The 142013-nt window shown below is 31.5% G+C and overlaps 16 protein-coding genes, 1 long non-coding RNA gene and 2 other non-coding genes across 28 annotated transcripts; 8 read left to right on the plus strand and 11 right to left on the minus strand.

The window, feature by feature from the left end:
- Positions 1 to 2006: 2006 nt before the first annotated feature.
- On the plus strand, positions 2007 to 5154 carry LOC114179559 (transmembrane 9 superfamily member 9-like). Its single transcript, XM_028065941.1, has 7 exons — positions 2007 to 2212; positions 2647 to 2811; positions 2904 to 3013; positions 3120 to 3228; positions 3307 to 3419; positions 3507 to 3660; positions 3761 to 5154. The coding sequence occupies exons 1-7, from the start codon at positions 2093 to 2095 to the stop codon at positions 4919 to 4921; spliced, it is 1932 nt and encodes a 643-aa protein (XP_027921742.1). The 5' UTR covers positions 2007 to 2092; the 3' UTR covers positions 4922 to 5154.
- Positions 5155 to 6273: 1119 nt separating this feature from the next.
- On the minus strand, positions 6274 to 14694 carry LOC114179351 (probable cyclic nucleotide-gated ion channel 5). 3 transcript variants are annotated; one of them, XM_028065671.1, is made up of 9 exons: positions 14515 to 14664; positions 13931 to 14035; positions 13120 to 13207; positions 11885 to 12467; positions 11187 to 11399; positions 10757 to 11064; positions 8978 to 9089; positions 7550 to 7786; positions 6520 to 7215 (listed from the first exon to the last, which is right to left on the minus strand). In XM_028065671.1, exons 3-9 carry the CDS (start codon positions 13179 to 13181, stop codon positions 6520 to 6522), a joined length of 2211 nt encoding a protein of 736 aa, XP_027921472.1. In that variant the 5' UTR covers positions 13182 to 13207; positions 13931 to 14035; positions 14515 to 14664. The 3 variants fall into 3 exon arrangements, with proteins under 3 accessions (XP_027921474.1, XP_027921472.1, XP_027921473.1); XM_028065673.1 differs by lacking the exon at positions 13931 to 14035 and having other exon boundaries at positions 6274 to 7215; positions 14515 to 14694; XM_028065672.1 differs by lacking the exons at positions 13931 to 14035; positions 14515 to 14664 and adding an exon at positions 13459 to 13738.
- Positions 14695 to 18110: 3416 nt separating this feature from the next.
- On the minus strand, positions 18111 to 19161 carry LOC114175036 (early nodulin-55-2). The gene is made up of 2 exons (XM_028059792.1): positions 18846 to 19161; positions 18111 to 18723 (listed from the first exon to the last, which is right to left on the minus strand). The coding sequence occupies exons 1-2, from the start codon at positions 19042 to 19044 to the stop codon at positions 18320 to 18322; spliced, it is 603 nt and encodes a 200-aa protein (XP_027915593.1). The 5' UTR covers positions 19045 to 19161; the 3' UTR covers positions 18111 to 18319.
- A 4287-nt stretch (positions 19162 to 23448) lies between these two features.
- On the minus strand, positions 23449 to 27420 carry LOC114177955 (signal recognition particle receptor subunit alpha-like). The gene is made up of 9 exons (XM_028063575.1): positions 26212 to 27420; positions 25391 to 25475; positions 25186 to 25281; positions 24928 to 25080; positions 24725 to 24832; positions 24471 to 24590; positions 24070 to 24195; positions 23901 to 23984; positions 23449 to 23814 (listed from the first exon to the last, which is right to left on the minus strand). The coding sequence occupies exons 1-9, from the start codon at positions 27192 to 27194 to the stop codon at positions 23689 to 23691; spliced, it is 1881 nt and encodes a 626-aa protein (XP_027919376.1). The 5' UTR covers positions 27195 to 27420; the 3' UTR covers positions 23449 to 23688.
- A 6888-nt stretch (positions 27421 to 34308) lies between these two features.
- LOC114176799 (serine carboxypeptidase 24) lies at positions 34309 to 40182 on the plus strand. The gene is made up of 9 exons (XM_028061961.1): positions 34309 to 34805; positions 37239 to 37346; positions 37541 to 37636; positions 37729 to 37821; positions 37900 to 37982; positions 38083 to 38474; positions 38611 to 38706; positions 39629 to 39734; positions 39958 to 40182. Exons 1-9 carry the CDS (start codon positions 34538 to 34540, stop codon positions 40099 to 40101), a joined length of 1386 nt encoding a protein of 461 aa, XP_027917762.1. The 5' UTR covers positions 34309 to 34537; the 3' UTR covers positions 40102 to 40182.
- Positions 40183 to 40752: 570 nt separating this feature from the next.
- On the minus strand, positions 40753 to 40825 carry TRNAK-CUU. Its single transcript has one exon. It is a non-coding gene; the product is annotated as a tRNA-Lys (tRNA).
- A 25-nt stretch (positions 40826 to 40850) lies between these two features.
- LOC114178626 lies at positions 40851 to 49673 on the minus strand. Its single transcript, XR_003603359.1, has 3 exons — positions 49551 to 49673; positions 49036 to 49090; positions 40851 to 41281 (listed from the first exon to the last, which is right to left on the minus strand). It is a non-coding gene; the product is annotated as an uncharacterized LOC114178626 (long non-coding RNA).
- LOC114178625 lies at positions 42536 to 45582 on the plus strand. Its single transcript, XM_028064634.1, has 4 exons — positions 42536 to 43472; positions 44456 to 44526; positions 44629 to 45028; positions 45130 to 45582. The coding sequence occupies exons 1-4, from the start codon at positions 43359 to 43361 to the stop codon at positions 45322 to 45324; spliced, it is 780 nt and encodes a 259-aa protein (XP_027920435.1). The 5' UTR covers positions 42536 to 43358; the 3' UTR covers positions 45325 to 45582.
- A 1040-nt stretch (positions 49674 to 50713) lies between the features above and the next one.
- LOC114176770 lies at positions 50714 to 53762 on the minus strand. Of its 3 annotated transcripts, XM_028061927.1 has the most exons (4): positions 53426 to 53758; positions 52895 to 53307; positions 51434 to 51725; positions 50718 to 51349 (listed from the first exon to the last, which is right to left on the minus strand). In XM_028061927.1, exons 1-4 carry the CDS (start codon positions 53538 to 53540, stop codon positions 50997 to 50999), a joined length of 1173 nt encoding a protein of 390 aa, XP_027917728.1. In that variant the 5' UTR covers positions 53541 to 53758; the 3' UTR covers positions 50718 to 50996. The 3 variants fall into 3 exon arrangements, with proteins under 3 accessions (XP_027917727.1, XP_027917726.1, XP_027917728.1); XM_028061926.1 differs by having other exon boundaries at positions 50714 to 51722; positions 53426 to 53762; XM_028061925.1 differs by having other exon boundaries at positions 50717 to 51725; positions 53426 to 53760.
- A 13640-nt stretch (positions 53763 to 67402) lies between these two features.
- LOC114177740 (UPF0057 membrane protein At4g30660-like) lies at positions 67403 to 68017 on the plus strand. Its single transcript, XM_028063242.1, has 2 exons — positions 67403 to 67607; positions 67692 to 68017. Exons 1-2 carry the CDS (start codon positions 67518 to 67520, stop codon positions 67827 to 67829), a joined length of 228 nt encoding a protein of 75 aa, XP_027919043.1. The 5' UTR covers positions 67403 to 67517; the 3' UTR covers positions 67830 to 68017.
- Positions 68018 to 72394: 4377 nt separating this feature from the next.
- On the plus strand, positions 72395 to 74069 carry LOC114177739 (F-box protein SKIP1). Its single transcript, XM_028063241.1, has 2 exons — positions 72395 to 72816; positions 73149 to 74069. Exons 1-2 carry the CDS (start codon positions 72470 to 72472, stop codon positions 73720 to 73722), a joined length of 921 nt encoding a protein of 306 aa, XP_027919042.1. The 5' UTR covers positions 72395 to 72469; the 3' UTR covers positions 73723 to 74069.
- A 720-nt stretch (positions 74070 to 74789) lies between these two features.
- LOC114177738 (protein MULTIPOLAR SPINDLE 1) lies at positions 74790 to 78199 on the minus strand. The gene is made up of 10 exons (XM_028063240.1): positions 78009 to 78199; positions 77876 to 77933; positions 77653 to 77799; positions 77504 to 77569; positions 77230 to 77309; positions 76804 to 76858; positions 76145 to 76258; positions 75734 to 75926; positions 75529 to 75599; positions 74790 to 75313 (listed from the first exon to the last, which is right to left on the minus strand). The coding sequence occupies exons 1-10, from the start codon at positions 78159 to 78161 to the stop codon at positions 75129 to 75131; spliced, it is 1122 nt and encodes a 373-aa protein (XP_027919041.1). The 5' UTR covers positions 78162 to 78199; the 3' UTR covers positions 74790 to 75128.
- A 2721-nt stretch (positions 78200 to 80920) lies between these two features.
- On the minus strand, positions 80921 to 86966 carry LOC114176531 (eukaryotic translation initiation factor). Its single transcript, XM_028061602.1, has 9 exons — positions 86503 to 86966; positions 85230 to 85301; positions 84677 to 84772; positions 84189 to 84383; positions 83924 to 84021; positions 83221 to 83308; positions 82796 to 83146; positions 82457 to 82702; positions 80921 to 82350 (listed from the first exon to the last, which is right to left on the minus strand). Exons 1-9 carry the CDS (start codon positions 86683 to 86685, stop codon positions 81313 to 81315), a joined length of 2367 nt encoding a protein of 788 aa, XP_027917403.1. The 5' UTR covers positions 86686 to 86966; the 3' UTR covers positions 80921 to 81312.
- On the minus strand, positions 85764 to 85867 carry LOC114179990. The gene has a single exon (XR_003603570.1). It is a non-coding gene; the product is annotated as a small nucleolar RNA snoR103 (small nucleolar RNA).
- Positions 86967 to 100579: 13613 nt separating the features above from the next.
- Positions 100580 to 103046, plus strand: LOC114176677 (heat shock 70 kDa protein). The gene has a single exon (XM_028061788.1). The coding sequence runs from the start codon at positions 100828 to 100830 to the stop codon at positions 102775 to 102777; it is 1950 nt and encodes a 649-aa protein (XP_027917589.1). The 5' UTR covers positions 100580 to 100827; the 3' UTR covers positions 102778 to 103046.
- A 1194-nt stretch (positions 103047 to 104240) lies between these two features.
- On the plus strand, positions 104241 to 109716 carry LOC114176678 (translation initiation factor IF3-4, chloroplastic). Its single transcript, XM_028061789.1, has 9 exons — positions 104241 to 104626; positions 104713 to 104752; positions 104948 to 105007; positions 105661 to 105713; positions 106297 to 106352; positions 106438 to 106471; positions 108836 to 108908; positions 108999 to 109091; positions 109425 to 109716. Exons 1-9 carry the CDS (start codon positions 104352 to 104354, stop codon positions 109572 to 109574), a joined length of 834 nt encoding a protein of 277 aa, XP_027917590.1. The 5' UTR covers positions 104241 to 104351; the 3' UTR covers positions 109575 to 109716.
- A 3394-nt stretch (positions 109717 to 113110) lies between these two features.
- Positions 113111 to 118318, plus strand: LOC114177871 (cellulose synthase A catalytic subunit 7 [UDP-forming]-like). The gene is made up of 13 exons (XM_028063460.1): positions 113111 to 113185; positions 113309 to 113504; positions 114314 to 114513; positions 114638 to 114725; positions 114904 to 115006; positions 115090 to 115356; positions 115430 to 115775; positions 115851 to 116114; positions 116213 to 116425; positions 116574 to 116784; positions 116884 to 117080; positions 117170 to 117523; positions 117737 to 118318. Exons 1-13 carry the CDS (start codon positions 113111 to 113113, stop codon positions 118316 to 118318), a joined length of 3096 nt encoding a protein of 1031 aa, XP_027919261.1.
- Positions 118319 to 119356: 1038 nt separating this feature from the next.
- LOC114177872 (pentatricopeptide repeat-containing protein At4g30700) lies at positions 119357 to 122314 on the minus strand. Its single transcript, XM_028063461.1, has one exon. It carries the CDS (start codon positions 122286 to 122288, stop codon positions 119952 to 119954), a length of 2337 nt encoding a protein of 778 aa, XP_027919262.1. The 5' UTR covers positions 122289 to 122314; the 3' UTR covers positions 119357 to 119951.
- A 581-nt stretch (positions 122315 to 122895) lies between these two features.
- On the minus strand, positions 122896 to 128521 carry LOC114178820 (AUGMIN subunit 8). Of its 6 annotated transcripts, none has more exons than XM_028064927.1 (10): positions 128245 to 128520; positions 127980 to 128154; positions 127706 to 127849; positions 126941 to 127472; positions 125355 to 126828; positions 125113 to 125232; positions 124634 to 124753; positions 124466 to 124555; positions 124160 to 124267; positions 122896 to 123400 (listed from the first exon to the last, which is right to left on the minus strand). In XM_028064927.1, exons 5-10 carry the CDS (start codon positions 126672 to 126674, stop codon positions 123335 to 123337), a joined length of 1824 nt encoding a protein of 607 aa, XP_027920728.1. In that variant the 5' UTR covers positions 126675 to 126828; positions 126941 to 127472; positions 127706 to 127849; positions 127980 to 128154; positions 128245 to 128520; the 3' UTR covers positions 122896 to 123334. The 6 variants fall into 6 exon arrangements, with proteins under 6 accessions (XP_027920728.1, XP_027920733.1, XP_027920730.1 ...); XM_028064932.1 differs by having other exon boundaries at positions 124634 to 124750; positions 128245 to 128517; XM_028064929.1 differs by lacking the exon at positions 126941 to 127472 and having other exon boundaries at positions 127711 to 127849; positions 128245 to 128521.
- Between the last annotated feature and the right edge of the window lie 13492 nt (positions 128522 to 142013).

Below are 142013 nucleotides of genomic sequence, written 5' to 3' on the forward strand. Positions count from 1 at the left end.
CATACAAATAATTAAATTATTTAATTCGAGAAGCTTTTTCTTAATGTTTAAAGAATTATAAATGATAAGTTTTGATGAGAATGTGAAAAAAAAAATTAAATTTTTTACATTTTTTACATTTTTTTATATATAAAGTTAAATGTTTATGAGAGTGTTACTTCCAAATTTTTTAAAACCTCTTCCAATTTCAATTCCCAGAAATAGATTCTTCGATCCTTCTTCATTCTTCCTAAAAAAATTGACTTTCTCCCTTATTTCCTGAAGATCCAATGTCATAGAACTGGTTAGATTGGAGGGTTTTACCGTATAATTCAACTTCATCTTAAGGTAAGTTAAGTTTCTGTCATCTCTATAGTAACCCTTTATACATGCAGTTTTCACTGCATGTAATTTCTCTATTTCCTAAATGAAACTTCATATCGCTGTGATTCTAAAATCGTGCCTTGATCATTGGTCGGACTTTTTGTTGTGTGGCTATAACAATCTTAAGTGGTAGAGCTGTGTAGGGATAGAACAATGATGAAGTGCATTCAATAAGGTAATGAGAGCTAAATTCCTTTCAAATTTTAAAGTAGCAATGAAGCTGGAGTTATTCACGGAAGAAGTAGTATAGGAATGAGTTAGAGAATGTATTAGCTTTTTCAATGACTCTATTAAGCTTTTAGTTCCTATTTTGGAGTACTTATGTGTTATGTTAACCATATCTTGAAATACACTTTTACCAAGTTAAGAACTCTTACCTCTTATATTTTATCTTTCTTTTATCTCTCATCTCTCATCTCTCATCTCTCATCTCTCATCTCTCATCTCTCATCTCTTATCTCTCATCTCTCATCTCTCATCTCTCATCTCTCATCTCTTATCTCTTATCTCTTATCTCTTATCTCTTATCTCTTATCTCTTATCTCTTATCTCTTATCTCTTATCTCTTATCTCTTATCTCTTATCTCTTATCTCTTATCTCTTATCTCTTATCTCTTATCTCTTATCTCTTATCTCTTATCTCTCATCTCTCATCTCTCATCTCTCATCTCTCATCTCTCATCTCTCATCTCTCATCTCTCATCTCTCATCTCTCATCTCTTATCTCTTATCTCTTATCTCTTATCTCTCATCTCTTATCTCTTATATGTTGTCTCTTATCTCTTCTTATCTCTTATCTCTTATGACTTATATCTTATCTCTTGTCTCTTCTCTCTCTTATCTCATATCTCCTATCATTTATGTCTTATTATGACTTATCACTTATTATCTCTTATCTTTTATCTTTTATCACTTATCTTTTCTCTTCTCTCTTCTCTCTTATATCTTATCAAATAGAAATTTATAAATTTTAAGTGTATTATTTCGACTTCACAAAAATTATTGGTGAAGATCCACAGGTATTTCTAGCAAAAGACATTAGAACTTCATTTATCATATGAAAAATATTCTATATATCATTTGTTGTGAAACGTAATTTTCATTATTTTCATAAAAAAATAATAGAGACTTAATACTTTATAATTTAGTTTAAAGATAAAACATATTTTGTTACAATAGTTTAGTGAAAAAAGAAATATAATCTAATCCATTAAATAATATGGGTGATAAGTTACTGATTTTGTATTGACTTGAATGAATTTTTAAATTTGGTTTCGAAGTTGAATCCAATCAGCTAATAAATTTTGGTAATTTGCCATGTATAACTTTGATACAATTATTTATTGAAACAATAATTACAAAAAAAAAATAAATAAATTATTAGACAATGCGAGAGTGTAAAAAAGTTATATATGGACGATGCAGTGTAATTAGATTTATTATTAAGTGGGAGTGAGAAGTTAATTGAAAGTATGAAGATGACCGAACCAATTGTTTTGTTCCAAACATGGAGGAGGGTTGGCTAATCACCATTAAAACATCGTAATCCATTCAGTGCCGCACGTCATGATCTCATTCATGGTCATGGGTTGGGAATGTCTCACTTTTTGTGTCTCAACTACTTCTTAAAAAAAACCATATTTGTATTCTAACCAACAAAACAACAACAAAAAAATCATCACAGAACAGAACACGGGAAGAGAAATAGACCGTGTGTTGCTCGGAAACAATGGCGAGGGAGCCTCTGGCTCGTGACCTATGCATCTATGTCTGCATCTGCATTCTACTCATTGCCCACCAAAGTTCCTGTTTTTACCTCCCTGGTGTTGCGCCTGAGGATTTCTGGAAGGTTATTCCATTTTTCTTTTTCTGTCCCTTCAAAATCTAATCTTTTTAACCACTTTAGTCTGTGCATTATTATTCCTTTCCTCGTTTAATTTCTCGTTAGATCAGTTATGGTTATGGATGATGTTGGTTTCATGCTTTCTCTGTCCTATATTTTTTACCTTGCTGGTTGTAGATTCTTGCTTCATTCATTTTCATTTGCCGAGGTGATGAACAATTTAGAATGTGTGATGAGAAATGATTTGGATTAGTGGTCAGAAATAGTGAGAGAATCACCATGTTTTGTTTTGATGGCTAGTATATACCAATCATCATTCCATCATGCATTCTTTGACAGATTATTCTTCTAATCCAATCAACGCCGCATTAGAGTAACATGACATGATTTGTCGTAGTTTGTGACATTTATTGATATCATGTTGTGTTCTATGGTGACAGGGAGATCCATTGAGGGTGAAAGTGAACAAACTGTCTTCCACAAAAACACAGCTTCCTTATTCATACTATTCACTGCCTTATTGTCGTCCCAAACGCATTGTTGACAGCGCAGAAAATCTGGGGGAAGTTCTTCGGGGTGACCGCATTGAAAACTCACCCTATGTGGTTGGTTTAAATATTTTGGGCAGGTTCTAGCTTTCTACCTTTTGTTTATTACGTTTCACAACTGAAATATTGAAGCATTTTAATTCTCGCAGTTCAAAATGAGAGAACCGCAGCTGTGCAATGCTGTGTGTCGTATAATTCTCGATGACAAAACTGCACAAGAGTTCAGGGAAATGATAGATGATGAGTATCGGGTGAACATGTGAGGCACTAATGATCCTGAAGCTTATATCTCATGAAAAAAACGTTGTTATGGAAATAATGTCTTTGTGACAAAAGGGTATTTTATTATTCTTGCATTGTTGCAGGATTCTAGACAATCTTCCTTTGGTTGTTCCTATCAGAAGGCTTGATCAGGAATCTCCCATGGTGTATCTCCATGGCTTCCTTGTTGGTCTTAAGGGACAATATTCTGGAGTATGTAAAAGCTAACCGAGTAACTTTGTAACCATTATTTTTATTTACTCTTGACCTCTTGTACTAAACTGTTGACAGATCAAAGAGGAGAAGTATTTCATCCACAACCACTTAGCATTTGTGGTTAAGTATCACACTGATCAACAGCTAGGATTATCAAGGATTGTAGGATTTGAGGTTAAACCATTCAGGTAGTGTTGTGATTCTTTTCCACCTAGTTTTGTGATAATAATCTGTTAATTTCACCTTGCTCACTGAAATTATTCCTATGAATTCAGCGTAAAGCATGACTACGAAGGAGAATGGAATGAGAACAAAACCCGCTTAACCACCTGTGATCCCCATGCCAAAAAGCTGGTCACCAGCTCCGAATCTCCCCAAGAGATTAAAAGCAAGAAGGAAATCATTTTCTCCTATGATGTTGAGTTCGAGGTTAGTTAATAGTTACCACAACAATTTTACCCTTCTTGAAGTGCCACTGAGAATTGGATTCGGATGTTGATTTCATCTTGGTGAAATTTTTACCTTCTAGGCAAGTGATGTGAAGTGGGCATATCGGTGGGATACCTATCTTCTAATGGCGGATGACCAGATTCACTGGTTTTCAATTGTGAACTCTCTGATGATTGTTCTTTTCCTCTCGGGCATGGTGGCTATGATAATGCTGCGGACACTGTATCGTGATATCTCAAAGTACAACCAGTTAGAGACACAAGAAGAAGCACAAGAAGAGACAGGGTGGAAACTGGTACATGGGGATGTGTTCAGGCCTCCACTGAACTCTGATTTACTGTGTATATATGTCGGAACAGGAGTTCAGTTTTTCGGAATGATTCTTGTGACAATGATGTTTGCAGCCCTTGGATTTCTGTCTCCTTCAAACAGAGGTGGTTTGATGACAGCAATGCTCTTGCTTTGGGTGTTAATGGGATTGTTTGCTGGATATACTTCAGGACGTCTTTATAAGTTGTTCAAGGGAACAGATTGGAAGAAAATAGCTTTTGGAACAGCTTTTGTATTCCCAGCCACAGCTTTCACAGCATTCTTTGTGCTAAATGCTCTGATTTGGGGGCAGAGATCTTCTGGGGCAGTGCCATTTCAGACAATGTTTGCTCTTCTTTTGTTGTGGTTTGGCATCTCATTTCCACTTGTGTTTGTTGGTGGATTTGTGGGGTTTAACAAAAAGCCACCAATTGAAGATCCTGTGAAGACAAACAAGATAGCTAGGCAGATTCCAGTGCAGCCTTGGTACATGAATTCATTGTGCTCTATTCTGATAGGAGGCATTCTCCCATTTGGTGCAGTTTTCATTGAGCTTTTCTTCATCCTCACATCAATCTGGTTACACCAATTTTATTACATTTTTGGTTTCTTGTTCATAGTTTTTGTCATCCTCATCATCACCTGTGCTGAGATCACAGTTGTGCTATGCTACTTTCAGCTGTGTAGTGAAGACTACAATTGGTGGTGGAGGTCATATCTCACTTCAGGTTCCTCTGCATTCTACCTTTTTCTATATACTGTATTCTACTTCTTCACTAAACTCGAGATCACAAAACCAATATCTGGAATCTTGTACTTCGGCTACATGATGCTGCTTTCGTATGCTTTCTTTGTGTTGACTGGTACAATTGGTTTCTCTGCATGCTTCTGGTTCACCAGGCTCATCTATGCATCAGTCAAAATTGACTGAACCTTGCCACTTTTAGTGCAATGGTCATAGTTCTAAGTTGAAGCACACAAATTGTAGTATCGGATATGTTGTAGTTCTGATTTTTGTTTTTGTTTTAAGTCATCAAATGTATCTCTAGTATCCATATTTTGTATTATTGCATGATACTATTCTCCCTCTCTTCTCACTGTACTTGGTTTTGTAATTTGTATAACACATTCAACTATTGACCAATTATTGGTCCTCAATGCATATCTAGAAAAAGAATTATTTTTGTAAGTACTACATTCTAAATGTGAGTTTATTGTTAGGGAATAAAAATATTCCCCACCCTTCCTTTTTGTCAAAAATATTTTTTTAATAAATATTGGTATATGTATGTAATAAGTAGTTCTACTTGATTGTTACCTTGATTGCCTAGAGATTATAAGAGAAGGAAATAAGGGTGGGAATGTAATGGCTTATTACCTGTCTGATTGACCCATCATTATACAACTTAAGACCAAGTTTTGCCAATGAGGGATAACTTTTCAGGTTGGATTGAATTTAACACAAGTTTTTTTATCCAACTTAAATTAAATTTATTTCGACTGGGTTGAACTGAATTTATTTATTTTATTTAGTAACTCGATACAATTTAGTTATAATTAAATTGGGTTGAGTATCTTGATTTTTTTTTTTAAAAGAACAATTTAGAATAAATACTTTTAATGTTTCTTAATAATTATAGATTATAATATGTATAAAAATGCTTATATTATAAAGTATAAAATTACATTTCGTAATTAATTCATTAAACAAATACATTTTTATTATGTAATAAATAGTGGGATTGGATCGAATTCGAGGTATTTAAAGTTCATGAACTCGTTACTTAGTTCAATTTTAAGACAATTGTGTTTTGGAATTCCGTGTTCTCTTCTTACCCCTTCCTATTACACCGTGACACTATAATGACAAAATCTTAATCCTTTCTAATAAATGCAAAGCGAAATATGTTAAAAAGTTTTTGTATTACATGTCAGATAAATATCATGAAAAAATATACTTCAGAATAAAGATTCCAGATAAATAGGATCTAAAATGTATAATCCATAATAATTTCTAATTATTTTGAATGGATGATTCTCATAAAAGTTTTAATCACAAAATAGCATTGAAAGAACAATTTATAATATATTCATGAATTTCATTTTGAAAAATGTAAAATTTATAGCCTTCTAAAATATTTTATTGTGGGAAGTTTTTCAGAACATCTTAGAAAGCTTCTTCCTGAAAAACATTTTCTAAATTTGAACGTAAATTTTTATTCATGGTGAAGAGTGAGATTCTTACCTGCTATGGTGAAGCAAAAGATAACCAAATAAGAGAGGTTGAGTGTGCAAGTGCAAACCAATAACTTCAACAATAAAGTTGAGAACAATATATATGAGTTTACATGCCAGGTGGCAGGCCTAATATGACAGTTGGCTTTAATGTAATATTATAATTTACATGGTAACAGAGGAAGAGTCATTACAAGCATAATTGTATAATACACTGCTTTCAACCTTCTTTCACAAATTCAATCACAGTCATGGAAAACAAGCATTTTAAGAGAGTAGTCATACTTGAAAATTTTAGTCAGCGTCATCTGCAGAGAAATCAGGTTCTGGGGGTTTCTGTAGTTTCACCAACTCCCTAGCAGTCTTAGCAAGTCGATTACGATGAACGCCACGAAGAGTGTGCGCAGCAAACTTAGAGGCTAACAGGGCAGCACCAAAGCTGTAGGAACTCCCACCACCAGTTTCGTGACTTCCCTCTGATTCATCAGCATCTTCTTCCTTTTGACGAAGCTTCATGAGTTTCTTCTTAGAATACCGACGCCATGCTGCTTGAATAAAGCATGCAGCCCAAGTCCTCCATTGCTGGGAGTAAAATCGGAAAGTGTGTTGAACCTGTCTGCTGTGAAGGCGTCTAAATTGACTGGCAACAAATTTTAACTCATCAGCTGTTAAGGCAAAAGCCTCAACCTCCATTAATGCTTTAACTGTTCTAGTGGAAGATGGGAGATTAGAACCAGATTTGGGATCCAGGGCCCAGGTTAATAGCTCCTCCCCACAGAAGTCCGCTTCCTTTAGAAAACTGCGGTTGAAAAATCCACTCCTCCCACCATCTGTGGTAACACTCTCAAGGCGACCACGTATGATGAAAAGCATCTCATCAACTGGATCTCCTTCCCGAACGATGTAAGTATGCTCTGTAAATAAACATGGTTTCAGTCTCTCACAGATCGCATCAAGCAATCTCTCATCCATACTCTCAAATAGTGGAACCTACAAATCCATGAAAACCAATCAATGAATTCACAAACTCAGATCAGGGCCAAAAATATCTGAGAGGAACTGCATCATTTAATGTCTAAAGAGAATTTGAAAACCAAATCTAGATAGACAGTGAAATAAAGAAAGTTATGCTCATGCAAAACAACCAAACACACATAACCTGGTGTGATGGTTCAGCTGTAATATAACCACTAACCATAAATATTGAACAGATTACTACAAGTTGGTCCTTAGTTTGTCACAGAAAAGAGGGTCCTATTTAGTCACATGTTTCAGATAGAGGGCATTCTTGGTGTTAGTTTATTTTCATGTTTTGAAAGCATACCCTCCTCACTAAGGCCAAACAGAGATGACGCTTAATATCTCTTCGAAGATCCTTTGGTAGACTCTGAACTAGATTTTCTTCATCTACACCACGCGTTGCCAGCCACTTATATTGATCATACCGTCTCACACGCTCTCTAAGCTCTTGTGGGAGTAACCGATGATGCATCCACTGTTCTGAATCACGCCTTTTGACTCTCATTTCCTCGAGCCTAATTGTGAGAGACTGAAGATATGTCTGTAATCATGGGAAAGACACAAACCTCAGTATCAATTTCAAACAATCTTCTTTTTCATACTTTTATGGACAAACTTCAACGCCATTTATTTGCATGGCTATTCAGTGATAACAAGAAACAAAATTTAGAACAAACTCAGTAGTACCAAATGATCACCGCACATTATCTGTGTCCATGAGAATGTCCATTTGATTTAGTTTCTTATTGCACAACCATATTAGTTCTTAGATCTCTCTTGACATTAAAAGGATTGTTCTAAACTCTGAAGAACATACTTTGTTTATTTCATGTAAGGAGCATATTAGGCTAGTCAATGCTAACAATATAAATTTGCATGGAAAAGTCAAGATCAGTTCTCACACTTTCGTTTGATACTTATTATTTGTAATATCATGTGTGTGTGTGTGAGCTTGCTTCAGTTTACAACATCTTGATGGGTGCCACAAGAGCCAACATGAAATGAAAAAAATGGGTGAAAAAAAATTGTTACCTGACGAAAAGCACTGGTGCCTTTTTAATTATTATAAAAATTTGCTTAGAATCTTAAAACAAACCAACTTCTGTTTTTTCATTAACTATTCACACCATGTTACCCCCAAAAAAAAAAAAAAAGAAAAAAACAGAAGTACATGAACAAATACATGTCAGACAAATGTCATCAATGCATCATGTCAAACACACTGGCTCCGTGTGTTCAGACCAAAATAGTGAATTCATGATTTGTAGGTTCGCGACATGAATACTACGTAGTTCATAAGTTAAGACAGAAAATTTACCAATAATGCATTCATCTTCAACAATACATGATTTAGCCAGAGAAAAAAGTCAAGTGGCAAGTAAATACTTTCTCTAAGTCAAATAAATGAAGATCATATACAATCTCCAGTCTCTTACAAAAGAGTGACTAAATTACTATCAGGGGCTAGCTGCTACATTTTGGCACTACTTAATAGCTTTTGATCCCGCCCACACCATACATATAATTGCAAAATTTAATCACTTGGATATCAAAATATTGTTGATAAGTATGAAAATTAGCATTGGGTGATTATTCAACTATATATCCAGTATATTTGACCCAATCAAATACAAGCCCATGGAAACTCTTGCAAGTTCTGAACAAACTGAATGATAAGACTTCCGGAAATTTTACTTTCATGATATGTTAAGCTCAGTGATTTGAAGTATACCTGCATGTTGCCAATCAGAAGTGCAAAGAGGATGAGACCAAAAATAGCTAGTGCTATTGAAAAGATAACCTCCCCAGGATAGGTGCTAGTTTGAAGCCCCTGGCCAAGTGTACTGCAGTGAAGTCAATGAAAAGTTGGTTTTGGCAAATCTAATGAAGGGACAGAAAAGAAAGGGAGGTGGGTAGGGGAAGGAAAAGACATGGGAACAAATAATTTCTTCAACAAAACTAAATTCAAAATGTAAAGTACATCCAAAATTTCTCAGTATTTGATAGCAACTAATCAGATAAGTGTTAATATTCATAAAAACAAATCTTTCCCTTTCTGAACTGATATAGAATCACTATCACTATCAAAAAGAAAGGTTACAGATTGTATCAGTCATTGTCACTTTCCGTAATATTGGAAAATGGAAGATAAAAGGTAATGCAACAGTTTCTTTGAATGACATGGAAACCTCCCATCCTTTTTGCACTCAACTTCTACCTGAACCATGCTCTTATCATCTTTTCTTTATTAACCGACTCCTGGAACTCCCCATGTCCCTTGAACTATGGGCAGATTGGCATAAGCCTCTTTCCATAAAACACTTCAGTCCAAGAATCTTCGAACATGGAATTAATAACCTTATATGTCCTAGAATCTTATTAAAAGGAGGATACATTTCCTGAATCTAGAACAATGGTAAATTTAAAGACAAGTTAAAAAGGTCAAATTTTCAGAACAAATCGTAAAAGAGGACAAAACTGTAGGACATATCACTTTTCTAGATTCAAAGTAAGAAACCACTGAACTAGGTGTCAAACTACCTAAAATGATAAAAATTAATAGATATTCTTCAAATGGTATGGTAATGCCATTAACTGCACTTAATGACAAGGCTAGTAACCTACTTTGAGAAATTAATTTTAGAGTTTGCCTTGAAGAACAAAATCAACATAGTCTGAGAGACTGTTGAACCCTGATTATAAGAAAGAAAGGTCAACAGTAGCAGTGAACAAAGATAATATTTCATAATGAACAACTAATTACTAGAACATACAATTCATCCAGTGGTTTAGCACATATTTAAATTTTCTTTGCATTAAACTTTTCATGCACTCAAACTGCATTTCGATGATAAGAAATAAGGATGAAGGAATTAGAGATGAAAGACGTGGAGAAAAAATAGAAGTGGGAGGGAGAGAAAAAGGGATTGATAAATCCCACCACAAGAATTAGCCACCTCAAGGGGCCGGGGGATTGTTCTTTTCTGTTTCAAATATTAAAAGATAAATAAATTTTGAAAACAAAAAATTATCTTTCGTCAAAAATAGGTGTAGAAAGTACAATTTTTTTGGTTAATTTTTCACAATTTTTTCCTTTTCTAGTTATCCAAACAAGCAGAAAGAAATTTCTATACTTCTTTCCCTTTTATTTCTTTGTTGCCCAATTCCTTCTTCATTCAAACAGCAGAAACACAAGGAATATTCAAGAGGTACAACCCATATAGAGTTTAATTTATCCAATACCCATTCCATTATTGATACAACTATAACCAACAGCTTTTCCTTCTAATTTGTTTAAACTAGGTACCTTGTTCGAAGATAAAGTAGACGTCATATAATCATTCCATTCAGAAATACATACTACTGGAGGATCGCTTGCTATTGTTATATCAGTGTATTCAGGTCAGCCTCCACATAAATTATACTTGTTTCAGTCTTTCAAATCTCTATTAGCCCGTTATGGGATGCCCGACACAGATGTCCAAACACCAAAGAAAACAAAATTAATTACCTCAAATTCTGGAGCCCCCACCATAAACAGTAACAGTATTTGGAAATGAATTTCTTAGATGAAATTATGCCAGATGTCAAGACTTGGGCGAAAATTCCATAATCAAAAGGTGCAGGATCACCTTCTGCAGAGCACGCTGAATTTAGAATATCTTGACTTCTATTGTTCCAAGCACTATAACCTTTCATGAGCTGGTTCCCACAATAAAGGAAATTTTTATCGCACAAACTGCCATTGTCACTGCAAGCTTTCTGCCAGCACGAGTCATTGCGTTCAATAGCTAACAAGTACCAAAATGCACCAACTATCTGCAAATGATCATTGGTGGAAAAAAACCCGTAATAGCATGACTAGTGAGATTATAGCTCAAATAGAACAATGCAAGAATTTTAGTGAATTAAGCATTTTGAAAAAATAAAGCAAAGCTTACATGACTGGCAAGCATGTACAGCAGCAAATAACATGCAGCACCTGCCCATGCAGTTTCAGCAAAGACACCAGCTGTTCTCTTAAGCTCGGAAGTCAATGGTACCATACGGAGAAATCTAGGAACATACTGAAACAGGATAATGAATAGCAAGGCCTGTTTTGTTGCTAGCACATCTGAACCTTTTGACCTCAGAAGAAATCTCCAAACCACAATCTGAAATCAAGAACAGACCAGAGAAAACAAAAGTAGGTGTTGAGTTTTGTTATACTACTTAAAATTGTAGACAATAAAGACAAGCATTAGAGCTATCTACGAAGTGTTTTGAATATATAAATCAATGTCTAGTAAGCAGTTGCAAATTTCAGTGGACACCAAAAGTAGAAATAATTATCTATAATAATAAGCCAAAACAGATCAAATAAATTTAAAAGAGAATCCCTATTTTTAGTAGTTTCAAACCAGGAAAACAAAAATACAAGATTGGGGGAGCTTTAACATACTAATAATACCAACTCTAGATCCAAACACAAATAAAAAAGGAACGGATGCCAACCAAGATATTATTTTATACTTTATAGCAATCCAAAGTGAATGATAACAAGCTACAAACACGTTGAATACAAGAGGGTCTTACGTCAGAATATTCAAGCAGCTAAACAAAAAAGTCTGACTCAAGATAAAAACAGTTTTTTTCTGACCTGTGGTATAGGCAACACTGATAGGAAATCAATGATGAAATACCGCTGCAAGTATCGTTTGGCTATCTGTGCCGAATCTATCACAAGCTCACCCCGCCCAAAGACACGAGAAGATGGAGCAATATAAGCAGTACGAAATTGGAGAGCCATGTGCATAAGATAGAAAGCATCAATCACCGTCCTTAATGTTGTAACTATTGTTGCCAACTTTCGGTCTATGCCAAGACAGCGAAACGAATTATTAATGACTGGGAGATAAAAAAACAGTGGATCTATAGACACAGCCAAAATGCACGAGGTAACAAAGAGTTTATTCCATAATAGCAGGAATTTGTCTTGAGGGTCAAATATCTTCTTTTCTGACACTTTAAGATCTTCTGGGAACACTGCCCTAGATACTCCCAACCCAAGCGATCGCCCAATTGATTTCAGCCCTTCAGATCCCCTTCTCATACCCCTTTTAAAAGACCTAGAAGTCGTGCTGCTTCCATGACCACCATGGCCTAATTTATCAATACTAAATCCAGATTTTATAACTCCAGCATCAGAAGATGAAGATAGTGTAGAATCCAAGGCCTCCAACCTAGAGATTAACAAAATGCACAGAAACAGATCACTTTTGTCTGAAACCATAACTAAGTAATTGCATGTCCATAACCAGGAATGTCAAGATCAATTCCAGACCAGAGAAACAAAGGGGAGAAATTAAGAAATAAGAGAATGCTTTGTCATATATCATGAAAGGTGAAAGGTCACAATGAGTTGAATACCATGATAAACATTAATTCTATTTAAGAAAGCTAAGATCCATGTAAAGCATTTTAAAATTTAAAGTGCAAAGCATTGTAAGTGAGAAACTAGTTTCTCTATGGTTCAACTGGACAGCCATCTAGGAAAATTACACAATAGCAAATTTTCTACTTCTAAAACCGTTACAGTTTACAACTGACTGAATGAGTGACATAGCATATGGTTCAGTGTTTATATGTCCTTCCACACTCTATAGACAAAAAAAACAATAAAATGCACTGATGCCAAAAGTTTGAATCATATTAACATAGTTTATTCATAGTTTGAATGCCAAATGCTCTGATGCCAAAAGTTTGAATCAAAACAATAAAATTGCTATAACTTACATAAGCTAAGAACATGTAAATAAATACCATTAACATCACTATCTTCTGCTTCGTATATCTACAATAACTCTACAATGAAAATATATTGGATGGTGATACCTCAAAAAATTTTCCCGCTGGCCACCCATGTATTCTGACTTGCGACCACAGTCAAACATCATTCAGCAGTTGATCACATATGTATAACCTGCAGACAAACAAAACAAAATTCAAAACAATGAATAATAAAATTAATATTGGCATCCTCACGTTTAGATTCCAAATGTTCATTACAAGGCTCAGGCTCAAGGTTTCTGATTAAAATCCGGAAAATGTATAGTTTCAAGAAATGCAATTGCAAAGATTTGAAACTTGTGCTCATGTTTACTTTCTTTGGGAGATAAACCATAAATGTAGATCTACTTTTTAGCGAAGATCGATTGCACCAACCAAATGTACCTAAGGTTGTCACTTGCTTGTTGTGTATCGTCTTCCTTCTAGCATGATACTTGCGAAAATTTTCATCCTCTAAACCAAATTGCTGTTTACTCTCTAGTTTATATATACCATCTCAACATGGTAAAATCAAAGGCTCATACTCTTAAGCTGGCATAAAGTTCCCTGAAGTATCATTCTTTAGATGTTGCACCATTCAGAAATAATCATTTACAACTCTCCACCTCTATTCCCCCACCTCTAATTTCAAGATTCACAAGCAGATCAATGTCGCATTGATACTCTGAAACAACTATTTCAAGAGATTTAAATAAAGACAGTTCATCCTTCAACATTATAATACTGGTTATTGGTTGGTAATCGGCCACTAAGCTAAGCCAATCACACAAATTGTACCGGTGCATAATTAAAATTAACGAGATATGAATTCATAGGAGAGTTTCAGGCAAAAAAAAAAAAAAATCCTCAGTCGTACAAGTTCAACGGATGCAGAGTTATTATCTTTTGTTGTTAAAAAATGGAGGCAATAGTTAGCCTTCCACGTCTCTATCTGTGCTTCGACATATCTTCCTGCACCTCACTGCAAACTCATCTTCAAAAAACCCGCATAATACAATAAATCAAGAAAAAAAACTCGGTTATGAATCGCGCATGGACGGCAACCCTCGACCAAAATTTTGCCGCCGGTGATGAATTGGCGTCAACGCTCATAACTCGAAGTTGGATTAAAAGCATCCAAAAATAAATAAAAAAATAACCGAAAAAATTAGCAAAAAAAAAAAATCTCTTTCCCGAGTCCTTATCTTATCAACAAAAAATAAGATTCCGAAATTTTCTCCTCCGCCTCACCAAAATTCGCGGTAGGGTTAACTGTGGATGAAGTTCAAGTTCCACCAAGAGCAAGTAAAGCATCAACCTCCAAAACAATCTCCCACCAATATTCAAATCAAAATTCCATCGAAAAGCAGCAACTCGAAACTAATTAACAGATTAGAAATTGGAAAGGTGGTTCCATTAATACAGAACAGAAAAAGTAGAAAAAATAAAAAGGTAACTGACCTGGTGTGAGAGAAACGGCGATGTTGAAAGGGAGAAGAAGTCGGAGTCAGAGGAAGAATGCACTTATTATGGCGGAATCTCTTCTCTGAGACTGAGTCGCTGTCATCACAGAAAAAAGGAAAGAGGAAGGAACGCAGCCAGAAACAAAAAGAAAAATTGTCAAATTATATTGAAAAATAAAAACACTGTAATAACAGGTAATTCAGCCCATAACGGGTTAAAACAAAATTTAACAAAAATATATATATATTAAAATATGGAAATTAATGTTGCAGTATTCGTTTGTTAAAGTGTATTTTTCTCATTTAAAGAAAATACTAAAATTTTGTATTCATCGTACAATCTAAGATTTACTAATGTCAACTGTATTAATTAACAACACTTGGTAATAGTTCTTTTTCATCTTTCAGTAATTACAAATACTTGTTAAGTGGCCAAAAATATTATTTTATTAATATTGTAACTCATATTTAGTGGATCAATCATTTTTGCAAAGTAACATCACATGAATTATTATCATTTATATCTTAGTGCCTAACAATACAAAACTGAGTGATTGATATTGCTAAGATTTATTGACAACAACAGTATTAATCTTGATCTGATTGATTAAAAACAATAATTGTGTGACATTCTAATTTTTCAAATGTCTAAATTGCATTCCTGGGTTTTTTTTTTTTTTCAGAATTGATATTTCTTTGTCTAATTGAAAATTTTGCACTGCTAAAAGTGAAACAAGCCGAGCTTATAAGTGAATGAAATTTCTGCATAACTTTTTTTTTAATTTATTATATATTTATAACTTCACAGTTAGTAATATTCTCCTTAACTCGACGTTTTATTATAAATTAAATTTTATTAAGAACTATATGAATAAAATCAGTAAATAAAAAAATATATTTTATTTTTAACAAATTTTCATTTAATAATTAAAAACATTTCTAAAACATGTTAGAAATCATGTAACAATCTTACACGCCTAGAAAGGAATTTATTTAATGCAATCCCTTGTAAGAATTTTATAAGATTTTTATTTAATGTTTTTTATTTATATTTCTAGTTCTTGGAACTTAAAAAAGTATTTAATTATTGTATTACTTTAAATATATGAGTGATAAAACAGGAAATACAACCCGATCGGATTGATGGGCTAACTCATCTGACCCATTCTTTTTTCTTAAAAAAATTGTATGTACTTCATGTATTTTGTTAGTATTTTGTGTTTATGTAAAATTTTAAAGCATTGTAATATTGATTCATCAGTCCCAGTCTATTTTGTCATCTCCATAAATATATAACACAATAATTTCATAGTTAAATAAAAATGATATTATAAAACCAATTAATTAAGTATTTGAATTAAATTTTAATTTATAAATATTAAACAAATAAACAATATTTATATGAAAAAAATATAAATATAATTCATTTCATCACAACAAAACACTTATAAGATAACATAATTACACAATAATAAAAAAACGCATATAATGATAAACATTTGAAAAATAATATACTAAATGATTAACGTAAATCGGTGATTGTCATTTGCTATCACTAAGTAAATGCCTTTTTCTTCTTGTAGTGTGTTAAAAAAAATAACATTCTAATTTAATTTCCGCTTGTGTGTTAAATGAAGTATATATATATATATATATATATATATATATATATATATATATATATATATATATATATATATATATATATATATATATATATATATATATATGTATGTATGTATGTATGTATGTATGTATGTATTTTTTGTATTTAACAACCAATGATATAATTTTATCACTGTATAAAATTTCACACAGAAAAAAAATATTAATTTAAATTATTTTTAAATATTTTATTTAAATGAACGAATATAAATTATCTTCTTTAAAGTTCTTTAATTATCATTCATAAACAGATATTTTAATATCAAACTATATTTAAAATTTTTTAAATATCACTAGGTGGTGTTTTAGTTGATATTGTGAGTCTACATAGTTTTTTTTCTTGCTTAGTTAAGGATTGAATCGGAACTACAGTATAACAAAAAACATTTCCTTGTATTAAAACGTCACGTGCTATATAAGTTTTTGGAGAGTCAATAATCGCAAAAAGTCAAATGCCAAATTTGTAGTACTTTTTTTGTTCAGTGGCAAACACGTTGGTGTTATTATAAGAATAGAAAACAATATTGCTACCTTAAATTTATACAACAAAATATATATAGTACTTTCTTAATTAGAGTTGGAGTTAAACAAACTTGTAATGTAAATTGTACTTAAAACATAATAATAATTAACTACATGTTTATTGCCGTACGTCTCTTCCTAATTAACACAGTTTTAGAAAAACACAGAATTTGGAGAAACTTAACGAAAAGGATAAATGATAATACAACAAAACATATATATATATATATATATATGTATGTGCTTGGACGATGGAAGGTTGGAAATGTTAATTGGTGAAATCTAATTACGAGGACGAGTGTTGTCGGGGTTGGACATTCCAGAAGCAACCTTAGCAACATCCATCGCTGATGCTTCAGGTTTCTTGTTGGAGTACAAAACCAAGTAACCTAACACAGAGATTGCTGCAAACCCTCCAATCGCCATTTTCATGGGACAATGAGGCATTTTCTTACGTTGGTGAAGTACCTCTGTCGAATGTTGCCGAGTTGCAGAAGAAGCAGAAGAAGAAGAAGAAGAAGAACCCTCTTTCACTGTTTCAGCTTTTGCCATTTTTGTTTTCTCTTTTTCCTTGTTTTTTTTAGTCTATGTGACTTTTATTATATATATATATATATATATATATATATATATATATATATATATATATATATATATCTTTATTGTGACTCTGACTCTTTGCTAATATCTATTTACCCGATGAATGTAGAATTGAATTATGAAGGGTTCATTTATGCATTATGGTTGAAGAATGTGGGAGTGGTGAGAAGGAATTGAAGGCGAAAAACAATGTTTCTATCAAACACGTAGTGTGGTTGACCTTCAAAATTGGTTTCAAACTGTGTTAATTGACAAGGTAAAAAGAACAACTTAAAGACACAACAAATCATTTCAATAAATTCCCTCAAATCCTCGTAAATAGTAAATTGTTTCTATCAAACCGTGTCTCCCTGTTTAAGAAATTAATTTGGAAGATAAATAATATGCAAAAGAAAAAAAAAATAAAGTACCCAGATTTCATGGATCGTCAAGTGTTATGCCAGCTGGAGGATCCATGGTATCCTCAGCGTATTTTGTACACTTTTTCAATTTGATCCAAACACGTGAAAGGATGTTAGGATATCTAATTTTAAGAGGTAATTATATTTAGAAATTAATAGTATTTGTTATAGTTTTTAAATTTTGGAAAATTATATGCAAAACATTTATTACCTCAATTACTTCCCGTCCAAGACAAAAAGAAAAATGGATGAAATATATATAAAGCAAGAGCATTGAATCTTTCTATAATGCACACTGAGCAGAGTAAAAAGATGTCGTAGGTGAGTGGAAATTATTTTTATTAATGCAAAATAGTAAGATACAGAACAAGAGGCAACAAAAATGACTTGGAAGAGCCATCGCACGTGCATTTAAAAATCCAAACGACTTATTCAATCTCAAAACCACCAAGACCAGGAATCTTCATCCAAACAACCTTTTTCCCATCAAAGGAAAATGTTTGACACTTGAAAAAACAAGAATAAAAATGCTTGACCTAATTAACTACGTAAATATATGTCGCATATATATAGCCACGAAAACATTATCATGCAAACACGGAACATACTCCGAAATTAAACCAGTAACATCATCACCCCCAACAACCACATCATAATGAATCCAGCACTTGAACTACCATTAACACCGTGATTATTTGGAAGTGGTGAAGGTGACGGTGAAGGTGTTGATGACAATGGTGAAGGTGATGGTGAAGGAGAAGGAGAAGGAGTAGGAGTAGGAGTAGGAGAAGTAGGGTTGTTTTTGGTTTTGCCGGTGATGACAACCACAGCGAGTTTTAACCCCATGCGGCAGTGACTCTGATTTCCACTTATGAAGTGTCTGAATCCAGATTTTGTAAGCAAGACCTTGGTGTTGCCATCGTTGAACACCACATGTTCTTGCCCCACCGTGTTGCACCTTTCGTAGTCTGTCTCGTTCACTTCATGCACCGACTCAGTTCTCTCGTCGTATTTAAATACTGCATATATACATACACTAACTTCAACAACCGTAAAATTTAAATTTAACTCAACCTTACGAGACTTTCAATTCATCTCGAGACATACATGCATATAAGAAAATAAAGAAAAATATATATACCGAGAGTGTCGCCGATTTTGAAATGGTGAGAGTTGGCCCAGTGGTTGAGTGAATCTGGCGAGGAAAGAGGAGTCTTCCAGGAATTTGCACTGCCTCCAACCACATACTGTTTGGCTTCAGAGAAACAAATTAACAAACACATTGAGAGCATCACCAGAAATGGAGATGCATTATTTGCTAAACATGAAGCCATAATCATTGAGTAGTGTGAGAGATGTGCGAAGCTCTGGTAGCAGTAGCAGTAGTGGTAGTGGCAATGGGTTTTGTGTTGCTGATTAGTAGTAAATAAATAGGGTTTTTTGTGAATCACAGCATGGCAATGGTGGAAACACCTTTTCATCACTTTTAGGATGTAAGCACATAAATTTCGTTAAAAGCTATATAAAATCACTAATTAATTATTAAAGTAAACGAATTCCTAGACAATCCTGGGGTATATATTACTTGCTCTTTTTTTTTTTTTACTTTATTCCATCTTTTTATAATAATAATTAACAAGACGGCAAAGGGTTATTTGAAAAAAAAATGTTTTTTATTTCTATTTTAGTATAGACACTAAAGAAAAGGAAACAACATTGATGTTGGTCGGTGAATCAAGTTTACAATAAAAAAAAAATTAAAATAGCCACAAACAAAGTTATCGGTGAATATTTCTTCCCAATAATATATGTTATCTAAAAAATATTATAAAAATTGTTCTTTCGAAAAAAAAAATAAAGTGTACCCTTCCAAATAAAATGAGAAGGTTGATCGCTAAGTTATAAACGAAAATCAGAAAAAATCTGTCTGTAGAAACGTAAAAAAATATGATAGAGCTATAATATAAAAAAGTTGTTAAATATTTTTACATTTTTTTATTCATTAATTAATGTTTAATATGTTTATTAAAAGAATCATAAGAATGTACAGCCATGATAACTTTTAATTACTACCTTAAAAGAATAATTGCTACACTTTTTAATAAAAGCTTCCTAGTTTTATTTTCTTAACCAATCTCTTCAAGAAATAAATTTAAATATTCTTCATAGGTCAAACTTTCTCGTTTTTTCTTTTACTTAATTGAATAAGAGTTTCACAGAATAAATCATTCACTTAATAATAACCAATCAAATAATCAATTAATTAAGTTACTCACTCCAATATATGTAAAGAGTTTATTAAATAAGCATTTAATTAAACTGTGTACCAAATTTGTTCAAACACAACCCATTCTTTTTGCAAAGTGAAATGCCAACTAACATGTAATTTAAAATTTCATGCCTCTTAACTCCTTATATTAAGGGCTGATATCTTATTTGGTGTGAATACATAATCTGTATTTTATTTTAATTCTACAATCATTGCTATTATTTTTCTTTTATAACCTCATTTATATTTTTAGAATCACTTATATTTTCTAACCACATAATATAACATAAATTATTTAATACTTACTATTATATTACTACATTATCTTTTTTCTGAAATATAGAAAAAACATGGATGGTCTCTTTTAGTGTTCACATATATATATATATATATATATATATATATATAACTGTTGATTTTTGTGAGGAGTTACTGTTATTTCGTTTGAAAGTAGAGGCAATATCATGTTCCTGTTCGTCTTAGTGACTTATCACAATCGCAAATGCCACATGTTAATAATTATAACATATATACTTTGATACTATGGATTACAATATAATTTTACATAGTTTAAAAACTATGGATTACAATTAATATAACTTCTCACGACTTAATAAATAATAACATTATACTATATTTTTATTCTTATAATTTTTTTAAAATTATGCATCGTGAAATGTATTTTAAAATATATATTTGCTAACAAGTCAGTTTAAAATTATCGCAATTTTAATTAAGTTGAATCAGATTAATAAAATTGATTTTAACAAAGATAAAAATATAAATTAACCTGTTCCAATTTGTCTCATGGACGCTCTTATTGTAGCTGTAGAAAAGATGAAGAATGTTTGAATAGAGATAGAAAAAGTATACATAATTCAAAACAATTGAGCATCAAACCATCTGTATACAGATATAGGAATATTCGTTTGATAAAAAAGTATACATAAGAACACATTAAAAAACAAATGTATTTTGTAATGATTTATCATTAATTGCTTAGTATAACTTTTTTACATTAATAGTATTATCAAAATTAAAGTTCAACCTTAACAATTAAAAAACGGACATTATCACATTCAAATACAGGTGCCAAATACACAATTTACGTAGTTATTATCGGGGCTCAAAGGAAATTTAAAAAGGAAATATTGTATGTATTAATAAAATAATTTAAGTTTAAATATGTCATGATTTTAATTTGAAATTATTTTTTTCAAATTTATTATGATGTAAAATAATTTATTAAATTGTCATAATGTATTTTATTTAACATTTATTTTTAATAAATAATAATATTTATTTAATTTTTGTTGAGACATTATTAATATTAAGTTGATAGAAATCATAAATAATTACTAAGATAATAAAAATAAATAATCAATTTATTCTTCTTAATCAAAATTTTGATTTATCAAAATAAAAATTGTTAGTTCATTAGATATTATTAGTATCGATAAAAATTAATAGTCACTTATAATATTTTAATTAAATTTTATTTTCAAATATAATTTTATAATTAGTTTAATAGATTTATCCAAGTTTAGATCTGCTAATGTGTGGTTACATAAGGAGCTCTAACATGTTACATATATACCAATTTAATACAAGTAATATATGTCCTATTTGTTTTAATTAAACGGAGCAAGATTTTGACTATAGGTATTTTAGACATGCAATAAACCATGATAAGTAGTGTTTAGGATCCCTAATAATATCAGTTATTACACTTAAAATGAATAGTATAAATATTAAAGTTTAAAATGATAAATTTAATAAAGTATTAAATTTTCATATTTGAATTTTTCAATTGATTTTCTATTTAAAAAAGTTTTATTAAATATTTAAAAATTTTATCATTTTATTTTTTAAATAACTATATGACATGACTATTTGCATTATCATTACTTATTAGTTACGGTGTGAAAATAAAAAGAAATTAATTGAGTTTTAAGTTTTTTATAAATTTTAGATTTTAATATTTTTAATTGAATTCTTAATAAATTGAATACCAACTATCTTAATATTTTTTTAATTGAATCTTTAATTCCGTTTTAATTTATAAATTAAATATTAAAAAAATCAAATCAATTAAGTGAAAATTTTATTTTTCTTGATCTTCGAGTTCGTGGTATTTTTTCTTGTAACTACATAATCAAACAATCATGACACTTCAATTTACGATGATAAACATAAACAAAAATATAAATATTTTAAATATTAGATATAATATTTAATCGAGAATCAATTAAAAATATTTAAATTTATTATGAATTTAAGATTAATTAAATCATATATTTATCTTCAATGTAACAACAGGTAAGTAATAAACAACATCAAGTAATATTCATATCATCGTAAATATGTTACGACAAACCCAATCAAAAAATATACCGATGTTATATATTCAACAAAATAATTTTTTATTAATATAAACTCAATTAAAAATATCTAAATATGTTTTAAACTTGAAACTTAAATAAATAAACAAAATATTACACTAAAGTGTAACAAATTAGACTGGACTCGTGGTTCACCTGTCCTTAGAATAAAAAAAGCTTTTATCATTTATTTCTGTAGGTACACTTTTTGTTTTCCAAAACATAAATCTACATTATACAAAAGTATATAATAAAACCACGTTTTATTTTATTTATAAACATATTTTAGTAGTTTTGATGTGTGCAAATTAATTTATTGTTTTAATATAATTAATCATACAAAATGGAGTTATAATGTACAACTATACAATAATCAAAATGTTCGATTTCTCTTTTCATCAAAGATTAATCATGAAAAGGAATTCTAGCTCGTAATAGTTTTTTTTTTCTTTTTTTTTTCTTAACTCAATTGTTTTACCTTTTAAGTAAAGCTGTCAAAATGAATTGGAACTTACGAGTTAACCTGACTTATCACGGATTCAGATTGGATTAGGTTAAATCTTTTTTACAAATTTTAATACGGGTTAATTTTTGACTCAGCTCATCTAGGTTGAATCTGTGGTAAACCATGATAGCTCACTAACATGTAGATAAAAGGATCACACAAATTTTTTTTTATTAAGTTGAATTTACATTTGGATCATGTTAAGTTGTTTTTTTTAATCAACACAAATAATTTGTATTTTTTTATTTTTGTTTGTTTTTGAATTGTATTAAAGTTTATTTAAATTTTAGTTAGAATTATAATTTGAGTTTAACTTAAAATAAAATATATTGTTTTTAATTAAGTGAAACTCTAAACCAACCCGTTTAACCCGTCAATCCATAATGGACCTGACTGAATTCAAATCTTTTTGACTCACTAAAAAATAAACTAAGTTAGATTGACTCACTAAATCATCAACTGGTGATAAATCAAACCAAATTATCCGTTTTGACAACTCTTCTTTTTAAGTATATAACACATGTACACCAATTTATAACAATCAAAATATAACATTAGAAGTAGGTAGAGGAAAATCACATGAACAAAATCTGACAAAACACGCTATGAATATTTGAATGATCTGTGCATGGACTATAAAGTTGAGGAAAATTAAATACGACACGATACATAGTTAAACACGTCATTCTCTTGGTGGAAAGAGGAAAGAAGATTACAAATAACAACAACAAACGTGTCTCCAATACTGTCTTACAAAGCAATGGGGTCTTAGGGGATAATCAAGTTACTCATCCAACAGAAACATTCATGAGACCTATATTTTGATCCCTCATTTAAGGAGCGTCTTCACAATTGACTTGACGTTCAGTTTCTTGAGGTCAGTATAGGACTGTCCACAGCCCACAAACATCACTGGAGCCCCAGATACGTAAACCATTGAAAGTGCAGCTCCCACCTGACAAAGGAAACATGTCAATAAATTTTCACCGAGATCGAAATGGTCAGCAGAAATTTCACTTCCTTGTTGAACATGCATAATACCTTATCGTCAATAGTGTCAAATTTTGTGAGCAAGATCCCATCTATTAATCTGGGTGTGGGAGATGTTGAGAGGTCCGCTAATTTCTGCAGTGAAACAGATTTTCAATAACCAAGATGTAGGAAAGAAAAACAAACAATGTGGTAGCACAGATACTATGTAGAACCAAACCTGGTTGAATTTTGAAAGCTGATCAACTGCATCATTACCAACCAGTGCTTCTCCAACAAATAAGACAAGGTCAGGATTGTTGAGGTTGATGAGCTTTGACAGGGCTCTCATCAATGGTTCATTATCCTGAAAGCCAGCACTGACAGTCAGATGAACATGTAAAACCATTGAAATAAATTCCATTGATGACAGCTAAATAAAGCAGATTAACAGGTTTCAACCTAAAACAAGGGTGGTACGCTATTCCAATATACAAAATACAAAATATATATATATATATATACAGAGTTCATCATAGGAACCTAAAACTGGGATAAAAAATCATAGCAGTCCCTCAGTACTTTGTACAACGCTCATAAAATCACCAAGCAATTGACAATAACAATAACTGCAATAATTACCTGCATACGGCCAGCTGTATCAACAAGAACCACATCTGAACCATTGCGTGAAGCTTCCTGAATTGCTTCTTTTGCCACAACGGCAGGATCTTTCTCATAGCCCTTCTCAAATATAGGGATCTGAAAAGGGAATTTTCTTCTAAGACTACATGTTTCCAATAACTAATCATGATATAAATATATAATATATGTGTGTGAATGTAGTATGTGTACATGCATTGCATTAATCTCTTAGCAGTAAAATCAGTATAAACCTGAAGTCTACGAGCATGTGTCCGCAGCTGCTCAACAGCTCCCGATCGAAATGTATCACACGCAGCCATCATGACACTAGTGTTGTGTTGCAGAAGCCAGTAAGCAACCTACCCAAATGCACAAAATAGAATATCTGGTTAAAAAGCAAGTCCCATTAATGGAATTTAAATAAATAGGAGAAAATAATATGATTTTTCTGTACCTTAGCCAAATTAGTAGATTTTCCAACTCCATTAACTCCAACAAACACAACCACGTATGGTTTCCTTTGCTCCTTGGCAGCATGCACGTCCCTCAATATGTCAATAGATCGCTTTGGGGTTAAAATACGAACAAGTGCATCTTCCATTGCTGTCTGTATTCATTTTTCAAACCATAGAGCATCAGTATGAATGTTAAGGAATAAATATAAAGAAAACGCCAGTATCACATGTTGACAGCTCAAAGGATAGTAACGCACATGCACTGTTGAAGATATCCTTGTAAATGAACCAAGCTTTTTGCCTTCGAGACTTGCTGCCACAGACTCACATAGTTTCTCAGCTATTTCCTCGGCCTACAAGAGACCCAAAATGTACACAAAATTAGCAAGCTCCGTAACAGGAAAAAAAAAAAAACAATTGATAACCATTTAGATATTAATTATATTGAGGACAGATGCATACCACATTCTTGGTCATGAGCCTGTCCTTCAGAGCTTTCAAAGCCGGTTCCAAGTCTGACTTCTCCAAATTGGCCTTTCCAGCAATACTGGGCATAAAGATGCACATGAATATTCTTATATTTCCTTTCAGTTCAAAGAAGGAAATTGCAAAGAAGTACTAAAAATAAAAGCAGGTGCAAGTTATTTGCATCAAAAACAACATAACAAGCTTCATCAAACCAGTCGATACCAGAAAAAGGAAAATGGAAACTAGGCAGCATTCCTAAATCTACAAAAACGGAACTTAATTCAAAATGCCGCATAGTTCCCTATCAAAAGTACGACCAAGAATAACTCTTAATTTATTTCATTCCATTAACCTTTTTTCCCCCCAACAATTTATTATCCCAACTCCTTTCCTAAATTTCTTAACACAACTAGTTTAATCACTGCGCATCTTGCCAATGAATGTATCTTTCGGAGAGATCACGTATTACATATTAACATGTCAAAAAAAATATCCACAAGGTTCCAACTCAATAAAATCTATCACATAATTTTTGTCACCAGTACCAGATCACAGGGATAATCATCAAAACAATCAAATTCTCCAGATATCAGTGTAAAGGCAACAATGACAAAAACAGCAAAATCGTCACAGAAGAGTAGAAAAATCCAATGCACAGCAAGCACATATATAATTTTTCAAGAACCACGCCACCAAACCCGTACTATATAAAGCAGTAATTATAAAGCAAATGAAACACAATAATAAAACAAATGAAATGCATAATACGTAAAGACAAATTTCACATTTTCACGACATCTGCAATGAAATCCTACCTCTGGAACATAGACGAAAACCAACCCTTTTTCTTAGCCTCAGGCTTGCTATCCTTCCCAGTATCATCATCATCATCTTCAACCTCGCTATCACTGCTAAGAACCTCTTCTTTATCCATCATACTCTCCCCTTGTTCTTTAGCCAGAAAGTCAACCTTTTTATCCCCATCTCCCTCCCCATCAAGGTGATCCGTAAAGTCCAGTTTGGTTTGCGGAGGAGAATCATCCCAAACCCTGTTTTTCTTAACCACCTTTTTTGGCTCAGCCTTGGCAGCAACAACAGCCTCTTTCTTTTTCCCATTCCCATTTCCATTGGGCCCTTTTCCTTTAAGCTTCTGCAGCCTATTTACATCAAAAGCCCCTATATTAGCACTCTCATTCTCTTTCCCAATATTCACACTACCATTACCACTACTCTTCAAGTTAGCATTAGAATTATTCTTAGCTACAACAAAACCACCATTCTCAATTCTACGCCCATTCTTCCCATCCCCATCCCCATCACTCTTTTTTTCTGTTCCAGCGTTTTTCCCTTTCCCCTGCCACGTGCCGTTTGGCTGTTTCCTTTGAGGAGCCACCGCGGGAAGGGGATTCGTTTTCTTCAAATTCTCGGCGCGTGCCTCGGCCTCGATCTGCAGCTGGCGGAAGATCTCGTCAAAATCTCGGTATTCGGTCTTTTGGGGTTGGTATAGGCCAGAAAATTCGCGCTTGACGGCAGCGAGTAGATCGTCGACGTAAAGGAGGTGGAGGATGCGCTGGTAGACGGCGACGAATACGAGGCCCAGGTCGTTGTGGAAGGTCCATTTGAGGGAGTAGGAGGCTCCAGGAGCATCATAGGTGAAGCTCGCCGCACCGGATCGCTCCTCCAGGAGGCACGAGCGGATCAACGTGTCGATCGGAGACCCCTTGAGCGCGTTGGTGAAGTGGTTGCAGGTCCACAGGATCAAACCTCCGCGCGTGAATATCAGTAATTGCTCCAACATCTTTGATCACTGCAATGCCTCCGTCTGAGATAGATTTTTTTCTGATTTGGGAAATTGAAAAAAAAAATGGAAAAGGTGGGTTAGGTTTGTGGAGGATACGGAAAATGCAGAAGATGATGATGGAATACGCACTGACACGTGCTAAATTGATTGATTCCAGGGACGGTGGAAACCGCGCACGCCGTCGTTGACTCGGACCGTCTATGCCGACGTCGTTTCGAGGTTGATTTTTCTCTAAAAAAGTTAGACAGATATTATTTTTGAAACTACCCATCTTCTTTTTCTTTATAAGATTTATTATTATCTTTTACTTTTCTTTTGTCTTCCAAATCTTTTAATTTTATCATTTTAAATTTAAGATCATTTTAAAGCTACAATTTTACTAATTTATGTAATATTTTAGCAGTTTAGAAAAGGAAAAAAATCTTCATCATATATTTATATCTACAGTAGATAATTTAAGTGTATATTAATACAAGTTTATAAAAAATATAATTATAAAAATATATTATTTATAGACTTAAACTAACGTGCAAGGTTTATACAAAGATTAATTAATATTAATGCGATCTTCATTACTCTAAGTGATGGTTCCTCATCTTTCAAAGTGTTTCTAAACCTTCAATTTTATTTGCTTTCATCAAATAGATGATTATCACAAAAGAAAGAGACAAATAACACAAACACAAAGTAAGTTAGTATACAAAAGATTTATCTTACACAATTAAAGCATATTAAATACTACTAAACATAGTTAACACACACAAATATATACATACAAACAGTTGACACTAACTCAATTATCCAATACATGTCCTTGATATAGAATTCAATTCATTAGAGTTATGCACCTGTGATGGTTCCTGCACTCTGCAAAGTCATAGCCTCAAGGGGTGATCATCTGACCACACACAAGTAGGGATGTCAAAAAATTTCGTATCCGTGGATAAAACCCGCAACGGGTAGAAAATAGATATTCGCGGGTAACGGGTATGAGTATTTTTAATACCCACATGTTAATGGGGCGGGTGTGGGTATCATAGTATCTGTACCCGTGAATATCCGTATTTGCTATACCTAATTTAAATTAAATAAAAAATAAAAAAACATGATTAAAATATTAACATATTAATTTTGAATGAGTTGTGTTTCTATCAATTAGTTTTTTAAAAAAAAACATTTTTTTGTAAACTGTCATTCGACACTATTTAAATGGGTTATTTGGATTTTATTTGAAAATTATGAACCTTATGTATTGTATTTTATTTGAATTTACGATTGAAATATATTGTTAAATATTTATTTTTATTTTTTGTAAATACCCGCGGGTACCCGTGAATATCCGTGGATATTAACAAATTATGCGGGTACCCGCATAACGGATACTCGACAGATATGGATATGAGTACGGGACGAATATTTATCCAGCGAGTAGGGTACGAGGGAGCTATTACCCGTATCCTACCCGCTCTGTTGACATCCATACACACAAGGTTAATCCCTTTCACGCCTAAGACCAAATAACAAATCCAAAGACTACTCTTACCAGAACTCATTATACTCTACTTGAGTGTGAATAATTATTTGAGTTCAGGATACCTCTTTTCGGACATCTCTAATATCAGGGCAAACACTAACAATATCATCACAAATAATTTCCTTTAAAACTCTTTAAACATCATCATTCCACATGCTCTTAACATCATTCTCATATTTATTATTAACAAGGCACAAAAATAAAACCAGCAAGGGAAACTGGCGCTTAGTGTCATTCCCTTCGTAATAATTGGTGCCTCTCAATGCCCAAGCCCTCACAAATTTTAGCACTCAACAACATAAATCGATAATCGGCGCTCAACGACCTGTACTGTAAATGCTCCTAAACCTGCACAATGAGGCTAGTGCTCAGAGCCAGTCTTTTACCGCTAAGTATTGTATCAAAAACCATAAAATGCACTATGTGATACTAGGAAAATTGGACTTGTTTAATTGATCAATTTGATACTTCTCTCTTATTACTTTGGTTCAAAAATAATTTAAAAACATTGAAGCTCGTACTGAATTGCTCAATTACTCAAATTCTAATTATTTTCAAATATCACAAGATCAATCCAACCGAATACAGACATTATAACATGCAACGTTCAAGTAAATCATAAAAGATCACCCCAACAATACACATCAAACTAGATTTATCAAACAATTCAGATCTCATCAGCATGCAAAACATCAAATTTATCAAACTCATGCACACTAAAACCAACTAGCTTCCCTTTCGTGACCAAGTAGCTCACAAGACCCAAACAATTTTATGAACTCCAAACTACCTCTAACCACACATGATTTGTCTTGATTATCGGTTGAGTCGACCCCAACCTTTTTTTATCCTTACCAATGAGGAATTACACAACTTATGAAATTTCAATTTCCTTTTTTTTTGTGAATTTCAAATTCTATTATTTTAAATATTTGAAATAACAACTTAGAATTTATTAGTTTCAACTTGTTTTAATTTTCTCATCCAAACAAGTCATTTTACTTTAAAAAACATTCAAATTATCCAAATATGTAAATTATTCTTTTAAATTACTTCATCCATACACACCTTAAGGGAGTAGGCGAGTCTTGTATCTCATAAGATGCTCAACTTTCTTATATCCATTCAACATTAGACTTAAACTCACACATGGATTCTCAACAAATATTAATGGTTTAAAAATTTGATAACAATAACAATAATAAGAAAGAGAGAATTTTCTTTACTAGGGTTTGCACTACAAGAATATTTTAAATTGTCAACAAATTTTTACTAACGAAAATAAATTTGTTAGAAAACCAAAATTTACCGTTAGATTTTACCAACAGATTTTAGAATTTAAATTATCAACGGATTTCCGTCGGTAAAATCTATTAGTGAGATTCATTGGCAAATTATAATTTATACTGTCGATAAATACTTCTGATGATAATGTATTGCACAATCTATATGTTAAATCTATATGTTAGTAAATCCTTGGATAATTTGTAATTCATATTATCGATAATTTTTCCTATTAATAAATTCGTTTGTAAAATGAGCGATAACTTTTTTGCTAAGTTTGGTGATGTTTTTTATTTATATATTGAAGCGGTATGTGTGAGAAGAATATGAGAATGAATGTGAGGATAATGAAGAGGATAAATAATAACAGAAAATAAAAAATGTGTGACGGTGGTACAATGACAACGATTGTGTGACTGTAATGATAGTTAAAAAGGAAGAGGAGAAAAAGAAAGAAGATGAAGAGTCAAAGACAAACATGACAAGGATGAAGGGAAGGAGGGAGAGGATGAAACAGAGAGAATGAGGAAAGGAGTAAGAAAAGAGAAGATAAAAAAGAAAATAAGGAAAAAAGGAGGAAGAGGAAAAAAAATGATAAGACAAAATTGTGATATTTATGGATAAATTTTATTAAGAACGAGTAATTACTGTCATTATTAGTAGGATTTTGTGATCATCTCTAAAATTGATCCACGAGACATACATTTTGTTGTTAGTCAATAAATTCAAACTTTCAACAATTTTTTTTTATTATTCACATATCGTGTCAATTAATAACATATAATTTGTTTGTAGTATTCGTTTATGAAAATATGATGACAATTAAACTCAATCTTAAAAAATATTATTTTAAAATAATTAATGACTATAATTATTTTATTCTAATTTTTCAAATTAAAAATATCTTTTACAATAAACATATTTAAAATTATTAATTACAACCAATGTTTATTTTTAAAATTTATGCATTTCTTTAGATATTCTCCCGTTCGTATGGAAACAGAAATAAATCTTATAATAAATTTTAACAGGTTTAGATTTTTTTTTAATATTTATTAATTATAAACGTAATTAATCCCTCTTTCAGTTTTAGCATACTTATATTTACATATTAAAAATTTTAAATATATTTATACATCCAAAAAAATATACAAATAAAAAATATGAAAATGTATAATTTAAATAAGCCCGGCAATAACACCAATTTAAAATAAAGTGTTATCATAAAGAAGTTACATATTGTAAAATTGAGAGTGTAACATATTTGCTAACTTCAGAAATTCATTTCAGGTATTGCTAACGTCTAAAGAACTAACAACACCTTTTTTAGTTTTTTAGTACTGCATTATTATATACATATTCTAATACTTACAGGACTAGTATTTCAACCCACATGCCATGTGGTACAACAATTTATATTTCGTTTTATAAATAAAAACAGTTGTTCAACAAGTACATATTATTTAACGCTTAGAAAGCGACCATAATGTAATAATAAAAAAAAACTTTTAATTAGGTATTAACACATTGAATGGAAATAGATTAGTTTTTTTACACGATTGATTAAAAAAAGTGAGGAGAAAAACAAAATAGTCAGCACATAATAACTATAAATGACATTTTAGGTAAAAGACTTAATTAAATTTAACAACTTTTATTAATTTAAGTATTTTTAAATTAGTTAATATGAATTTTTTTTATAATTTTTATAATTGAATATTTATTATTTAATTTTTTAATTAAATAACGTATTATTATATCAATATGGTAAGAGATATGAGATTTCATTATCATATCCATATGAAATCATTTCATAGTTTATATTAAATTGACATAAGACAAGGTGGTCGTTATGTTCATTGATGACACCATTTCCATTTTGCTTTGTTATTCTTTGTTTTACATGAGAACCTGCATTTTCTTTTACCACTTCGAGCTAAATGAACAAAAATGAAAGAAAAGAAAAAATCAATTAAGAAAATGTAAAAATTTGAAATATTAGATAAGAAAAAAGTAATTTAATAAAAATTCAATTAAAAAATAGGTTTAATTAATCGTAAGGTACTCAGTTTGGTACTAGAGTGTCAAATTGGTACCCGCTTTTAAAAAAATGTCAATTGCATCCCAACTTTTGAAAATTGTTTCAATTAGGTCCCTTTCAGACAGAGTTGACTAACGCCGTTAGTCAACGTGCCACGTGTCAATCTGTGGTTTTTTTAATTTTTATTTTTTTTAAATTTTTAAAAAAAAAATTAAAAATGCCACGTGTCAAGTCCCTGTGTGTGACACGTGGCATTGTCAGTGCCACGTGGCATTGTAATGCCACGTGTCAGTGTCACTATTAGATGTCATTATGTTGATTTCGATTTGGTCCCCACATATGTCTTTTTGTTTCAATTTAGTACCAAAGTATGTGTATCTGATTCAATTTTGTCCCAATTTTTTTTTAATAATTAAAATATTTTTGTAATCCATTTTTTATAAGATTAAAAATAATTAAGTATAAATATTTTTACAAAATTAAGTACTAATATTTATAATGTTTCTCTCAATTTCAGACCAAATTTATTATTTGTATGAATGTTATGCTATTTATAAGTACTAAAATGACTTTTACCACTAAATTTTAATATAAATATCAAATACTTAATTTTTTTTAAACTTTTATACTTAATTACTTTTAATTTTATTAAAAAATATTTTAATTATTAAAAATTATTAGGTCAAAATTAAATCAAATACACATAAGTAGGTACTAAATTGAAACGAAAAAACATAAATGGGGACTAAATCGAAATCATCACAATGGCATCTGATAGTGACACTGATACGTGGCATTACAATGCCACGTGGCACTGAAAATGCCACGTGGCACACACAGGGACTTGACACGTGGCATTTTTAATATTTTTTAAAAAAAAATTTAAAAAAAAATTAAAAAATTAAAAAAAAAATTAAAATTTTTTAAAAAAAAAATCAAAAAAACCACAGATTGACACGTGGCACGTTGACTAACGGCGTTAGTCAACTCTGTCTGAAAGAGACCTAATTGAAGCAATTTTCAAAAGTTGGGATGCAATTGACACTTTTTTAAAAGCAGGTACCAATTTGACACTCTAGTACCAAACTGGGTACCTTACTATTAATTAAACCTAAAAAATAAGTATCAGAAACCTAACGTTGACCCATGAGGGGTGAAAAGTTAAATTGATTTAGCAGTTGTTTTTGTATTGAATGCATGGTTGGAGAAAATAATTGTGTGCAGCATTTATGAGCGTTGCAGCATCAGGAAGAGCACTCTGGAACAAAAGTGAGGCGACAAGAGGTAGCGTTTTCTTGTGAGCCCTCAACTTAATGGTTTGGGGCCACTTTTAATGCTTCTCAAGGAATCCATTAAACCTCACAACAAAGAACTTAATGCTCCCTCTTTTTCCTTCTCAACATCCAATAAACTATTCTTCACTCTCTTCCAAAACCACACATAAATTATTCTTCTTTCATTCAACACTTTCAGGACGTTGAAGTTATCGCTAAGCTACCTCATGTTACACAATCTTCCAATCCAGCTTTTAAATCTATTTCATTCTAACTTAGTCAAAATCAACCTAATAATGCTAACATTCAGGATCACTTCTGTGCTGTCTCTATAGTTTTTAGTGTTCTTTATTATATATTTTAGTTCAATACAAGAACAAGTGTAGCCGGCTATATTGGATATATCACTGCACATGCATCCTACCATATTATATATATATGTATCAACAAACAACACTGATGACAAAACTGCCTTCTAATTTTACTTTTTAAAGCATTTCATTGTTATTCTGTGAACTTGTTTCTTAACTGATATATACTGAAAGAAACTTTTTACCAGTTTATCAGCATAGCCACAGAAAAATCTGCAAGTGATAGAATATATCTAACATATGTGTGACACTGATGGCCATTCATTTGAAAACTTTGACTGGTCATTTTGATATTGAGATAATTAAAGAGAGGGAGGGTCTGAGAAAGCAATGCATATATTATGTATCTATATATATGTATGTTTCTTTTCTAATTTGTTTTCATCGGGCATGAGTATCTGATTAAAGTTTCAGTTCTCTCTCTCTTCATATCCAAGTTGGCATGCAAGTTGTCTTTAGTAATGCAACCGAGTCCACCCTATGAGTACCTTATAATTGAGGCATCAACATCCTCAACAGTTCCATGATCATATACCTATATATATATATATATATATATATATATATATATATATATACATATATATAAGCTGTCTTGCATATAATTCTGGCTATAGCTACTACTACTACTACCTTCCCTTCTCTTTTATCTCTCTCTATAGATCTCGTACAAACAACAGTTTTAGACTCTTATTAGTACTTACCGGAGAAATATAGACACAGAGAGATAGAGAGAGGGGGAACATATTATATTTATATATATTCTACTTGCCCTTAAACCTCTTTGGTGTGTGCTATTAATATATAGCTACAAATTTAAATTAGAGTGCAAAATAATGATGGCATTATTCCAAAGGAAGGTTCATACCTTCTTCCTGTGCTTATTATCAATCTCTGCATTCTCTTCCCTTGTTGCTGTTGCTGTGCCAAAAGAGCAAGAACAAGATCGGATCTCAGCACTTCCAGGGCAGCCACGTGTGGCATTCTCTCAGTTCTCTGGTTATGTCAGTGTGAACGAGCAACATGGTCGAGCACTCTTCTACTGGTTCACTGAATCTCCCTCTTCTCCTCAGAATAAGCCTCTTGTTCTCTGGCTCAATGGAGGTTAGTCTATGATTCTATATCTATCTATATATATACGTATATTGTGTGTGTGTGTGAGAGAGAGAGAGAGAGCTTCAGTTCTTTTGAAGGCACTGTCTGATGAACATACATATTTTGTTTCCACCTTTGACTACAATACAAGTTAGAGTTTCATGATGTTAGTTTATATACCACACAAATTGTAGAAAGAAAGCTATAATTCTCATTGGAAGAAACAACATGAACAATAACTGCTGTTTAGTCTACATATGTATTACCCTAGAAAGAGATATTATAGGTTTATGTAGGCGATCCACTGTTGTTAACTTTAGCAGAAGGTTCCTTGCATCCTCAAAAGCTTTGCAAGTTACTGAGGAAATGAATTGTTATTGCATGCACCAGCAAAGAATCACAAGAACTTCCAAAACACAGCACAGCTGGCTTTTCTAACCAAAACGATTGAACACTATTCATTTGACAGATGAATTCTAGTAAAATCCAAACATTAAAAACTAAGCAAAGTAAGGAACAGCAGTGTGAGTTCCTAAAATTCGGTATAAGACAAGACAACATTAAGTTAACTGAAATTTAAGTTGTAAGGATTTTGAAAAATAAAGTCTGGTGTATGGATATTTACAACTGGTGAAGTTTTGTGTGGTAGGTTTGCATAATTAAGTTGTTGAGTATTATATCCCTGAACCGTTGCATTTGTTTGAAGTGTTGATGGCTTGTGTTTCCGTGACTATGTACTTGCTGAAGCATTAAGCAAAAACCTTACACTATTGCACATGTTGAGTGTTGACCGTTCTCTGAAATGACCAACCCTATCTAGATTGGGCCTATTAATGCACCCATCTACCTCTCTGCCACGCTTGACTTTACAATCTTCACTATTTTCCTTCTTTTCTTTTTCTCTTTTGCTGAAAATTAACACTGTTTTCTTCTACCATGTTCCACTGATTCGGAGGAAGAAAAAATGACAAGAAGCAGCTTAAGAAAACGCAGAAGTCTTTCTGCACAGTTGGAGAAAATAAAAGAAGAAAAGAGCCAAAAATAATAAGGAAAAAAAAAAAAACCCTAAGGTGACCCATGTGTGGCCTCGTGATCTAACTCTGTCTGTATCTTTTTTGGGCCATATTCGTTCCATTTCTGACATATATTCCCTGTTTGGAAGAACCTATTCCATGCTTTACCCAAGAAAAAACAAAACCTTTTTGTTCCCTCTTTGTATTTTAGGTAGAAAAACAAACAGAAACAACAGCAACTCAACGCATAGTGAACTCTAACCTTTCCATTTTGTACCTTCAAAAAGATGCTTATTTTCTCATTAATTCTCCCCTTTTGGGTACCTGTCTCTCTCATATTTTTTAGGGTATTGAAATCACACGATTCAACCGGAGTTGTTTGACTTTTTCATCTATTTTCTACGTTTCAAATTATATGTTTTCAGAACTTAATTGGAGTTTAGTATAAAGTTTACCTCAATTCAATTAATCCAAGAATTACTTTTATAACATTAAATTCATTATTTTTTTAATAATTACTTTAATCACTTATAAGATTATCTCCAATTAGTTAACATTGTAAAAGTATTTATACAAACACTATATAAAAATATATTCATGTTTCACAGCTTAATTCTTTTTATATCACAAAGTAAATCCTTATATCAAACCTTTTTTAATATACAATTTATAATTTTAACAACATCTACTTAAGTATTTTTAAAATTTACATTTTACTTGTGTATGCAAACTAATATACATGTTATGTATGAAATACAAATCAATATATATGAACAAAGTATTACTTTTTTTTATTTGTTTAACAGTATCCTTAAGACCTGTGGTTTGCAATTTTTTAAACCAAAAACCATAAGTAATCAAAAGGTGTTAACTGACAAAGACAAAAATTTAAGAAGAAAGTCAAGACTTTATAATGCTGCAAAATGCCACTGTGGTCCTGTCCCATCCAAATTCTGGGACCAGAAAGTTTGAGATCTTTTTCCACACTCATCAACAAACCAAAAAGTTATAATGGTTGAAATTTAAGGCTGAAAACTTTATGGCTTAATTAGAGAATGTGGTAGGTATTATAAGGATTTCCACACTGCACTTGCATATCCATATCAGTTCTCTGATTAGGCTAAAAAGGGCACCACATTTCAAACTACTAGCAAGTAAAGTTTGTGTAGTAATTTTTTTAGTGTATCTGTTAAATATGGCAGATACATAATCTTATACAACCTAAAGCTTCAAGTAAAACATGACAATGAAACTCAGTATCAAACATTAGTTTCCTCACTACACAAAAGGCACCTGCATTATTGCTTATAATGTTTAAAAGTGTTAAGAATTAAACTTTTAAATTTAACTTAATTCTACAAAATCTACTTGCAAAAAGTGAGGTTTGAACAGTCACAATGAACTGATAATTTCTGCATTTCTGGTTCAGGGCCTGGATGCTCATCTGTAGCATACGGTGCATCAGAGGAAATTGGGCCATTCCGTATAAACAAAACTGGATCTTCTCTGTATCTCAACCCAGATGCATGGAACAGAGGTAATGTCCATTGAATCAACTCTTATCATTATTACACTGGGTCACTTCACTACATAGGATTTGTAATTCACATCGATTACAATATACCACATATTTTTATTAAGATTTCTCTTTTCATTCATGTTAAGCCTTTCAGAATGACAATATATGATGAAAACACAATTTTGCTTTCTTTTTTTCAAATTGGTTTTCAGAAGCAAATATTCTTTTTCTTGAATCACCTGCTGGTGTTGGCTTCTCATACACAAATACCAGCTCCGATCTCAAAACTTCAGGGGACAAAAGAACAGGTAGAAGTAAATTTTGATGTGCAGTTGTGAATATAATTGAGTTTTGTCACCATTTTTCATATCATTCTAAGAATTTCAAATTGGTAACACAGCTCAAGATGCACTGATTTTTCTAATCAGATGGTTGTCAAGGTTTCCACAGTATAAATATAGAGAGTTTTACATTGCTGGGGAGAGCTATGCAGGTACTTGAAATTTTTATCTGACATTTGGTGTAATGAAATTTTTTATCTGACATTTGGTGTGAATATTTTATGCTTTAGGGCACTACGTCCCCCAGTTGGCTAAGAAAATCCATGACTATAACAAAAACAATCCTCAAATTATTAATCTCAAAGGGTTCATTGTAAGTCAATTATTTTTCACTCAATATATATGCTAAGGATCAAAATTACATCTTTTGTTTAGTAAAACTATGCATTTTGCTTGTGATATGAAAACTGCAGGTTGGAAATGCTGTGACTGATAGCTACAATGATGGCATTGGAACCATCACATATTGGTGGAGCCATTCTATGATATCTGATCACTCCTACAAATCCATTCTCAAGTACTGCAATTTCACTTCAGAAGAAACATCTAAAAAATGTGATGATGCTTATAGTTATGCAGTTAACTATGAATTTGGAAAAATAGATCAGTACAGCATCTACACCCCAACGTGCCCAATATCACTGAACAATACTGTCAAACACATACGGTTCAAGAATCTTCATATGATTTCAGGATACGATCCATGTACTGAAAATTATGCAGAGAAATACTATAACCTTCCTGAAGTGCAGAAAGCAATGCATGCAAATCTTACCAGCATTCCTTACAAATGGACTGCTTGCAGGTTTGGTTTTTTCACTGCATTCTACTGTTAGCAGAAACTAGATATTTTGCTTCTAATGAGTTGAAATCAAAATTCAGTTCATATAAATTGTATGAACTTACGAGTTTCAAAATTTGAACTTTGGTTTGTTGCACAGTGAAGTGCTCCTAAAGAATTGGAAGGATTCTGAAATTTCTGTGCTGCCTATATACAAAGAGTTAATTGCTGCAGGATTGAAAATATGGGTATTCAGGTATGGTTTTATATCGTTTTTTTTTCTTTACATGCAAATATAGTCATGATCGTTAAATAGAAAATACTTTCAATTATTTTCATATATATATATTTTATGAAAGTATTTGCTTCATCACATTCACGACCTATTCAAAGTTTGACACCCTTTGAAATTCAGTAGAAAACTTCAAATGTTTTAAAACCGTATTTTTTATTCGACTCTTGTAATTAAAATGAAAGGAGGCAATATAGAAAATAGAAAAAAGAAAAAAAATCAAACTCATTACTATTGTTTAACTTTAGAATAGGTTTATTAAATACTCTTTTCTTTTTTTATGACTAGGAAGGACAAAGTCTCCCAAACAAACTAAGGATAAATACAAGTCTTTTTTTTTCCCTACTTTCACATACATATATACTTTGGTCCTATATTGATTTGGAAAAAACATGTTTAATTTTTTATGCTAATTAAAAAAATATAACTTTATTTTAAGTTTATTTCTTATTTCAAATGACTGTGATTTTTTAAAATATAAAATAAAAATAATATTATACTTTGCTTGCTCAGTTTCTGACTAATTTTGCTATCATTTAACAATTTTTCTTAAAAATCATCATACAACTTCATAAAATGTACCTACTCTATCAAGAAAATTATTACATAAAAATTACATTTAATGTCTTTAAAATGTAAAATACAATATAAATAAGAGAATATTATAAGATTTAGAATTATTCTTTACCATTAGTATATAAAATTTTGTATGACAACCTAGACCCTACATCCATAACCTAAACTCCTCCCAATAGCAGCATCAGCATGAGTATAATAAGAATTAAGAAGCTTGTTAATATTTTTAAATTTTGTACGTTATGCAGATATACTTGATCTGCATAAAATAGAAACTGATGAACAGTGTTTTGGTTTTGCTATAATACAGCGGGGACACAGATTCTGTTGTTCCAGTAACTGCCACAAGGTTCTCTCTGAACCACCTTAACCTCAGCATCAAAACTCGTTGGTATCCATGGTACTCTGGTGGACAGGTATTACAGTTAACTAACTAAATTTGAAAACCACAAAACATAGATATACGAAATGATTTTTTAACCATTAAATTTTGATAACTTTTTTTTATAATATGAGATAATATTTTTTAAATGACTTTTTTATTTTTTTATTTTTATTTTTTAATTTTTTATATTTTAAAATTACTTAAAAATGTCACAAAATTTAATCGTGAAAATAACACTGTTTCATATATATTAGGTTGGAGGATGGACAGAGGTGTATAATGGTCTAACTTTTGCAACAGTAAGAGGAGCAGGCCATGAAGTTCCTTTGTTTCAGCCAAAACGAGCTTACACCCTTTTTAAGTCCTTTTTGGCAGGAAAACAACTTCCAAAACATTGACATATTGCACTGTAACACGTTAATTCAGCATGTTAAATCAATGCACCATTCATTAATATATATCTTATAGTTTCTTGCTTCCACAATTTACACACATTCTACTAATAAACTTCATCCTTTTTTCACAAGATAAAATCTACTTTTCACTTTCACTCAGTGATGAATGTTGCATTAAGAAAACTTTTATTTGAATGTGACACCAATATTAAAATCATTAGATCTTATAAATAAGAACGAAAAGTGCTATATACTATAAAAACATTAGTGGTGCAAATTAAATAAATAAAGCATGTAATATTTTTGTTGCTTTTAATGTATTGTAACTAGTAATAGTGATGTAGTTTTTTAAAAGTGGATTAGAAAGTACTTTTAACAGTTCTGAAAAAGAAAAACAAAATCGCAATGATAAAAAATAAAAGACGACGGAAAAATTGTTTTGAATAAATTAAAGGTCAAAGAATAAACAACTGAATAATCTTACCCGAGTTTTTAACTGGGGTGTTCTGTGTTACAAAATACTTTTAATTCAAAATGTATACAAAAAATTAATTGAATATTTTTTCAGAATACAAAAAGTAGTAGAATAGAAAAGCAATTCCATTAACAGAGTAACAAAACCACAGTTTAGAAAAAAGCGAAAAATCACAAAATCGCCCACCGTGGGGCTCGAACCCACGACCACAAGGTTAAGAGCCTTGCGCTCTACCAACTGAGCTAGACGGGCTTTTGTTTAAAAATTTATACCTAACTTATAAATTAAAATGAGATTTAATTGAAGTGAAAAAGTTTGAAACTTTATTGAACTTAGGAGCAACCCTAATGAAGGGAGGGGAGAAATTGATAGAAGGCAAAGTTTTTTGCTTGGAGGGTGAAAGGTGGAATCGGGAGTACATAATGGAGATGCATTGGTTAAATGGATGAATTGGACAATGAGACCGAAAACTCGGTTTGTACTTGTGTTTAAGATTAGTCGTAGATTGGACCAATCGTAAGGTAACAAACAAGTGATCCCTTCGAATTGCTTTCATTGTCGCATGCCATGTGTTTCTCACTTGTTACTGTCAAATTTACACCTCATCAAATAGGTCACTCTTCCTTTTCCTCTCAATGATTTCAAAGAAAGTGAATAGAAATGTGTCCTTAATTTCAACTTCGTAAACTTCAGTTTCACGTCACAAACCTGAATTGAAGGAAGATACTTAGAAAGAACTGTAAAAACTGTAGATATGAAAAATACTTAGTGACATATTTTTAACAAAATTTCTTTGTTTTTTTAACATGTTTAGTGAATTGTTTTAACCGACATGAATTTTCACTAATTAACTGATTACAAGTTCAGTACTTTTTTCATTAACATAGATCTTAGATAGCAGGGAATATGAGAAAGCTAAAGGGTGATTGAAAAGACTCTCACACATAGCAGAGCAGAGTTCATGGGGAAATATTGACCGACAAAAACGTTAACAGGTGCACTAAACCAAACCCCAACATCAACAGACACCAGCAGCTTTATTTTACCCTAACTTCTGTTCACTGCTCACCTTTCAGAATCTTGGTGGTGTGAGGAGAGTTCTCTGCAATGCGTGTTGTAGTTTTAAATTTCTTACCATGGTTTCTGTGGATGCTGAGTAGTGGGTGGGTTCACCTTTTGTACAACCAATACTACCCCTATCAGCACACACAATAACTACATTGCCACCATTACAAGTTTTCCACCCAACATAACATGCACTTTAGTTGCAGTACACTCAAAATAATTATAACCAAACTTTTTAATTTATGTGCAAAATGAGTCAAAAGAAAGGGGGGAGGTGCGGAGGTGGTGAGACGAAGAGATGAGATCTGAAAATGAGGGAGATAAAGGAAAAGAAAAAATGGTGATGGAGCTTTCAATGAAGAGAATTAGTGGCTATTAAGTAGGTAGGTTGGTGTGACTCACAAAAGTCTGAAAGTAGGTGCTGGTGGGATCTTTGTAATTCCATTCATGAAGATGGAGGAAACATTAAATATAAAGATAGGGATTGAGTTGGGAGTGTGTAGAAGACAAAGTAAAGTACCCAATCAACCCTTCTCTCCATGGGAAAATAATGTGGCAATTTGGCAAATGGTTGGTGGGTGTGTGGGATTTTTGTTGTTTACTTTACCCGGTTCATGATGAAAAAACAAAGGATGTTGGGTTTTCTCTTTTCTCCACCCAGGACACGGGTGAAAAGCAGAAAAAAAAGAAGAAGAAAATGAATGAGAAGGGTAGACAGGTAAATGCAGAGCAATTGACCCATGAATATCAGAAAAAAAGAAAAAAAAAATGGTTGGAAGGGGATCTGAATGATTCCTAAAAGCCACCATGGCACGATGAGGGAGGTGAAGGGCAACAAAAACCAAAGTACTGAAAGCCAAAACAAAACCAAAGCCTAAAAATAAGGTTGGAACCAACAACTGCTACAGCGTAGCAGAGAAACAGCATCATCCCATCATCTCATTTATCTATCTTTGCCTTTTTTCCAGCCCCTAATCTATGTATCTATCTATCCATATCTATCTATCTTCAAATTCAATACCCTCTTTCTCTCTCTGACCCATTCACATTAACACGTTCGTCAATTTCTCTCTCTACACAGACACCAACAACGAATGACACAAGGAAAGAAGAAACATGGAAACTCCACGCATCATCCTACCATCAAAACCAAAGAGTCCACACCACACCATCCAACCCAACCCAACCCCTCTATCTGTCTTTCTCTCTCATCAATGGCCCAGCTGGACCAAAATTTATGTAGAAGAAAGAAAAACAAAAAACAAAGAATGGGAAACAAAAGAGAGAAGTTAGATGTGTTCAAATGTCCTCCAACCAAACCCACCATACATCTCTCTCCATTTCACTCTTTCTCTCTCATCACAACTATGTTCCCCGAATTGCCCTTCTGCAAGCCCCCAAAAAATCCCATCTTCATCACTGCTCTTTCAAAACAACAATATTTTTCACCGAGTTATGTGGGCTTTTTGGGTTTCTTTGTCTCGGTCAGAGTTTCTCACAGAGAAAACAGGAAAGCGAGAACCTTCTTACCCCTTCCCCTCTTCTCTCTTTCTTGGGCCTCTCTTTTCCTATTTCTTTCACTCACGTTTTGTTCCATCACCCATCACCCCTCACCCCACCCCACCCCACCCACCCACCTTCTTCTTTCTCTCTTTCTGCCTTTTCCCTTTAGCTTTCCTTTGCTCTTGCCCTGTGCCTCCTCTTATTTCTCTCTGATCTCATGAAGAAGATGAAAGGCGTTGTCTCCATGGACCCTCCTTTTGAGGTCTATCAGGATCAGAGGTCTAGGCTCAGACACCACAGTCTCTTGCAGGATTATGAAGACTTGCACAAGGTAACGCCTTTGTCTTCCCCTCTTTTGTATTTTCCTCCAAGATTGTAATTTTTGGTTGTGGGTTTCTCTGGATCTGGGTGTTTACTTTATGTACTCGGGGCTTTTGCTTGATTTGGGGCTATGATGGTTCTTTGTTCTTGAAATTAAGGATTTTTTTTAGGAGGAATCAATAAAAGGATTGTGTTTTGTTTGCTATTTTGTTTCCTATGTATGATCATTTGTTTGGTCTAACGGGTCTGTGATGGTTGATTGTTGTGAAAATTGAGGGTTTTTTTTTCTTCTGTGGGAACAATGAAGGGATCTTTTGTTTTGATTAATATGCATGTGTTTGACAGTTTGTTTGGATTTGATCCATGTTTATGTTCCGATCTGATGGATGATGGGTTTGTTCTCATTTCTCTCTTGACGGTATCTGTTTTCATCTCATATTTCTTTCTTGGTTCCCTTATTCCTCACATATCAATGTTTTTGGACTCCAACCAAATATATTTTCTTATATGTCCAATTTTTGGGTATTTAATAACACAAAGCACAGTAGCATGCGGTGTTCTTGTGATGTGAGTTTCCTTATTTTTGTTTTTTTTTTCTTATATATTTTTAATAAAGCTCTACTTCTTTCCTCTGCACAGTTTTCAGCTTCAGCCTCTTGGTTTTTCTGCTAATTACTTCTTTGTTTTGTTGTCTCTTTTGGATTTTGGGTTTGTAAATCAAATTGGAACTAGTTATATTATGAAGAACTGAATCATACTTGATCATTAGTTTTGTGTGTTTATGTTTCATGTCATTTATTTTCCGCTCGGCTTTCCACTTTACACTTTATCTTATCCTGGACTCAATAATTAAATAATACTTGATTGTTAGACAGTCATTTAGTTAGTGTGTTTATTTCTCTATTTGCCTCATCAAGGCTTTGCTGCAAAGGTTTTTTGCCAACATAAGTATGCAAAAACTGGTCTAATCTAATTTATTTCTAACATGCACAGGAAACAGAAGTCATGAGAAGGAAATTGCAGGATGCTGAGCATAAAAGGTTGATACTGGAAGATGAAGTTAGGTAATGATTCATGTCTCAAAGTAGATTGTGGATCTTCATAGTTTGGAGTTTATTGTTATACATAGGTGCTTATTCACATCACTGTCACTCTTATGGCTGCAGATTTTTGAGGCATAGATACAAATACTTGCTAAAACATCCTATTCCAAAGCCTCAACCAAAGAAAGAAGTTGTAAAGTCCCAAAAGCTCAAAATTCAAGCTCCCATTATCTCGAAGGGAAAGAATTACAGTAGAAAGGATCATACTTCACGATCCCACTCTTCATCTCATTTGAACCCTAATGGAAAGATACCCAATGTGGCTGAAGTGTCATTGCAAAAAACTAGCCATCTGTTTGATCTAAACCAGAATGCTAGAAATTTTACCTATAGTAAAAAAGACAGTACTATTCACAATTCTGCTTCTCCAGCACTAGACTTGAATCACAAGGAAAGAATTCACAGCAGCAAAGAATCCACAAAGAAGAGTGTAACTCCATTCTTTGACTTGAACCAGATATCGGTAATTAATTGCACATACTTGCACATACTGTTTACATCACGGGTTCTTGTTGTTTATGTTTAGTTCAAGTATGCTCATAGTTTTTGGTTGGTGTGATGCAGAGAGAAGAAGAAGAGTTGCAAGGCAACAGTGAACTAATGAGGATTGAAGAACCAAAGAGAAATACACAGAGAGTTGGAAGTGATGAGCAGCACAACGACATCAAGCTCTCAGCTTGTAGAAGTGTTGGCGATGGATCAAATAGGGCAGGGAAGAGGAAGATTTCATGGCAAGACCAGGTTGCATTGAGGGTTTGATCTTTAAAAGTACAGTAGGCTGATTTCAATGCAACATATTTTTAACCTTCGATTCTAGTTTTATGTTTTTCTTTGTAAAGATAAAACATACATTATAGAATCATATGTTCAATATATATATGTATATGAGATGAAATGGAGAATTATGTTCTCCTAATTCATCATATCTTTCTTCTCTTCATGAGTTGTTTGATTTATCTTTTTCCATGAGAAAGGTTCACCAAAATTGGTTTTAAAGTCCTTGGTTAAGTTGGGTGATCTTAGTTTCTTGTGCTTTGTGGCTGGATTTACTATGTCTTTTTGTTAGATCACATGACAGAGATTTGTTTTGTTCATTTTAGTATTGAAACTACGAATCATAAGATTCTTGCTCTTGGTTGTGTTCTACCTAACCTATCAACCATAATTAGAAAAGTATAAAAGAATACCGTCTATTTTACCAGAATTTAGGCGAAGATGTTGGGACCTTAGCTACAAAAACATAGTAGTTGTTGAATGTCTACTATGCAGAAGTTGTTAAGAAATCTTGCAATATATGTCTAGTACCAGAATTATTGATATTTGATTGTTTTGGTTGGATATTAACCCCATCAATTACCAACCAGGAAAAAAGTGTCTGATTTTGTACTTATAATTTAAGTTGATTGTAATTTAGATGACACTTTTCTTGTTGAGTTCTCCCATGATTATTTTTTTTCGCTCTTTTAATAAAGTTTTTACTTTTTGTTTTAGTTGACATTTGTAATATATTTTTATTTTTTTGATAACTTTTACACTAAACATTTAGTCTTTAAAAAAATCTCTTTTTGTTATATTGATCTTTTAGAGAACTTCACGTTTTGTATTTTATAGTTTATCGACAATTGTTTCGGTAGTATTATTTTTATTTCTTTTAATGTTTTTACATTTTTATCCTTTGTCTTAATTTGAACATAACTTTCAAATTGAACAAAATTGTTCTAAACAAAAAAATAAATAAATATTTCATAATATGTCTATTTATAATAATTTATAATTGAGATCTCTTTATAAGAGACATTTTTTTTTTTGTCTATTGAATATATTTTAAAATCATAATATTTTAAACAAAGTTATCATTACGTTACATGCAACACTAAAAATAGAGATAAATTCTCTATGCACAACAAATAATATATTACTACATAATACAATTATTTTTTAACACTAAAAAATAGAGATAAATTATCTATGCACAACAAATAATATATTACTACATATGTGATTTTTTTTCTTGTACGTTATATTGTTGCTCAAATATATCATTTAAACAATAAAATGCAAAAAAAAATATATATATAAAGAAAATATAATATATACTTTTATACGTAGAGAGATGTGTTACTTTATTTGTATTCCGTTTGTAAACGAATTAAAAATACAACAAAAGGTTAGTTACAATAAAAGTATTAAAATAGATATTTTATAAGTTTGGAAAATTTTGTTAATGATTTTTTAGTTATTTTAAATGGCTAATGTATTAGCAAGAAAATTACTAACAAAATTTCGTAAATATTACTAATTTATAGAAAAACAGCTTAGGATTTCAAAATTCACAATTTTTTCTGTAAATTTTATGGTGGATTTTAAATTCAAAAAAAAAAACTGTGAGAAATTTCTAAACGAAAAATATAGTTTTAAATAATTTTATTGCTAATTTTAAATTCACAAAAAATTAGTAATCAAACTTCTAGGTCTGAAATATTCACAATTGCAATTAAAGTAGCATTCCAACTTCTAATTATATCATTCCAAAGTATACTATTAAGTGAAATTTACGTAATTATATCAATCATAAATCACAAAAATATAGTTCATAATTAATATATATATATATATATATATATAATTCTTTTTTTATCACAAAAAAAAAACTTAAAAGGATATTTGAAAATATAAAAAGAGTGACTCACATAATGTTATAAACACTAAACTAATTCCACTTTTAACTTATTCATGTTCTTTTTAAATTTTAAATCATCTTTTATTTTTGTAAAATTTACCATAATTACACATAGATAACACCAACACATAAAAACAAACAAAGTAAGTTAGGGATGATTTAAAATTTCTAAATTTTAAATAATAGAGAATATACTACAAATTTTAATATTGTTATGTACTTACTATCAACATCAAACACCAAAGTTCATTTAGTACAAACATGTGCTAATAACCACAGGCACAATCTCACTAAAACTGGTGTGTTGACTAGCAATATGAGATCTTACATCTTTCTATGCTTCATCACTTATAGTATATGAGACACGTAATACATGAGATATAGTTATAACACATACAGGCAGCCTCCCCTAATACCGAGCATGGCAGAATAAATTTAGTATCTCTCCTAAGTTCGACTACTGCTGACACTTTAGATATGAACTTCCTCGACTCTCACCATTAGTTATTATTGTTTATATGACTCCAATAATTAGTTATTATTGTCTATATATAATCTTTTTTTTATCATAAAAAAGAAACTTAAAAGGATATTTGAAAATATAAGAAGAGTGACTCACACATAATGTTATAAACACTAAACTAATTCCCATTTTTAACTGATTCATGCTCCTGTTTAAAATTTAAATCATCTTTCTACTCTTGTAAAATTTACTGTAATTACATGCAGAGAACACCAACACATAAAAACAAACAAAGTAAGCTAGGGATGATTTAAAATTTCTAAAATTTAAATAATAGAAAATATACTACAAATTTTAATATAGTTATATACTTACTATCAACATCAAACACCAAAGTTCATTTAGTACAAACATATGCTAATAACCACAGGCACAATCTCAATAGAACTGATGTGTTGACTAGCACTATGAGATCCTACATCTGCCTATGCTTCATCACTCATGTAATACACGTAGTACATGAGATATAGTTATAACACATACAGGCAGCCTCCCATAATCCACCGAGCATGGCAGAATAAATTTGGTATCTCTTCTAAGTTCGACTATTGCTAACATTAAAGATATGAACTCCCTCGACTCTCACCACTAGTTATTGGTTTTTATATGACTCCAATAATTACTTATTATTGTATGTATCTACGCCAATACACCTCACATTGAACCAAATCATGGTAGAATTCCCTTCCTAAGAACTTCCTTATCAATCCAGTCATCGCACAAACATTACTCAGAGAGCTAGTGAAATTACAAGAAATCCACAAAAACACAAAATGTAGCACCTGACGATACAGGAAGAGTATCAAGCGCTCTTACCTCATGGGCTCACTATCAAGTGAGAGGTCCAAGAATGCAAACATAAAGCTCGACATCCTGACCCTTAGAGCTCTCTGACTTTGATTTCAAAACTAGCACCCAGTGTCTTGCATCCACCGTTCATCTCGGGAAATCAATAAATGTGAGCATCTCAACTTGCTTAATTGGTTCTAATTGGTACTTTTTCTCCTTTAAAGTTTTAGTTTAATGCAATTTTTAAGTGTATTATTAGAAACCAATTGTTCGAACCTCCAATACTTTCGTTCAATCTTTCCCCAATTTCAAACACAATCAAATACATATTCCTATTTGACAAAACTCATTTAACAAATTATATCCATATAATTTATCATTTCACCAATTCAAATCAAAATATCATATAACCCAATCACTCATAAATTACAAATCTCAACAATCATAACAACTAATAATCAATACTAGTTTTCCTTACCTTTTTAGGGCTCTTGATTTAAGGTTGCTTCTAAGCTCTGTGTCTCACAAATGTTCTAAAAACACAGACAAAACTTAAATTAATTATCTAAGCACATCCTTAGAATCACAACAGAACAAGAAAAACTATCGAACTTCCTAAGACGGCATGCAAGACCAACAAGTTCACATACATCCAGATCAAATTTTTACTCAAAAAATGAGACAAAACACAAAGAAAACTTAAATTAATTATCTAAGCACATCCTTAGAATCACAACAGAACAAGAAAAACTATCGAACTTCCTGAGACGACATGCAAGATCAACAAGTTCGCATACATCCAGATCAAATTTTTACTCAAAAAATGAGACAAAACACAAAGAAAACTTAGATTAATTATCTAAGCACATCCTTAGAATCACAACAGAACAAGAAAAACTATCGAACTTCCTGAGACGACATGCAAGACCAACAAGTTCACATACATCCAGATCAAATTTTTACTCAAAAAAATGAGACAAAAAATGAACTTACTCTATTTGAAAGATTGATCTGTTAGATACTTTGTCCTTGAGGCTAAGATCTGACTGGTGTGCTTGAATCTTAAAAAAGATAAAAAATAGAGTTGAAATCTTAAGAAAGACACAAAAATTCTAAAGAAAAAATTTTAGAAAGATAAAAGTTTTCATGAAATGAACTTGTTTCTAATAGATTTCTATTTATACATGACTTTATTTAATAATAAAATATAAGTATTTACTTTATAAAAAAAATTCCACCAACATCCATTTTCCAACAGCAATAACATTTTCATACATATTAATTTTACAAACAAAATTTATTTAGTAAGATATTACTTGTAATATTTATACACTAAAAGAAATTGTTAATTAAGATACTTTTCTAAAAATCTTAAAAATCTCGTGGGAAAATATTTTTTAAAAGAGATAGAAATTTATATAATAAATATTTAAGCGGCCTAAAATTGTTAATGTTGTAGGTAAGGTTCTTTTTTATTTCCTGATTCAATTTATAATTTTTAAACTGTTATCACTTAAGATTAATATACAAGATCATAATATTTTACATATTTTTTGTAATATTTATATTATTCAACATTTGATATGGTTGGACCACTCTATAAACTTCAAATCCGAGGTAATTTTATCGTTCCATCCTTTCCCTCTCTTTTTTTCAAACAAACGACAAAATCATGGCACACAGATACATGAAGAGTGTATTCATTTAAACTTCCTTCTCTCTCCTGTATGAATCGATTTACACTAATAAATAAATAAATTATCCTGAGTTTGATTTTAATTGTTTTTAAATGTAATAAGACAAAATAATAAATTTTTTTATTGATTACATAACTATGAATAGTTAATATATTTAAAACATGAAAAAGGAGTTTTTAACAAGAAATTTTTTGACAAACTGACAAACTTTCTATAAATAAGATTAAAAAAGATTAATTTTTTATTTTTTAAAACATCATATTCTATTTTTCACATTGCAATTCTCTGTATTCATATTTGACATTGTACTTCTCTTTATTTCAAAGTTCACTCTGTTATGCAATATATTATATTTTATCTTGTTTTGTTTGAACTAAACTAAAAAAAATTATAAAAGAAAATGCTTAATTAGAGTTTTGACAATTACAATAAACATCCCCACGAAAATACATAATCAAGCAATCAAGTTTAATCATTACAAGGATAAAAAGGGTCTCATAAATTGAAATTAGATAACTTAGAAACATCAGTTTCCTAAAATACTTCTTTTTCTTATTTCTATTCCTCCAAACAATACATCTTTTTATATAGTTTATATTTTTTCTACTCTCTATTTCAATCCAAACAAAAATGACAATGAGAATGAGAATGTCTTGCAACTCTAAAACGTACTAAAATAGGGTACATTAATAACTCAGGAAAAGTATTCATGAATCTAAGCACAAGACATATAACATGTCTGTTACTCAGAATTCTCAGAATTTGCAGCATCACAAGCACCACCAGCAGAACTGTTTGGGTTATTATGTTTTCTAATATTAGCCAGATGCTTCTTTCCACTTTTATGACTCTGCATCACAATTTCTGAGTGAGTTCGAACCTCACAAAATGCACAATAAAAACTAAACTTCTTCATTGTAGCATTGCTTTTCTGAACTTCTTTCTCAGTGGTTGTTGCTTCATTTTCATTATCTGTGCCACCCAAATCTTGGCTTTTCTCCACAGCCAAATCCTTTTCTATGGGTTCCACTTTACCTTTGTATGCAGGGTTCATGTCAGATTGAAGTGTTTCACCATTCTTTCTTGCATCCAACCCTGAATTCATGGTAACAACCACTTTATCAGATTTCTCACACTGGTTACTTTTCTGTAATGACAGCGTTGTTGTGGTGCTCTTACCCTTTTTTCTAGTAAAGGATGCTTCTTTAACCTTGTGCTTTTTCCCTTGAAGATGATCATTCAAGCCTTTTTCACTTGTGGTAACAATTTGACATAATGCACAACCCCAATCCTTCTTGGGTTTCTTCTCCAAGCTAGTTCCAGAATGGTTGTCATCAAGCAGAAAAGGTGTCTCCCGTTTTCGTTTCACACCACCAAGATTAACATTTATCACCTCTTTGTGCTTCACACCAGAAAGATCATCATCTACCATCTCTTTGCACTTTGCAACAGAAAGAGCAGCATTTGACTGCTGCAACATCACAAACACAACACAATATATTATAATAACTAGTCAATCCAAAGATTAAAGTACACTACAAAGAAAAATGTAATGAGTATGTGTGTGCTACTTTGAAGGTGATAGAATGAATGCACATGCCAATGAGCACCAGTAAAAGAAAAGGCTGAATCACATGTTTATGGATGATGGAACACAGTATGGCTTGGCTTTTTACTGTTTGATAGATAAATAGAAATGAAGTCTAATGGGACCTTGAAAAGGTCACTGTTTCACCAACAGAAGAAAATACAAATCACTCTTCCAATAGCCACGTGACTTGGGCCACTGTAAAGATATTAAATTTTTATCTGCCAAGCAAATAAATCTGCTTTGAGTAACTTCTTTTGGGAAAAGAATTCAATTTCACCTATGTAATGGAAACTAGCAAACAATCAAATATATATTCCCAAGGTAATAAACCAAAAAGTCATCCTTCTTTTCATCTCTCAAACTGTTTTCAAAGTTATTCTTTTTAACTTATGCTGAAAAAGAATAACAGGTCCCTGTACACACACACACACTACTCTCCCTATTCTGAGCAATGTCCCAAGATAACTTTGTTAAAAAATTAAAGAGAAGTTCTCATTGAAAAATGTAAAAATATACATACTCTATACTAACATTCAATTCAACTATTTTAATAAACTTTCTGTATTTTTATTTGTGCTTAAAACCTTACTTAGAAAGCCTTTATATTTTATCTTCTCACATTCAGTTTCAACCCTCCCATTTTCATCCAAGGGTCATCATAACAATGCTAAATGAGTACATGCAGCAAAAAAATAAAATAAAATGGACTAAATTTAGTTCCTCCTAATACAAACCTCCATGGAGAAACTGCAGTTCAAGTTGTTAACTTTTCACTCAGATGAAGATAGATGACTCAAATTTTGAATACTTATTTAAATCTGAACTTTCAAAATAAAAAAATGATTCTTCTGATATCAAGGTTCCAGAATAGATGTCACCAAACACCACAAAAATACTCAAAGAACATTCTTAAACAATGTGAAAACTTCTTACTAAAACTATTGTCTAATATAAAAATGAAAGAAAGCTTTTCACAATCCAAACACCACTGTAAATAGAGAAGACATAAAGGAAAAAGGGTAAATTGAATATTGAGATAAATCACTAACCTTAATAGTTAAGGTTTCATTTGGCCTCTGCTTATATAACTGTCTAATCTCAAGTCTAGGACGTAACTGGGGTTGTGGTCCACCACATAATTTGTTGTTATTAACAGAGTTGTGCAGTGTCATTCCTGGGATCATAGTCAAGGAAACTCCTCGTTCACCATAAGTGATTCCTTCCATCCTGTGTATCGGCATTTTCAGTGCTCTTTCCGACGCCAGTTCCCTCCTCACCTCCTCCTCCAATTCCAACCGCCGGGCCCTCTCGCCGGCGAGAATCTCTCTCCTTATTTCCTCTTTCTCTATCTCTCGCCTTATCTGTTCCCTTTCAATCTCTTGCCGGATTGCTTCCTCGGAGTTGATCGGCACCGGTGTTGGGTACATTCTCGGAGGAGCCGGGATAATACCTGAAAAACCACCTGATACAAAAACCCGAAGAATAAGACAAACCCATATGAGAAAAATGTTGTCTTTCAAACAGCAACGCAAATGGGTATGGTGTGAGAAACACGAAATCTCAGTAAAAGTGAACGTTACCTCGTAATGGGTGATGACCGGAAACCAGAGGGACAGTGGAGAGAGAGCGCTGGTGCGCTAACAGTGTTGTGCTAGTGCTTCGGTTTCCGCCATCATCACGAAACTTGAATTCCATTGGAAAAACAAAGGAAAAGCAGAGAGAAAAATAAAGAAAATAAAACTGTTCTGAGAAAAAAACAGAGACACTAAATGACTGACTGGGTACTTGATGTATTGAAAGAGTGATTAAATAGAGGAAGAGACAGATCGTGTTGACACGCGCCCCTGACGCGTTTGATTTTGGCCTTTTATAAGTATGTAATCTGAGGTACCATTGATTCTGGGTTTTTTTTTTTTTTTCATCAAAAAGATTAAAATTGATTCTGTTTTGTGTATGATAATCAATTTTTGATATTTCAGCTTATCTTTGATCTTTTCGGAAAATAATAGAAGATGATTCTTTTGTTCCAATTTTGGATGGGACCACGAGTTGGGGGTTCTGTGTTACTTTTTCTCAGTTGGACTTTGATTGGAATCTATCTCTCACTGTGGAACAAATTTCAACACAGAGTTTATTTGATTAAAAAATAATAATTAGATGTGAATAAATATTCAATAGATTGAAGTTTTTATTATTCATGGTTAAAGATTGAGTCCGTGTGATACCAAGCTGGTTAGAAACAGTAAATAGTAAATTAAAAAATTATATTTATCTTTGTAATTAATAATTTAAATATTTCAAAAGAGAAACATTAAGTAGTTAATAATATTGTATTTGTATATTTTGCATTCATTAATTTTACTTATTATTGTGTTATTTAATATTTTAATTACTTTCAGAAAATTTATCTTTAACTAATTAACTATATTTAGGACATATTTACTAATAAAAGACTAAAGAAGAAATTTAAAATCTCTAATATTAAATAAGGAAACTGTTTTGTTTTCATATATGGTAGTGAGGATTGAAATTTATATGTTTCAAATTTAAAATTGTGAAAAATGTGAGATTTGTTGGAAATACTGAAGTTAATTAAATTTCAATCATAAATTTGAAAAAAAAAATGTATAAAACCTTTTATGTAATAACAGTCACCTAGTTCTTTTTTGAATAGTATTAGAGCTTTGAAGATAGGTTTGAACTCTAAACATTCTTAAAAGGAGAAAAATACAATGAAGAATTGTAATTTAAAAAAATTAGCCTTTTGTTCAAAGTCTAAATATGCATCGGTTGAATTTTAAATGTATAGGTTGGGTCACTTTTAAAAATAATTATTACCTTTATTTAAATTAAACTATGATTATTTTATTAATATATATTATATTTTATATATCAAATCATTGTATTAAGATTTGTGGTGATCTAGCTAAAAATTTATAAATATACATTTTTATATTTCTTAAATTAATTTTTTTTTTTACTTGTTTAAGGAGACCAAATTTACAAAATCAATTATATTTATTTAGATTTTGACTTTCTTGTTCTCATAATTATTTTTTTAACAGTACATATAAAATGTATAACATCTATTTAATGATTTAAGAAAGGGATATTATTATCTTTTAGATATTTTTGTTTTTATTTAATGTAATTATAAAAGTTTACCGGTTATAATTTTAGATTTTATAATTATTTATATTATACATATATATATATATATAATCTTATTATAGTATTGTTTAATAAATTAAAAATATAATTAGGTTAAAATATTATATTTATTCTTTTTTAAAGTTTTGAAAATAAAAATATATCAAAATTTAAAAAAAAAATGAATTTTAGTTTAAGATATAAATTAAAAATATACTAAACCTCATAATATTAAAATTTTAAAATACAATTCAAGAATATATATATATATATATATATATATATATATATATATATATAACAATATATAAATAGATTTCCTCTTTTATTTTCATATTTCAAAATTCCAATTTTACCTTTTAAAATATAATTATTTATTAAATTTTTGAAAATTGGCCGTTATTTTTATAAATTATTTATAAAATCGTCTATCTCAACTTTTTTTTTCCTATTTATCAATCATTATCTTTTCTAATATATACTAGCGTAACACAGGCGCTATCGCGCCTGTGTGTATGTATTTTTTAAATATGCATGATATTATATTAGTAGGTGATAATATTATAATATTATTAAGTTAATATATATTAAAATTATATTTATTAAAAATAAAGTAAAATATATCATAACAAATAAAATAATAATCATTGATAAATAAAAAAGAAGAGAAGAAGAGAGACATCCGATTTTATAAAAAGTTTGCAAAAGTAACGGTCAATTTTTAAAAATTTAATAAATTATTATATTTAAAGGGTAAAATTGGTATTTTAAAAAGTGAACACAAAAAGGATAATCCCCTTTATATATTGTTATAGATTCCATTTTATTTTTAATAAATATAATTTTATTTTATATATTAACTGAATAACAATACAATATCATCATCTACTAATATAATATTATGCATATGTAAAAAATACACACACACACAGATACGATAGCGCTTGTGTTTACACTAATTAATATATATATATATATACTTTGAAAAATCTCTAATTTTAGAAAATTGAAAGAGTGTAAATATATGTTAATTTCACACCCGATCAGCTAAGAGGAATGGTACATTATAGTTTACGTGTTTATGCAATTTCTAATTATAAAAATAAAATTTTACTAGTATGATAAATTGAGTTATTATTTATCAACTATACTGTTAGTGGATCATTTAAATTTTGTTTTATTGAGAGTATGTGTAAAAAAAAAGTTATATTAAGAATATATAAATTAGAATTTAAATGTTTACCTATTTATTTTCAAAAGTTCACTGTATATTATTTAACTTATTTTTATTTTTAAAGTATATAAATTAAAAATATGATAGAAATTAAAAAGTACATATACATTAAAAAGAGGGTATAAATTTCAAAGTTTATGGATTAATTCCGTAAATTAAAGAGGAAAAGTTATGTTTGGAATATTTTTATGTTTTAGACTTGGTTAAGAAGTAGTAATTAATCAGAGAAATAATAATTTATTGAACCTATTGATTTGAGAATTACATGTATGAATGAGCTTGAATTTAAACATTATGATCGAAGGATAACTTTTTATTTATTTTTATTTCATACTTAAGTCCGAATTGGTATAATTATACAAAGGAATAGAGTAAAATTTTGTAATAAAGTTTTAATTTTCCTTAAGAGAGTTAAAAGTTACTATTTTGAATCATTGCATTAGAAGGAATAAGTTACTTTTGAAAAGTTATTTTTAAAACTAAAAATATAAAATGGTCAAAATTGATTTTTGTTGATTATTGATACTAATTGTATAATGTAATTATCCTCGTAATTGATTTATATTTAAGAGTAAAGTTGAATATGTTATTGAATGGTCAGGTTTATTCATTCATGAAAGTAGAAAGTTGATAAATTTTTTTATATGATTTTGAAAGGATACATAACTATGATTGCTTGAGGTAAGATTAGTGCATATGTTGAAATGAAAGTTTTTTTTTTTTTTTTTGAGCTTTTGTAATGGAATAAAATCATTAGTGTAATTAAATAATTTGTGAAATATATCAAATTAGTGATTAGTGATTCTATAAAGTGAAGTCGTTTTGTGAAATGCAAAATATAAAATTATGTAATATGTGGCAGCATTAATGCACAAAGTTAACTATACAAAAGGATTTGCAAAAGTTTGCATTCACACAAAACTGTATTATAATATTTTTTATATATATCCTTTATTTTAAATATATTCTAATCTTTACAAATCATATTCATCATACACAATTCCCATTATAAATCTCAATAAATTATAAAAAATTATGGTTAATTCATCTAAATTATTAGAGTGACCAAAATTTATTGCATAACTTACAAAAAAAAAAACAAATAAAAGGGTTTTATATTTCACAAGCCTTTTCTCACTCCAATAGAATGTTGACAGATAAATTTGTTTTGATTATCTCAGGTACACAGAGATAATGTAATGTCGAAATTCAATTCAATTTTATTCTCTAGACTATTATTTTGTTATTTTGTTCAATCATGGACATTCCAAAGGTATGTTTCCTTAGTACAAAAAGCATAACTTTATAACTTTTGTAACTGAAAATATTCTTAAGTTTGGCATTCAAGTTTTATAATAAATTTCAGTTGAAATAAGTTTACAGTGAGTAATAGAATTTTTTTTCCATAATTTAAATTTAAATATTGTATGAAACTTAGACATTAACTATCAAAGATAATTCTTCAATAATTAAATAAAATTTTAAAATTAAAAGTAATTGTAATTTGTTTCAGGTTTTGTGGTAGTTGTGTAGAACAGTGACACATTCATGATGCACCGATATGTGTGAGAAAAAGAACTGATACTTTGAACGAATAATGTCGATAGAGTTTGTAGTCAGTGTAAGAGAAAAATAAATATAAATAAATAAAATGTCTACTGAAAATATTGTTTGAAGAGAGACCGTCAAAAGTCCAGTTCCATATAGAGATGGCAAATAAACCCGTGTCCGTGGATATCACCCGAATCCGTCCCCGTTTTGACGGGGAATCCCCGCTTTGACTGGGTATGGGTATGGGTATGGGTAATACCCGAAATTTTCAACTGGGGATGGGGATATATATATACCCGCCCAAATACCCGTCCCCGCTTAAATTACTAAACTATTTATAATTTATTAAATAATCTAAAAAATATATATAAATAAATAATATATTTACACATAAAATATAATATAATATAATATAATATAATATAATATAGTATATATACATATAAATAAAATATACTTTTATATATATATATATATATATATATATATATATATATATATATATATTTACACATATACATGTAATATAATATAATATAATATAATATACATATAATATATATACATAATAATATAATATAATATATATAATATATACGTATAAAACAAATTAATCATTTAACTAGTGAGATCTTTTATAAACAAATTTATAACATTACAAATTTATAAAAATTTAAAAGAAATATATATATATATATATATATATATATATATATATATTTATATATATATATATATATATAAAAGCATAAAATATCTACGCATATACATATAATATATATACATAATAATATAATATATATTATTATATTTATATTATTATATAATATAATATAATATATACTTAAAATAAATATATATCTATAAAAAATATATATATATATATATATATATATATATATATATATATATAAACATAAGATATCCACACATATAATATATATACATAGTAATAATAATATAATATATAATATAATATAATATATATAAATAATTATATATATATATATATATAAACATAAGATATCCACACATATAATATATATATACATAGTAATATAATATATAATATAATATAATATAATATAATATATATATATATATATATATATATATATATATAACATATTTTTCATTCTCTTTGTTTTTTGTTATACACTTTGTTTACTCTCTCAATTGTCTGGATTGTTTTTCAAGATTTAATTTTGAAGGTAATTTTTCTTCTTCTTATTACATAATTTTTACTCTCTGTACATGGTTATGTTCAAATAGGTGTTCCTCAATTTCATTCTATGAAATAATTTTTAGGTTACACATTTGATTATCTTTATTTATTTATTTATTTTCATGAAAATGTTTGACTCTTATTTTGTAGCTCTTCTTTTTGTTACTTTGGTTATACACTTTTTTACTCTCTTTTAATTGTTTGGCTTGTTCTTTAAGGTTTAAGCAGATCTTCAAGGTACTTTTCCTTTTATCATAATCTTAATTATACATTTTTTTTTCCGTTATGTTATGTTCAAATGGATATTCTCAAATTTGGGTCACACATTTAATTATCTTTACTCCTTTATGATAATTTTATTTATTATTTATTTTTTGTTTCATGATAATGTTTAATTCTCAATTTTGAAAGTTACTGGAGTGTTATTCATGATATATTGGCAATTGCTTCAGTTTTAGATCCAAGGTACAAGATGGACATGTTAGAATATTATTTTTATAAATTGTATGGTAATGATTTTGATCTGAAACTTAGTAGGATTCGTCAAATGTGCTATGATTTGGTTTTGGAATATCAATCAAAAAAGAATGAAACTTCTTCTTATAGAGCTACATCATTGGAGTTGGGAAAGGATGTTGATAATGATGCGAATGAATTTTTAGAGTTTATGGCAAAAAAGAAAAAATCTAGAACTACAGTTATGAAAACAGAGTTGGATTATTACTTGGAAGAAGATAATTTGTCGGTTACACAAGAATTTGATATCCTATCATGGTGGAAAACAAATGGGTTAAAGTTTCCAACCCTTCAAGCAATTGCAAGGGATGTTTTAGCTATTCCAATAACAACTGTAGCTTCTGAATCTGCTTTTAGTACTGGTGGTCAGATATTAACTTCTCACCGTAGTCGACTTCATCATATTACTATAGAGGCTTTGATGTGTACAAGAAGTTGGATATGGAACTCAAACCATTTAGGTAAGTTACTCAAATTTATTAATATTTTTTGTTAGTATTTTTTGTGAATTCTCATCTAATATTCTACATTTGGTGTTTGTAGGTGTTAAAAAATTAAAAGGAAAAGATGTTCTCATGAGTGAAAATGAATCTGATGAAGAAGGTACATTATATTCTAGTAATTAAAATTTTCAATTTCAATTATTATATCATATCTAATTTTTCATTTTTTTTCTATGTGTAGGTGGATCGAATGCAAATGAAACCACTGATCATTTGTAAAATTAATAAATATTTTGGTTATTATAAAATTTTAGTAATGTGTAATTTTTTAGCTTTTATATAATTATTTGAATTTTATTTAGTTGTTATTTGATACTTTAATTTGAGATTTATACTATTATAATATTTTTCTTAATATTTGACATCATGAAAATCAAAAAGAGTATGTTATTTTAATATTGAATATTTTGATAGTATCATGATTCCGTTGGTGTGATTTTTAAATTTTTTTTATAAAAAATATTTAATTGATATATGGAACAATAAAAAAATGGGTATGGGTATGGGTATAAGAAAATACCCGTTACCCGGTGGGGATGGGGATGGGTCAAAAGTTGTATACCCGTTGGGTTTGGGGATGGGGATGGGGATGAATTTTTATTATGGGGATGGGGATGGGATCATGATACCCGTACCCGCCCCGCCCCGTTGCCATCCCTAGTTCCATATCGAGAATTCAAAAAATTCTTTAAATTCAAGTATCAGAATAATAATTATATTTTTCAGATATATTAATGCTCAAATTCATCAAAACAAAATTAAAACAATAACTTAATCATTTAAAATATTTACATTAAATATACATAAAATAGTAATTTGTGATACTATAAGATATATTAAAATATTACTTTTTGGACTTTTAACATATATAAAAATATACATGACCTTGTAATACTTAAATTTAAATTTTATTCATTTGACACAATACTAAATATCATCACACTAATATAATGTAAAATTATATAAAATGTTAATATAAAAAATAAAAATTTACTTCTTATTTTCAATTTATTTTTATATTTATTTTAAATTGGATCATCTTGTCTTTTATTTAATTAGATGTATATTTCAAAATTATTATTTATTTTATAAATTCCTACACAATCTATATTTAATTTATCATTTTTTGTCTTTATCTTTTATGTTTAGTATTGTACTGTATGGACCATTGGACTATCGGCATCGCAAGCCCATTGGTCCATCGAATAAGGTTGGGAGGGCTTGCACACTGAACAGACCATCGGTCGATCGGCCACACAGACGAAACAACCCATCAAGGGGTAACATCAGTCGATCGACCACACAGATGAAGCAATCCATCAAGGGTAACATCGGTCAATCGGCCACACAGATGAAGCAATCCATCAAGGAGAACATCGGTCGATCGACCACATACGAAACATTTCACTGGTCAAAGTACAAGTCTTTAAAAAGGACCACCGGTCAATCGGTCGCACAGATTAAATGTGTTTCATTACTTAAAACTGTTAAATCACAAAGATAACCCGCCTGGCCAAGCGACCATCGGTTGATCGGTCAAACAGAAAACCTGGACCAGTCAGCGGGATTAATTAAAATTAAACAAGTCAATAATCACGATTAGGGGATCATTGGGTCGTGCTTAAGGAGCCCTAATTATAGGTCCACGCTGGAAACTATAAATAGGGCCCAAAGGTAGGTTGATGAGCATCTTTGATTCGCATTTATTACAGCCATTACGATTATCGACCGATCGGTCCCCCAACTGACTTAAGCATCAGAGCCTTTTAGACAGATACACCGATCGTCTGTTCAACCGATCGAGCAAGGCAGAAGATCGCGTGGAGAGGAAGTTTTGGCAGATTACTTGGAGAGGAGGAATTGAGGAGAAAAGAGTAAAATTGAAGTGGTTTTTAGTATGAGCTTGGTCCCTACACCCGAAACAAGTATCATATCTCAATCTCAATGAATAAAATGAACTTCACTATATCTTTAGTTATAATTATCGATCTCCTTCATATCATATTGTTTGATTCGTGAAATCTCATTCAACTCTCATCCCGAATTATCATCCTTTATGTGAATTTGATACTAACTCGTCGTAGATTAACATTATCTCTTCAAAATACTTACCGTGAGAACCATAACACTGAACTTTCACAAGTAATCTTATGTTATAGAGTTATAGAGATAGTCGAGTTTGTAAAATGAAATCTATAATAAATACTTGATAGGTTTATATATTTTTTCATATATGTGGTTTATATTCATAGTCATGATTATGCTCATTGAGAGATTGTGGTTCTATATGGTTACAGGAATTAGTTTTACACATATAAGACCTTAGACACCACTTTTACACAAAAACCTTAAGGCAATGTTGTTATGGGTCTTTATTCTTATATAGTGTTTAACTGTCTTTTCTATCCAATGTGGGACTTTTGACTCACACTTGGACTATTCCCAACAATCTCTCCTCAAGGGTGAGTCCCTTGTTTTTTTTTTCTTTTTTCATATGGTATAGTGTATGAGTCTATTTATATTTTACCTCTTATTTATTAATAAAATATTATGGTACGAAATTTTTTCATATCATTTTTATTGTAACACATAACACAATACAATGATAAATAAAATTTGTGTTAGACAAAGAAATTCATTTAACAAGATATAAACCACAAATAATATAAAAAATGTCACAAAGTTATCTTCCAACAGCAACACTATAAACAAAACAATTTTTCTCATCACTTTATATTTTCTCATTCCTATATTTAATTTACAATATTTACACATACACAACATTGTAGTAAGAACCCAATATGCCACGTTCATTATTATGACATTAAATTTAATTCTTTTAGTCTCAAAAATTATCAATTCAACAATTTAACGATGTTTTCAAACAACTCATCAATCCAACATGCTTCCAATCATATATTTTAACTGAAAATTTCACAAACCACATTGATATTAGGAAAATCCACAATTTCACAACATTAAAAACTTCGATCAATCTTGCATTTTGAACCAGAATATTTTTTCACAATGATTTCTTAACTTTGTTATATTTAAGTCAATATGCAACTACAATCTTCATACTTCAATATTTAAATTTAACAATATAACTTTAAAATCGAGAGGAATTTAAGAAGATGGAATTTATCTAGAAAACAAAAAAATTATATTCATTCCAAAAAAAAGTTGCATGTATAATAAAAACATATTGATTTAAAAAATGACAGAAATTTAAATTCACTTAAAATAAAATCTGGATTATATGGTAGAAACCTTCGTACTAAACACTTTAAAACTTCAAGAAAATAAAAAAAAAAAAAAGATGAAATTTTGTTTCAGAAAGAAAGAAAGATGGAAACCCTAATTTTTGGGAATTGAAAAAAGAAAGGGGTTTAAGAAACTGTTTCAGAAGTAAAGCTCTTAAACCTTTAAAACTAACTTTTTATTATGTATAAATTAACAAGGAAAAACCGAACATTCTGATAATAATATATAATTTTCTTTTATATATATATATATATATATTTAGTTTTATACTATTTTAACTTGAAATTCATTTTTTTTCACCAGCAAAAAGTTTTACTTATGAAATAATAACTATAGGTATTTTCACTATCGTTCTTATTTAAAAAGAAATTTATAATACACGTTATTACAATCCATTTATCCCTTCTATTTTTTTTTTCTGTTAATTGTGAAATTCAATCTGAGATCACAATTTTTGCAAGACAACACTATGTTTTAATAATAAACATTGGAAACAGTTTTCTAGGTTGTTCATTAGTAACTTGTTTTTAATTTAAAATAAGAATAACTACGAGTAGAAAACAAGAGAAATATACGCATACTTATTTTAATATTTAATTTAGAAATTATAGTACTATCTATTCATATATCATTCTTTGATCAATGTAGAAATTTCTCTTTAAAATTAAAAACAAATTCAAATAATATCTCTGAAAAAAAATTTATACGTTATCTTTTTGTTCATAAGTAAGGAAGAATATTGATTGATAGGCAGAGAGGTGGTTGGTTGGTGAGGATAAGATGGTTTGATTGGTTTTCACATGAGTAGTTGGTTTGGTAATTAGTAGGTGTTCATTGAAGTGTGTATTAAAATGATTTTGGGTACTGGTGGTTTAACTGGAATAAGGACTAGGAAGAAAGGGTGATGCCTCATGCAAAGTAAAAAGTTGGAAAATGAGTTTTTGACAATTTTTTTATAAATTTGATAATTTTTTTATAAATATAATTAAAATATATTATTTTTTATTTTTTAATTAAAATAAAGTAATTTTTTATTTAAATAAGTAATTTATTAAACTTTGTTAAAAAAATTGTTAAAGTATCATTTTCTTAAAAAGATATGATTTGCGACAAAATGATGCAGAATAACAACCTTTTTACATTGTCCCTTTTTATGCATCTAAACTTAAGTTTTATGAGTTTTGAAAGATTATGCATGATTGGGTAATTTCTGGAGTTAATTGAGGTCTATAATACATTCCATGATCCCTATGAAACGATTTTTTTTTCTATTTTCCTTAAATAACAGCTTTGAACACTTTGTTATATGTTTGGTAAACAGAAAAAAAAAAATCATTCATTGCTTCTCTTGCAATTTTGTTTACCTCTTAATTGTTTTTTCTCATTTTTATTCATTAAATATTATAAATTTATTTTAGATTAAGCAATGATATATATATATATATATATATATATATATATATATATATATATTGATTTACTTTTATTTTTTTTTTTGGGAATGAAGTAAGGGGTAAGGTAGAAGAGAAGAGTGTAGCATTTATAAATTGAGGGTAGCATTTTTTTTTTTTGGACTTTTAATTAAATGTATTAAGTACAATTATTATTGAATTATAATTAATGAACTATATTATATATTATAATTATTATTAGAAATATTTATAAATTTTGCAATTTCTTGTGTTATTTTTTTTCTTTTATCGTACTCTTATTAGGTGGAGTCTACACTATGTTTGTTCCTTTTATAAATAGCCAAGTTCTTCGATGCACTTGACTTATATTTCGTTTTCATTGTGATGGATTTGTTTTTTGCTTTGGTCGACTTGTTACTCATTGGATTCTCTGCTATTTTAATAACCAACTTGTTCTTACCTAGGTTCTTATCAATAGTTTGAGCTTATTTTGAGAGATCAAACCACTCTCAGGTATTGTTGTGCTCAATCACATCGATCTCTTCATTCATTTCAAGTCACCATTTCTCATCTTGCACGCACCTCTAGTGCAACTCTCATATCCTTCTTGGCACACAATTATTCTTGCTTGAAACATCTTGTTCAAGTTTCAAATGCCTTTTATGCAAAACCTACTTATTCTCTCTAAGTTTGCTTGCAAAATTGTCTCTAACCTTTTTTTTAATTTAATGTTGCAAATCTCTTTTTACAATCTCTAACCTTTGAATAACATACTTGTCTTCTTCAAAATCTAAGTTATCCACACTCCATACTGAGCTATCCGAGCTATCTAAATGTCCCACTGGACTTTCTGAAATGTTCATTTGCTCAACAAGCTATCTACATTCTCCATTGAGCTTTCCATGTCCCTTTTCAGGCTATCTAAGATCTCCACACTCTATGTCAAGCTTTTTAAGCTATCCAGGCACCATCAAGTTGTCTAGGCTATATGCACGTCTTATTGACCTATCAATGCTACTCGACTGTCTTATGATATTCAACCTTGTTGTCGACTTATCCATTTGCTTGTGCTTGGGCTGCATCCCATCATGAACAACACTACTACTTCTTTAACTTCTTCGGCGAGATTGATTGTCTCTTCTATTTTATTTTCATATCGGAAATTTTTTTGCGAAATGTTCAACCTTACTTGCCACAACTGAAGCAATCTGATTTGCACTCCTTTGCACAATGACCATATTTGTCACACTTGAAACACTCAACACTTGAGTTGCTTGTCCGACCTTCTGTCTATTGACCTCGACCTTGATCGCACCAATTTTGTTAACCGAACTGTTCTTTCTCTTCTTGTCCTCCTTTGCCTCTATCACCAAGATTGCTTCCTATACCTTCTCAATATCGTCTTTTGTCTTAAATGTTATGAACTTCTCCCTTTATTTGAAGTAGTTGATCAAATGGCTCCCACTTGTTCTTTTGTTGCTCGTGTGCTTCAAGAGACTTGACAAACTATTCAGCCAAGAACGTTAACAAGTCTTTGGACTTCTCAATAGCACAAACTATATTCTTAATGTCATCACTTAGCAACCTTAATATTTTTTTCGCTACTCGCTAGCTAGTGGGTAGTATTTCTATGTTTCTTCCGAGTTGGTTTTCCATTGTTTCAACATGAGAGTTGTACTCGGTTACTCTTTCAGTCTCCTTCATTCTTATGCTCTCCAACTCCCCCCTATGAGTTTGAAGTCGAACCTTCTTTACACAATCATTCCCCTTATATGCCATCTCCATAATGTTTCATGCTTATTTTGAAGATTTTGCAATTGCAATCTCTCAAATTCAGACTCGTCCACAACTTGATACATGATGTATAAAGTTGTTTTGTCTTTCACACACACCTCTTTCAACGCTTTTAACTAGACATTCTACCAATTCGTGGTGTTGGTTGGTTCTTTGAAACCATATTCAACCACCTCCTAATTTTCTTGAGAGTTAAGAACCCTTTTTCTTTAGACTCCAATTATCATACTTTATCACCTTTGTCAACTTGGGCTAGCATATTGTTTGCAAGGTTGGTCGTCTCACTCAAACTATCTATCTCTCAAGCACTCTCTCTATAGTTATTTCTTAGGCACTCGGACATTCAAGTTTTTTAGCTTTAACATTAATTTGTTGACATCAAATGTTTATGAAAATATATTCATTGATATTATGATTTGTGAAATATTTTGAGCAGTAGATAAACTATTTATAAACTTTTTGTCTTGAACCTTCAACTACATGCATTAACACAACTACTACCAAAATTATCAATGAACTCTATTACACGTTGTAACCAAAACATATTGCATTTGAGTTTATCCAACAATTACTATTTATTTAACTTTCATCCTCTTCTCCTCCCATCATCACATGTGACTGACGGAGGCTACTTCCACCATCATTGTTTACTTCCACGATGGTGCTTTGCGCTGTTCTCAACAATTTCGATAACTTACGATACAATAACCCTCCCAAAACGACATTGTTTTGCGTTGACCTTGTAGAGTGTCAAGAATGGAAGGACAAGTGAAGAGTTGATGAGTTGAAGGGCAAATATGGAAAAGGAAGAAACACAAAATCTCAACCCTCAGTTAAAGAATAATAAATCTAACGGAAGAGAATTAGTTGCGTACCAGTACACTTGTCGTGTGAATATCAGAACTAAATAAATTTACCGGGAACTCCTCGCGAACCACGCAGCTTCCATTCTGATAGTGATTTAGAAGAAAAGGAAGAAACGGAGTAGAAGTGTAGAAGCATTATCATTCATCACAGTGGAAGATGCCGACACGTTGTGAAATATGCTGCGAGATAATGATCGCGATCTTGCTTCCACCAATCGGAGTTTGCTTTCGCCACGGTTGTTGCAGCGTGTGTATCCTCTCTTCCTCTCTCTGTCTTGATCTCTCTCTTTCTCTCTCTGCGAGATCTAAGACTGTGATTTCGTTTTTGCAGGTTGAATTCATCATCTGTTTGCTCCTCACAATTCTAGGTTATATTCCTGGCATCATTTATGCTCTCTATGCCATTATCTTCGTTGATCGTGACCAGTATTTTGATGAATACAGGCGTCCTCTCTATTCGCAATACTGATAGTTTAAGTTCGAATGCATTATTGATGTTCATGTCTTGCTCGTGTGCGTAGCGTAACTACTACAAATTTAAGTTCATGTGCTTATGGTTTTGTAATTGAAATTGAAATTGCTTATGGTTTGTAGAATCTATTGTTTTCTCTCTTGAAGCTTCAACAATTTTTATGGAATCAGGATTCTTCTGTGATGCCTTTTGATTTAGCGTAGATCTATGACTTCAGCAATATAGTAGCATCTAGAGTCTTTAGTTTTTAGGGGTTTGGACTTTTTAAATCAACACTACGTAGTTTTGGGGCTGTTGGAAGTGATTCAAACGGATAAGAGGAATGTACTGTTTTATTAGCTGTTGCGAACTGTGGGAGTGATAACTGATACAGTTAATTGATTCATTTCTGGTACGTCTTTCATTCTCTCTACTGTTGATTCAATTGATTAGTAGCTGTTTCAAGATCTAGTTAGCAACGAGGGAAACCCTCATCTTTCATTAGTACTTAATTTTCATCTCAGAAAAAAGATTCTCATTCTCTGACAGTTTCACCTTCTCGATTTAATTCTGTCATGGCAATAGAGCTCCTTTCCTAGGGTGCTCTGTTACTGCTGTATAAGATTCTTCATCTCTGATTCTTGAGTTCTTTCTTCGCTGTTTGGTTACTGAAATCTTCATATTCAAGTAACCGTGGTGAATCCAAATCGGATTCCGGGACCTTCTATCCCTTTCCACGTGGATCCAGAAGAAACCTTAGTGCATTATTTGGTTTCTTCTTGGTGTGGTCATGGATAGAAAGGAAATATTTAAGCTTACACAAAAGAAGGCAAAGGAAGAGTTCTACAAGTTAGAAACTTGTAAGAAGGAAAGAGATAATAGCTTTCATGTAATAAATTATTTGATTGTGTATAAGGTGAGCTATGAAAGATACATGAGACGACTTCCTTTTGTTTGGTCACATTTATAAGAGGAGGCGTGTTTGGCTTTCTTCCCTTTCTACAGGCCTCTTTACATCTAGTGTTTAGGCCATTTTGTAGACACTTATTATACTTTGGGAGATAAAAGTCATTTGCTTGCAAGAGTCGTGAATTATTGCAAGAAGTCGAGAATTTCTATCTTTTATATTCTTATATTGAGAACTAAGTCTCAAGTGGATGATCACCTTGCTTATCGCCTTGAGTTTGAGTGGCACAATCTTCTTTCTAATTCTTAGTTTCTTTTTGTCATGATCTTGGTTTACATACAAGATAAGTTAACCTCATCTAGGTATTTCTATCTTGTTCTTTCGTATTCTTTCCATTAATCTCATACACTCTTTTGCTTAGTTTCTTCTTCCTATAGGTTATGCATAACTACACTCTTTTTGCCAAGTTTCTTCTTCCTATTGGTTATGGCATAACTACACTCTTTTGCTTAGTTTCTTCTTCCTATAGGTTATGCATAACCAACATAGCTTTGGCCATCCTGCTCCAACCAAACACCACCTTGAAACACCATCTAAGTTCACTAAAAACTCCTCCACCCTCGAAATTCATTTTCGATCACAACCCCCACAAAGAACACCTACAACTATCAATATTCAAGCAAGATCTTGAACTCTCTCTTCCTTAAAGCTTTCGCAAACCTCTGCACCAAAACCCAACCAAGAAACCTTCGACAACCCATCAAGAAACTTCTTTCAATTCAAACCAAAGGATGTGCTAGAAATCTAATGCCTTAAACCATGGATTCCTCCCTTGGAACTTGAGATAGTCGATCCACTTCTTGGAGCAACTTTCCAAGGTTCTCTTCACTGCTCCACATGTTCTTTCAATCCAAACCAAGGGATGTGCTAGAAATCTAATGCCTTAAACCATGGATTCTTCCCTTGGAACTTGAGATAGTCGATTCACTTCTTGGAGCAACCTTCCAAGGTATCACTGCTGCACATGTTGAAGATTAAATTCAAAGAACAAGCTGCCTTTTTGTTGATGAAAGTCTTCCTTCCAAGAGGAAGAAATTTGATCTTAGTTTGAAAATGCATCTTTTTTGTTTTTGAAGTCAAGCAGAAAGAGTATTTTTTGTTTTATCTAAAATTAGAGAAAAATTTCTTCCAGAGGGTTGTGATCTTATGTGAGAGTAAGTTTTTGTACATCTCAACCAATGAGACTGATTTTATTTCCTAAACACTAATTCTCCGAATGATCAGCCAACTTACTATATCTTTAAAACATTTCATTTGCACCCCTAACACAAATGCAACGAATAATACAAATTTGATCAATCAACCAAAAAATTCAAAAATAATACAAATCTGACCAGACAACCACAATTTCAACGAATTATAAAAAATTCTGATCAGTCAACCGAAAATGATTCCAACCCTTCCATAATTGATCCTCTGGGTTCAGCACCACCTACATCAGTATCTTCATCGAAGCACTTCAGCACTAAAGTATGCACAGGACTCATTGTTCTTTAACGAACTTTACAACTGAACCCTTGTGTTTGGAGTCACAGGTTAGGTATCCACTATCTAACTCGAAGATTTTATTTTATTTTTGTATTTCTTCCTCTCTCAATCCTACATCTTATGCATAAGCTATGAAAAATATGATATCACTATCCATGCTGAATTATTTGCTTTGGAAAAGAGCCAATCCGCTCTCGAGCTGAACTAATTACTTTAGAAAAGAACCAAACCAAGACACCAACTTCTCTCCCACCACAGAAGATGACAATAAGATAAAGCTAGGTTTTCAAGTTGAAGCACCATGCAGATGGCACGATGGAAAGGTATAAAAAAGCTTGATTAGTTTCTAAGGGGTATGCGTGGATTTATGAAATTGATTATTAAGAGACTCGGTCAAATGGTCAGGAGGACCATTAGGAGGGCTTCTATCACTTGCTTTAACATTCAACTGGCATTTGGACGAAGTTGACTGTCTCCACCTGCTTAAGCAACCATCTGTCTCACTTAGACAGGTTTTTCAATTTCTTAATCTGACTACATGGGAAAAACACAGAAAAACATCATAATGCCCAAGGACATTAATTTCCGAAGTTACTATTAAAATGACTAGTTTTTCCTAGCTTCTTGAGACGTTCAAGGTCACAGGCATAAGAAATGTCTATAATCTGTTCGGTACTCGTTGTGTACTCTGCGATTTTCAATTTGTTACTGCTATGTGTTGACCTCTTCGAAATTAGTCATGTGAAGGAATTGATGAATGTAAAACTAAGCCTCAAGGATATTGGTTAATTCAAATTTCTCCTTGGCTTTGAAATTCTCGGGTGTCAACAAGGAATCAATCTTATCAATGAGAATGTGCTCTTGCTGTCTAGCTAATTTCCACAGCAGTGAATTGCTTGGCAAAGCTACATATATATCTAGTCGGGAGAGTCTTTAATCTCCCGGGTACAAGGCCAAATATCTCATGGAGCGAGTCACTGAGCCAACTTTTACAGTCTCCAACTATCCTTCATCGTCAAGCAGAAATGTGGCTTCTCAGATATTGGAAGCCACTTTGCAAGCTGAGCTCCTCAACTTAAGGATTTAGCGTTGCAATTGCAGGTATGCTAGTTTTTTCTTTTCTTGGAGTCATCTCTTTTCTTATGGAAAACCAAAAGGCAGAGTGTGTGTGAGGTCTCCTTTGAAGCTTAGTATACGGGGCTTGCTCAAGTCACTTGTGAAGCACAGTGGATTCTGTATTTACTGTGACTATCCATCCATATTGCACATAACTTACAATCCGTTCCATGGCCCAAAACACATTCATTAATGTGAAAGAAGGTTCAATCTTGGGTCTTGTGTCTGCTTTCTACTGCAACAAACTCAGGTTTCTACATTCTAAGACCCCTCCTGGTCTGTTTCAAAGTCTTGCATCCAAGCTTGGCATGTTTTGGATATCCACATTCCAGCTTGCAGGAAGGTGTCAAAGTGATAACTAGTAATTGTTAGTTAATTTGTTTAGGCTTCTGTACAACTGTCAATTCAGTTAATTATAGTGTGATTGGAAATCCTTTTCGAGGTTTTCCAGCTAAAAATCCCATTGGCAATAACACTAAAAAAAAATCCCCTTTCGAGGTTTTCTAGCTAAAAACCTTTTACTTTTTTTCCCTTTACAAATACAAAAATACTTTTTTAACTATTTTACCTCAAGTGTCGAATAATCTCTTTTCAATTCCATCATCCAAACCAGCAAAAGTAAAAGCAAGGAAAGACGTAAATTCATGTTTTACGACATAACTCAATTCTAATCCTGCGCTTAGCCGGTTGCTCTATCTAGTTGCGCTTATTCGTTAATTTAAATTTAATTATTTTATGAATTAACATAATTATTTTACTATTTTAATTTTTAAAATTCAAATAATTATTTATAATAAAAATTATTTAATAATAAAAAGTTATTAAATTATTTATTCTTATAATTATTTTATAATTTAATAAATTTTTACTATAAAAAGTGGACATTATTTTTAAAGAAAGTGAATAACGTAACAAGAAAAAAAAACATTATAGAGAATTTAAAAATTATACGTAGGCCAAATATTTCAGAAAAAATAAAATCAAAATCTATCCTTCATTATATCCAGCTTTAAAACAGGGTATGAAATGGAAACACTGTAATAAACAGAGGATTGAATTGTAAGTGAAATCTGATCCCAAAGGAAGAATGAACGCGGAAACTGAGCCAAAGGAATCTGAGTCAGATTGGGGCGAGTTGACTCGTGAGTTACTGATCAACATCCTCTCTCGACTCAGCGTTGAGGATCGATGGCGCGGCACCATGATGGTCTGCAAGTCATGGTTCAACGCCTTCAAGGAACCCTCTCTTCACTCTGTTTTCGACCTTGATCCCCAATTCGACTCACCCCTCGAGTCAACTCGCTGGTGGACCCCCCAGTTCGAGGCCAAGATCGATTCCATGCTTCAATCTGTCGTCAAATGGGCCCAATCCTCTCTCACCCAGATACGCATTCGCCACTGCTCCGATCGCTCTCTCGCCCTCGTCGCCCAAAGGTTTCAAACTTTCTCCCAAATTCCCGTACCCATTGGTTTGAATGTTTGAATGTTCGAATGAAAAGTAATGAATGTTTTCTTTGTAAAATCAAACTAGGGTAATTAGTATTTTCACGTAATTTTAGATCATTTAAATCAAACATGTCATAATTCGTTATGGTAGCTTTTAAGATTTCAGTAATATATATTCTTTTTTCTTTCTTTTAAATTAGGGCTTTGATTCCGAAATTCCAATATTTTAAGCCGCGCGTTTATGTGTATGTTCCTTCAATTGTGAATAGAACATTAGGTTGGAGCATTTTAACACTTTTTTAAATATATTTGAAATTCAGATGCCCGAATATTGAGGTGCTGTCTATCAGAAGCTGCCCTCGTGTGACTGATGATTCTATGTCTAAGATAGCTTTGAGTTGTAAGAAGCTAAGGGAATTGGATATCAGCTATTGTTATGAGATAAGCCATGAGTCATTGGTGCTGATTGGAAGAAACTGCCCCAACCTAAAGGTTCTCAAAAGAAATTTCATGAATTGGCTTGATCCTTCCCAACACCAAGGCATTGTTCCTAATGAGTATCTAAATGCTTGTCCACAAGATGGAGATGATGAGGCTGTTGCAATTGCGAATTCCATGCCTGATCTTAAGCATCTTGAGATAAGGTTCTCCAAATTATCAGCCAAGGGTCTCAATTCCATATCTCAGGGATGTCCTAACCTTGAGTTCTTGGATTTGTCTGGGTGTGCTAACCTAACTAGTCGAGACATTGCAAATTCTTCTTCTAGTTTGGTGCAGTTGAAAGAAATTAAGAAGCCAAATTTCTATATCCCCAGGTCTGTCTTCCACACTGAAAGGTATGGACATTGGAGTTTATATGATGAGAGGTTTCAAACAGATATTTTCCGAATCTGACAAGTGAGGGGAAGATTCATCCAAGATATAAACACTCTGAATCCATCACTTCATCTTCTTTCTACTGCTTTGTGAAGATCTTAGTTGGGTGTCTAAGGTCATTGTCAATTTGTCACAGTCAAGTATATATTGTAGAAATTATAATCTATGTAATTATATGTTGTTTGACTTCCATGTATTTGGAATTATTTGACTATATGTGTTGTCTTGTCTCAGGTTCCCATAATGGATTTACCTGATAGTATTCTAATTGTCTCAGGCTCCCATAATGGATTTACCTGATAGTATTCTAATGTACCATAAATTGTCTCAGAAATTAATGTTAGTACCCTCACTGTTGCCAAATATATATGCTTATAGAACATTTGTCTGCAGCTACAATTTGAATAGATTTCCTTGAGTGAATATTGCCTTGTTATTGTAGCTACTGTCATTGGGTAAGTTTTTGATTCTGATGTTTGAGATGAGTTCACTCCTTGTTCAGAATGCTAGTCCTCTCTGTATGCTTTCATTTTGTATCTAGACATTCAAAAGAGTTTTTTTAATTCGCCAACCTCTACATTTTATATACCTATTCAATTTTATTTTATTTTTTGAATAAAGGTTAAATATTTTTTTTTATGTGCCTATTCAAAACATGTACACGGTAACACGATAGGAGTTAAGCCATAGTATAGTAGTATCAGTAAAGCTTAGCAAATACATGTTAATGTTTGCGGTTATTGTATTGTAGTGTTATAAGTAATTTTGTATACATGTTTTGCAAGCTTTTATTTTGTTGAGTATTATTATTGGTACCGTTTATATTGATATACATTTATCTTCTACAAATATAAAAAACAATAAGAATTTCACTTCTAAAGTTAATATAAATATTTATCTTTAGTGTGTGTAAATCGATACACACTTATAAAAGTTATACGTTTGTTATGCATAGCATTATACATTATTAAAGTAAAGCATGAGTACAAATAGACAAATTAAAGCTGCAGATGTAATGTTTTATTTTATTATATTTTTTATTATTGACTAAAATACCAAATAACTTCATCAAACCACAGAAAAAGTAAAAGACCATGTAAAAAGCTTTTAGCTAGGAAAATTAAACCGAGAAAGTTTGAAGGTGGGATAATGTTTTTGGGTGGCATGGTAAAGCAAGATGAAGATACAGGTCTAAGGAATTGGATAACCAAAAGTGATGCCGAAACAAGATACCCGAGTGCTGCCATGAATTGGCAGCAACCTGATAAAAAAGCCGAGAAGAGCTAATGCTACTCACCATGTTCACGAGCAGGACATTTCAGCAGCGCTCGTGGGCAGGTTCTCGCTTACACGATTTCAATTACCAGCATCATATTCTCTTTTTCATTCTCATCCATAATATTTTTTCCAATATCCAATCATGCTTAGCGAAAAAGGCAATTAATTATATCCGGTTTAAGCTTCAGAAATGATGAGACACCAGCAAGTTGTTTCGCTAATTCACCTGCGACTCGGTCCATATAGAGCGCATATAGTCCATTTCTTCTTTCTAGAAGTTCTAATGCTTTTCTTGCCTGAACAATTGATGTCACCCAATCTTCAAGGAGCACTGAAATGCCATTGTTACCATAAGTTACCGCTCAGTTTAAATTTTTTAAACTTGCTTCATCTTTATGATAGTCAGTTGGCAAGAATATACAGTAAAAACGTAACAGTAGAGAAAAATGCTAAATGTTGGCTCACTTGTATTTGTTTTGGGTCAGAAAAATCAAGACCAGATATGTCAATTAATTAGTTAAGTTCGGTATAAAGTATGAAGCATACCGTTGTCAAAATCTTCAGCTTTTGACCACTCTAATAAGTAATCCACAACCAAAAACTCGATAAGCTGGATCCTGATAACCGCATAAAAAATAGATAAATTGTTGTCTTTAAAAACATCATCACTTTCCACGAAACCTGTGTTGAGCCATTCGTTATGATTTATGAATTTGGACATTATACTATTGCGCTTTTGCTAAGAACTTACATTATAAACATACATTCATGCATTTCAGGAAAGTCATCGTCAAAAGGATCACAGAAAAGCAAACGTTCTGCTAGCACCAGAAGTCTTTGACACACTGAAAGAATTGCCCGCTGACCAATATAAGGCTCGCTTCCAAGTTTGCGGATCAAATGCTGAACACAAAATTGAGCATTGGTGCCAGTGTATTGAGACCCTAGAAGATAAGTATTTAAAAGGAACGGCAAAAAGAAAAAAAGAGACAGTAAGTCAATGATTAGAATGATCAAGAAATAAACGGTCATAAAATGGCGAGGGCGAGAAGCTACAGCATAAAAGATCACAATGGCTACAATTTTACAGTAGTTTACCGTTTTACACATCGACCTTAAAAAGTAATCTACGATTATTCACATAATCTTAAACTATCCATACCATTTTCTGCCAAGGACGTGCACATCTGCCTAATCAAACGTGTAACTAGGCTGTTGACAATTCCTTCAACAAGTTCGTGGTTCCTTCCCGTAGATAAAAGATTCTTCAACGTAACTTCAAAAAAGACATACAAATATAATCTTCAGAGTAAATAACAAAGAAATATGATCGTGGGCTAGATTTGTTATGGTGATCCATAACAAAAACCTAAAAATCAGAGTTAAACTTAGTATAGCTCAAAAACTAAATTTGGATGTAAATCGCTCATAGCTCAAATTACCAACTTGATGTGAGAATGGGAAATAGGGACCAGTACTAGGTTACCTTACAGTTCATCATACTCTTTAATGGGAGAGTGGGAGACTGATCATGATCTTGCATGTTTACAACATAAACTACTATGAAGAGGAGTTAGTTAGAATGATAGCCAACGCCCTAAGTCTTGGGTTCACAATATTTCAATTATTTAATCGAACCAAAAGAAATGGAAAGGCTAAATTGCTGTTCCAAAAAAAAAAAAACAAAAACAGTAAACGGAATATAAACTCTGCAGCTTGATACACCGGATTCTCAAATAAATAGCACATAGTGGTTTCAATTTCTTAATTAGAAAAAGAAAGGTCGGAAAAGCTTTTCAATTAGTGAAATGAGAAGCATACCTAATATAAAATCTACAGCTTGATGTGCTAGATTTGCAAACTTGGAATCATCCACCTGCAAACTAAGTTGAATACACCACGTGACCAAAAAAAATACATCAACAAAGCATGTCACAAACAATTATTTGTTCACATTCTATTCAATATCACCAGTATTTATGAACTCTGCTAAGAACTGCTGATAGAGAAAGAATGAAAGACTTAGAGGGTGAATTTCTCATAAATTCATTGAGCAACAAATATATAGAAAAGAAAAAAGATAACAATATATAGTAGCAGCAAAACAGGCTAATAAAAAACTTGCTAAACCGCTAAAAGATAACAAAAATTCAACAAACTGTATAATCCAAATAACTGCATTATTCAAATGTTTGTATAGATCATTTCAGGAAAATAAAATACTAAAAAACACTGAAGCATCCTAACAGGTGATGGCGAGCTGCACAGGTCCACGAGAAAATCAACAGAGGCCCTAAGCTGTTCTGCTTCATCCTCCTTGATTAAACCTGCGGGTTTTGTTTCAAATCAGAAAACAAATTTGGTACAATTCCTTGCACTTAACATCAAACATTAGCCACGACATCCTGAACTATTCGATAAAACACCGTTTTAATTACAAATAATGAAAGAGGCAAATAATCTGCGTGATTCACCACACAGTCTAACACTTAGTTGTTTATAACTATCTGTTAATATGTACCTAAAGAAAGCCGCTGCTGACTTGAAGAAGGAGAACCTATTTTTCTCCTCCTTTCCTTGAATCGCACTACAGAAAGCCAATTTGTCAAAGGCAATTCAAAAAACGTAGTTATGTAACAAAGTAGATAACAATAACGACTATGATTAAACCTTGTCTTAGAAATCTGCGTCGAAGGACATCGCTGAATCTACTGTCACAACCAGTTCCGTGATGCTTAGGGTTTACTTCTCCGAAATTGTCGAAGAAATAGCACTTGCAAGCAGCACTCTCCGGAAACAGATCGCAGTGCGAAGCATCTACATCCAGAAACTCAGAATGAATCCGTGATTTCGAGTGAACGTGAGTGTATACGCGAGAGAAATGAGAACGAACCTTGAGCGTTCTTGACATCTTCTCTGAGCTTCAGGATCTCTTGCTTTCTTTCTTTAGCCTGAGAATCCAAAGGTGAATAAAACTGAAGATTGGAAGGCATTAAATTGGAATGAAAACGAAAGAAGTGTCTAACCTTTCGCTTCCAACGAAGAAGAGCGTTAGACTGCGAAGGAGATAGCGCACCGGAATCGTTTCCATTTTTCAGAATCTTCGATCTGAGAAGTGATATCGCCACCGCTAGCTTCAGCGATTCATCGTTCCCTCTTGCATCTTCCTTCTCTGCCATTTACTTGAACACCAATCCAAATCAAAAAGGCGCCAAACCTGTTGGAGTTTTACATTAAAATAAATAAATAGATATGGAAAAAGTGTATATATTGCACTCTACTAAAAAAAAATCAAAACAGCTATGATATATTTACACTTTTAGGTATTCTATATCTCAAACAATTTTTTTTATTATGGTATTTTTTTTAATGATATTTTAATCTATTTTTAATTTATCATTTCAATCATTTTTAAATTATCATATTATATTATTACAAAAAAATTTCACAACTTCAATCATCCTTAAATCATCACATCATATCACTCCAAAAAATAAAAATATATAATTGAAGGAGAATTGAAATGATAAATTAAAAATAGATAAAAATAAATTGAACGAAATACTATTATTTAAAGATGAGTGATTTAAAGAAATATAATGTCATCATGTTGACAAATTTAGTACAAAGAATTTAAGTTTAAATAGTCATTTGATATTATTTTTGGATCAATTTTTTCAGTTTGCTCTTATTTTTTATTTTTTTTCGATTGAATCTAAATTTTGAAAATGTGTTTCTACAACCTAATTCCGTTAAAATATCTCGTTTTTTACAGTGAAGTGTTACTTAAATGGTCATTTTAGCTCCTGTTATTTTTTTAAAGTTTATAACTCAAGTCATAAATTAACTTTAATTTTTCTAACATATTGTTATTGTTATCATCTATAAACGTTAAGTCATAAATGATCTTTGTAAGTATTTTCTTTTTCATGAATTCTTACTATTTTATATTTTGTATTTTATAATTATTTTAATAAAACTAAATAAAAAATGAAGCTATGTTAACTTGTGCAATTGTTAATTATATATGATACTTGAAAACATCTTATTTATTTCTTACTTAAGCAACAACAATTAGGGATAGAAGATGCATTTACGCATATTCTTTAAAAGCATTTTAAGAAAAAAAATTATAGATTGATCGGATATAGATACGAGTAATATCCCTCTCAAATTACTAACAAAATTTAATTTTTTAGATAACATAAAAGATTTAGGATCAAGTTTTCTTTAATCATTAGTTTCGTAATTCATTTCTAAAATGCATACTTAATATATTTTATATTATCTATAATTATTTTACTTTTTATTTAATATTTATATAATTATAGTTTTTTCTTGATATTTGGTATTGCTTTTGTCATTAAATTTGATAATATCTAACTTGTTTAGTTGTATTTTTTATTAGTTAGAAATGTGATGAGATGATAAAATGCGTACTCGTTATCATCCCGATCAACAGTTGCTGTGAATTGAAAAGTTAAGATAGAAACTTAGAACTAAACTACACATATTTTTTAAACCTTAAAAATAATTATGTCAAATTAAGAATAAAAACATATTTAAGCTAATTTATTATTTATAAAGATAAAATGCGGATTGATTTATAATCTGATTATATTTGATTTTTTATTACTAAATGATTATTTATATGTTGCACCTTTTTATGGGTAATAAGTAAAATATTAAATTCATGGTTTTGTACAAATTTTCAGTTATATAGTCTAAATCTTTTACTTTTCTAAATACCGGTTTAAATTGAAAATTATTAGTTAAACGATAACTTTTTTTAGTATATAAATTCGTGGTCGAACATAAATTAAATAATGTGTTTTACAAAGTATTAAAATTTTGAATTCAGACTTCTTTTTTTAATTTGTTTGTCTGATACATTTTTCATCAAAATTAGTTCTTTAATACTAATATAAATTTTTTTATATAATAATAAGAGATATCAGAATCAAATTAAACCAATAAATATGCAAATATTATATTAATACGAAATTTAGATAATAACATTTAAAAAGTATAATAATTTTATAACTTTCTAAATTAAATAAGTACTAATAATATGACAATTTCATAAATAAAAATTAAATATACGAATGTGATTTAAATTTTTAAGCAGTTATCAAAATTACATCCAAATTCGAAGTTAACGCAATAATAATAAGTTATGTCGATTATTGGCATATTGAATTTTTATCTATTTTCAGATCGATCTAATAGATGAATTGAATTGGATCACTTTATGAACAACTTTTTAAGGGAATCCCGTGATGCCAATTTAGGTTCGAAAGGATACCTTAATAGTGTTTCAAGCGTTACATTTTTTTCATAAAATAATTTCATACGGAATTTAATTAAATTTTGAGAGAACAAAAACTGTTTCTATTGTTTTACATAGTAAACGTCAAAATATAGACATTAGCAATCTGCATCCATCACAACTCATACATAAGTCTCAAACCTGTGCCAAGTACGCAATATATAACCATGTCATTTTTAAGATATCATCGACTCAGGTACCTAGATCCCTAAGTTTAAAAAAAAACAAAAAACTATAAACCATTACCTATTTTTAATATTGTTACCTCTTTCCAATTAAATTCCAACCTAACATCTGAAATATTGTTACCTCTATATTTCACCATAAATTATTCCTAAATGTCACTGACAACCGTATGTTTCAATCAACATTTAAATATTAATCACTTCTTTTCAAATATAATTTCTATAAAAAATAATTTTAAGAAAAGATAGTTCAGAATTAAATTTGCAAAGACTACGAAACAGAGTATATGACAAGATGGGATTTGGCATATCGAAATTATATATAATAATCCCCCTCTGATACTGTTGGGACATGTTCCTCACCCTAGAGGAAGGAAAGAAGTTATACCTGAACATGCACCAAACAGTTGAATTCAAACCTTCAAAAAATACATGCCAAAGTAACGACAATGATATTTATGAACTGACCAGTTTAACAATTACTCTGTCAAGAAAATAAAGGGAAAAAATGAAACTAATGAAGTACAAAAACATTTGGACCCCCGGATGGATGGGCCACTCTCTTGGCACATGATTAGCCAACTGGAAAACAAAATCCGTAGCTTTATGGTTTAACTTTTCCCTCAAAAAACACCTCTACGACATGAAAACAAAAAAAAAAAATTATACAACTCGAGAAAATACCTGATACTGGAAGCTCCCACTTTTATAACATACTGTAATACAAAGTGCTCTAAAAAGTGAGAGCGTAAAGGGAAGGGAATTTGATGTTCATTCAGTTACAGAGATCAATATTCTCATGCAGACTCATCTGATTCAGTTGAACAGACTCTGACAGGCCTCAATATCAGATGCTTGTGAATCCAACACAGCTTGCCCAGATGCAGAGCTAATTACCTGCAATGCTGCGGATAATATAGCTTTCTGGAACCGGTCATCCTCCACCTTCTTCAGGACGTCTCTCACCACCTTAAAATCCAAAGCCCCAGCCAAAACTAGTTTCCCTATTATCTCACCAAAATTATTTGGTGCTTTAGGTAAGTCTATGCCGATATCATCCAGCACAGAGGCAAATAACATGCACCCAGTCCCTATGTCTCTGGCTGAAAGAATCTTCTTCACGAACAGATACTCAAGAAGTTTGCCAACGGGTTCAATGCATGGCGGACTTTTATCTAGACCAATTGAAAGGGATTCCTTCACAACCTCAGGATGATAAGCTGGAGCTTTTAGTTCTTCCACACACTGCAATGCTTCGTCCAAAAGTCGAACACTGAAATATTCTTCCAGAAGAGAACTGGTTTTACGCTGAAGTTCCTCAACATTCGATTTTGGAGCTGAAGCTTGTGGCTTCTCAGAGGGTATGGCAGAAACAGGTTTAACAGGTGCAGGCATTTGAGGTGTGGGCTCGGTACTCAAACCAACGTTTGATGGACGAGCAGAAGGAGCACCACCACCTCCATGCACCAGGGCACTGCTTCTCCCACTTATAGTACCACCACTACCTTGAGGTAGTAACTTTGAGTTAACAGTTGGTGTCTTAGAAATGAGAGGAGACTGACCACGTCCTCCACCTTGCATGCCTGACATGTCACCTCTCGGCATTGATCTTGTCCTAGGCACCTCCCAGTTGTCATTATCAATTCCAGGCATCCCAGGCATTCTCCTTGTCCCCGGCATCCCAGGCATCATACCACCAGTACCAGGTCGGGCAATAGGAAATCCTCCCTGACTGGCGTTTCCTTGAACACCAGAAACTACACGGCTATTTCTCATACTTGCAGTGGCACCGGGACGCAATCCAAGATTTTTCTCTGCCTCTGAATGAATTTCAGTGATGGTTTTGGCTTTCACCTACATTATTAAACAAACAGTAGCAATTATTAGATAAAAGAAAGCAATGGAAATGCCTTCAAACTGAGTCGTAGCATACTTTCAATAGTAAATTGGGTAAATTTACCTCTTCACGTCTAGGAACCCAGCTATTAGAACGCAACTCTAGAACATCACGAACCATAAACCGCAGCCGTGGAACAAGTTGGGGATTGGTGCTCAATTCTTTCAAACGACTGAAGTACATATCATTAATACGCCGTGATTTTGGGCTTTCATCAAGCTGCTTACCAATAGTGTTGAAAAATTGACATATGGCTTCAACATTTTCCTCAGCTGGACAGACCTTGCTGTCCTGTGGACCTAAAAGCTCCTGTATCAAGCATCAGTCAACCACAAAGGTAAGTGCAAACTCCAAAACCGATAATAAATTAAATAACAATTGAGTCTCAAGTCCTGATAGAACCTGAACAATGTGATGAACAATCTTTTCGGGAACCATTTTTTGCTTCAATAGCTCACCAATTAAACGAATGTTTCCAAGGGTTCGAATCTTGACAAGTCTGTCCTTATCCCTTCGCTCCATCTCCTGCTCAGGAGCAGTCATCTGTCTAACTTCTTCCCTCAGGTTATCTGCACCTTCAAAAGCCTCCTGGCAGATATTCAAGAGCACTCTCTTAAAAGTGATTTCCTTCCCACCAGGCTCATCAGATGGGAATGGAGGCAGCTTTTCATTAAGATCAGAACATAGCTGGGCATACATTGGGCAAAATGTTGGTTCTAGCACTGCCTTATCAAATATTAGTGAAATAACTCCCTGCATTACCAAACAATCAATTAAAAACAAGGATGTGATATTAAAATACTTCTTTAACAGAAAATAAAATGAACCTTCAATATGTCGGCAGATGTAATGCCAGAATCAATCAACTGACCCTTCAAGAGATCAAATTTCTCAGGAGTCAACTTATTTAGTATTCTGCATAGAAATAGTTCACAGTACTAATTATCAGTATCAGTAGCCAAGTAATTCTGACGAATCATACCACTCACATGGGTGAAGAAGCAAATACAAAAGGTTCAAAAAGAAAGTTAACTTTCATTAGTTACACAGAAAATAAATTAATCTAGTCAAAACCCAAAAATATTGACTTAAGATTACTTTTCACAGATTCAACTTATCTGATGTAAGTAAATATGTAAAGTGAAAAAGAAAGAATGCATCCACTCTTGATTTTACGGAGTTAAGTAACAAATTTCTTCAACTCAATCAAAGAAACCCTCACTTATTTTTATTAACCAACTAAGAGAAGTCATTTTTTCACATATAGTATGGTCCGGTCCCATAAAAATGATCTAGATTGTTATTTTGTTGTTTTTACTTGCCATCATACCATTTTTAATACACCCTTTATTATATGGAAAAATCCGTTCGACTTCTACCTATATCAAATGGGCATCACTCTATATTAAGTGAGACACATGTGAAACTCTCCAAATAATAAAGGGCACGTTGAAATATTCGCTAGCATTTCTCATAATAGGAAATCCCCATTAACATATTAACAACTACTAAAAGGTAGAAATCTATTACCCTTTAACTGTCTTTAAGACACGATCTTTTTCAGAGAGAGTTCCCCTCCTAGCTGACCATGGCACCTCAGCCTTGACTAGAGTTGGAGTAGGTCCCCCCTGATTTAATAGAGACAGAAGAATTGAAAATAAGATAAAACAATTCATTACACATTGCATAAAGAGAGAACTATTTAATGCCACCATATTAAAGGCTCAAAAAGCTTTTAGGGCCCCTAGATCAAACTTAAATACAAAACATTAACATTTCTGCCAGTTATCAGTACCCCTTGGTTAGAAGATATTTGTGCCCTTGCAAACTGAGAATTCAGTTGCTCTTGACGATTATTTCCAAACTCCCTATTCTCCTTGAGATTATCCCAAGACCTCTCATCTGCATTACCAAAAGGTTGTTGGCCAGATCGTCCACGCCAGTCACGATTATCTGGCTCAGAATATCGATTTTGGAATTGATGTGAGGGCTGCAGAATATAGTATATACATCATTACACAATTTGAATAGTTGAATTTATAATTCTAACAATAAATTAAATTCATTAAAATGATACGATTTAATTGAACTAACAGAAATAGCAGCATCCCATACTCAATTAGACATTTTACCATTCCTTGGTCACTGATGAGTAAGATACTATAATGTTCACCCCGAAAATAAATCAGCCATAATCAAGTGCATTAATCAATTTACCAAAAGGATGGAGGAAGAATAGGGTCTTAGTTAACAGCACAAATAGGAGCAAGAAAACACACTCACGTTACTTTCTGGGCGGGCCCAACTTTGATCTTCACCAAATAGTTCAGCTTCAAATTCTTGTTTGATCTTCAAAACATCATCAAGGGTCTCAACACCCTTAGAACAAAAAGGTTCAATAATTAGACAAGTGATGAATCATTAGGCACAAAAACTGGAGCACTAGATTGAAAAAGAGGATGTCTGGAGAGAAGAGACAAGATATTTAACAAAACAAAAGATCATATGCAATAATTTATCCAGAGGCATAGGTAACAATGTAGGTTGCCTTTCAAGGAACGAGAGAGTTCTGTAGAAAATCTGGCAGCCTCTCTTTAAGTTTAATTAATACAAGTAAACTCATAACATGACAGTAGACACACAAGGCAAGCAATACACACAGGCTATTAGAAAGATGAATCCAATCACTAAACATCACACAATATTAATTAGTCACAATTTTCAAATTAAAAGTAAAAGAATAACATGTAGGCAGCAGATGGAACAAACAAATGTCCTCAGGAAAAAGTATAATTAGTTAACCATAACATTAAAGCAGCAATAACATAAAAATTACCTCACTGAGTTGTAAGAGCTGCTCCCTGGTATATCGCACACGCTCACGACCCTCAAACCGGGAATCTCCAGCCTGTAAATTCAGAAGCCTTTAAATACAAATCACGTGACATAAACACAGTTTAACTATCACAAATCAAAAAGAAAACTTCAAAAAGTACACGAAAAGTCAGAGAGATATGTATTTAGATCACAAGCGGTGCTACAAGAAATGCAGAATTCAATTAAACTATGTTCAACGCACAAACAATCGCAACCAGTACGTAAATACAATATTGGTTATCATTCTGTCAACAATTTTTGTAACACAGCAACAGTTCAACAGATTCATTTAAAACCTTTGCAAGCACTTCCTTTAGAGAAAAAGTATAAGCTTTATCACAAACTCCCCAGCACTGAATCTGAGAGGGGGCCAATAACATCGCGGCAAAATGTAGATGAATGACTCATTAAGAAAAACAGTGTAACAAGGAAACGATATCATATCCTGTGCCACACAGAAGTTGTGACATCCTCTAGAATTGTGAAATTAGTTCAATGTATGTGGGACCTTTATGGGTAACTTGAAATTTAGTCAATCCCACCTAAAGCCCACATATTGCTTTTTGTCCATATTTACAGCAGGTACACATACTTAGTGCCCAACCAAGAATTAGGACATTCAAATTCAGTTTGCCCCTTGTCTCAGGGCCATTAGCTTAAATCCCTGTAGAAACTGAAAACAAAAAACATTACAACAAAGATATTCTTTTTTTACCTTTCAGTTAGTTGATTTTTTTTTCCCAAAGGTTTTCTTTATGCTTCAGCACCCACACAGCCCTAAATAAATTGGCTTAAGTACTTAAATTCCAAAACACACCACCATCAAATCAAATCCATACACATCCAAATCTAAGCATTGAACAAAACAAGAAAAAAGACGAGTGTCAATGACTATTTCCAAATTCAAAGTTTAGCCGAATAATTCATCTCAAAAATCTAAACTTTACAGGGAAAAACAAGCCCGATAATTGAGCCTTGATATTATTCATCAAGCTGATACGAGATCCAAATATACCCAGCAGAAAAGATTTAGGAAACACACACCCAGCTATTAAAAATTAATTAAAAAACAACGATAGAAAAAGAAAAAATGGAGAGAATCCTTCAAGAGTATGAGCATGAGATTAATTTCAATCGAAAGCAAGAAATAGAGGGGGAGAAAGCAAGTTCTGGTGAGTAAAAAGGTAAATTGAAGCGGCAAAAAGGCAGATCCAGGGAAAGGGGATTGATACCTTGATAGAGAAGGGAGAGGGAGCCCCGCCATGAGGACGCAGGAGAGGAAGATCAGCAGAAAAGGAGCCAAAAGCAGGGGAAGCAGAAGACGAGGAGGAGGAGTCGAATCGAGGGCCGAGGAGCCTGCTGCCTTTTCCACCGCCGGGCCTCAAGCTCAACACCGTCGGATCACTCTGCTGCATGCCTCGCGATGCAATCTTGGCCGTCCGATTCGACAGAGCGGTAATGGATTCAGCGACGCCGAAGCACAGCGAAGCCCAGCGAATAGGAGAAGAGAAGGGTAAAGGGAGAAAAAGGGGAAGAAGGGAAGCGATAAATAGATGATAGATTGAAAGGATTGGATTGGGAGTACGCTAGGTATTGGATATTTCTCTCTCTTCTGCGGAGTGAGAAGAGAAGAGAGAACTGCGTGCGTGAGTGAGAACGGAGGGGTCACAAAAAACCCTTCTTAGAGTTGTGTTCACCCTTGCGTACCGTATCTATACGTATCTCCAATCGCCCCCACCTTTTCTTTAAACTCTTTCTTCCCAAAATTAGGTTTACCAAATTACACCCCCGCAATAACCCTAAATTCACATTCGCCCACCATCATACGCTGATTTTTCTCCAAAATATTCATTCATTTACCCACATCCTAACGTAAATGTATGTGGGCCTGCAGCTAGGTTACGGCCCACGTTCCAATATAATTCATCCTTTTACTTAACAGGCTTCTTTTCTACTTCAAAAAAATACTAACTCGATCAAATATTGCAGATTTAAATCCTTTTCTAGAAATGAATCATTGCATCCTTATATCGCGTAACTCTATCAATTATTTATGGTAAAATATATATCTATATCTATATATATACCAGAATAAATATTATTTTAAAATAAAGTGGAGTGAAAAACTAATAAAATACTTAAATATATCTTTCAAATAATACTTATTATAATAAATATATAAATAGAAAAATATATCTATATTTATAAATATAGATATTTGATATATATAGACAGAGAGAGATAAATGTATATATATATATATATGACCTTTTACTTTTGTGTTTCAAATATTAAAAAGATTAAATTAAATTAAATAAATTTATATAATATTGTTTAACTATTATCTGTAAAATTCATAACATTATAAATTTAATTATGTTATTGATGGTGACATCTATAATTAAAGATAAATATGTTTTCGTAAAAATACATCTTTTGAGTTTTTTTTTTTAACTATCAATTGAAAGGTTGTTTATGATGTAGTTAAGAGATTAAATTAAAGATATAGATTTGTGTTTTTGGTTAGGTTTAAACATAAGATATAATTCTAAATTTAAAAATAAGTAATTGAGATTTTTTTTTAAAATTTGTTCATCGTGATTTGTACTGCTACATGTATAAAAAAAAAGTTATAATCACCATTTTTCTCCTCTTTTTATTTTAAAAATTATCTTTTATTATAATAATAGTGGTGATCGCAACATCCCATTCTAGTAACATAATATTATTAAAATAAAGCATTTTATTATGAATATTAAAAGACAAATAAATTAATGTATATCGTAAATTAGTATAATCTTAAAAGATAACAGTATAGTAATATCATATATATATATATATATATATATATATATATATATATATTCTCAAGCTATTATACTCTGATTCTATCACAGTATTATACATAATATGATTTAAAGTTGCTAATATCCAAACATTAAACTCCTTAAAAAGAGGTGTTTATACACTTGTATCTCTATCTGCTCACACTATAGGTGATAATTGAAAAAAGAAGCACACAACACGTACAAACAACAATAGAAGAGGGTACCCTAGTTTATAAAATAAATAATCATGTAACAGTTTCACACTTCCTTAAACACAATTCACAACTCTTTTCACCAATATTTTCACTTCATACACTACTCATTATCATAATATAACTTTCCCCAAATGAGCTTACAAATACCATAACAAGATTTCACAAAATATAAATAAAATCATTTCATCATCTTAACATGTCTTACTATGCATATCATACACATTTATTATTCTTAAAACGCATACTTTAATATCATGATCAACCCAAAACCACAACACTATATAAGAACTTACTAACTCATCAAATAGGAATACCCTTCATAAAAGAGAAACATAAAGTAAAGTGCAAACATGAGAAACTAGCTGGTCTAACTACATACCTCAAATCAAAGATCCCACTAACAGTTAACAAAGCGAGATTTTTTATTTTATCAAAGGAACACAAATAGGATGGCATCGGGCGCCCAACCCTTGGAATTCACTAACTTTCAGAGCCTGGCGGTCCAAAAGTGGCACCCGAGTCCCGATGATACCAAGTCAATGGCTTGGCGACCAATGACATTGTAACAACAACCGACACTATATCATAAACAACATTTCGGATGAAATTGGTCTTATGAAATTGATTGATTGGACACCTGTCCTTTAGTGTTCTTGATTTCAAATAGTTTTGAAGAATTAATAACTGGTACCCAATCACTCAAAACACAATTTGAGACATTTCCCCAAATTAAGACCAAACACATATCAAAATCAAATAGTTCAACATACAACTCATTAATTCAACAAAATCATAATAAGCAGTTCAACATACAACTCATCAATTCAACAAATCAATTATGACTAGTGTATATTTTTTTAAATATGTATAATATTATTAGATGATAATATTGTAATATTAATAAATTAGTTTATAAAATAAATTAATATTTATTAAGAGCAAAGTTGAATAAATGAAGAAAAAAAAAGAAAATAATTGTTGATGAATGAAAAAAAAATGTTACGAAAATTTTATAGAAAACCTGTAATAAAAATATTTTAAAAAATGAATAAATAATTATATTATAAAGGATAAAATATGAATAGATAGTTATAAAAAAAAAGTAATCCATTTTATATGTAGTCAAAAAAATGTGAGGATAATTTTATAGAAAACCTATAAAATAATTGTTAGTCTTTAAAAAGTAAATAAATAATTATATTATAAAGGATAAAATGTGAATAAATAATTGTAAACATAAAGAGAAAATCTCTTTGTATATAATGATAGATAAATGATTAAATATTGTATTAATATGATAATTATTTCAATATTTTATTATATATTTGTAATTAGAGATGTCAAAATGGGTTTCAATCCGTGAGTCAATCTGGCTCACCACGAGGTTGAGTTGGGTTGGATTGAAAAAAATTCAGTTTTTTCAAAAGTGGGTTGAACTCAACCCAACTCATTTAACCCACGGGTTCGAGCCGGCCGAGTTGAAGGTGGGTTGACCCACTTAACCCACCAACATTTTTTTACAATTTTTTTATTTTTTTTAATAATTATTTACTACTCTTAATTATATAGGTTCAAAATTTCATATTTTAAAATAGTTTGAATTTTTAATTAATTTGATTGTCAAGTTATATACGTTGATACTTTAATCTTTAACTATAATCTCTATAGTCAAATACTCAAGTAACATTCTTATAAACAAATTTTTCTAATTAGCATGACAAAAATGTGTATCTTTTTTAATATATTTTGTTGAATAGCATGACAAAAATGTGTAACATTAACCATATTTTCTTAAATTATATGAACACTTTGTTGGAAATAATATATTATATATTGGTGGTGAGCATAACGAAGACATTAGTTCTTGATTTTTTATGATTGTTATCTCATGAGTTGCTTAAAAAATTATTTAAATATTTGAATGCTTAAAAATAAATACATAAATATTTTTTTATGTGGATTGGTGAGTCAATCCATTTAACTCACCAACCCGTGGTGGGTTGAGTCGGATTGCAAAATTTTTGGCTCACCATAAAATGAGTCGGGTTAAGTTCACATTTTTCAACTCGACTCGTGATGAACCCAGATTTAACTACTTTGACATGTCTATATGTAATAAGTAAAGTTAGATGATTATTTTCACAGATAAATGATCAGATAAGATTCAAATTACTTTATCAAAATAGTACAGTCTCGTAAGTTTACTTATTCACAATAATCTAATTGTCTAATTGACAGAACCTAACATTTTTTGTTTTAATAACTTGATTGAAATTGTTAAAATAGACCATTCAACAATAACGTAGTTATCAAATTATCAAGCTTTCAAATGTTTAGATTTAACTAGACATGTCAAAGTGAGCCAACCCGGCTCACACGGGTTGGCTCACCACGAGTCGGGTTCAAAATGAGTGAACCCAACCCAGCTCACTTTCTGGTGAGCCAGAAATTTTGTAACCCGGCTCAACCCACCACGGGTTGGTGGGTTAAGTGGGTTGGCTCACCAACCCACCTAAAAAAATTATTTATTATTTTTTTTAGTATTCAAATATTTAAATAAATTTTTAAGTAACCCATAAGATGACAATCATAGTAAAATCAAGAACCAATGTTTTGATCATACCACTAATATATGAAGAATTATTTCCAAGAAAGTATCCATTAGTCTAAGAAAGCATGGCTAATATTACAAATTTTCTATCATGCTATTCAACAAAATATAAATAAAAAAACTATACATTTTCTTCATGCTAATTTAGAAAAAAATGTTTATAAGATGGTTATTTGAGTAATTTACTATAAAAATTATAGTTAAAGATTAAAGTATCAACATATATATATATATATATATATATATATATATATATATATAACTTAACAATCAAATTAATTAAACATTCAAACTATTCAAATATAATTAAGCAACATTCTAGCATTTAAAAAATGAAATTGTGAACAAATATAATAGGAGTAGTAAATAATTATTAAAAATAAATAAAAAATAAATAAAAAAATAAATAAAAAAATAAATAAAAAAAAATTGTAAAAAAATGTTGGTGAGTTAAGTGGGCGAACCCATCTTCAACACGGCTCGAACCCGTTTAACCCGTGGGTTAAGTGAGCCGGGTTGAATTCAACCCACTTTTGAAAAAGTTAAATTTTTCTCAACCCAACCCAGCTCGAACCCGTGGTGAGCCGAGTTAGCTCACGGATTGAAACTCATTTTGACATCTCTAACTCCGAACATGCCATCGAAAAAAGCCTAATTAGTGACAATTAAGATGCATTACTCTTTATAATAATATAAATTCACTTTTGGATTGATTCACCCGTCCCAGCACAACCAACCATCCATTTTTAAATTATGTTAAATTTATTTTTTTCTCATTTTTTTAATTCATTCCACCGTGTTCTTAATAAATATCGATTTACTTTGTATCTTATCTTTATTTTATATATTAATTTAATGAGATTATGATCAGTAACTATGCTTAGTGAGAACCAGAAGGGGCCTTGGTCCCCTTCCCCAGATTTTTTATATTAATTTACGTATAATTTAATATTTTTAAAAAACTTTAATATATTTTTATATATTTGATATATTTGTTATTTTAAAAAATTTCATACATCTATATAAAAGTGTTAGTATTTTTAATTTTTGTTTTCGTAATCGATTTTTAAATGTGATTAATTATAATATATTCTTTTTTTAGTAATTACATTTCACAATATTTTATCGGACTGTAATAAATTATTGTTTAGTTTCAATTTTTGTAAATAGGTATATTGATGAAAAATAAAATAATAGATTTATTTTTTAAAATTGATAAAAGGAGAATTATTAGTGAAGATGAAAACATGACAATACAATTATGTATAATGAAAGTTTGTGAAGACTTGTTGAATCAATATATTCACATTAGTAAAATGAATGATGAATTTTTTGCCGACAATATGGTTATGTACATTGAAGAAAAAAAATAACTGAAAATTTTAATTTTGATTCAAATTATAGATGAGTTAGAAAATCTAAAGGAATGAAGGACAATCCTTCATATATGTGTGACTTATTTTACAATTACAATTATATTAATGTATATATTAATTTTTATTGCATAAGTTAATTTAAATATGTAAATCTTGAATATATTATTTTGTCTCCCCAAACATATTGTTCAAGATCCACCACTAATTACAATATTCTCACCTACTAATATAATATTATTCATTTATACATTTATAGACAGTGAAACAATGCATACATATAAACGTGATAGCTAGAGCTAGGGACGAACCTTAGTGTATATAGGGGAGCCATGGCCGCCCTCCCCCAAATTTTTTTCTATGTAGGTAGTATATATATATATATATATATATATATATATATATATATATATATATATATATATAATTTTAGGGCAATTAATATTTTTAAAAAATTTATATATTTCTCATGTTAAATATGCTTTTAATTTTTAAGTTTTCATGTGAAATTAAAGTATGTCTTTATCTGAAACATTAATATAGTTTGGTTCCAAAACGTTAGAAATGACTGTATATAGTTCTTTTAATTCAATTACTTTAAATTTCTTTGAAAGTATAGATGCGTTTTATTCTAGCATTTGAGTTGTTTACAGTGTCTGACACGTTATCGTTTTAATATCTGTTCGAAAAACGCGTTCGACACATAAAAAAAGGCTTAAATATACATTTGGTTCCTATTTTTGTTATTTTTATTCAATTTGGTCCTTATTTTTGTTTTGTGTTCAATTAGATCCTCATTTTTGTCAAATTGTGGTCAATTTGGTCCTTTTCACTAATGGTGTTTAAATAGTTAACATTTTTGAACATTACATGCCACGTGTCAGTTTCTGTTTTTTTTTATTTTGTTATTTTTTTAATTTTTTTTAGTTAATTTTTAAAAAAATGTCCACGTGTCAAGTCACAATTGTGCCACGTGTCAATGCTGATGTCACATGTCAATTTGTGGTTGTATTTTTATTTTTTTTTTAATTTAGTCTCAATATTCATTATTTTTGTTCAATTCAATCCCTATATTCATTATTTTTGTTTAATTTAGTCCAAAATTTTGGTAAAATATAACCATTTAATTTTTAAAATTGACATTATTATTAGTTATTTTTTAAATTCAATTATAAATTATAATATTTAATTATAAATTGAATATAATTCTAAGATTCAATTGTTAAATAGAATATAATTATTTAAATATTATTAAAATATAGTTATTAAATTTTTAAAAATATATATATATTAATATTTGTAAAATTCACATTTAAATTTAAAATATTTACTATTTTATATTAAAATCTAAAATATTTTATATTTAAATGTTAATTTTACAAATATTAGTTTACTTTTTTAAAATATTTTGAATATTTAAAATATTTTTATGTATCAATTTTTAAAATATTTTAGAATATAAATATTAGAAAAAAAAATTAATAATTATATTCTTATAATATTTTAAATAATTATATTTTATTTAGCAATTAAATATAAGAATTTTATTCAATTTATAATTCAATTTAATAATTTATAATTGAATTTCAAAATTAATAAATTCAAATGTCAAATTCAGAAAAAATATTAATATAATTTGAAAAAAAGATATTAAATTTAGTGTCAATTTGAAAGGGACAAAATTTGTTTATTTTAACAAAAAATGAGACTAAATTGAACAAATATAACGAATATAGGGATTAAATTGAACAAAAATAATAATACTACCACACACTAACATGTGACACTAGTGTTGACACGTGGCATAATTGTGACTTGACACGTGGATAATTTTTTTGAAATTAAAATAATTAAAAAAATAAAACAAAAAAAACAGAAGCTGACACGTGACATGTACTGTTCAAAAAGATTAACTTTTTAAACACCGTTAGTGAAAATGACCAAACTGACAAAAATGTGACGAAAATGAGAACCTAATTGAACACAAAACGAAAATAGATACCAAATTGAATAAAAACAACAAAAATAGGGACCAAATGTATATTTAAGTTTACAAAAATTAACGTAATTGAATTAAAATAATTATATCCATTCATTTGAAGTTTGAGGATTAAAATGTATCAAAGTTTCAAATAATAACGAATTTCAATTTTGCATCAAAGTTCATAGACTAAAAACATATTCAACATTTTATCTTGGTACCTCTTAAGTTTTGTCTGAAAATCTGCCACTTACGATAACATGTGTTTATGTTAGTTTAATTATAAAGGGATTTTCCTATTTTTTACATTTATTTTTTAATTTACTTTTTAAAATATTTTTTAAAATTGAAATAATTATTTTATCAATAATTGATATGAGAATGAAGATAATTTTTTTCTTAAAAAATAAATATGAAATAATGAAAATCTTCCTCGCTTTATCAAGTTGCATCTTTATAAACTTGTAGGGATAAATTAGATTCGTGATGAATAAATTAGTTAAGTGAGTTATGTGATCTAGATTAGAGTAGGCATTTTTTTAAACTAGATCAAATAATATTTGCATTTTTAAAAAAGTAATATTATTGTACTGAAACATGTGTTTTAATCATATATATCAAATAAGGTAATTAAACAAAATTATATTAATTTATGTGGCTTAAATTTAAAAAATTGTATTTATTTTCTTGTTCCTTAAAATTGATTAAAATAATTCGTTTTGTTGACATAGAATTTGGTTGAATCTAAAAATCATAACCTTTTAGAAAATAATAGCAATTTGAATCTGGTAAGGAAAAAAAACTTATATAATAGTTTTAAATTTCCATTTTGTCATTGTCTTTTGAGTGAAATAGCGAAAATTAACGTATCTTACAAAATTAGGAATAGTAAAATTACTTGTTTTCAAGGAATAATAAAATGACATGAACATAATTTTATTCATATATTTTTTCTCTAACAATTTGTTATTTAATGGTTTAAACTTATTTTAGGTTTATATAAATTAAGTTGAATCTGTAATTATTTTTTCTCGAAATACTTAAATAATTTGAACATAAATTTATTTTTTGTTATGTAATATTCCTTTACGTTTTATATTTTAAATAAATGACTTTTAATATGTTATTAGTAAAATATGATGGAAAGATGATAGGTAATTTGAATTATAAAATATTAGTGAAAACACATATGTGTTATTTTTATTTTATAATAATAAAAAATAATATTTTTTTTATTATTATAAAATTAAATATAAATTATTTTATTTTATTTTGTAGACAAATTTTTAATTAATAAATGATTAAGTTTAAAAAAATTCTTTTAAAAAATATCAATAAATTTTAAAAAAAGATCAATTAAAACAATTAAAACAATAAATTGATAAGATAATCATTTTAATTTAAAAAAGATATTTAAAGAAAAAATTGAAAATTAAATGTGAACATAAAAGGAATTTACTTTATACATAGGTCTATATTTAGATATTTTATATAAACAAATAAAAGCAACGTGAAGATCTAAAAAAAGTTGTTTAAGTAGTAATAGTTTAAATATATATTTTTTATTATCAAATTTATTAAATAAAATCTCTTTGTCTCTCTAAAAACATTTTTTAATCTTTTTTTCACTTTTCTATAAGATTTATAGTTCGTTCTTCATTTATTCTACAATCAAATATTATCATTAGGTTCACAACATAAAATGTTGCAATTTTATCCGATCAGAGACACGAATAAAATAAATAATTTTTTCGCTCCATTTTTATAGTCAAATATGTTTTTTTTTTTCATTTTTCATGTGAGTATAATTTTTTTACATGTAATTCAATTATACTAAATATTTCACTGCAGTGATCTTAGTAGTATATTAAGATTATTTATTTCATGTTCTTACGTGTAGACACAATTATTTGTGATTGTGAACTTTGGAAGGAGTACTTTAAAAACTATAAAAGTGTCAAACCAGGTAAGGTTCGTCCAACCACGCACTCATTGTAACGGTGGAAGATCGAAAACCTTGTAGCAGAATATTTGAATTAGAGAAGCTCGCCCAAAACTTGCAAACTCGTAGCGGAACTTAAACCTATCTCTCGCATTCCAGTAATGGAACGTGGACTTCTCAGGGTTTCAAAAAACCTTAAAAGGAGACAATATGGTCTCTTTTCACATTGGTGTCGTTCCTCTATATATTTTGAAAACAAGCCTAAAAGTCACAACTAGGTTTAAATGTCTATTTTTGACAATGCAACAGAAAAAAAAAATAACATGTTTGGGATCTGTGATCTAGGACCACATTGACTATTTTACAAATATTGTGATTCAGTTGAATAAAAAATAAATACAAAAACTAAAACGAATAAAAAAGTCTAAATATAAAAATCGAATTACCAATTAAGCCACATATTAAAAGGTTTATTAAGACATAATCTGCAAGTCTAAGTCAACCATGTCAAATCGGGTTGTAATGTGAGGTTTAAACTCACTTATATATTATAAATTGACCTTATTTATAATCGATGTGAGACTTCCAACACTCCCATCACGTTGTGACATATACATCTTAAACGTGGATTGATAATAATGGATGTTCTAATAGCGAATCAATAACATGTGGAATAATAACAAGTTTTGCTAGGATAAAGTCCATTTGAATACTTTGATATTATGCTAAAAATTGAACTTTAAACATTAATTAACATTACAAAATTAACTTGTAACACTATAAGAAAATGTCTCACTAACAACCATTTTTAGTGACAAAAAATTGTTAATCATTATGGTGACCAATTTATAAATTTTACAAAATAAAAAATCATTGGTTATTAAAATAGTCATTATTATGCATAAAAAACTATAAGTGGTCTCTAAATTGGTTTCTAAAATTTAGCTATCAAGGTGTTCACTACCAAAGAAATTATCTTATAAATTGATGTTAAACCTTAGTTACTCAAGTTATGTTTACCAAAGAAATTAATTTATAAATTATTTGGTAATTAATTAGTCACTATTTATAATTTTTTATTCATAATAGTGATTATTTTAATAATCAATATATTTTTTTATTTTATAAATTGATATAAAAATTGGACACGGACAACTTTAGATTATTAAAATTAGTTACTATTTAAGATTTTTTTTCTTAAAGTAAAATTTGAAATTTCTTATATATACCACAAATCATTTGAGTGACTTTTTACACGTTTTGCTAAATTTGAACTAATATTTTTAATATTTTACACAAGTCTTATTTAATAAGGATTTAGTTTCTCTTAGTAATTATTAGACAAGATGCATGTATTAATTTTTCGGTAAGCGTATCTAATACACATTTTAATAATCATTAAAAGTTATTTTATGGTAATTTTTATATATTTATTGAATTAAATAATAATATATATTTATCATAATTCTCGTACTTTATATATCTATAACAATATATAAAGAGAATTTCTCTTCTATGTTCATATTTCATAATACCAATTATACTCTTTACAATATAATTATTTATTAAAAATTTTAAAACTAACGGCTATTTTTACCTATTTTTTATAAAATTGTTTATCTTTCTTTTTTCTTTTATTCATCAACAATTAATTTCTTTGTTCAGTTCACTTTATTTTTAATAAATATAAATTTATTTTATATATTAATTTAATAATATTACACTATTATTACCTACAAACATACTATCATTCATATTTACAAAATAACACATGTATATATATATATATATATATATATATATATATATATATATATATATATATATATATATAAATTATGATGAATATACATTACTGTTTAATTAAATAATATTTTGTTGTTTAAAATTTAGTGATTTCAAAGTTAACAGTTTAAATGTTCTCTGCATAAAAAAGTACTTTATATTTATAGAAAATATCTCCTTTAAATTCTTTCAAGATAATTTTAAAACAATTTTTCTAAACGAAAAGTTTTAGAAAAATAGATTCCAAACACGAACAATGAAATACTCTTCCTATTATTATCACTTGTCAATAAGGTTGATCTAAAGACACTCAATATATTTTTTTCTACCTCATAACTAGTCAATTATAGGGTAAATAACATGGGTGGGTGGTAATGCGGCCCGGCCCGTTTAGGCCCGACCTGCATAAGACCCGCACAACACGGGCTAGTCCGTTCCGTCCCGCACACTTTATGCGGATTGTAAATACGGATCTGTCCTGCATATTTCATGGTCTGCGGACCCGCGGACTGGCTCATTTTTTTTTATTTTTTTTTTATTTTTATTTTTAATTTTTAATTTTTGTGATAAAACTTTCAATGTTTAAAAATTGAGAAACTTTAAGAAGTTCACAAAATTAAGTAAAGACTTTGGGAAATTAGATGATAAATTGATAATTTAACATTTTCATCATATTCATACTATGACATACACAATGTATTCTCTAAATTTTAGCATATTAAATAATACATAATACTTGTCTTTGCCAGTTATACAAGAACTTGAAATGTTAATGCAATAGTCATAAAAAAATAATTAATATATACAAGTGGAAGTTTTTTTTTTTAAAAAAAAAATTTATGCAAGCTTGCGGGCCGTCCTGCGCGGGCTGTGGGCTTATGTGAGCCGATCCACTGTGGGCCTGCAAACTCATTACCCTAGCCCGTCTTGCTTTTTTTGTGGGTCTGTGGATTGGTCCGATGGACCAGACCTTAATTACCACCCCTAGTAAAGAATGATTTATCCTGTATATTAATTTTGTTATTGAGTGATTAGTTTTATCATAAGAGCATAATAACAATGAGGGTACAATATATAATAAAATTTAATACATTTTAAAAATGATTGTATCATTATTTTTCAAAAAAAATAATTATTTTAATTCCAATTAGATAAATCCATAAAGTAAAACTACGTGTGAAAATGAGTTTTAAAATAAAAAATTAACTCGAATTAATAATAATATTTTATTAATTTTAGTTTATCATTTTAATTATTATTTAATTATTTATTTTGAATTTGTTTGAATGACGGGATATGAAAATTTAAAAATGAATCAAATATTATATTTTGGAATGAATAAAAAAAATAAGTCAAAATATTATTATTTTTTTAAAAGTGAATCAAATTAAATTTTACTTACTTAATTTGATGTTTAAATGAGTTTGAGTTATGTTGAGAGTTAATCAATCTATAATATAGAATAATATTTTATTAGTTTTTTTAGTAATTTTATAAACTTTTTTATCATAATTATTTATTATTTTTAATTTTGTAGATCAATAATTTGATATTTATAAATATTATTATGTTGATAAAACTATATAATTTATAATTTAATTTTGGATCATTATTTTTATAATAATATTTTATGAAGAGGTGAATACTTTGATTGAAACACTATAATAAATTAATCTATTTTAATTATATTATAATAAATATATAAAATATTAAAATAATAAAATATTTATGATTTTCAAAGAATTAAATTAAACTAATTTATTTTTAACTTGATAATAATAAAAATATTTGTTATTTTAGATATTATTTAGTGTTTAAAATATTAAATGTATTATTTAATAGTTTTAAAAAATATATTTGAATGAAAGGTGTATTTTCAACACTTTGACAACTGACTTTTGATATCAGTAAGGAAGAAAAGAAATAAAAACTAAAAAAGTAAATGTAAAATAGGCGTAAAAAATTATTAAAGTGTGAAAGTAAATAACAGAACCTATTCTAATATCTGACGATATGAGCTGTGGAAGAGGAAAATCCAAAACTTGAAGATGGTTTTATTGATATCAGCTTATGAATAGTTGTCGTTGATCTCCATCTAGTCATTGCTTTCGATTTTGCGGTCCTCCTCCTTTCAACACCTGTTTTAACGTCGTCACGGAGCTACACCCATGCACCGCCACTTTCCACCTTTCTACTCTCGCCACGTTCACAACCTTCCTTCAAAACTCAATCTAATTTCTAAAATTTTATTTTATTATTATATCAAAATTTAAGTTTAAAACTTAAATAATTTATTTTGTTTTTCTATAACCTTTTTATCACTTAAGAGTAGAAATAAAACGCAAAATGGTTTTAAAGACTTATTTTAGAAATTAATTATTATAAATAAAAAAGATTTTTTACACACTTCACTTTCACAAATATTTTGATTATTAAAAAAATAACTTTTATATTTATAAGAAAAAAACAAAAAATTAAAAGATAAAATACTTAATATAAAATGTCCGAATGTAAAAATAACAATTTCCTTAAAAATAATATAAATTGAGTGCATAAAATAGTTCTTACCCACTCTCTCTTCCCTTCTCGAATGTTGAAGAAACAGTCCAGAACACTCTAGCACGCTCTGAAACATTCTTCCTCCAAATTCACCCGGTGAATTCTCGAACTCACCCTCTACTTTCTAACTGCTACTATATATACCATTGTGGCTATACTCTCTCCTCACACATAGTTTCTGCACAATACAAACTACTCTCCAAACACAACAAAGCTCTCAAAGTTTCAGAATCTTGTTTTCTGGATTACTAATTCAGTGATCAATGGCTGCGAAGGAAGGCAAAGCAATTGGCATAGACCTCGGCACTACCTACAGCTGCGTAGGTGTGTGGCAAAACGACCGCGTTGAGATCATCCCCAACGACCAAGGCAACCGAACCACACCCTCTTATGTGGCTTTCACCGACACCGAGAGGCTCATCGGAGACGCTGCCAAGAACCAAGTTGCTATGAATCCGCAGAACACCGTCTTCGATGCCAAGCGTCTAATCGGACGCAGATTCTCCGACTCGTCGGTTCAAAACGACATGAAGCTGTGGCCGTTTAAGGTGGTGCCGGGTCCGGGCGACAAACCCATGATCGTGGTCACGTACAAGGGTGAGGAGAAGAAGTTTTCTGCTGAAGAGATATCTTCCATGGTGTTGATCAAGATGAGGGAAGTGGCAGAGGCGTTTCTTGGTCATTCCGTGAAGAACGCTGTTATTACTGTCCCTGCTTATTTCAACGACTCGCAAAGGCAGGCCACTAAGGACGCAGGGGCAATTTCAGGGTTGAATGTGTTGAGGATCATCAACGAACCCACTGCCGCTGCTATTGCGTACGGGTTGGACAAGAAGGCTTCAAGAAAAGGTGAACAGAACGTGCTTATTTTCGACTTGGGTGGTGGAACCTTTGATGTTTCCATATTGACTATCGAGGAGGGGATTTTCGAAGTGAAGGCCACTGCTGGTGATACTCATCTTGGAGGTGAAGATTTTGATAACAGGTTGGTGAATCACTTTGTTACAGAGTTCAAAAGGAAGCACAAAAAGGATATTTCTGGGAATGCCAGAGCGTTGAGGAGGTTGAGGACAGCGTGTGAGAGAGCCAAGAGGACGTTGTCTTCCACCGCGCAGACAACCATTGAAATCGATTCTTTATACGAAGGGATTGATTTCTATGCAACAATTACCAGAGCCAGGTTTGAGGAGATGAACATGGACTTGTTCAGGAAGTGCATGGAGCCGGTGGAGAAGTGTCTGCGTGATGCCAAGATTGACAAGAGTAACGTTCATGAAGTTGTTCTTGTTGGAGGGTCCACTAGGATCCCGAAGGTTCAGCAACTATTGCAGGATTTCTTCAACGGGAAAGAGCTTTGCAAGAGCATTAACCCCGATGAAGCTGTTGCTTATGGTGCAGCTGTTCAGGCTGCGATTTTGAGCGGTGAAGGGGACGAGAAGGTTCAGGATTTGTTGCTGTTGGATGTGACTCCACTCAGTCTTGGGCTTGAAACTGCCGGTGGTGTTATGACAGTGTTGATTCCGAGGAACACAACGATTCCCACCAAGAAGGAGCAGATTTTCTCGACTTATTCCGACAACCAACCCGGGGTTTTAATCCAAGTGTTTGAAGGAGAACGTGCTCGAACAAAGGACAACAATCTTCTGGGGAAGTTTGAGCTCACTGGGATCCCTCCTGCACCAAGAGGGGTTCCTCAGATTAATGTCTGCTTCGACATTGATGCTAATGGGATTTTGAATGTCTCTGCGGAGGATAAAACCGCGGGTGTGAAGAACAAGATTACTATCACCAACGACAAGGGAAGGTTGAGCAAGGAGGAGATAGAGAAGATGGTGAAGGATGCGGAGAGGTACAAGGCAGAGGATGAAGAGGTGAAGAAGAAGGTGGAAGCGAAAAACTCGCTTGAGAACTATGCTTACAACATGAGGAACACGATAAAGGATGAGAAGATTGGGGGGAAGTTGGGGGCGGATGATAAGCAGAAGATTGAGAAGGCTGTGGAGGATGCGATTCAGTGGCTGGAGGGGAACCAGTTGGCGGAAGTGGATGAGTTTGAAGACAAGCAGAAGGAGTTGGAAGGGATCTGCAACCCCATTATTGCTAAGATGTATCAGGGTGGGGCTGGTGGAGATGTTCCCATGGCTGATGACATGCCTGGTGGTGGATCTGGTTCTGGTTCTGGCGCTGGACCTAAGATTGAAGAAGTTGACTGAGACTGAGATGTGTGTGACTAACTTCAACTTCTGTTCCAGAGTGAATCAAGACCAGGATCTTTGTTGTTGTGTACTCTGTTAATTCTGTTCTTATTTTGGTAAGGTTAGTGATGTGAAGTTTCATGAAGAGTGAATAAAACTTTGTTTAGTTCTTTCAGTAGGAAGCTGAGATTAATGTAATTTTACAGTTTGGTTCAACAATAAATGTTTTGATTCAGAACAAGTTTGCTACTGTGAATTTTCTAAAGGAATATGTTGATTTGTTTTCATTGCATGTAACTCCTGTGGTTATGTTTCCTATCTTGTCAGAAGAATTGCATATAATTTATTTCAAAGAAAATATTTTGAATTATCAAATACCTATCGAGGGAAAGAAAATAGAATATTTAGGTATCATTGCCACTCTCAAAGATCACTCAGCCCTGCACCTGTATGGGAAAGCTGACTTTGATGTTGAAAGTCACTAGACTCAGTTTTTGAATTAATCTGGAAAATAATTTTTTGACAAAGATTAGGTTAATAAAGTTGACAAAATTACTAAATAGAGTAGTTTTTTTATTTTTAATGGAAGTTAAGATAATGAAATAATAAAATTTTAAGATTTTTTTTATCAAAGATGGTTATTTGTCAAAATTTGTAAAAAAAACTTTGTTAAAGTATCACTTCTCATCTATTAAATATAAACACTTTACCTTATTTAAGAATTACATTATATAATATGTTACAAGAATTTTGAAGTTACAAGATTTCAGTTACTGAATTGTATGAAATGAATCACTGCTTTACAAGATAGGATATGAAATGAAAATTTTATATGTTCGCATGGACGAGGTTAAGACTTTTTTATAAGGTGATGATGACACTTCCTCAAATAGTTAGTTAATTCTAGATCAGTGTAGAAGACGAAGTTTGAATTTATGATTTTTTTTTTATTTTGATAAAATTGAACAATAATTAATATAAAAGAGGTGCCAAGAAACGCAAAAACTAAAAATAAGATTCAAGGATTTATGATTTTCACATGTAACTATAACTTTAAAATAATAAACGTGTTATAAGATGTTTTGTTAAAATTAATGGATAATACTGGGAATAAATTAAATTTGATTTTTCATTAAAAGTATCTGACATAATAGTCGTACTTGTTTTTTTAAGTAATTTAAATTGTTCAAAATAAGATATATTTAATGTTTTCTTCACATTATATATAACCCTAGATAGATGATAACAAAAACATTTTAACATAAAATAAATATATCAACATGCTAAAAATGTAAAGGTATTAAATACTTTCTCGGTTGATAAAAACATTAATACCGAAACATTTTGTAATTTTCAGTCACTAGTGCATATTGTAATTATTATTTTAACCAAAAATTTGTGATAAGAAATAAAATAAATGAAAAAAAAATAGAGCTTATTATTATTATTAGGCTTAAATGTTTGAGTTATGTAGTAGTATTTTTGCGCTGCTGGAGTTTGAAAGGAGCGAGTGGAGCTAATATGTGTCTCAGAGTTTAGGATAAGAGATATGCGCCATAGTTGAAGCGTGAATAAGGAAGGGTCCGCGTGCCATGGCTGGCATCACCTCCGTCCCCTTCAAACTCTTTCACTACCACGCCACACCTTCTCCTCTCTTCACTTCTTCTCATTCCAAAGTCTTCGGCCTTTCCCTCTCTAATCCCAATTCCCTCAAATACGATCCTTCTCTCTCCACCTCTCTCTTCTACGTAACCGCACGCTACGGCGGTGGCGGCGGCGGCGGCTCTCGCTCCTTCGGCTCCGGCGACCCCCGGAGACGCCAGCCCGAAACCGATGACGACCAAGCTCTCGACCTCTCCACTCTCAGGTTCTCTACTCGCTCCTCGTCTATTCCTTTCTCTCTTATGCTTCCTCTGGAATTTCGTGATTGAGAATGCTTTGAATTTGAAATAGGTCAGATACCGTGAGGCTTATTGATCAGAACCAGAACATGGTTTGTTCTTTTTTTCCTTCTTTTGTATTTCAACGCTTTCAATTCTGTGCGCTAGAGAAGCACTTCTAAACTAAGCTACTACGTTTAGAAGTTTTGTTTGATTGATTGAATCGAGGATTGTATTCTTTGAGTTGTGAATCTTTCTAATTCGGTCTCAAGCTAGCGGAGGTTGCTGAACTTGTTGTGCTTTTGTAGGTTGGAGTAATGTCAATTGACGACGCCATTCAAATGGCTGAAGATGTCGAACTTGATTTGGTATGATGTCTTGTGCCTGAGATTGCTGTTTCTGTGTTAAGTTTTCCACTACTTGTTGACTACAATGTTGTGGTTTTCTCATTTACATTTCCCCATCTTATGTTTTTGTCTGAGTTCGAAAGTATACTCTTTAGTTGTATATGTTTTGCCATATAATTTCAGCTTAATTAATATAACTTATTTTCACTATGCCTAGTTTCGGTAGATGATGGAAATGGCAGTAAATAGAAAGCGAAAGTACTTCCTATAGTTTCACTTAGTTCATGTTTGAATAAACTTTTCTATAAACACTTGTAGGAAAACAAGAAGGTAAAATGAATCAAGTTTTTTTTTTTTTTTCCATAAATTAAGATAAACTTAAGCACTTTAACTTTTACAGAAGTTCTCTCATCTAATTTCCGCAACAGGTGATAAGTTGGTTTTAACTTATATTAGAATCTCAATTCATTTTACCTTTTTATTTTCTTCCCCATGAGTGATTACAGAGAAATCTATCCAAACAAAGCTTTAAACAGATATCACAAATAAAAGTGAATGCAGTCTGTTTTAATATGGTCTTGAAAACCTAATTGGTTCAGGAAAGTTGACAATTCATTCAGTGGGAAGTTTGTGACGTCAATGTCTAAGCTTATTTACTCTCGTTTATTGGTCAGGTAATATTATCCCCGGAAGCAGATCCTCCTGTTGTTAGAATAATGAATTACAGGTATGATCTTTGTGTATCACGAGAGAAAAACCTCTGCATTTCTGGTATCAAAATGGCGATGGTTGATGGCCGTATCAAAATATTTATGCATTTTTTCAATCTATTTAGCAGTTAATGATCTGTGTGTATACTTGTTTAACAATACTTGAAAATTAAGTAGTTTGAATCGGGTTGATAGAGGACTAATAAAATTTAGTTTCCAGTTTCTCTTGATTCTGGCCTTGTGCAACTATGTTGTGTTCAATTTTATTAGTTTGGGAACAGTGGCGGCTGAGGTGGGAGTATTGTTTGCATTCAGCTGTCTGTAAATGAATGTCGTGCTTCCACGTATTTTTGGGGTGGGGTGTTGTGAACTCATGATACAGAAATAAGTAACCGGGGATCAATGGGGAGATTAATTGACACTTGTGTAGTTGTTTCAATAAAGACTATAGCATTTGATGTTCGTTTGACTAAATGAAATGAATCTGCATGAAAGGACGTGCCTAAATCTACATCTGTTTGACATGATTGAGCACTTGTATTCTTATAGTTTAAGAGTTGCTGGACCATGTAATTGATCCTTATATTTTATTCTGAACAGCAAATATCGATACGAACAACAGAAGAAGAAAAGAGGACAACAGAAGAAAAGTGCTGGTAAACATTGATTTTTTCTTCTAAATTATATGCAAAACTCAGAAAAAAACAATAAATTACTGACCTAAAAGTCTTTTAAATGTAGCTAGTCGGATGGATTTGAAGGAGCTCAAAATGGGGTAATGTCCTAAGCTAATCTTGAACTATTTTTCTTCAGATTTCTTAATTATGGATCAAATACCACTTTTATTAATATTTTTAATAAGTGTTAGAAATCTGAAGAAGTATATTTCGATATTTCAGGCAATCTAGTTTGGTTTTGGTTAACTATGTGTTCTCGGGAAAGGTATCACACACATCTACACAAGTTAATTATTTATGTTAATGTCAGGAAACTAGAGGAGCAACAACAACCTAATCTTTCCCCACTAGACGAATTTGACTACATGGACCAAATGATGTCATATGGTTTCACATATAGTTTTTCTCAGTTTTCCTCTGTCTGTATTGATCAGGCTACCTTTCATCCAATCTACTCACCTTGTTGGGGGTTTTAAATATCTTTTCTATGCATGTCCAAATCCCCTAACGTGAGTTTCTATCATTTCTTCTACTATAGAAGCCATTCTTACTTTTTTCTCTAATAGATTCCTAATTTTATCTCGTTTGGTGTGTCCACTCATTTTTGCTACAATGAAATTATCTCTTAGCTTTTTACCACCCAACATTCAGTTCCATACAACAGAGTTGTGTGATAAAATCTTCCTTTAAGCTTGGTTGGTACCTTTTTGTCACTAATGATACCCAAAGAACTCCTCCATTTTCTTTATCGTGAATCCTATTGTATATACTTCCCACCGTTTCTCTGTTAGTCCATGTGATGGAAACTAGATACTTAAATAACATGACTTGTGGTGTACTATACTCTCCTAGTTTTACTTTCTTGCTAGGGTTATTGCGTCAGCAAAATCCGTGAGATTTCAAAGCTCGTCATTACATCTTCAACTTTATATATTTCCTCTCTTGATTCTCCAACTACAGCTATGTCAGTGGTATAAAGCACGCATCATGGCATCAAATCTTTCAGTATGCTCAAAACGCATTCAATAGTAAGGTAAAGGGATAAGGGTTCAAAGTTGACCTTTGGTGCAGTGCTACATATCATCTACACTTCCATGTGGCTCCTAACTCACTTCTATAACTCTTCACTGAAAGTTTTTTCTTATTCTTTCAATTCAATTCACCTCTTAATCCTGCCTTGGCTTTTCCTTCTTACTCCCCTCTCATCTCTTATGGCCGTGATCAAGATTCAATGTTGGGGACTCAAGCTCTCACTATGTCTGACTTTGTAGTCCATGCAAAGTTTTCTCTCTGATTTCCTTATGAAAAATAATAATGAGAACATAACCATCTTATTTGTTTCTACTTGATCATAATCCCCATTTAAATCCATGTATCTTCTACACTTCTAGATGTGCTCTCTGCACAGCCATTTATGTTCCCTCTATTTTTTTTTCTCCTAGTGGTAATATTACCTCTAAAGCTTCGAAATCTTCCCAAAATCTTATGTCGTGGCACCCTTCTACCTTTTCTAGTGGTACATAAGCATTGATCACATTTAAAGCCCCCCTTTCTTTTACAAATTGGGTTAAATTTGTAAAATGAGCACATTTTAATTTTTATTTCTTGTAAAGTTTTCCCTTGGACTTTAGCCGTTTAGAATCTAAAATTAATACTTTTGATTCCAACTGCTATAAACATTAGTTAACCATTTACATGTTTAATGGGAGGTTGCATAGCAACCTAGGTGGCATCCAATAGTGTGTATGTGGTGTCATGTCAACACTTGACTTCCAGAAATTATTTTGGTCCCTAAAATGAATGGTATTTATATTGTTCGTTCATTTTATAAGAACTTAACATATTTACCCTTTACAAATTATAGAGCTATGGTCCTATCTCCTAACCTCTGTACATTCACAACATATTTTCTCAATACTTATATATAATTAAATACTTCCCCCTTTGATTTAAGTTTTACAACAAGCTACAACTTAAAACTTAGGTATCTCTAATTCATGTTTTTTCCTACCAGCCTTATTTTCTTCTAGAGACAATTTGTTCTGGTCTTAATCAGGCTGTCTACTATTTTAAGAGACTAGATGAAAGTAATATAGAAAAAAAATTGCGTATGTTGGGCATTTTATCATTAATATACTGTTTCTTGGTATTGAACATGGGATCAATTAGGCCAAGATGCGCTAAAAGGAGTTTGTTTACCATATTTGCTCAATGATGAACTGAGGAAGTTTTATGTGATCAATGATCATCACGCTGTAAAGATATAGGAAACTGCTGTTGCAGTACTAATTACATGCATAAAACTTATTCTGTAATTACGCTTTTCTTCCATAATTAGAGCAGTTACAGCTATTGCCTTTCATGAGCTGTGGTTGAGTTGTAGTTATTCTCAGTTATTTTTACTAGAACAGTCTTGTACTTATGGCTTTCTGTTACTAATTCTTTGTACTTAATTTTAACAGTTACAACATAGATGAGCATGATTATTCAGTGCGTTTGAGAGCTGCACGGAAATTTTTGAAAGATGGTGACAAGGTTGCATGAATTATATTGTCATGTCATATTAAGCACGGTGCTCCTACACGTATACTAATATATTGAGATCATTGGGATCCATTCCTGCAGGTTAAGGTCATAGTAAACCTTAAGGGTCGTGAAAATGAATTCAGGAATATTGCTATTGAGCTTATTACACGTTTTCAGAATGATGTTGGGGAGGTACGTCATGTCACTTTCCCGTGTGTTATACTCATCATATTTTTAGGTATTAAAAACCTGACTATTTTCCATACAAAACGATACTGCTTACAAGAAAAGTAGATCCTGATATGTTATACTCTGGTATTTTATTGTGTTATAGTCCCTTACTTAGCACACTTTAATAATTCTCAGGCACCACTACATTTTCTATTTCCGTTTGATTTCTTTTGTGCATTGGATTTACTTTTAGTGAATTCATTTCAGTCTTCTGTCCCGATATCTAATTTTATGGTCATTAGAGACATATCTTATTACCTGTTTAAATTTTCTATCAAAACCACATATGTGCAGGCTGGACTAGAGGAGGCAAAAAACTTCCGTGACAGAAATATCTTCATAATTTTGGTACCAAACAAAGCTGCTGTACAGAAAACTCAGGAACCACCAAAGAAAAAAGATAAGTCCGCTAAAGATGAAGTCTCCGCCAGTGTCCAAGCGTAACCGAAAACTTCCAAGCTAGTTTCTAATTGTAGAATGAATTGAGTAACTTATTGGTCTGAGTTGTATGATTTATAATTCATGTGCAATAATATCATATAAATTCTCGAGGATTTTAATTATAGAGGCAGCCTTGGCTTTTCGAACACAAGTTGCTGAAGGGATACCATACCAGTATACCACTAACCGTCTTCGCAAGACTAATCATAAAAGGACAATCGCATGTGGGTAATATATGCATGCTCATTTAATTTTTGAGTTTGACAGTAATATTTGCATACTTGTGTTCCAATTCAATGCATGTAAAGTTAGTGACAGGTGGAAGGGTCCATACCTTGATGAAGACAAGAAGCACATGGTCCTAACAAACGATTGATTTGGAAGGAAGCCCGTCAATTTTTGGGTTTGTTCCTGCCTAATTTGGTTAAGCTAACGCTAAGTACCTCTTTCTGGATCCTGCTTATGTGTAGGTTCTGCTCTAACGCTTGTTATTTTAACTAAAGATGTAGAGGCTGCAACTTACGGACCTAACGATTTGAAGGTAGCTTAGTTTTGAAGTGCTTACGTCCCAAGAAAACTAAAATCTTCCACATGTTTTTGCTCGCATGAGTAAGCACAACGTACTCCACTCCTCCTGAAAGCAACACGTTATCCTGCGCCTTATTTTATTTTATAATAAATATATTTTAAGTTGGTATATATTTTAAAAACTAATAAGATGAAATTTATTTATATTTATAAGTGACATATGAAAAGAGAGACCGAAAGACATCGTGTGATACTTTGACATATTTTCTCCGTTGGACGTGATCACTTAAGCTATTTGCATATATTTATTCATTTTTAGAAATTAAAAAAAAATACTATTTGCTGATGTTCTTCTGTTCTATAATCTTAAATTTCTATTTTTTTTTTATAAATATTTAAGGTGGATTAGGATGATCTGAGATTAAAAGTTTAAAGCTAAGAAATTAGTAACAAAATTATAAAAATTTGAAATATTTTATGCAATAAAATTACGGTTTGGAGTGAAGAAGACTGAATTTGTTTAGTTCAATTTGATATTTTTGGTTGATAGGTTTATCTGGGGATTAACATTACTTAATTTAACATAGACTTACTTTACCCTCATAAAATTAAAAGACCAAAAATCCTAAAAAGTCTAAAGTAGAGTGACTAAAAATGTTAATGAAGTCTAAGTAATATCTTCTGGTTTTTGTGAGATGACGTGAAATCTTCTCTAACTGGAATGTTTAGTGCACTTTCTAATTGCATTTTCCTAAAGAAGAGGCAATTAAGCCAAAGTAATAGGAAGTGTATTTAAGGTAAGTCGAGTAACATCCTTTGCTTTCTGCAGTGACTTGTTTTGACTTGTTTTGTTGTTGAGACGTTGATTGCCCCTTTTCTGGTCCATTACGTGCCTAATCTTCAGGGGATATTCATATAGTTTCTTATAGAGAAAAGGCCTATACATAAGTGGATACTTCTCACCCATTATTATCAAACAACCAAAAATGTAATGAGTTTAACTACTCTTGCATTTCTGTAAGAAAAAAAAAAGATTATTAATAACGTACACGTAAAGGGATTGGTCTACTTTAAAATTATAAAGTTCTTTTACCATAATTCAGGTAACTCAATTTTATACTAATTGTTGGATCGAACGCTTATCACTAGATTAAAAGCTATACTATTAGTTAAGATGTAACTCTTTTCACTTACTTAAGAGTTTAACAGTTCAAACACTACAGTATTATGACTCGGTCAACTTGACTCTTGTCACAGGACAGTTGATACCATTTACAATAATCTCCTCTTTAATAAGATTAATTGTTCGTATAATTTTTTAATTAACAATTATAAGAAAGAACAAGTTTAACTTATATAATATTTTAATATAAAAAAGTGTAACTCTTTTCGTATTTATATATAAAAAGAAATTGTTTGACATTGTGTGGTTTGAGATTGCATTACTATTTATATAGAGCTTTATTTGGGATCGCCTTAGATTTTTGCTAATGTATTATGTTAACATGATATTCGATAATTTTTTTTATTAAATTTTGAACCATTATCTTGAAGATAATAATTAAAAAGACCCTTGTTTTTAAAATTCAGATAACATGTGGTTACTTTGGCTAACAACCATGAGAGAATAAAAATCTATTTTAAAAGAACATGTTAAGCGATAGAGTAACTAACACGAGGTCATATTTCCACGTTATTTAAAATCAAATTATCTCTTCATTCATTTACATGGAAGTTTCAAATTCTCGGAGATAGATGGTTGCTTATATGAGAATAGTTTTGAATTATTTTCTTTTAAGTGTTTTCTTTTTAATAAATAAAACATTATTCTAGTCCCCGAAAATATAAAGCTGCCATGCAAAAAATTCTTAACATTAAGTAAATTCAAAACAAGTTTTTTATGATATGAAATAAGTTTTTAATTACTTACTATTACCTTAATTCTTGAATATATATCGCTAATTTTCAATACACGTTTTAATTATTTTATTGGTACTTTTGTGCTACCTCCAATTTTATAGTTTTGTTGCTTAAATTATTCCAAAAATTAAAGCAGAAGCTAATGCATAAACTAGTAGTAGTTACATATGAAAATGCCATCCTTTCGCATCTGACAGTTCTTGCCCATTTTTTACGCTATTTTTGTATGAACAACAGCTACAAAGAAACACAAATCAATTTAAAAACAAATATGGAAATAATACAGATAACTGATATAATAAAGATACGAAACTTATATAAATTACAGTATAATTTTCTCACTTTATAATTTTACTGTATGAACATATTTTTTTTTTTTTAATTTCTAATTAACTCGAACTAGCTATAACTCTTTTCAAAACTTAATAAACTTTTGGATGATTGAGAAAAGAAGAAGAAAATTTAGTGTAATTTTTTACCATTTTGACACTCTTTTTAATTTATACATTAAAAGTAAATTATGAAGTCATAGTAAGATAATTCGTGAAAAGAAAAAGAAGACGAGAATAAACACAAATTCAAAGCGAGTGCATGAAAAATATAAAAACGATATTATATTATTCATGAACACTGTTAAATTTACGATACTTTTTGAAGTTTTATTTTATATTTCTCTTTTTTTATCTCTCTTATTTGTACAACTACAATTCCTAATTAATGAAAAAGATTTATAATGTCACAAATATAAAGTAATTAAGAACAAAACATCCTATGAAATGATATTAAGGTTCTTGGAAAATAATGAGGAAAGAAAGGTACGTATATACATCTCTCACCAACGTGTAGTCATTGTTGATGATTGCATGAAGGAGACGGTGGTTGAAAAAAACAAAAGGAAGAAGCTTAACTTCAAGGCAATGGAGACCCTGCAACCAACAACATGCACATATTAGGTGAACACACCAAAACCTGCAAGCCTCAGTTTTCCTTCATAAAACATAAACTTTGCTCTCAACTTCACCACTCACTATTTTTGTGTTGTGTTGTGTTGTGTCACATTGTTGTCCCATTCACCAGTCACCACCACCAACATGGAAGCCAGCGCTGGACTGGTCGCTGGTTCTCACAATAGGAACGAGCTCGTTGTCATTCATGGCCATGAAGAGGTAATCAATCACTAACCATGCACGAAAGCTACTTGCAGAAAATTCAAAAGGGTGTTTAACCATGGCACTCATTGAGTTCACAGAAAGTTTATTGATTAATTTATATTGTTGGTTTTGGTGCAGCACAAGCCTTTGAAGAACTTGGATGGGCAAGTGTGTGAGATATGTGGCGATGATGTGGGAGTGACGGTGGACGGAGATTTGTTTGTAGCATGCAATGAGTGTGGTTTTCCGGCGTGCCGACCGTGCTATGAGTATGAAAGAAGAGAAGGGAGACAAGTTTGTCCACAGTGCAAGACCAGATACAAGCGTCTTAAAGGTAGATAACTTTTAACCATCTTTCAAATCAAACCCTTTATGTCTTTCAAAACACTTCTTTGCATCTAATTTAGACTTCTTACAATTAATATCGAGGCTTTGTAGAAGTTTTTAGAAAATTTATGAAAATAAATAACTTAAATATGAAGTAAAAAAGTATTTAATACTACATGTTAATTTTAAATTCTGATTAATGTAATGTATAAAGGAAAAAAATTGTTTGACGCTATTTGATTGACAACTTGTATAAAAGTAAAATATTCTTAATAAAAATCAGAAATACCGTTAATTGCTGAATGAAAATTAGGAATGAGGACTTCGGATTGTGGCCAGCATATGACTGAGAAGAAGATAAGTATAAATAAGAGTTTTAGAATTTATGCTATGGAGATAATACCGTTAGATCAATCAATGGTTTTATTACGAATAAAAAGTGTCTTGGAAGGTTAAGAGAATATGGTGTATTTAAGTTGTTCTTCGACATGCCTCATAAATGAAACTATTAAACATATAGAAACATATATATAGATAGATAGGTAGGTCTGTGTGTGTTTTTTGTTGGATCAACTTGAATACTACTAAAACGAGTTTTCAAAACTTTTCCATTAAAAATATTGAGCTTTCTTTTCAACGGAGATGGTAAGCACCAAAACATGTTCATCCATACGTTAATTTCAGTGGATTTAGTTTTTAGCACTTGTAGTTAGCTAATAGTAGTATTTGGTTTTGTTGGTTGGATTGAAATGGAGAAAAACAAAAAATGATGAGGGAACTGTGTCAATTCATTGTGTTCTGATTTTGTAAATTAAGGTAGCCCACGGGTTGAGGGAGATGATGATGAGGAAGACGTGGATGATATCGAACATGAATTCAACATTGATGACCAAATGAACAAGCATAATCACTCTGCGGAGGCCATGCTGCATGGGAAGATGAGCTACGGAAGAGGTCCTGAAGATGAGGACAATTCTCAATTCCCAGCCGTTATTGCCGGTGGTCGTTCTCGCCCTGTAAGATTTCCAAATCATTAATCGCTTCATTTTACTCTACAAAACTTCCCATGTTCAATACACTTATAATAATTTTGCATGTATTTACCAAAAAAAATCTTACATTAACTTTGCATGCATGCAGGTCAGTGGAGAGTTGCCAATATCATCTCATTATGGGGAGCACCCTTCACTGCATAATCGTGTGCATCCTTATCCGGCATCTGATCCTAGTAAGAATGTGGCTTATAATAATCTTATCTTTTAGAAAGAATTTAATAGCTTTCTTTTAGAATTTTCTTGGTATAGTTCCGGAACTTGTTTAACTACAGCTCTGAAATGTGGCTTTTAGAATTTTCTTGGTATAGAAACACGGTTAAATTTTTGCTTACAATGCTGTTATCGAAGCAGGGAATGGGAGATGGGATGAAAGCAAAGATGATAGAATGGATGACTGGAAGTTGCAACAAGGAAATTTGGGGCCTGAACCTGATGAAGATCCAGATGCAGCCATGTATGCTTACAGTGCTACCATTATGAAACTGTGATGCATTGATTTTGATTAATAGTAATGATGGAAAGAAATTAACTGTGCAGGTTGGATGAAGCAAGGCAACCACTGTCAAGGAAGATACCAATAGCATCCAGCAAAGTGAATCCGTATAGGATGGTGATCGTAGCACGGCTTGTTGTCCTTGCCTTCTTTCTCCGATATAGACTCATGAATCCTGTGCATGATGCACTGGGGCTGTGGCTAACATCTATTATATGTGAAATCTGGTTTGCTTTTTCATGGATTCTTGATCAGTTTCCCAAGTGGTTTCCCATTGATCGAGAGACCTACCTTGATCGTCTTTCAATAAGGTAAAATGAGGCACCTTCATTCTGAAGTCCAAAACCTCCAACTTACATTGCTGACAGAAAAGTTGTTTGTTAGGTATGAGCGTGAAGGTGAACCAAACATGCTTGCTCCTGTAGATGTCTTTGTCAGTACTGTGGATCCCATGAAGGAACCTCCACTGGTTACAGCAAACACTGTTCTCTCGATCTTGGCCATGGATTACCCGGTTGAGAAGATATCATGTTACATTTCTGATGATGGAGCTTCAATGTGTACTTTTGAGTCCCTATCTGAAACTGCAGAGTTTGCTAGGAAGTGGGTACCATTCTGCAAGAAATTTTCTATCGAACCTCGGGCACCAGAGATGTACTTCTCTGAGAAAATTGATTACCTCAAGGACAAGGTGCAGCCCACCTTTGTCAAGGAGCGTCGAGCTATGAAGGTTTGTATAGTACTTGAAAATATGGAATTAGAAGTTACTTTAAAGTTTATTCACTGTTATTTGGGTGTTTGACAGAGAGAATATGAAGAGTTTAAGGTAAGGATCAATGCACTTGTGGCAAAAGCTCAGAAGGTTCCACAGGGAGGATGGATTATGCAGGATGGAACACCATGGCCAGGAAACAATACGAAGGATCATCCTGGTATGATTCAAGTCTTTCTTGGTCACAGTGGAGGTCATGATACTGAAGGAAACGAGCTTCCTCGTCTTGTTTATGTTTCCAGAGAGAAAAGGCCAGGATTCCAGCACCACAAGAAAGCTGGGGCTATGAATGCTTTGGTAGAGCTTTTTTAGCAGTTTTTGCTGTTCTTATGATGTCCATTCACCTTTATGAGCCACAAATACTAGACTTTTAAAATTAATGCTGCAATTTACAGATTCGGGTCTCTGCTGTGCTTACAAATGCTCCTTTCATGCTGAATTTGGATTGTGATCATTATGTCAATAACAGCAAAGCTGCTAGAGAGGCCATGTGTTTCTTAATGGACCCCCAAACTGGGAAGAAGGTCTGCTATGTCCAGTTTCCTCAAAGATTCGATGGCATTGATAGGCACGATCGTTATGCCAATAGGAACACAGTTTTCTTTGATGTAAGTCCTGCAAGAAACATAACATCAGCATGGATTGGTCTTTTCTCGAACATTTGATTTTTTTATTTTTTTTTTCATTTTTACTCTTTTGTTTAGTAGTGTAAGTTAGTATTAACCATTTCCAAAACTTCTTTCTGTTTCTGTGCAGATAAATATGAAGGGTCTAGATGGTATTCAGGGTCCTGCATATGTTGGTACTGGGTGTGTATTTAGGAGACAAGCTTTATACGGTTATAATCCTCCCAAGGGTACCAAACGTCCAAAAATGATAAGCTGTGACTGCTGCCCATGTTTTGGAAAGCGCAAGAAGGTTAAGTATGAAGGGAATGGTGCAGATGGAGAGGTTGCAACCCTAACAGGTTCTAATATTTATGATCACTAATGTTGACAGTAACTTCAATTCAAATATATTTAATTTTTACCTTTTCTAACTCATGTTCCATTCCATGTCTAAATAGGACCGGATGATGAAAAACAGATGTTGATGTCCCAGATGAATTTTGAGAAGAAATTTGGGCAGTCATCTATCTTTGTGACTTCAACCTTGATGGAAGAGGGTGGTGTGCCTCCTTCCTCAAGTCCAGCAAGCCAGCTTAAAGAAGCCATTCACGTAATCAGCTGTGGATATGAAGATAAAACTGAATGGGGAATTGAGGTAACACAAGTAACCTAAAGACTCCTTGATATCTTGTTCACACTATGAAAATCAGCTCATCCATGGTATTTTTCTTTTCAAATATGCAGCTGGGTTGGATTTATGGGTCTATTACAGAGGATATTCTAACAGGTTTTAAGATGCATTGCCGTGGTTGGAGGTCCATTTATTGCATGCCTAAGAGACCTGCATTCAAGGGTACTGCTCCCATCAACTTGTCTGATAGGCTTAACCAGGTGCTTCGTTGGGCACTTGGCTCCATTGAAATCTTCTTCAGTCGCCATTGTCCTTTATGGTATGGCTATAAGGAAGGGAAGTTGAAGTGGCTTGAGCGATTTGCGTATGCAAACACAACTGTCTACCCCTTCACCTCCATACCTCTAGTTGCCTACTGTGTCCTTCCTGCTGTCTGTTTGCTCACTGATAAATTCATCATGCCACCGGTAACAACATCATTCTAATTCTCACATGCTGAAAAATTAGTTAGACATACCATGCTTTTGAAATTATAGAATTCCAAATTTCCGTAATGTTAGCTTAAAAAAATCTGAATTCTCACGACTTTCGAATGTAGAGCACGACTTAAATCTGTAATTATAGAATGGGTGCCAAGCTTATTTGCTTATAAATATACCTTTTGGTTGCTGATGATGCAGATAAGCACTTTTGCGGGTTTGTACTTCGTTGCTCTATTCTCTTCAATCATTGCAACTGGTCTTCTTGAGTTGAAATGGAGTGGAGTGAGCATTGAGGAATGGTGGAGAAATGAGCAATTCTGGGTCATTGGTGGTGTGTCAGCTCATCTCTTTGCTGTCATACAAGGTCTTCTGAAGGTTTTGGCTGGAATTGACACTAACTTCACTGTTACATCAAAGGCAGCGGATGATGAAGAATTTGGAGAACTATACACCTTTAAGTGGACTACTCTCCTGATTCCTCCAACCACTATCCTAATAATCAATATTGTCGGCGTTGTTGCTGGAATCTCAGATGCCATAAACAATGGGTACCAATCCTGGGGACCTCTATTTGGAAAATTGTTCTTCTCATTTTGGGTGATTGTCCATCTGTATCCATTCCTTAAAGGTTTGATGGGTCGCCAAAACCGCACACCCACCATAGTTGTTATATGGTCGATACTGTTGGCTTCCATTTTCTCCTTGCTTTGGGTAAGAATTGATCCATTCGTATTAAAAACTAAGGGACCTGATACCAAGCTATGTGGAATCAACTGTTAAAAGACTGGTTTTCCTACGCCTTCCTTTTGAGGGCATCTTTTGAAGATGAATGTAAATTCTTTGTTGTGCTGTATGATGCGTGAACCTACAAACTTTACATGTACAAGGATGAAAAAAAGAGTGAAAATTGGGTAGTGGAAATGCAGTTTTCTCATCAGTGTAATGTATTGGATGTTTGTTAGCAATTGTTTTGGCTCCAGTTGCCCGAGGATTGGAAAGTAAGTCAAAGTTATAGGTTTATCTTTTACATTCTTGCAAGTTAGCACATATATATGCTGGCCAATTTAAATCATTGATAGTCTTTGACCCAGGAAGCAAGAGCAGCAGCATTCTCTTGCTTGCTACAAGAAGTAAATGAGAAGAAACGGAGAGAGAAGTGTAAAAACACTTGCTTATTATTGCATATTCTCCATGAAACAGAGTGCAAAATTGGATGAAAACGACTGGATTGCGTTCAGGTCTCCCGCATTTCTCTTTCAACAGTGAGCCAAAAGCAGTTACTTTCATGTTTAGTTAAAGTTAAAATAGTCTTGGTGGTAAAAGTGGAAGGGAGCAAGGGATACCATAGGTCTAAGTTCAAAAAGTAACATATTAACCGCTAACACGAACTTTCAAATCTGATGTTTCTAATAATTACAAGCACAGGAATTGACACGAAGATACCTAATGTAAAATGCATAATAAACACATTTAGGAACAAAAGTGCTGCATGTGATACTTTGATGTTTGATTCAACGGCGAGGAGGGAAAGGAAGGACAGCTTCCCCCTTGTTTGGGTTGGTTGAAGATAGGGGAGTCTCCTTGGCAAGGGGAGGAGAGAGAAAATAATTGTACCATGCTGTGCCTTTATAAGAATTATTGGAAAGGAGAGGACAAACCTCATGGATAATTTAATCAACACGTTTCAAAAATTAGAAAACAGCTCCTCTCCGACACTTAAAGGGGAGACAAAAATGGGAAGGGTGGGATTTTAGCCCCGTCATCTCTAAAATAAAAAAATAAAAAAAAATCCTCCATGTCCTCCTTCCTTCCGTTTGTTTCCCTTTGAGCCAAACACATACATTAATTCATTATTACTTCACATTTATTCACAATCAACACTTTATATAGCACATAAAGTTTTACATTAACTGCGATATACAGAAGATACTTAGTAAAGCACCAATAAAAGGAACAGAATAACAAACATACTGAGAGAACTTGAGGAATAGATAGGTGACGCAAAGTAACTTTCTCACTTGAGGAAAGAATTTAAATTTGAAAAGGTTAATTAACAGCTGTTACAAAAATTGGCAAAAAGAGATGTCACCTTCTGACATGGACAAAAGAATGCATAATTCAAGGATGTTTCCTGACTTAAATTAACTGTTTTGTATGATGTTGAATGAGTGAAGGACAGTAGACATACATGCATCTTACTCAAAGAGTGCAAGAATTCGGATACCATTTGGTTTGACTTACTATAAAAAGCTACATTCAACCAATTCTATGATGTTTCTCGCTTCTCAAGTAGATGACCACAAGAGGGTTAGACTCCGGATATATATTGTTGTAAGGTAAAGAATATGAAACCAAAAGGTTGGATTATGATGCATCTGTCGAATATAACTTACGAAAAAATATTTGCGCAGCTTCACCAATAATCACCACAAGAACAGGTCCCATCTTTGAAATGGTGGAATCTGTTGGCATCCCTAACTACAATTACTCTTTCTGTGATCTTTGAAATAAACTTAGTAGCAGTGTGACAATCTAAACAAACCCGAAGATTCTTGATTATCCTGATCTCAGTACCAGGTTCGGAGGTAATAAGACCAAAAGCAATAGCTAATTTCTCACTATGAACATTGAACATGAGTTCCTTTTCTTCTTCTTCCACATCATGCAAAGCAGTAACTGTCTCTGGCTTATACCCCATCTCCCTCATCTTACTTGTTAACTTCTCCAGCTTTGCATAGATAGCTACTGCTTGAGAATGAGAACGATCACCAGATACGAAGACATGTGGGGACCCATTAACCTCAATTAGAGTGCACCCTGGAGTCTTTGATAGTTTTCTTTTTTTAACTACTTCCCGTACTGAAGCGGCCTTTGGGAAGTTTCTCTCTGCAGAGTATATATTAGAAAGTAAGACATAGTATCCTACACTCCCTGGATCCAGTTCAAATAGCCTTTCTGAAGCCACACGGGCTATTTTCGTGTCTTTATGAATCATGCAAGCACCAAGTAATGTACCCCATACTGCAGGTCCTGGTTCAACAGGCATTCTCCTTACAAATTCTAAGGCTTTTTCCAACTGTCCAGCTCGTCCCAAAATATCCACCATGCATGCATAGTGCTCAGCTAAGGGCACAATCCTGTATTTATTAACCATAGCATTGAATATTTCATCTCCTTCTCTTACCAAGCCAGCATGACTGCAGGCATATAAGACTGAAAGAAAAGTAACACTTGATGGCTGAAACCCCAACTCCAGCATCTCATTAAAAAGCTGGAGTGCTTCATGCCCATATCCATGGAGCCCATAACCAAAAATCATAGTATTCCAAGTGACGGTATTCTTTTCACTCATAGAGTCAAATAATTGCCAAGCCTCCAAAATATTCCCACACTTGGCATACATGTCAATCAGAGCAGTCAAAACATAAATGTTTGGCTCAAGGTTTTTGCTTCTAATCAACTGATGAACCCATTTACCAAAACTCAGTGCTCCTAATTGAGCACAAGCTGAAAGAATACTCGTGATAGTAACTGGATTTGGAATAAAATCAGTCGCCATCATCTCCTGAAAAAGAGAGATAGCCGTCTCCGTTAAACCATTCTGTGTATAACCTGAAATCATAGCATTCCAAGCAGCCACGGTTTTCTCCGATGATTCGTCAAACAACCGCCGTGCCAGATCTATTTCATTGAGCCTGCTGTATATAGTCGTGAGTGCAGTTGAAACTGAAGGATGCAAAATAATAGCGGACTTCACACAAAACCCCTGAATACAGCAAGCCAGATGCAAATGCCCAAAGGGAGAAGACACAGGAATCAACCCAACCATTGTGCTAGAACTCACTCTCTCCCCAGAAACAAGCAATTCTCTAAAAAGGTTCACCCCACACTCAGTCTCACCATTACAACTAAACCCAGAAATCATGGCATTGTAAGAAACCAAATCCGGCTTCTTAATCATCCCAAACAACAACTTGGCCGTGTCAACATCCCCACATTTCGAAAAAACCGAAATCAAACCCGTTAACACGTAGTCATCAAAATGAAATCCAAGTTTCAAAGCCAAACACTGAATCCCCATCCCAACTTTCCCCTCTTGCATCTCTGCAACAGCCGGAAGCACAGTCGCCACCGTGGTGGAATCCAACTGCACCTCTTGCGCCACCATATCCCGAAACACCTGAACAGAATCATCATAACAACAGTTCCTCACCAGTCCAGTAATCATGGTGTTCCACAACACGGTGTCTCTCTCAGGCATTTTATCAAACACCTTCCTGGCATACCCCACGCGAGAAAACTTACAGTACAAGTCAACGAGCGCAGATGCCACAAAGAGGTTCGAGGCGAAGCCGTCGACGACGGCATGCGTGTGCAAGCACATGCCGAGCTTGTCGTCGGGGCATGCGGCGACGGCGAAGGCATAGGTGAAGTTATCTGGAGAGAGGCTGGTGTTTTTGCGGAGATGGGCGTAGAGGGAAACGGAGGAGGCGTTGGGGAAGAAGGACAGGCCTTTGATGACGACGTTGAAGAGGAAGATGTCGGGTTTGGGAACCGAGAAGAAAAGGTCACGTGCGTGGCGCGTGGCGCCTACGTCGAAGAGCTTCTGGGTGAGCTTGGTAACGGTGGCGAGGTCGTGGTGGTAACCGTTGCGGATGAGCTGAGCGTGGGTTTCGGCAAGGTGCGGAAAGCTGCACGCTTTGTTGATGAGGGCGAGGAGCGTGTTGCGGCTAATGTCCCCACGAATCATCTGAATGCAGCACACCACTGCTTCTACCTTTGATCTTCAGCACAAGATGATACATACGGTTTGGTAATTAAACTAAATCTGAAAATTAACTAAATTTACTGAATTATGAGTTTCTATTTAAATAATTTTATTAAATTAATCTCATATTTTATTAATATACTAATTTTACATGCTACAAATATGAATATTAATGTAATTTATTTGAGTGTAAATTATGAATAAAATAGTTCATATTTTTAAAAATATTATATAATTTGAAAAAATTTAAACTGAAAATATGACACTTTAATTCATATGTAGTGGTTTAAAACATTAAAAATTAAAACTTAAATCTTAAAAAAAAAAAGTTGATTGGAATAGACTAATATGCCATGCCGCATCTTAAAATTAAATCTTAAGTTTAAGACTTTAAAGTCTTGTAAAATTGTTTGCTTATATGGATTAATAAGGCGAGCAAGATCCAAATTAATTAAAAATGATACGATATAGCTAGACTCATTTAAAATAAAACAAAACTTGTTAGTTTCTCGTAAGAACACCCTAGATTCTAAGTTTGCTAATTACAAAACTACTATACTTAATATTATCATTTAGTTCACTCTCAGAGTTAAAAATTATATAATCGTGTACTTTGAATATATATGGAAGAACATTTGTCTTGTTAACTCATGAGTTTTTGTAATGTCTGATTCTTGGCCCATTGGGATGCAGTAAAATTAAATCTGGAAAGAATGCTGTGCTCCTTCCATTTGTATTTTCTTTTCATTTGCTTGGGCCACCAGTGTTGACGAGAAAGGCAAAAATGAAGACGATGGAAGAATATAAATTGCAGGGGGAGGGGGAGAAGCCTAATACAAAAATTTACAATGGTAAAGAATCCTGGGTGTTGATTCCTTAAGTTTCAGCCGAACATTCCCAAGAATCTTTAAAACATTCTTGTAACGTCTCAGAAATTATAGTTTCCGAGAATTTGGCTGCAGCTGCAAGAGAGTTCTTGTTAGCATAGAAGCAGGCAGGGTCTGGTGTGTTTCAATTTCCGAGATTGTTTACTTATGCACCATAAAACCTTGCTTGATCTGCATGAGATGCGTGCGAAGGCTATATTCCTCAACCTGTTTACGCCAAAATAATAATGAAATTAAGACGTGTTATACTTAAGGCCATATTCAACTGAAGACATCGTTGTTCTCTTACGAAAACATCTACAGATAAATGCACTTATGCTACTGGCAGGACTCATTGTTCATAATTGTTATTTTCTTTTGTAAGATATTCATCAGCTGGTGGGGCAAAATTTGCGTTTACATCACCAACAACTTTTACGAGATAATTAAACTAATAATATTCTGGTATTAAACGGCAGAGTAGCAAAAGAGCTACAAAACTTCACCTTTGCATGCCGGAAGAAAAAAGTTATATACCAAAGTAGAAAAGAGATAAACTTTTGACCTTCGGAAGCATAGTGTGACATGCTCAACTTTCCTTAACGACAAAACTTTTGACCTTCAGAAGCATCGTGTGACATAATGACATGCTCAACTTTCCTCGACGACTAATTCATTACTTCAGTCAATTCAGTGAATATAAGAGACTACAGCTCAAAAACAGGAAAACACTATGGCCGCAATTTCCACTGTCCTTGTGCTGCTGACAGTGACACTATCATATTAAAGGCAGCGACTAGACCAGGTAATAAAGATAGACAAGGAAGGCCCCAGCATATCAAAAGCAACGACAAGTAGCAAAAATTGCACTGATTCACTATCAGTCTAGATTTTTGTACCATAAAGATTCACTAATGCTCGTTCGTAACATAAAAAATCGAGAGATCTGTTGTGCATAATTCTTAAGACATATATCACGACTCTTACCTGCATAGCGGTTGCAAAATTCAGTAGCGCTTCACATTCATCAAGCATCGCTTTTTCCTGTGCTGATACAACAGCAACTTCAGCAATTAAATTATTCATGCCTTCCACCTACACAGACAAAAAATAACATGGTGTCAACCTTTATGCATTATGGATTTACCATTGAGTCAAAAATGAAAATTTTCTAGGAAGGAAAACAGAAGCAGAAAGAAAGTTTGATGGTAAATGTGTTGGACCAAGAAAATAGCACGAGCTAGGTGATATAAAGTGAGTCAAACTAGTAGAACTCCTAAACAATTATCTCACCCGTGAGAGCAAAGGGCAAATAGCAGATCCCATTGCTTGCATGGCATCAACAGCCGAACAGATTGCAAGCTTCAAATGTTCAATATCTGCCTGTAAAAGTGTACACATGGTAATGAATGCTAGTGTCTCTTTCTAGGCATCAAACCAAGAGACCAAAACCATACGTACCTTTGCCCCTCCAGTTAGAGGAAGACGAAGAGTACTTGCCTCCAAGTCTTCTACAGTTCCGGATAAAGCATCAATATGGCCACTTTCAAGTACAGCCCAGTCATCAAGGTAGGCCATCTGCTTCATTAATTGTAAAAGGACCACGATCAAAAAAAGTATCACAAAGTATCTAAAGAAAGTCGAAACATTTAATTAGGGAAATAGCATCACATATGCATTGTAATCATTAAAATCAGCCATTAATATGAATTATGAATAACCTGTTATGACAGACTAGCATAGACAATTTAAACCTAACTTTTCAATGTGGTGTAAGGCCAACATCTTGCTGCGTATACTAGCGTCATTTATAAACTCCACAATAACTATCTCAACTTTAATTACCAAAACCAGAAATCCGGCAAAAAATTGTAATTTATCATCGACTATAGTATAGGACACAGAAATGATAAATATTTCAGGCAAGAGAGAAGTATTACTTGATCATTCAAAATAGAATTCAGCTTCAGCTCAAGCTGCAGCTGCTGGAGGTTGATCCTCTTCCTAATAATTGTTTCCCATATAGACAGAGTAGTGTGCCATACGTTGTATAGTGATTTCTGAACCATTGGACAAGTTTTTGTAAAATGACGTAGGGAAATTATTTGTTATACACAATCTTCTGCAAAGCAGAAAAATTACACAAAAAGAATAAGCCAGCTTGAAAGACCGTAAGTCATACCTCCGCTTTTGCATTTTGGATGTAAAATACATCCTCTGCTTGCGCATTGATAAATCTCCATTGCAAGTACCTGTTGTAGAGAAGTCTCAACTGGTGAGCATCTTCTACGAGGGCTGCACCCTTTTTCCCCTTTTTAAAATCAGCAATAAAGCTGAGTACTGAAATTGAATTGTTGGATTGGTTGGATGAATTGGTTGGCCTTATTCTAGAAGGACTAACTCCTCTGGGAGGAGTCGAAGGCCTTGACCGAGAAGGACTAACAACACCTCTTGAACTAGAAGAGGATAACACTGAAGTCTTACTTGGTGATGACAGCCCTGATCCTGGATTAGGCAAGAACTGAGATCTGACTCCAGTAACCGCTAATCCCGTTTTATCCAATGTAATTGCAGGAACAAATTTATGAGGTCTTAACGCTTGAAAATTGTCATCAATTGGTCTCATTTCGCTTCCTATTCTACCATTTTCAACTAGCAACATTAGTCTTGAAGCATCACTAGAAGCTTTCCGCAAGGGCTTACTAGCATCACCTGGTAAAGACAATCTTCTCAGTGAAGACACACTAGTTCCTGGAACTGAAGAGTTCAACGTTCGGGTTGTCTTATCAGTATGATCAATACCTCTACTTGATGCACTAGAACATACCTTCCCACTGATTCTGCTTGGCCACCGGTGCTGATCTATCAATCGGGAATGCAAGCCATCATCAGGTTTCGAATTTTCTGTCTGATTCGAAGCATTATTCCCTTTGAGAGGACTCCTCTTTCTCTCTGGCGTGGGCTTTCTTACAATTGGTGTTTGAACCTGCTTGTGAGTCACGTTTGAATTGGGCCGCAGTGTACGATCAACGGCACTGGTCACGGGCTTCTCCTTCTTGATAACAGGTATGGAAATAGTGTCGGACTGGAAAGAAACACTCAAACTTCGCATTGTGGATGGCCAAAGGGCCTCTGGCATTCTGCTACCAGCCGCCCTTCTCGATGATAAATTCACATCTATCGATGAGTCTTGGACAGGTGTAGAAGGACGTGGTGGGGAAGGTGGAGTCGCTGGCCTCTTCCTCTCTGTAGACTGAGCTCTTTTGGGTAACAACTTGGATGATGTCGGTGTTGTCGGCCTTGTGAGGCTTGGAGAGGGACATCGCCGAGAACCAGATGGGGTTGCCCGAGTAGGAGAAGGTGACCTATACCGTGAAGTAATTTCCCTTGTTGCCAAGCGTCTGGAGGTGATTGCATTGTTTTTTTCAGCAAGACCCAAGAAGGGTTGTCTTGTTCCTATTCTGTGTTTCCTTAATGCCTGCTCTGACTCGCATACATCCATCCACTCTATCCCAATTAGACCACATTGATGGAAATTTCCATAAAGCTAATACAAACTTGGCAGCTTTGGCTCTTCGGCAATCATGTGTGCACTCGATGGAATAAGTGAAATGCACAGGTTATCTAGAAATAAGATCCTTCTCCCTGCAATAAATCTGCAACAAATGAAAATAAAGTAAAGATACTGCAGAGTGGGAAACTAAAGAAAAGCAAAGAATAAACCCACCCCCAATCAAAAAAGGAAAAGGGAGAATAAGAAAAGCGCACATCTTTACAGAGACTCAGATCTGCTGGAGAAGGAATTTGAGAATCACAGGCAATAAACGCAAGTGGGTATGTTTTATTCACACAAAAAGGCCCGAATCCAACAAGATCATGACAGAGCAAGAAGAATATGGAGAGGGGAAACAACATTTGGTGTAACGGGTGAGAGAAACTCGCGGAAACTGTCTCAACGTACATTTAACGTTTTATCATGAAAACGGTGTTGGTTTACGGTTAACTGACGAAAAAAAAAAAGAGGTTGAATTGGCGGGGAAGGGGGTCCCTCGGAAATTGGGGATACTGGGAAGTGAAATCAATGGACTGAATAATAGAGGGCGCAGGATAAGAGGGCGGAAGTGCGTAGGCTAAGAGAAGAAGAGAGGCTTTAATTTTCCCCTTTTGTCTCTCTCACGAGAATGCCATGGTCGGGTGGGCTGGCAATGGGTTCACTCCACATAAACCCACTCTGTCCTATAACTTCTTCTCTCTCAACTCCTTTTCATGAAAGGGAATTCAATGAAAGTGATGCCATAACCTGCATGCCCAAAAAGAAGAAAAAAGGTATCTAATATCTTTTACAACACAATACTCTCCCTCTTCCCAAAGACACAGAGACACAAGTTAAACTTAAAAAGAAGGCTTAATTACTATAACATACAATAATACTAACACAACTGGGTCATGAGTTTCCTCAATTAAAATACGCACACAGAATTTACAATGGAGCCTCTTTTGTTTTGTATGCTAAGCAGAATATAAAATAATTACCTTACTTTAACTAAAGTTTGAACTCAATGGTGGTGGTGTTGTTCGGGTGATGGGTAAAGACAAGAGGTCCACGTGCAGGGACGATCATTGTCCATCCCCATAAAACTATTGTGAAAACCTAACATGATTCAGAGACATTGTTTTCTGCAATTTCATTAAATAAATAAATTATAATATTTAATGGACTAGTAGTAGCAGTAGTAATTGGGATTTTGACTGGCGTGAAGGAATATCACTGATAAAATCCAAGGAAGAAAAGAAAAAACCTTTTTACCTGAAAGAAACAAACGGTTCTGAACACAGATCCATGACAGATGTATGGATTGGCAGGTTCGTGTCTCGCTCACTGAAGACACGTTTCAGTGTTTCACTGTTCATGTAACCGCACAGAAACAATGGTAGTACTAGAGTCCATTCAATGATCCTTATTCCCAAATTCCTCTTTCAATCTACAAAAACGAGTTTCAAGTTTCCACAAAATCCAACAGCATTAAAATATACCAAAAATTAAATTTACTCGTCATAAAGAAATTACTAACCTTAGTCATAACCTAGCTGACTATATTACCACAATCTACAACGAGTTTCACACCTTCCTTCCACCTGTAAATAGAAACTCCGTTAAGAGGACTCAGATTCCGGTCGCCGGAGATGGCAGTTTCGTGATTTTGAAGCAGAAAGCGAAAGCGAGTTAAAAAAAATAAATAGAAACAACGATTTCGTGTTACCCGAAAAGGTTTTAATTAAAATAAAGATAAAAATTAAAGAGAATACGAGAAAACGGTTTCAGTTAGGAAAAAGGAGGGAGAGGTAGGGACGGTTGTTTTCGCGCCACCTACTTTTAATTGTTCTTGCCTCTTCATCCTTATGCCGTAATTATTGTTATAATTTTTTATGACATTTTAATAATATTTTTATATAACTAAACTCCTATTATTTTATTCTTTGAATTCTTTAAATAAAAGGTACGAACATGTTCTATGTAATTGCTTACATTGTTAACCATTCTAAAGACGCGTTGTCAATTACATCTCTATCCAAAATTGACTATTATTTTTATGATAAAAAATGAGAAATATCTTTGGTATCATTTTCCTTTTTTTTAAACATTATTTGTTTCGAAAGCTTATAATGAAGTACGTTCTTTATTTATACGATTTAATCAATTACTTGTTTCACCTACGACCCTTTTTCTTAAAAAAAGGGTTTGCTCTTTTAATTTTAATTGTTCACTTAGCTTTCGTTGGATATAAATATTACTAGGTGGCAATAATTCTGTCTAATGACATGATGTATAAAAACAACATATTTCGGCGCATTATGCCGTCTAGGTATTTTCATGGCCACATCATCTTTTTCAATTTGTCCAAGATATGAAATATATAACTTGTCATGTTGTATTCATTTAGTTTAACATTTTCTTTTGTTTTTTTCATAAATAAATTTGTGGCTTATCACCAAATAAAACGGTCACCTGTGTTGGTAAACCCAATAAGTATTAATTAATGTTATTAGAAAAAAACTTCCACTTCCAATTTTGAAGTTTCCTTTAATGAAATGAAAGCATGAAAACGAAAAAAAAAATTGTGATGCGTAAAATTTGGACCTTTTTTTATTATTGAGCAATAGAAACTGATCATGTTAAAAAATAATTTTTTTATTAAATAAAAATCTCTAAAAATTATGTTGTTATTCTTTTACTATTGTTAGAAATTTAATGTGACTTGAAGTCTTGTATTAAGAAAAAAATGAGTAATATAAATAATATATAAATAAAATAACTCAATTTTAAAAATTTAAATTGAAAGTAGTATTTTTACATTGTTGTTGAACTTTTTCGATACCTTCTCTCAAATAACCTAATAAATAGGACCATATTTGATTGCTTCATGCCATGAAGAATAAAAATCCAAATATATAACGCGTACTAATTCTTATTCCATTTTTCTGACATTCAATGTCCATCAATGGAAGAAATTTTCAAACTTATTGCTTTCAAACTATTTGCTTAATATAGTAGACTTATGTTGAAAAAATTTGGGTTGCTAATTTATCACTATTATTATTATTATTATTATTATTATTATTATTATTATTACGATAGAAATCCGATTGCTAATCCTTAATTGAATTCCATAAAAAGAAAATGTTAATTTTTTTCGTGGCAAATTATTTAAGAAGTTTTCGTTGTAATCCAGCAGTGTCATCAAAAGATGTCTACATTAAATAAAATTTCATGACCAAAATGTTGAAGTATAGATAATTAATTTATATTCCTAATTATATATATATATATATATATATATATATATATATATATATATATATGGAAACAATAACAAAATATTAAGGAGCACAAATCATGTCTTACCTCAATTATTAATTTTTCGAAATGGTTACTCCTTGATTTAGATGCATCTTCTTTTAGTATTGGTGAGTTGGATCCTTAGGGATTAGTGAATTAATTAAAGTGCACCTTTAATTGTTGTGATCCACATGTATTTATAGAGCCATTAACTATGTTTTACCCTTCTTATGGGCTTGACCCTTCTTTATTGCGTTGATTCAAGCTTTGAATGGGTCTGGGTCAGACCCAAGTTCCAAGTTTGTGATCTGATACCAAAAGTTCAACTGTTATTTCTTAAGTTTGGAGTGGATGACTTTTACTCATGTATTATTATTAAAGTAGATGACGTTAGCCGTTATGTATGTGTCATCATTTTGCGTAGTTAACCAATTGTTCTTTTTTATGCTAAGACTATACGTTGACAGTTTGAACAGGATAATTAATTATATTGGTCCTGACCACCTAAATATAGTACAAAATATATATATATATATATATATATATATATATATATATATATATATATATATGAACAATTATAATTCACTACATATATTAGTTAGTAGGATATATATGTTGTTTTACTTGTTTTTCAAGGTATGGAGTATATCATGATTTAAGTAATCAATAATATTAAGAATTTGCTTAGGTGGCTATGTGTTTGTGATAGGGAAATCGGAAAGATTAATGTAAACACAAATTAAATAGCAATTAACGTAAAACAATATGACTTAAGAAGGTGGAAAAGAAAAGAAAAAAGATGTAATTATTTGTTTGGATGTTCCATAGTAGTAAGAAGAATTACATTACGTGACATTAGTAATGAGTAGATGTTACATATGGGGGTTGTTGCGGTTTTTCTCTTTTACAAAAGAAAATGATTGCAAAATGGAAATGGGTCAGTGTCAGGAATAGTGAAAATTTTGTTCCTCTGAGCTAAGTTATCTGCTTTTGTTTTTTGCACTGTGTCCAAAAACATCAATCAAAGTTTTCAGAATAGTTTTGGTGCTTTGTTGTCTGCTTTTTCTGCTTAATTTTTTTCTCAATGGAAGCCAATGGTTGCTAAGTCGCTCACTTAATCGCATCTACCATCTCTCAAATTAAGACAAAGGGTCTCCATTCAACCACTCTTATATTACTTGAGTTCATTATTTGTCGTTCGATATTTCAAGAGAAAATTCACCCAAAAAAAATAGACATGTGAATTTTTTATATAAAATTCAACTTTCTATTTTTAGTTAATGTAAAACTTTCACTTACATTTCTATTTCTCAACATTTGTTTATTTTAATTGAATCATTATTTTTTATTGACTAGAAATTTCTGGTGAAATCCTCCGTTAAGAAGAATGGTGGTATAAAAAAATTGATATTTGGAAGTCTAAGTTCTATATTGATTAAAAATAAGAAAGTAGACCCATAAACATATTGTCTTAAAGTTTTGGGTTGATAGTGATGTCAATATTTTATGTGATTGGACTCATATCTCATTGGTGTTATTTTCCTTGTGAAACCCATCCTCTAAAAACTTAACAAGTATTGATATTTAAGTTAGCATTTTTGTCTTTGTCAAATTCAGATAATATATGATTAAATAAATATAAAAATGTTATACCGAACTTAATCATGTATATCAACTTGATATGAAAAAAATGTAACAAACATACCTTTATAAATTATGGAAGACAAGAGGTTAAGCGGTTATTCGGCGTTCAAACCAATAAACATTCACCTAAAAAACACATTAACCCTCTCGGAAAAACCTTCTAAGGACCTCATTAACCACATTTTAAAACTATCTTAACCAAATTTATTTACACACAAGAGGATGATAATGTGAAGTCAAACTATTTCATACCCAATCACATGGAACAACGACAACGATGGTCTTTAGAATCTTTGTGATTGTTGTGTTCTTCCTACCTTAATGCATGAGTTATATTATTCACAAAGTTTATTTGAGATAAATATAATTTATTATTCAAAACAAATTGTTTGAATAGTACGTGCACAAACATATACACACTATACACTATCTTCCCCTCAAGGGTGAGTCTCTTCAACCACATTGGTACACTCCCTCTCCAGGAGAAGCTGTCCAACCACATCAATGAGATCTGAGCCTAATCACATAAGACACTGACACCACTCTCAACCCAAAACCTTAAGACAATGGGTTTATGAGTCTTTATTCTTATATAATGCTTTATTTTCTCAATTCTGATCAATGTGGGACTTAGACTCACACTTGTATTCCTAACATTAAGTACAAGTCTTAATAAAGATAGTCACTAGAAGACGCTGTGAGAAATCTTCAAGTGACACCTACTTTTGTACCAAGAAAAGAAGAACACCACTTAATGTTTACAACTTATTTTTTTTTTTTGTACATTATTATTGTCTTCTCATATATTTCATATATTTAGTTGGTATAATTATCTATAATTTTATATAACAGATTAATGTGTAGTAAAAGAAACATGGTTCTTTTAATCTAACATCTTTTTTTTGTTTTTTTGTTTTTAACAAAGCTCTCTTTACATTTTAAAAGAAAAAAATTAACAATAAAATTAAATAGTATTTATACTCATAAAGATATTAGTGTGTAAGACTACTTTCAACCCCGTATAATCATTATAGTAGGAATTGAGTAAGATTTACTATGTGGATTATTCAACTGAGATAAAAGATTCATAATTTTTTATCACTTGACTATATATTAGTTAGAAAATTAATATATTAAATTTAAATTCGAGACAAAAATGTTTTCAGTAATAGTTTCTGTTAGGTTTATAGAGGGGAGAGAGTTCACTGGGGAAATACAACACCAATAAGATATGAGTCCAACCAGATAAGGCATATGAGACTTAGACTCATACTGGAAGACTTTCGATATTAGGAATATACTGCACTTGTCTGAGCCGATTTGGTTTACAAAGGGGGTTCACGGGAAAGATACAATACCAATGAGATCTGAGTCCAACTACATAAAACATTGACACCGCTCTCCATCCAAAATCTTAAGACAATGGATTGATGAGTTTTTATTCTTATACAATGCTCTACTACTTTCTCATTTCTAATTCACGTGGAACGTTGAATTCCACACAGTTTTACAGTAATTATAAAAATAATGACAATTTAATAATTTTTTTCATTGTCTTATTATAATAATAATAATAAATTCAAGAAAGACTAAAATGAATGTTTTTTAATATTTGAAGGCAAAATCTGATGCACCTGTTTTTCTGTGTGCAATTGGTTGCAGGTATGAATATTACCATTCAGTGAAATCATGTTCTGGGCCGAACCTTACGTAGCGTCGGTTGTGTCGTTGTTGGGTAAATTCTTTAGGCCCGTAAATCTCAAAGTGCTATTATTATCTTTTTTAGGAAATTTCTTATTTATAATTATTTCTGAGCAATTATTCTAGCATAATTTATAATTATTTTAATTTAAAAAACAAACATATTAAAAATAATTATAAACAAATTAGCCAGATAAATGTAATACACAGTAATGAGTTGTGGTATAAAAATAAATAAATAAATTTCTCATTAAAAAAAATTGTGATCACATAAGAAAAACTAATTATATTCTCGTAGTGATCTACCAAGGAAAATTCAATCTTTACCAATGTACTAATTACAAATTGATTTTAAGTTTCATTCGATAATACAAAATCGGTTTTTCCAAATAAATGGTTCGATTTATGATGGAATAATATATTCATTAAATATATTACACTGTAAATTAACCTTATTTTTATTTAATGTGAAACTTCTAAGTATAAAATTAAATATCAATAATTTGAGACACTGATGAATGATCTGATAGTCAACAAACAACAAATTTAGAAAAGACCCTAACTCATGAACATAATATCATGTTAAATAATAAATTTGAAATTTAATTCAACTCTACAAAATTAATTTTAAAAGTGAGATTCGTACCTACAATAAATTGATCATATCTCTATTAATGTGATTTTCAACCGTTTTTTTTTTCACAAAATTAGTCTAGTGGTGCATCAAAGTGATCTTAACATTCTTAGTAATTACATCCACTCAAATCTCAATGCTAAAGTAGTGATAAATAATTGAATTAAGTGGCGAATACTCTCATCTATAGTGGCAAATTATATCCAAATCAACCCCTAACTGTGAGAATAGTTATCATTCCTTGACCTGCAAGAGCAACAACAAACTGCAAATAATCGGCGACAAGCATTTTCTTTCTCTGGGATAATCAATTAACCAGATGCAGCTATTTTACTGCCTCAACTAATATTCTACATACATATCAATAAATTATATATTTCAAACAATAGTATATATATATATATATATATATATATATATATATATATATATATATATATATATATATATATATATATATATATATATATATATATATATATATATATATATATATAAAAGAAAACAAACAAATTGAGACAACAACTGTATGTCTCATTTTAATGTTGGTAGATGAAAAAAGAAGATAAAGAAGATTTTTCGATCATCATGTCAATTGATAAAATCAGAATTAGAATAATCAATAACTTGAAGTTGATCATACTTCATACATGTCAATATTTAATTCTTGGTTCTTTACAAATATCTAAAACTTTTTTAATAACTTTTCAATAACTCAAATTTGGGCCGCTCAAGTATCTCTCCGAAATGTTAATAGCAAAAACAATATCGAGACGAGTACAAACTTAAGTATACGTTAAATTACCAACTGCGAAAGCACATGAGATAATATCGATCCAAAAAGGAGAAAAACATATTGAAAAAGGAAAAAGATCATATTAAAATCAACTTGAAATACTGAACAATAAGCACACAACAATGGACAATACACCCCTATTACGTTCAAAAATAAAACCCTTCTATCAATTTCTGAATCAAAATGAGAAGTTTTAGATCCCTATTTTTTCATGTTTGGACAATGAATAGTTATGAGATTAATAGATACACGTTCTAGAAAGAACCTGAACACAACAACCTGTATTTTAATAGAATCTGATGTGAATTATTAAAATATTCATATTAATAACAATACAATGAATAACCTGAGATACAATTGTTAGAATATTCATATCAATAACAATATAAGGAATAACCTAAGATACAATATTATAGTATATTTAAGTAGATTTTTAGAAGGAATTATATACCCAAGATTAACAAATGATCCATCTCTCTCATTCTTGAACCGTGTGAAAGGATATTACTATCTGTGATAAATATATCAAAAGGCTGAAGGCTCAAATGTTGAAACTAAAAACTTATATAACTATTTGTCTTATTTTTCTATTTAAAATTGATTAATATGTATTATATTCTTATTAGCAGATACCAAAGATATTTAAACAATTATTAAATAGTCAAAAGTATCACATTCAATTCACTAAACAATTAAGTTCGTCACAAAAAAATCGTTACTACGTGTTAACCATAAATTAAAATAACAATATCCAATATAGTTATAATAAATAATATAATTTATTGATTTAATCTATAATAATTATATTAATATAAAAAATGGAGGAAAATAAACAGGAGAAACAGATGCGGTAATTTTTATTTACTTTACTTAATAAATTATATTTATTTCTAAGTAAACAAATTTTATTTTCACTATTTTATTTTTCTGTACCAACCGACCAATAATGTACTTGTGAGATTGGGTTAAAACATGTGATTCTAGGAAGGACCTTCTCTAATATGTAGGTACATAGGTTGAAATATGATGACGGAGACATTATTGATAATAATAAAAAAAAGGTTTGTGAGAGACATGAGATGGGACATTGGAGTAATGAGTTGTCGGCATCAGTGCATGTGTCGTGAGCACCATCACAGACCCCACAACTTGAATGTCCCTTTAACCTTCAAATACATACAAACACTCTTCCTCTAAACCTACATGCATCATCCATCACATCCTTCAACTCAACGACTCTCCTCTTTGCACCCTTCAACCATGCAATCAAAGTGTAGCAAGACGAAATAAATAGATCATATAAAAATAATTAGGTCAGGTGAAAATAATAGAAAAGAAAAGAAATAATTTTGATTTACGGTAAAATTAAGGAAAGGTTAAGGAGAATAAGAATTTCATCTTTAAAATCTTGATTTCGTTTCTTACAAATGACGTTCATATTTTAACTCTTAATTTGTTTAGATAATATTATTAGGGTAAACAATAATGATATTTAAGATATTATCTATTTTAAAATTTATAGTTCCATCGCGATTTAATTTTTAAAATGTATGTCAGAAAATAGAAAAAAAATATTTAAATTATTTTTACCTCGACTATTAGATTTTTCAAATCAATATATAAGGATAAATAGAAACATATAGAAAATAAAGCCACATGCAAGGCAACAGTGGCGGAACTTGGACAAAAATTGTAGGGGTGCCAAATTAGATTTGTTAAATATAATTTTTTTTTTTAAAAAAGAAGCTCTTCATCTTTTTTCTTCATTTTCTCTACTTAAAACAAACACATATAATAGTGGAATTAAAAAAAAAAGATATTACTATCATTCACTATTATATTGTGATACCGAACCATGAATACCATTTTAGATTGTACCTCATCAATTTGATTTGGTGATATTGTCAAATTTGAGGCAGTTTTTCTCGAATTTCTAATGAATTTTTAAATTCATTATATGTAATTCTAAGAACTTTAAAGATTTGTTTTTTATTGTCTTGAATTCTTGGTTGTCATGAAATTTCTCAAGTTTAGTTAACGTAAATGCATTTTTTTCATCTTTATCACAAACCCTCCTCTTTACAAAAAAAAGAATCAATTTTTTTATTTTTATCATAATCTTTCTAATATCAATTCATCACGTCTCGCCTATCTAGAAAAAATAAAATTTATATTCACAAATCACAATTATCACATTGCAAAACATAACAAAACCCATACCACTTTAATTAAATAAGCAACACTGTATAAATTCAAAATTTTAAAAAAAAATTACCATAGGCAGCGAAAAACACAAAATCCCTAAATTTCATAATTAAGGGTTATAATAATTTGGGAAAAATTATAATTAGGGTTCCTACCAATTTCATAAAAGAATCCCTCTAATCATAATTTGGGTTTATATTAATTTGGAATAAACTTAATTTGGGAAAAACATCCTAAAAAGAATCATAAATTTAACATACATTACTCATAAAAAGATATTAACCTTGATATGTGAGAGATCATGGAAGAATGTATACTTCAATCCCAATCTATGTGTTTATCAGCCTCTATTTCCCACTCTATCTATTTGTATTAATTTCTCTTCAGACACTTTGATGACAATTTATATGGTGGGAAGATCTTATAGTCAGAAAAAAAAAACCCTAATATCTTTTATAAATCAATGTCTCCATTAATTTTTTATTTTATTTTCTCTCTCCTTAATTATACTTTCTCATAATATAAATAATATATAAATATAATTTTAAATATATATATATATATATATATATATATATATATATATATAAATTTAAAAAAAAAATGGGGTAGCCTAGGCTCCCCTAGTCATAATGTAGTTCCGCCCCTGCAAGGCAAGAAAGAAAAATAGAGCTTAGAAGAATGGTTATGGTGCGCAGAGACAGAAGAAGCATTGAATAGTTAGTTTTTGTGGACAGAAAGATAGCAAGTAACATGTCCCTGACACCCAACACAGAAGCAGGACTCTGTGAATGAATGAATGGCCTTTGGATTCCCTTACACCAACATGCAACTTTTTTTTTTTCTGTGTACGCATACATTGCTCTATGTATTCGTTGGTGTGTAACAAAGGGTAAACAAAACAAAGTAAAATAAAACTGAAGAGAAACGTATTTCTAAGTTTTTTATTGCTTAAAGAAGTATATATTTTTATTAATGAATACTCTTTTCCTAATATCTTATCTAGGTTTAATTATGTTATGAGTTTATAATATTTGCAAAGTTTTGAATTTATAAGGAAATTATTTGTAAAGTTTTTAAATTTAACATGAACCTACCTACAAATTTTTTAAATTTATTAAGAACTTACCTACAAAGTTTTTAAATTTATAAGGACCTACGTACAAAGTTTTTAAAATTAAGCGGGACCTACCTACAAATATTTTAAATTTATCAAACCCTTATCTATAATTTTTTTTAATTTATCAGGGACCTATCTACAAATATTTTAAATTTATCAGGGACATACCTGCAAAGTTTTAAATTTATAAGGGACCTACTCGAAAAATGTTTAAATTTAACAAGGACTTATTTGCAAATATTTTAAATATATCGGAGACCTATCTGCAAAGTTTTTAAATCTATCATGGACCTACTGACAAAGTTTTTAAATTTATCAAGGACCTACCGGCAATGTTTTAAATTTATAAGGGACCTACTTGAAAATTTTTTTCATTTGATAAGGGACCTACTTGCAAAGTTTTTAAAATTATAAGGACCTACTTGCAAAGTTTTTAAATTTAACAGGGACCTATCTGCAAATACTTTAAATTTATTAGGAACCTACCTGCAAAATTTTTAAATGTATAAGGGATCTATCTATAAAGTTTTATATTTATGATAGACCTACCTTCAAAGTTTTTAAATTTACGAGATGGCTGCAAAATTTTCAATTTATTAGGGATCTACCTACAAAATTTTTAAATTTCTCATGTACCTACCTACAAACTTTTTAAGTTTATAAAAGACCTACATGTAAAGTTATTAAATTTATCATGAACCTATTTGAACAAATTTTAAATTTATCACAAGGACCTACCTGCAAATTTGTAAATTTATCAGGGACCTACTTGTAAAGTTTTTAAATATACATAGGACCTACTTGCAAATTTTTAAATTTATTAGGGACCTACTTGAAAAATTTTCAAATTTAGTAGGGACCTACCTGCAAATAATTTAAATTTATCAGGAACCTACCTGCAAAATTTTAAATTTATAAGGGACCTACATGCAAAGTTTTTAAATTTATAAGAAACCTACTTGAAAAGTTTTTAAATTTAATAGAGATCTATCTGCAAATATTTACTTTCAAAGTTTTTAAATTTACCAGAGACTTATCAAGAAATATTTTAAACTTATTAGGGACCTATCTGCAAAGTTTTTCAACTTATTAGGAACCTATATGAAGAATTTATAAATTTATCAGAGGGACCTACATGCAAAGTTCTTATATTTATCAAGGACCTACCTACAAATTTTCTAAATTTATTAGGGACCTATTTGCAAAGTTTTTAAATTTAACAGGGACCTACCTGTAAATATTTTAAATTTATTAGGGACCATCCTGCCAATATTTTAAATTTATCATGAATCTATCGACAAAATTTTTAAATTTATAAGGGACTTATACAAAGATTTTAAATTTATAAGGGACGTACGTGAAAATAATTTAAATTTAACAAGGACCTATCGGTAAAGTTCTTAAATTTATCAAGGACGTACCTGCAAAGTTTTTAAATTTATCAAGGTTTAGTTTTTTATTTTAACAGAGAACGTACCTACAGAGTTTTTAAATTTATTAGTGACCTATCTGCAAAGTTTTAAAATTTATCAAAGGGACCTACCTGTAAATATTTTAAATTTATTGGGGACCTATCTACAAAGTTTTTAAATATATCAATGACCTGCCTGCAAAGTTTTTAAATTTATCATGAACTTACATTCAAAGTTTTTTAAAGATGGACTTTACTGCAAATTTTGAAATTTAACAGGAACCTACGTTCAAAGATTTTAAATTTACCATAGGGACTTAATCTCAAATTTTAAAACTTTTCAAGGACTTACTTTCAAAGTTTTTAAATTTATTAGGGACCTACTCGTAAAGTTTTTCATTTGATAAGGAACCTATACAAGTTTTTAAATTTATAAGGGATCTTCTTGCAAACTTTTTAAATTTAGCAGAGACATACCTACAAAATTTTTAAATTTAACAGAGACTTACATGCAAAGTTTTAAATTTTACAAGAGAATTACTAGCAAAGTTTTTAAATTTAAGAAGAACCTACCTACACATATTTTAAATTTCTACAAAGTTTTTAAATTTATAAGGGACTTACATGCAAAATTTTCAAATTTATATGGGATCTACTTACAAAGTTTTTTAAAATTAATCGGGACCTACCTACAAATATTTAAAATTTATCAAGGACCTAATTGGAAAAATTTTAAATTTATCAGTGATCAGTGACCTATCAACAAAGTTTTTAAATTTATCAGAGGGACATACTTGCAAAGTGTTAAATTTATCAGAAACCTACCTGCAAGCTTTATAAATTTATTAGGACATATTGGCAAAGTTTTTTTTTTAATTTAACAAGGACTTACTTGCAGATATTTTAAATTTATGAGGGACTTACCTCCAAAGTTTTAAATTTATAAAGGACCTATCTGAAAGGTGTTAAATTTATAAAAGGACTTACTTGCAAAACTTTTCAATTTATAAGGGATCTACATGCAAGTTTTTAAATTTAACATTGATTTACCTGCAAATATTTTAAATTTATTATGGATGTATCTATAAAGTTTTTTAATTTATCAGGGACCTATTGAAATTTTTTTTAATTTAACAGGCACCTACTTGCAAATATTTTAAATTTAACAAAGACTTACCTACAAAATTGTAAATTTATAAGGGACCTACTTGAAAATTTAATAGGGACCTACCTCAAATATTATATCAGAGACCTATCTGCAAAGTTTTTAAATTTATCAGGGACCTACCTACAAAGTTTTTAAATTTATCAAGGACTCACCTACAAGGTTTTAAATTTATAAGGGTCCTACTTGCAAAAAATTTAAATCTAACAGTGACCTACCTGCAAATATTTTAAATTTATGAGGGACCTACTTGCAAATTTTTTCAATTTAAAGAGGACCTACCTGCAAATACTTTAAATTTATCATAGATTTACCTACAAAGTTTTTAAATTTATAAGGGACATACCTGCAAAGTATTCAAATTTATAAGAGATCTACTTGCAAAGTTTTTACAATTAACAGAGACTTAACTGAAAAATATTTAAAATTTTTTAGAGGGACCTACTTGTAAAGTTTTTAAATTTATCAGGGACTTACTTGAAATTTTTTAAAATTTAACACAAACCTACCTGCAAATATTTTAAATCTATCAAGGATGTACCTGCAAAGTTTTTTATTTTATCAGAGAACGTACCTACAAAGTTTTTAAATTTATTAGTGACCTTTCTGCAGAGTTTTAAAATTTATTAAATATTTTAAATTTATTGTGGACCTACGTACAAAGTTTTTAAATATATCAATGACCTGCCTGTAAAGTTTTTAAATTTATCATGAACCTACATTCAAAGTTTTTAAAGATGGACTTTACTGCAAATTTTGAAATTTAACAAGAACCTACGTTCAAAGATTTTAAATTTACCATAGGGACTTAATCTCAAATTTTAAAACTTTTCAAGGACTTACTTTCAAAGTTTTTAAATTTATTAGGGACCTACTTGTAAAGTTTTTCATTTGATAAGGAACCTATACAAAGTTTTTAAATTTATAAGGGATCTTCTTGCAAACTTTTTAAATTTAGTAGAGACATACCTACAAAATTTTTAAATTTAACAGAGACTTACATGCAAAGTTTTAAATTTACAAGGGAATTACTAGCAAAGTTTTTAAATTTAACAAGAACCTACCTACACATATTTTAAATTTATCAGGACCTACCTACAAAGTTTTTAAATTTATAAGGGACTTACATGCAAAGTTTTCAAATTTATATGAGATCTACTTGCAAAGTTTTTAAAATTAATCGGGACCTACCTATAAATATTTAAAATTTATCAGGGACCTAACTGGAAAAATTTTAAATTTATCAGTGACTAGTGACCTATCAACAGAGTTTTTAAATTTATCAGAGGGACATACTTGCAAAGTGTTAAATTTATCAGAAACC

The sequence above is a fragment of the Vigna unguiculata genome, chromosome 3, assembly GCF_004118075.2.
Source record: "Vigna unguiculata cultivar IT97K-499-35 chromosome 3, ASM411807v1, whole genome shotgun sequence".
NCBI lineage: Eukaryota > Viridiplantae > Streptophyta > Magnoliopsida > Fabales > Fabaceae > Vigna > Vigna unguiculata.

What these genes read in the sequence shown, in the direction of transcription:
- LOC114179559 (XM_028065941.1), top strand. Translation starts at nt 2,093, where the DNA reads ATGGCGAGGGAGCCTCTGGCTCGTGACCTATGCATCTATGTCTGCATC. An exon ending in GATGAGTATCGGGTGAACAT is followed by an intron (nt 3,014 to 3,119) that starts GTGAGGCACTAA and finishes GCATTGTTGCAG; the next exon opens with GATTCTAGACAATCTTCCTT. An exon ending in TTAAGGGACAATATTCTGGA is followed by an intron (nt 3,229 to 3,306) that starts GTATGTAAAAGC and finishes AACTGTTGACAG; the next exon opens with ATCAAAGAGGAGAAGTATTT.
- LOC114176770 (XM_028061925.1), bottom strand. Translation starts at nt 53,540, where the DNA reads ATGGAATTCAAGTTTCGTGATGATGGCGGAAACCGAAGCACTAGCACA. An exon ending in CGGTCATCACCCATTACGAG is followed by an intron (nt 53,308 to 53,425) that starts GTAACGTTCACT and finishes TTTTTGTATCAG; the next exon opens with GTGGTTTTTCAGGTATTATC. An exon ending in ATGAAACCTTAACTATTAAG is followed by an intron (nt 51,726 to 52,894) that starts GTTAGTGATTTA and finishes GTGATGTTGCAG; the next exon opens with CAGTCAAATGCTGCTCTTTC.
- LOC114177740 (XM_028063242.1), top strand. Translation starts at nt 67,518, where the DNA reads ATGCCGACACGTTGTGAAATATGCTGCGAGATAATGATCGCGATCTTG. An exon ending in TTCGCCACGGTTGTTGCAGC is followed by an intron (nt 67,608 to 67,691) that starts GTGTGTATCCTC and finishes TCGTTTTTGCAG; the next exon opens with GTTGAATTCATCATCTGTTT.
- LOC114177739 (XM_028063241.1), top strand. Translation starts at nt 72,470, where the DNA reads ATGAACGCGGAAACTGAGCCAAAGGAATCTGAGTCAGATTGGGGCGAG. An exon ending in CTCGCCCTCGTCGCCCAAAG is followed by an intron (nt 72,817 to 73,148) that starts GTTTCAAACTTT and finishes TTTGAAATTCAG; the next exon opens with ATGCCCGAATATTGAGGTGC.
- LOC114177872 (XM_028063461.1), bottom strand. Translation starts at nt 122,288, where the DNA reads ATGATTCGTGGGGACATTAGCCGCAACACGCTCCTCGCCCTCATCAAC.
- LOC114176677 (XM_028061788.1), top strand. Translation starts at nt 100,828, where the DNA reads ATGGCTGCGAAGGAAGGCAAAGCAATTGGCATAGACCTCGGCACTACC.
- LOC114176678 (XM_028061789.1), top strand. Translation starts at nt 104,352, where the DNA reads ATGGCTGGCATCACCTCCGTCCCCTTCAAACTCTTTCACTACCACGCC. An exon ending in TTGAAGGAGCTCAAAATGGG is followed by an intron (nt 106,472 to 108,835) that starts GTAATGTCCTAA and finishes TAATTTTAACAG; the next exon opens with TTACAACATAGATGAGCATG. An exon ending in TTCAGAATGATGTTGGGGAG is followed by an intron (nt 109,092 to 109,424) that starts GTACGTCATGTC and finishes ACATATGTGCAG; the next exon opens with GCTGGACTAGAGGAGGCAAA.
- LOC114176799 (XM_028061961.1), top strand. Translation starts at nt 34,538, where the DNA reads ATGATGGCATTATTCCAAAGGAAGGTTCATACCTTCTTCCTGTGCTTA. An exon ending in TGTTCTCTGGCTCAATGGAG is followed by an intron (nt 34,806 to 37,238) that starts GTTAGTCTATGA and finishes TTTCTGGTTCAG; the next exon opens with GGCCTGGATGCTCATCTGTA. An exon ending in TTGAAAATATGGGTATTCAG is followed by an intron (nt 38,707 to 39,628) that starts GTATGGTTTTAT and finishes GCTATAATACAG; the next exon opens with CGGGGACACAGATTCTGTTG.
- LOC114177738 (XM_028063240.1), bottom strand. Translation starts at nt 78,161, where the DNA reads ATGGCAGAGAAGGAAGATGCAAGAGGGAACGATGAATCGCTGAAGCTA. An exon ending in TTCTTCGTTGGAAGCGAAAG is followed by an intron (nt 77,934 to 78,008) that starts GTTAGACACTTC and finishes TTGGATTCTCAG; the next exon opens with GCTAAAGAAAGAAAGCAAGA. An exon ending in ACGCAGATTTCTAAGACAAG is followed by an intron (nt 77,570 to 77,652) that starts GTTTAATCATAG and finishes GGCTTTCTGTAG; the next exon opens with TGCGATTCAAGGAAAGGAGG.
- LOC114176531 (XM_028061602.1), bottom strand. Translation starts at nt 86,685, where the DNA reads ATGCAGCAGAGTGATCCGACGGTGTTGAGCTTGAGGCCCGGCGGTGGA. An exon ending in AGCTCTTACAACTCAGTGAG is followed by an intron (nt 84,773 to 85,229) that starts GTAATTTTTATG and finishes TTTTGTTCTAAG; the next exon opens with GGTGTTGAGACCCTTGATGA. An exon ending in TTGTTCATCACATTGTTCAG is followed by an intron (nt 82,703 to 82,795) that starts GTTCTATCAGGA and finishes TGCTTGATACAG; the next exon opens with GAGCTTTTAGGTCCACAGGA.
- LOC114177871 (XM_028063460.1), top strand. Translation starts at nt 113,111, where the DNA reads ATGGAAGCCAGCGCTGGACTGGTCGCTGGTTCTCACAATAGGAACGAG. An exon ending in CAGATACAAGCGTCTTAAAG is followed by an intron (nt 113,505 to 114,313) that starts GTAGATAACTTT and finishes TTGTAAATTAAG; the next exon opens with GTAGCCCACGGGTTGAGGGA. An exon ending in CTGGGGCTATGAATGCTTTG is followed by an intron (nt 116,115 to 116,212) that starts GTAGAGCTTTTT and finishes TGCAATTTACAG; the next exon opens with ATTCGGGTCTCTGCTGTGCT.
- LOC114175036 (XM_028059792.1), bottom strand. Translation starts at nt 19,044, where the DNA reads ATGATTATGGCTTCATGTTTAGCAAATAATGCATCTCCATTTCTGGTG. An exon ending in CAAAATCGGCGACACTCTCG is followed by an intron (nt 18,724 to 18,845) that starts GTATATATATTT and finishes GTATATATGCAG; the next exon opens with TATTTAAATACGACGAGAGA.
- LOC114179351 (XM_028065673.1), bottom strand. Translation starts at nt 13,181, where the DNA reads ATGATGTTTGACTGTGGTCGCAAGTCAGAATACATGGGTGGCCAGCGG. An exon ending in CAGCGGGAAAATTTTTTGAG is followed by an intron (nt 12,468 to 13,119) that starts GTATCACCATCC and finishes GTTAATCTCTAG; the next exon opens with GTTGGAGGCCTTGGATTCTA. An exon ending in TGTACATGCTTGCCAGTCAT is followed by an intron (nt 11,065 to 11,186) that starts GTAAGCTTTGCT and finishes GATCATTTGCAG; the next exon opens with ATAGTTGGTGCATTTTGGTA.
- LOC114178820 (XM_028064931.1), bottom strand. Translation starts at nt 126,674, where the DNA reads ATGGATGTATGCGAGTCAGAGCAGGCATTAAGGAAACACAGAATAGGA. An exon ending in ATTCTATTTTGAATGATCAA is followed by an intron (nt 124,754 to 125,112) that starts GTAATACTTCTC and finishes CAATTAATGAAG; the next exon opens with CAGATGGCCTACCTTGATGA. An exon ending in CTCTAACTGGAGGGGCAAAG is followed by an intron (nt 124,556 to 124,633) that starts GTACGTATGGTT and finishes ACACTTTTACAG; the next exon opens with GCAGATATTGAACATTTGAA.
- LOC114178625 (XM_028064634.1), top strand. Translation starts at nt 43,359, where the DNA reads ATGAAGAAGATGAAAGGCGTTGTCTCCATGGACCCTCCTTTTGAGGTC. An exon ending in ATACTGGAAGATGAAGTTAG is followed by an intron (nt 44,527 to 44,628) that starts GTAATGATTCAT and finishes TTATGGCTGCAG; the next exon opens with ATTTTTGAGGCATAGATACA. An exon ending in TTGACTTGAACCAGATATCG is followed by an intron (nt 45,029 to 45,129) that starts GTAATTAATTGC and finishes GGTGTGATGCAG; the next exon opens with AGAGAAGAAGAAGAGTTGCA.
- LOC114177955 (XM_028063575.1), bottom strand. Translation starts at nt 27,194, where the DNA reads ATGTTGGAGCAATTACTGATATTCACGCGCGGAGGTTTGATCCTGTGG. An exon ending in GGCTCATGACCAAGAATGTG is followed by an intron (nt 25,282 to 25,390) that starts GTATGCATCTGT and finishes GGTCTCTTGTAG; the next exon opens with GCCGAGGAAATAGCTGAGAA. An exon ending in TTGACACTATTGACGATAAG is followed by an intron (nt 23,815 to 23,900) that starts GTATTATGCATG and finishes TTCCTTTGTCAG; the next exon opens with GTGGGAGCTGCACTTTCAAT.